General features: G+C 44.6%; 4 protein-coding genes and 3 long non-coding RNA genes across 9 annotated transcripts in view; 3 read left to right on the top strand and 4 right to left on the bottom strand.

The window, feature by feature from the left end:
- The window catches only part of LOC125941551 (uncharacterized), a 6,269-nt gene extending 4,767 nt beyond the window's left edge, over positions 1 to 1,502 (top strand). The window contains exon 3 of the long non-coding RNA XR_007464440.1: positions 1,322 to 1,502. This is a non-coding gene — a long non-coding RNA (uncharacterized LOC125941551). The remainder of the gene's footprint in view (positions 1 to 1,321) is intronic.
- LOC119432761 (uncharacterized) overlaps positions 1 to 2,584 on the top strand; it is a 172,193-nt gene extending 169,609 nt beyond the window's left edge. Inside the window, exon 5 of the long non-coding RNA XR_007464438.1 lies at positions 2,324 to 2,584. This is a non-coding gene — a long non-coding RNA (uncharacterized LOC119432761). The remainder of the gene's footprint in view (positions 1 to 2,323) is intronic.
- Positions 2,585 to 9,937: 7,353 nt separating this feature from the next.
- LOC125941528 (uncharacterized) lies at positions 9,938 to 19,150 on the top strand. The gene is made up of 3 exons (XR_007464417.1): positions 9,938 to 10,055; positions 10,639 to 10,700; positions 19,026 to 19,150. It is a non-coding gene; the product is annotated as an uncharacterized LOC125941528 (long non-coding RNA).
- Positions 19,151 to 37,970: 18,820 nt separating this feature from the next.
- LOC125941543 (membrane metallo-endopeptidase-like 1) lies at positions 37,971 to 47,198 on the bottom strand. Its single transcript, XM_049659038.1, has 9 exons — positions 47,089 to 47,198; positions 44,928 to 44,989; positions 44,738 to 44,789; positions 44,215 to 44,282; positions 43,936 to 44,066; positions 42,445 to 42,510; positions 42,135 to 42,230; positions 39,559 to 39,632; positions 37,971 to 38,235 (listed from the first exon to the last, which is right to left on the bottom strand). Exons 1-9 carry the CDS (start codon positions 47,163 to 47,165, stop codon positions 38,130 to 38,132), a joined length of 732 nt encoding a protein of 243 aa, XP_049514995.1. The 5' UTR covers positions 47,166 to 47,198; the 3' UTR covers positions 37,971 to 38,129.
- An 858-nt stretch (positions 47,199 to 48,056) lies between these two features.
- Positions 48,057 to 53,377, bottom strand: LOC125941341 (membrane metallo-endopeptidase-like 1). The gene is made up of 3 exons (XM_049658383.1): positions 53,158 to 53,377; positions 49,006 to 49,104; positions 48,057 to 48,152 (listed from the first exon to the last, which is right to left on the bottom strand). Exons 1-3 carry the CDS (start codon positions 53,353 to 53,355, stop codon positions 48,057 to 48,059), a joined length of 393 nt encoding a protein of 130 aa, XP_049514340.1. The 5' UTR covers positions 53,356 to 53,377.
- Positions 53,378 to 70,303: 16,926 nt separating this feature from the next.
- Positions 70,304 to 90,598, bottom strand: LOC119433908 (lysosomal protective protein-like). 2 transcript variants are annotated; one of them, XM_037701191.2, is made up of 11 exons: positions 90,468 to 90,598; positions 89,116 to 89,304; positions 87,067 to 87,229; positions 84,975 to 85,220; positions 81,387 to 81,478; positions 78,816 to 78,912; positions 77,437 to 77,616; positions 75,998 to 76,119; positions 73,123 to 73,282; positions 71,832 to 71,924; positions 70,304 to 70,439 (listed from the first exon to the last, which is right to left on the bottom strand). In XM_037701191.2, exons 2-11 carry the CDS (start codon positions 89,292 to 89,294, stop codon positions 70,356 to 70,358), a joined length of 1,416 nt encoding a protein of 471 aa, XP_037557119.1. In that variant the 5' UTR covers positions 89,295 to 89,304; positions 90,468 to 90,598; the 3' UTR covers positions 70,304 to 70,355. The 2 variants fall into 2 exon arrangements, with proteins under 2 accessions (XP_037557119.1, XP_049514432.1); XM_049658475.1 differs by lacking the exon at positions 90,468 to 90,598 and adding an exon at positions 90,339 to 90,437.
- Positions 90,599 to 101,340: 10,742 nt separating this feature from the next.
- LOC119432760 (membrane metallo-endopeptidase-like 1) lies at positions 101,341 to 136,941 on the bottom strand. 2 transcript variants are annotated; one of them, XM_049658819.1, is made up of 21 exons: positions 136,849 to 136,941; positions 134,082 to 134,187; positions 133,470 to 133,511; positions 130,403 to 130,564; positions 128,681 to 128,761; positions 127,246 to 127,454; positions 126,580 to 126,775; positions 125,655 to 125,741; positions 123,367 to 123,497; positions 122,261 to 122,486; positions 120,497 to 120,595; positions 119,375 to 119,452; positions 115,562 to 115,674; positions 114,738 to 114,796; positions 113,040 to 113,091; positions 110,925 to 110,992; positions 108,770 to 108,900; positions 107,750 to 107,815; positions 106,409 to 106,513; positions 106,235 to 106,311; positions 101,341 to 101,493 (listed from the first exon to the last, which is right to left on the bottom strand). In XM_049658819.1, exons 7-21 carry the CDS (start codon positions 126,637 to 126,639, stop codon positions 101,394 to 101,396), a joined length of 1,452 nt encoding a protein of 483 aa, XP_049514776.1. In that variant the 5' UTR covers positions 126,640 to 126,775; positions 127,246 to 127,454; positions 128,681 to 128,761; positions 130,403 to 130,564; positions 133,470 to 133,511; positions 134,082 to 134,187; positions 136,849 to 136,941; the 3' UTR covers positions 101,341 to 101,393. The 2 variants fall into 2 exon arrangements, with proteins under 2 accessions (XP_049514776.1, XP_037555845.2); XM_037699917.2 differs by lacking the exon at positions 128,681 to 128,761.
- Positions 136,942 to 144,179: the final 7,238 nt, after the last annotated feature.

The raw sequence follows: 144,179 nt of genomic DNA, 5'->3' as shown, positions 1-144,179 counted from the left end.
CCCTCGTCGCTGAGACACCTGGTATTCGGATATACTAAGAGCATTACAGACTCTCTAACTAACATCTGAACCTATACCGATACTAGACAATGAGATCAAAATTGTATTTTTAGCAGCCAAGGTAAATTTATTCGCTTCTGCTGATTTCCAAGCTACGTTGTCACATCAGGCAATGAAAGAGCAGATGAATATGCACATCTATGGCAGCACACTGAAGCGTAAGAAATATAAACATATAAATTAAAGACAAGCTCCTTCGAAGTTGAACAGGCTTCAAACACATTGTAAGGTCCTGTAATTTGTCGCTATGGTAGCTTGATTGATGGCTGAAGAAATATCAACTAGGTGACGACACAGTTTGAGTATTTCCGTCAATTTCGTTGAAACGTTGCATGATGTGTCGCTTAGCCGCCACTGCATACATACTAATACGCGTTGGGATATTTATGTCCTGCAGTAGACATAAATATAGGCTGATGATGATGATGTGACAAGCCACTCAATATATGGTAATTAGTGGCCATGTGCAATGGCGACGAAAACGCAAGTGAATCGCATTGTTTTTGCCGTCGTTTCGGGGTGTGAAATAATCAAATTGAATATTAACATTCATGGCGTTTGTATCGCCCACAGTAGGTGTCCGCATGCTCAGTACTGCCAGCCGCCGGTGCCTGCACATATTTATCTCTAAATTCAGAAGTCCCGTCCTTTGTGTAACTTACCAAACTTGATAATTGTGTTATGGATACATCTGTGTCACTGCAGTGGCGTCTTACCTGAATATAAGTTTGACGTATGTTTCACTTTAATTATATGTGCCATCCTGTTCTTGCTTGTAAAATGTTTTTCCACTCTACTCGAGCCAGTATTTACTATCACCTCATTTTTATTTCGGTATTGAATTTCATTAAAAAATGTAATGACAAAGCGTTTACCTTTTGATTTCATCATAGAATTCGAACTCAATGGCTAGTCAGCAATAGTAAACAGGAATTCGCGTCCTTGGAGCAGGGTGCCCTGTAAGGCCGAATACTGAATTTTTTGGGCTCCGGCCACTGTGCGACGAAATAATGTAAGCGTGGGAGTGCTTCCATGCTACCCTGAGAACGGCAAGGGGCGCTACACATTTGAAAAAAAAAGAAAGGGGGAAAGAAACATGCTGACTTGAAAATACAATATAAAATGCTCAGTGATTGAATGAGTGAAACGTGGTACTCTGAGCGTATGGCTGCCAGCGTTGGGGACACCGAGCTGATGCATTTTGTTACACGATGAAAGCGAGAGCATTTGTGACGAATTATGATTACATTTGATATTCCAGTGGTAACCCGGCACTCATCAGTGGCCAAACCGCGTTGGCCGCCGTGCGGTCGCATTATAGCGTTTCAATCGCTCAATACTGTGCGTGGTCTCGACAGAGGCCATTGAAGTTTTGACTGACCCACTGGTCCACCGCTCGTAGCCATGTCACATCAAGCTTCGGGCTGTGACCCTACAGGACCGGCACAGTTGTTGGTGGTCTTGTTTTGAAGGTACGCGGGGGGCGCCGGAATCAGTGCTATTTGTAGTAGAGCACTGCACGGGCCGATTTTTGCGGCCCGGGCCCGGCCCGGGCCCGTTTTCACATTGGGCGGCCCGCCCGAGCCCGATCAAAACTTTTATGGCGAGACCCGGGCCCGGCCCGCGCCCGGAAATAATCTACGTTACCCGCCCGGCCCGGCCCGCCACCCCTTTACCTTAAGCCCGAGCCCGGCCCGAGCCCGACTCGAAACCGGCCCGAACCCGGCCCGAGACCGAAAAATACATGTTTTTCAGAGTTGAGAAGCCCGAGAATAACTCGCAGAAAGCCCGAGCCCGGCCCGGGCCCGCGTCAAAAAACCAGAGCCCGGCCCGGGCCCGAGTCAAAAAGCACACGCCGTGCCCGAGCCCGGCCCGAGCCCGTGAAAAAACTCCTCTACCCGACCCGGCCCGGCCCACGGGCCGGGCCGGGCCCGGGCTTTCGGGTAAGCCCGAGCCCGTGCAGTGCTCTAATTTGTAGTGCCGATAGTGCACTGGGGGATCAACATTAGCCTTGATGCGTCCTTCTCATTCTTTCGTTCTCCTCGCGTTCGTACACCTCTTGCTGTCGTACAGTTAAACATTCAATCATTGAACTCAGTTCACATTGCTCGATTATTCTGATTGCATAAAATGTTCGTGAACACAGTGGAGCGCGTCACACGTGAAGTCTACAAGCTCTACGTCATGTATAGTTATCCCATTTTTTAATTTATCTCCTCGTTTCTCATCCATAAAATTTCCGCCTCCTTCTCTTTTGGAATAGGTGCCCGCCACAGACTGACCCAAATTGCTTTCCTTCTCTTGGAACTGACCAACCTTTTCCCACGTGTTGTGGGGTGGCTACATTCTGCACAAGTGGGACAGGTAATAAACATCGGAGGCAGAAGCGATCGAAGAAATCGGGAGAAAAGAGGAAGAAGAAGAAATCGGGCACTAGTTAAGCTTTGTAAGGCAGACATTTTGGGACACATGAAATACATCTCGTAGGCTGTAAATCATTGCAAATAAAATGCAAACAAAATGTATACAGCTTTTTTCTCACCCATGTGCTCATCAACGCCTCGAATGTAAATTGCTACGGGTAGACTATTCTCTAGCGTTCCCACATCCCACGTGTGTGCGTGGATCGGCATATAGGTTAAAAAGTTGGCCGCATATCTGCTTGCTTCGCTGCAAATGACATCGAAAGACGATAGTCTTCTGCCACCCCTGATAAGTAACACCCTCTCTTGTCCACCCTCCCACCCCTCACGCTCTTCCCCTCCCCTCTCACTCCTCCCATGATGGATGCAATGGAGATTTTGCTGAATTCAATTCAAATTTACCGCGTTCGCCCTGCTCTCGCGCCATCTATTGGGACCTTTTATTACCGTTGACTTAAAGCCGGCTGCAGAGCCGTGGCTTCATTCGGCTTCTTTTAACGCGTAGCGTTTCCTACACCATTTCTAACGCATTCGACGCCATTTCTAACGCATTGATTTTTCATTTACTAACGCAAAAACCAGTACAATATGTATTCCTAATTAAATGAACGCTACGGATTACGGGTATGTGCCTCCAAACTCTGTACTGCTAAATTAGCCATCCTATACTCCGTTTCATACATCAGCCAGGTGCAACGCTGTAAAAGCTGCGCAAGAAGTACCACCATTAAAATGTATTACTCCGTGCGTCCCGTCTATGCAGCGGTCTATGCTTCGCTGCGCGCCAGCGGCGTTTGCTCGCGCGAGCTTGCACGTGAGGCTGCAGCGACGGGCTGCAAATAAAACGCGCATAGCATGGCGTTTTCAGCGCAGCTTACGAAACTAGGGTCTTTAGAGTTACGTATCTATGTATTTTCTATTAAAGGAACACACCTCCTAATACTTACCTATTGATGTTGCGCCTCAGATATGCGTAATATTTACTTTGTGATCGATAACGTTCACAAGTATGAACAGCCGTACCAGTTTAAGTAGTGTGGGCGGTAAGCAAGTGGTCCAATTTTGGCCGGGTGGCTGAATTGGGTGACAGACAGACAGACAGACCAAATTTTCAGCGTTTGAGTTCCCCAAGAAAGACTATCGTCTTTAATACGACATTTTTAAAGACGATAGTCTTTCTTGGGGAACCAAGACCACTTGCTTACCGGCCACACTACTTAAACTGGTACGGCTGTTCATACTTGTGAACGTTATCGATCACAAAGTAAATATTACGCATATCTGAGGCGCAACATCACTAGGTAAGTATTAGGAGGTGTGTTCCTTTAATAGAAAATACATAGATACGTAACTCTACAGACCCTAGTTTCTTAAGCTGCGCTGAAAATGCCATGCTATGCGCGCCGACGAACGATGTTCCCCGACGGCGCGCCGACGAGCGCCCTCTGCCATGGAGGAAGGAAACCCTCTGCACAAGCTCATGTTTCCCGATGTATTGCCAGATGGCGTCCATGTCTCACGCAGCGCCTCCTCAATTTTATCAATGCCAGCCAGATGCGGCCGATTCAACATAAAGGAAGCGCTGTCTGAGGCAGGGCAAAACATAAATGGCCGCTTGATGAAATAATGCGGTAAAATGAAATCTGTTCAAACAAACCTTCATGCCAGGACGGAAATGGTACGAGAACAGCATCACGGGTGGCCGCGGATCAGACCAGCACTCATGTAGTACGGCCGGCAGAAGACTATCGTTTTTCGACGACATTTGCAGAGAAGCACGCAGATACGCGGTAAATTTTTTTTCACACGAATTAGTGACTGCCCACTTCTAGTCCGTCTATGGCTTGGGGTAGCATTTTCAAATGCGTACTCCTTTCTTATCGGAATGTCGCATAGCCCACTTTGTGGCTTCTGCGGGTGCAACGAAACAATCGCGCACCTTCTTTGTGAGTACCCTCGTTTCAACCCGCCGAGAGCAGCCCTCTCAGCCACGACAGATCAACTGGACAAACGCCCAATAACGGAAAACAACATCCTCGGAAACTGGCCTACACAAACAACAGCGCGAGGCGCCCTGAAGGGGCTGCTGCGTTACTTAAAGTACACCGGACTCTGATAAATTGTGACTGTACATTGCGTGACGTAGGATGGGACGTTGACACTATGCAACACTATGTAACGCCTTCGCAGACTGCGTGACAGTGCCCACAGAAACACTTCTGTTTTATACGTGTGTGTGATTTTCTTTTATTTCCTTCCCCGCCTTTCTTTATAATTATTTTCCCCTCTCTCTCTCCTGTCGTATTAATTTACCCCTCCCCGTGACAGGGTAGCCAACCGGAGATAATATCTGGTTAACCTCCCTGTCCTTCCTTTACCCTTTTCTCTCTCTTTGACCAACCACGGGGTAGGTGCTGTGATCGCGCAGCTAGTATACTTGGGGTCGCGTCAGTTTTCAGAAATTAATACCTGGGGTCTACTTATGTGTGTGCGTGTGTGCATGTTTTCAGTTGGAAGCTTGACTTTTGTCTTCTGTGGCCTCGTGTTTTTTGCAGAAAGAGGCTTGTTTTATTTTGGGCAAAGATGTTTGTTTTCGTGTACGCACTATATATAGTTTCAAGGGTAACGCCGGCAGCACAAGACTGAAAATACTCTATAGTGTGAAGCAATGGCGGGAATTGCTCAGTAAAAGCCACCACGTTCACGTAGTGATTATGCATGGCGTTGTGCGACAGACCACAAAGTCGGGGATTCTATTTTTGGTCCCAGTGGCCACATTAGAAGTGAAAAGCGATAAGAAAATTTTAGAACTTACGACAGGACTCATCGTACTATGACTGTCAATGGAAGGGCATACAGAAATCGAGCAATTTAGCGACTGATCACATTCTGAAATAACGTTTATTTAACACGTGTATTGGCAATTCTAAGAATTTCGTTGCTTCGGCTATATGCCACATGCTGAGACATAACTCTACTTTGCTATGGCACTTTTTTGCCAAGGTCACCCACGAGCATAGAGGCATGGCGTCGACTGTATGACGCAGTGGCGATCGAATGACCAATAAAGAATGGTATCGACTGAACGACAAAGACAAACTAGACGGCATGGCGACAATAAGATGACCCATATTTAGGCGACGGTATAACGACGACAACGTGACGACGTACTGTATCAGGATAATGAGATGATGACGAACGTATGACGACGGTGTAGTGACGACTACGGCATGACCACGGCATAAGGACAATGGCAGCTCACAATGAGTGTATGATGACAATGGCGTGATGATGATTATATCAAGAAAGCTGTATGACGACGACGACGATGACGAGACGACGACGGCATGACGAGAGTCAAGTGACGAAGCTGGAATGAAGATGATGGCACGGCCACGACGGCACTAAGACGATGGTCTGACAATGAAGGCATGGCAAGGGCAGCATAATCAACGACTGAATGACGACAGTAAGATTACAAAACGATGACAAAGAGAGACTGACGTTACTCGCCGCGGTGTATGAGTGGCTATAATGTTGCACTGCTGTGCACGAGGTAGCGGATTCAAACTCCGGCTGTGGCGGCCGCATTACAATGGAGGCAAAATGTAAAAACGCCCGTTTCCTGTGCATTGCTGGCACGTTATTCCGGAGTCCCTCACTACGACGTGCCTCCTAGTCAAATCGTGGCTTTGGCACGTAAAACGCTACAATTCAATTCAATTCAATTCAATTCAGAGACTGACGTTGATGGAACGACACAGCGGTATGATGACGACGTTAAGGCGTCGATGGGATGACGTTACTGAAGCATTGACAATGATAAAACAACAGCATGACGATCATTGCATGATGACTGTGTGATGACTAAGGACACACTGAGGGGGCCGGTTCATGACAATTTTTAGTTTTCAGCGAAATTTTTATATGAGGCGGGGAAATGTTTCCGCACAAAGGAATCAACTTCATATTACGAAACTTAGCTTGGATTTGTTGCTAAAAATTCTTATTTCACTAAAGGTGGAAAAGAACGCTTTAACGAGTTGCAGATTAAACAATTTCGAAGGTTAATACCTCTAAAATTGACGCATTGTACCCCGTCTAATTCCTTTTCGGCAAATCTACACTACTAGCGCCATTGGCTCACGCGAAGTTCAATTTCTCTCGCGAAAAGGATATATATATATATATATATATATATATACATATATATAAAATACCTCTAAAATTGACGCATTGTACCCCGTCTAATTCCTTTTCGGCAAATCTACACTACTAGCGCCATTGGCTCACGCGAAGTTCAATTTCTCTCGCGAAAAGGATATATATATATATATATATATATATATATATATATATATATATATATATTTAAATTGCCACACTTTAGGTTTTGTGCAACTGCCTCTGACTATAACCCCGAATGCAGGGGTTTTCATGGGCCATTTTAGGGAAGGCGATGAAGCTGCAAAATGTTTTCGACAGTTGTTTAAAACGTTCCTCACAAACTTAAAAAAATGAAGTATGCAACTACGTCAAGTATGTATTTCCTTATAAAACCTCAAAAATGCCAAGGAAGGAGGAAGAGGAAAGAGAAAGGCAGAAGGCAGGGAGGTTAACCAGAATAACGCTCGCTCGGCTACCCTACACCGGGGGGAATGGGAAAGGGCAACACAAAGATGACAGGGAGAGAGAGGAGGGAAGGAAAGAAGGAAATTAGCGGTGAGTTCGCTGACGCGTGTGGTATTGCCCTAATAGTCACAGACGTTGACTCAAGCCCGTCGACCTCAAGAAGCACAAAAGTGCCTTCACCGCTTTGTGAGCCGACCAGCGATGAAGGCGGTGTTCCAACAGCACCTGCACGGAAAGCGGCCGATTGTCCAGTTTTTGTAGCGCGTTAGCAAGTTTTTGTCTTTCTGAGGCATACCGTGGACAGTGGCACAGCAGGCGGTCGATAGTTTCTTCGTGTCGCAGATATCGCATGCTGCACTGTCGGTCACTCCAATTAATGTAGAGTATGCCTTTGTGAAGGCAACTCCTATATACACGTTTCAGAGCATGTATGTACATGGCAGGAGCGCGGCAAAGAGGAACGGCGATGCTAGAAACCCGTTTGGACCTTTCCATCGCTCCACCACAATGCCCTCTGGTGCTCCCTTTGTATCGCCACAATACCCACTCGATAGCTGCAATTATCCGTGACTTCCCCAGAAAACCATTGCAGAAACTGCTTCACTTATCTTTGTACTAACGTGCAACAGTCCTGAGCAAGGCGTGGCGGATACATATACCTGAATATATGCTGAAGGCCGGCGTGGTTGGGGGGGATTTTCTGGGCCTCGGTCGCTGGCGCCGATGCCGAGCTTGACGCCGGATTTTCTAAGACACGGGGCCCTTAACGCTGTCGCGTTAAAAAAGCAAAAACAGTTAGTTTCACACACAAGAGGACGAATTTCAGTGTCATACGTCTTGTCGATAAATAAACCTACTGCTGAAAGCCGGGCGATTCGGTTGCCTGAATTATAAACATGTGTACAGTGCTAAGGAAGTACAAAATGGAAAGAATTAGCGCCCGTTGTGTACACTCCATGTTTGTATTCAGCATTTCTTCGCACTCTAAATAGATAACCCTACACTTGACACACACTCAGTGAAGCAATATTTTATCACTTTTGTACTCACTGTAGCCATTATTAGACATTAGCATCCAAAGTTGGTCTTAACAGATACTTATTTGCAGCATGTGTAGCTAGAGAGAGAGAGAAAAATATATAGAAACAAAGGAAAGGAAGGTAGTTTAACCATAATTAAGTCCGGTTTGCTTCCCTTCACAGTGGAAAGGGGATTGAAAGAGATGGGAAGGAACAAAGTTGATTATCGAAAGAGAAGTTCGCGCACAAAAGTTAAGCGATACACGTCACAATTATTGCCTATCTCACAGGCCCGTAGACCGCAGGATAAAAACTAGCGCTTTGGCTGCCTTTAGAGCCCAGGTCAGTTGGCACTACTTTTGAAGTATCGTCTGCTCCTAAAGTGGCCGGCTGTCCAGCGTCTCTAGGGCGGTACAGAGAATCTGCCAGTCAGTACTTTAACATGGACAGATGATGCACAGAAGACGTGACATTGTTTCTTAACTGCCGCAAGTGTCCCAGGTAGGGCTGTATAGGTCTATCCAATTATAAACGAGCATGACTTCGCGAATGTTACCCCAAGCCGCAGCCGACACAACAATGTATTCACATTTGGCAGCCCAGGCAGTACGTAAGTTTTCAAGTCAGGAGCCAGTGAACGTAGGCCACTGTTCGCAAAACTGTTCTACTCGCCTAATGTCGAATCGCGTGTGATTGTAGCTGTTGCTTCAGTTCTGTCGAGTGTAATGGAATCAAATTTGCCGCTGTCGTGCCCAGAAAGGGCGGATTCGTTGGCGCAGTCGTTTTAAACTTTCCACTGACAACACAGTGTGCCCGCAGCCACTAATAAAGTATATCATGTCCCTGTTCTGTTGCTGGGTGGTGTATATGTCTCATCATACAAGTTACTCGTCACATCTGCGGCGCATTGAACTTTGGATACTTCGGAAAACTGAATTTTAGTTGCAAAAGCCGGCAGGTCCTACGCCCTGTGGGAATCTATGTTATGCGAAGCAGTGTGCGGGGAGCCTACCAAGTTAACGAAACGGCCATGAGAGCACCAAGACGTAGGCGCTGTTTCATGACCTACATGACACGCATGTCACGACATTCATGTCATGAGTCCTCGTAGTCCCTTTAGCCACGCCTAAGAGACCATTAGGCACAAGCCTTAGTCATGCTCATGACTATGGCGACCATCAACCTTTAGCCTTTTCCTTCACTTAGCACCACATCCGAACCCATTCCATTGGTTTTCAAGGGTTAATCTTTTTTCGCTGAGTCATTGTCATTTTTCTGAGTCATGGTCATGACTATGACTTCTTAATCTCTTCTCACGTCCTTAAAACCTCTATACCTACCGTTATAGTTACCTATGCATGTAACGGATCCGGTGCTATCAATTTCTTTCTTGCTTTTTCTTACCAATATTATAAACGTCTGTTTCTTGTATCGACTTCTGGCTGGTTAATGCTTCCATCAGCTTTAAATCTCAGCTCTTCTGGAAGGTGGGTGTTTCCGATATGTTTCGCTGGCTGAATATTTTCGCATTACGTTAGGATTTGCTGAGTTGTCTCCGAAGTTTTGATGCAGCAGACGTGTGCCCCATACTCTTGGGAAAATTTGCTCCGGTATGTTTTCGTCCTTAATTAGGCAACCAGCTCAGGCCTCAGATAGCAAAGCACTGCTCTTCGTGCTGTCGCACAGATTTTTCTTTCCAATTTATTTCTTGCCATTTTTGTAAATCTCTGTGATATTCTTTTTTTCAATCATGTGCATTCAATTTACTGTCGCTGTTTCACGCACTTTCATTTAGATGACATTTGATTGACTATTTACCAGTGAGTTGAGCCCAGCGCAGCTCATCGACTCATGAGGACACTACACTTCGGAAGAATTGCCGTGGATGATCATAAAGTGCAATGGACCATTCTGTCGAGAGGTAATGCTGTTGCTATAGGTACGGGTACAGTATAGTAATAATGGTTTTAAATACGAAAGCTAAAATCGAAGTCAGAAGTCAAAAGGCAAGATAGCGATAGTTGCAGTCAAACCTGATTAGATAATTCAGGCTAGGGAACTATTTGTCTCCGCTCCGTTTCAAAGGAGATGCCAATAGACATCATCATCATCATCATCATTGAGTCGAGATGGAGCGTTGAGTGGAGGATACGGGAGTCATGCTGCCAGCTGCTTCTGAACCGTGAGGCGGCGAATTCTCTGCGGCAAATTCTCCTATGCTGCTGGGCCAAAATCATGCGAATAGAGTTCAACTGGGTAGCCTTTTTAAAAGTATCAATAAAGGAAAGCACCCATGGTTGCCAGTCTTCTTTCGCAACCCATCTTGTTTACTTCGTGATTTTGATCCTCCCTGCATTTTTGTTTCTGTCACTGGTTGCCTAAATATAGAAATGATGTCGACACTTTATTGCTCCTGTATCATGCTTTGACCTTTATGCACTTCTGTGCCTTCTGGATAAGCAATGCCTGATGGAACGTGCAATTGTTGTTCTGTATTGCTGTAGAGCAATTTGGCAGCGGCGACGGCGCGGAAAGCACGTCGGATAACCTCTGCTTTGTTTTACAGGTTGGTTAAACTTCTCGTTTTCTTTCTTTTCCTTTTTTTCTTTTTTTTTTGCACGACTTTTCATGCGCTGTTGCTGCTTCCAAACGATTTGTTTTGGCGACGAATGACTTTGGGTCTCAAACACGACTAAGTGCTGCGGTTAAAAACAGAGCTGAAATTGAAGATGCCGCGAGTGCTAGTGTGTGTAGTGAGTGCGAGTTCTGTTTTCATGCTTCAGCATGCTTAGGCATGAGTGAACAGGAGTATGCTGAAAAGAAAAAGTCGGGTAGAAAACGAGCATGGAAGTGTGCTGCAGGCCGAATGTATCCAAGAGTACCGCACGGCCCGCCGATCAAATAGGAGATGCTCAGCTTAAGATTGCCATCATGGACATCCACAGGAAATTAACTTCTCTCTTTATTTTGAATGAAAAGGTAGAGGGAATAGACAGGTCAATTCAGTTGCTGTAGGGTCACTATGATAAAATTCAGGTACGCTTGGGCAGACAAGACAGGGAAATAAAAAAACATGAAATGCAAGATCGACAAACTTGAGAAGGAGGATCCAGCTAAGGGTCTCGCCCAGCTTCACATTGATTTTGATGACCTCGAGTGGCGCTGCCGACGTCTGAATGTTGAAATACATGGAATTCGTCACACTGCAGGTGAAAATTTTTTAAACAAGGTAAATGATCTTGCGAAAACTTTCAATTGGATGCAACTTGCTCCGGCAGATATTTCCACAACTTTCTATTGGATGCAACTTGCTCCGGCAGATATTTTCGCTATTCACAGGATGGCATCAAGGCCAGGTAGAAAGCGTGGAGTGATCCTTCGCTTTGTCCACCATAACCTTCGAGATGCGTGGCTTGAAAAAAGAAACGCCTTGAGGCAGAAACAAGATAATGTTGACATAACTGGGAATCTGACCAAATGTTCCCGGGCTCGCTTAATAGCAGCGAAAACCTGGGCTAAGAGAGTTGACTATGACTTTTCATGGCATTCCAATGGGAAGGTCTTGTTCCGTAGGAAAAGTGGAGACCGTGCGCAGGTCATCAGGTGTGAGGATGGTTTGTCAGCGTTGAGCAATTGATCTGTTTGTTTTGTACGGTTCGTTAGTTTTTTATATCACCCTTGATATAAATATCAAGGGTGATTAATATAGTGAGAATTCTAACGTTAGCTTGTCGTATAAAAGCGCTGAAGGGATTTCCAATCTGCTCTTTTCTTTATTTTGCAAACACGTAGCAAGTTAATAAAACAAAAACAAAAAACAAATTATAATTGAAAACTACCCTATCAGCTATTTGTAAATGGTCGCAAATTCACTCAAAACATGATGATCACTGTGTTTGTGACTGTATTTCATAGGGAATGTGCAGGTTAGAACAACATTTCTGAGCTGCTGCACCTCGATGGCAAAGCGGAAAAGCCATCCTTCATAGACTCTTCTTGGGTCTGTGCAAGCTCCGTTTCTCAATTCGTCACCGGGTGCGGCTGTTTAGAAAACGCAAGAACTTATTTCGCTATATTTGGCGGTATTCCCTCCGCCCCCATAGGTGATGTAAATGATTGTGAATATTGTGTACTCTTCCTTTTAAATACCAGTCGCAAATTCTGTGAAGCTCTTAAAGACGAACTATAAAGAAACAGCCAGTGTCGAAACAGCCACCGTGCACTAGCAGTGGTATGTTCTTGGACCCTTGAGTGAGATGATCGGTAATTTGTTGCGGGCAATTGTGAAAATTTAGTCACCGGACCAACCCCGAATTCTACATTGAAATGCATCCGAAACGCAGAAGTATACTCAATGGGCAAGCGATGAGGCTAATTAAATTTTGTTCCTTACATTTAGGAAGGGAATTGCGTTCTACCGACTGTTCGAGAGATAAGTTTGGTTCGACGCTTCACAGGTTTCTAAAGTTTTGCTAAAATGAGTAAGCTTTAGAAAATTGAATGACCCCCAGTAAGAATCCATATTTCTATGGAGAAAGTACATATCTCAATTGATGATTACTTTCCAGCTTTAGGAACTTGAAAAGAGAATGATACATATGATGATTTAATTCGCCAGATTTTCTGCGTGAGTCTGGCGAGTTTTCTCCATAAATTGATGGCATACTGGAAAGCTCTGTATAATGTATCAATTTTGTTTTCTTTGAGTTTCTTAGCTCAAGCCTTAAGAAGGACCAACTGCTGTGCGAGTGGCTTTTGAATAAATGATAGGCAATGTCTTCGTGAAAAATAAGGGACGCATTAGAAACGACACTTATTGGTTCTGCGCATTTAAAAGTGGGGTAAAGTGCAGCTGTATGTTTCCTTGAAATTGGCTGACCACAAATCATGCGAACATTAAATGCACTGTAGCTGTTTTAATGAGGTAGGCGCCTCATATTGGCAGCGGGTATGTCTTTGTCAGTCGTGAGTGCTGTAGCCCGGACACTGCCGCAAAAAGTAACGCACTGAACATCACTGGAAAGTGTCGAGGGCCAACATTTGATGACGAGCTGCCTATAGGTGGGGCAATGTAAATTTAGGTCTTTACAAAAATTTAGTGAGGTTGCTAGGTGACAAAGAGTGCACGTTGTTCTTGATCTTCCAGCCCCTAACAAGCTTCCAAAACTATATCCTTGCACATGCTGTGACTGCAGGCGAAGTTATTGTACAAACTGTGAGGGACCCTGCATAAAACGCTTCACGAGATGTTCGCCAATATATACTCCCCGGAAAGTGGGAGTCGGTCTGACTCAACGCTGGCGCAAATAATTGTTACGGGAGCGTCCTCAAAAATGATGCAAGAAAGCGGACAATAACACACATTATGCAGCCTACGTTAGTGGTTGTGGTTGTGAGGCATGCTTCCCGGGAATCAAATGGAAGAATAGTCATCCACCCGAATGTAGCATCAAGCTGCAACAAATGAGCTGGTTAGCTCAGATGGTAGAGCGACCGCCTCGGAAAGGTGTTGGTGCCGGGTCGAAATCCTGGATCAGGACGAATTTTCCCTCAACTGCGAGGCGTTCTTTTTCATAAACCGTATGGGTTTCCTATGTAGTTTCGTGCTGCATTCAGGTGGACGACAATTTTTCCCTTTTATGATACTTCCTCCAAGTTGCGGGATTTCGCAGAATGCGTGTGCCTTTTCGGAAATGATTATTACCATGTAGCAACACCAAGTCCACCTTGTGGGTTGTAGAGGAACTAAATTGATAAGCACGATCGGCACCTCATGCATAGTGGAGTCACTATACTGCTGCTATGGATTGAATAAGAACTTGTGAAAACCTGGTCGGTGATGGGCACGTAGGTGTATTGGTATTTCTTATCCATTTTGCGGAGCAAAGAAGTAAGAATACTTCGCCTAGAGAGGGAAACTTTTAGGATGAAATTCGCGAGATTTCTTCCGTGCCCTGTGCGCATTTTGGCTCGTTCTATGGTTGTTTACTTGTGAACGGGATGACGACAACTTGTTGTTCTTGTGTCGTGCTCTGACCTTTCTGCAATTGTGCCTCTCTCCTGAAAACACAATACGTGATGCAGCGTTCAACTCAATCATGTCTTGTATACCGATAATAGGTAGCATCGTATACTATGACGTATGCACTCTTTAATAATATACATACATACATACATGCGTACATACATACATACATACATACATACATACATACATACATACATACATACATACATACATACATACATACATACATACATACATACCTTTTACAAGACAGGTAAAACGTGCTTTAATATTTTAGAAAGTTTAAAGGTCCCTTTGAAATAAAGGGAAAGGGTGATGCTGTGTGCGCATGCACCTACATAAATAAAATCGACCCATTATGACGTTTCATCATTTTGTTGTATGGTGTTCATTGGAACAAAATTGGCTAGACTGAGATGTTTAGGTTAGGACCACGGACCATTATATTTGAACATTACCAATTCAACAACCTAACATGTTATCTCGTAGTCATTTGATATGCTCTTCCCGCAATAGCAAGTCAGCAATCTTGCATCCGAAGCTATATATATGCAATGGTAAAAACGTAATGGGTCATTGTCATTATGTAGTTCATTTCGTTAAGCCATTACTTTAGCATTTTGAATAGTTTCTGGCACTTTAGGCAGCCGTATTCAAATACGAGCGTCTTTCTCATATGACTGCACTTTTTTTTTGGCTGTTGCCTTGTTTAAGAACAATTTTATAACACTAAATGATTTTTTAGAGAGCTGTGATCATCATCATCATCAGCCTATATTTTATGTCCACTGCAGGACGAAGGCGTCTCCCTGCGATCTCCAATTACCCCTGTCTTGCGCTAGCCTATTCCAACTTGCGCCTGCAAATTTCCCAACTTCATCATCCCATCTGGTTTTCTGCCGACCTCGACTGCGCTTCCCTTCTCTTGGTATCCATTCTGTAACCCTAATGATCCACCGGTTATCCATCCTACGCATTACATGGCCTGCCCAGCTCCATTTCTTGCGCTTAATGTCAACTAGAATATCGGCTATCCCCGTTTGTTCTCTGATCCACACCGCTCTCTTCCTGTCTCTTAACGTTACGCCTAACATTTTTCATTCCATCGCTCTTTGTGCGCTCCTTGTTCTCGAGCTTCTTTGTTAACCTCCAAGTTTCTGCCCCATATGTTAGCATCGGTAGAATGCAATGATTGTACACTTTTTTTTTCAGTGACAGTGGTAAGCTCCCAGTCAGGATTTGCCAATGCCTGCCGTATGCACTCAAACCCAATTTTATTCTTCTGTAAATTTCTTTTTCGTGATAAGGGTCCCCTGTGAGTAATTGACCTAGGTAAACGTACTCCTTTACAGACTCAAGAGGCTGACTGGCGATCCTGAATTCTTGTTCTCTTGCCAGGCTATTGAACATTATCTTTGTCTTCTGCATATTCATCTTAAACCCAATTCTTACACTTTCTCGTTTAAGGTCCTCAATCATTTGCTGTAATTCGTCTCCATTGTTGCTGAATAGGACGATGTCATCTGCAAACCGAAGGTTGCTGAGTTATTCGCCGTTGATCCTCACTCCTAAGCCTTCCCAGTCTAAGAGCTTGAATACTTCTTCTAAGCATGCAGTGAATAGCATTGGAGAGATTGTGTCTCCTTGCCTGGACCCCTTTCTTGATAGGTAACTTTCTACTTTTCTTGTGGAGAATCAAGGTAGCTGTGGAATCCTTGTAGATGTTTGCTAAGATATTCACGTATGCCTCCTGTACTCCTTGATTACGCAATGCCTCTATGACAGCTGGTATCTCTACTGAATCAAATGCCTTTTCATAATCTATGAAAGCCATATAGAGAGGTTGATCGTACTCCGCAGATTTCTCGATTACCTGATTGATGACATGGATATGATCCATCGTAGAATATCCCTTCCTGAAGCCAGCCTGTTCTCTTGGTTGGCTGAAGTCAAGTGTTGCCGTGATTCTATTGGAAATTATCTTGGTGAATATTTTATACAATACTGAAAGCAAGCTAATGGGTCTATAATTCTTTAATTCTTTAATGTCTCCCTTCTTATGGATTAGTTTAATGTTGGCGTTCTTCCAGCTCTCTGGTACACTTCAAGTTGTGAGGCATTGTGTATAAAGGACCGCAAGCTTTTCAAGCATGATATCTCCTCCATCTTTGATTAAATCCACTGTTATTCCATCTTCTCCAGCAGCTTTTCCCCTGGTCATGTCTTTCAAGGCCCTTTTAACTTCATCGCTAGTTATAGAAGGAGCCTCTGTATCCAGTTTATCACTATTTCGAATGAAAGTAGCTTGGCTGTTTTGGGAACTGTACAGGTCAGTATAGAATTCTTCTGCTGCTTTTACTATGTCATCGAAATTGCTGATGATATTTCCATGCTTATCTTTCAGTATATACATCTTAACTTGTCCTATGCGAAGCTTTCTTCTTACTGACTTAATGCTGCGTCCATATTTTACGGCTTCCTCTATGTTTCCCACGTCATAATTTCGAATATCCCTTACTTTCTTCTTGTTGATCACTTTTGACAGTTCAGCGAATTCTATCTCATCTCTTGAGTTGGACATTTTCATGTTTTGTCGTTTCTTTATTAGGTCCTTTGTTTCCTGGGAGAGCTTACCTACTGATTGCCTTGGTGCCTTACCTCCCACTTCAATTGCTGCTTCTGTGATTAACCTAGTTACGGTTTCATTCATTACCTCTATGTTGTCTTCATCTTCCTTTTCTAAAGCTGCATATTTGTTTGCGAGCACCAGCCTGAATTCATCTGCTTTTACACTTACTGCCTCTAGGCTGTGATAGGCGCCACAATTGTTGCCTGAAAGTGCGGAACTAATTTCTCTGTATCGATGACACCACCTCTTTCTTTGGGTCCTCCTTTCGTTCTTTTTTTTATCGAAGCAGGTTCTCACTTCGCTTTTGCTGTTACTGCCATACTGCTAGGTACATTCTTTGGCTGACACGTGGGCGTTCAGCGAAGGAAAATGTGTTGTTGCGCATTTCTTTCTTTTATTTTATTGCGACAGCACACTCCAAGCGCATTTCTGCCGTCATCGTCGCCGTCACTTTTGCCGTGAGGTTCCGTATAAAGTCCGACGGCCATGAAATCGTCCCCGCCCAAGTCTTCCAAAGACGCCGGCCACGTGCTCTCAGCGTGGCTGTAAAAAGACAAAGCAAGTAGTAGACGCACCCTAACGCTCTGCTCAAACGGCTTCGCAGCGGAGCGTGGGCAGCGTTCTTCGTTCCGCTGCCGATGTGAGCGTTGTGCGCAGGCGTTTCACACGCACCTTGTCGAGGTTATAGAGTCTCTATTCAAGTCGGTCTGCCTACGCCGCAGCACACCTGCTTACTTACTAAGCTCAAGTTTACTACATCCATATTGCTACCAAAGCCGCTCACCCTACTTCGCATGACATTGCTATGTGTTGCTACTGCATTCATTGCTTTGTCCTTGGGGCGAAACTAACAATTTCATTGCGAAATAAATTATTTGGACACTCCCAGCGCATTTCTGCTGTCTGCGTCGCCGTCGCCGTGAGGTTCCACATAAAGTCCAACGGCGATAAAATCGACGCAGTGTGCAGTACGCTGTGTGTGCGAGTGAAAGCGTACGAGGGTGAACCGGCAATCGCGGCTCAATGTAGCGCACGCGAGGGAGGAAGGCAGGCTGGAAGCGCGCGGTCTTTCGCGCGCGAGGCACGGGGGCGAGAGGGAGGGAGGCAGGGGGGTGGGTGCATTGCGCTCCGTCGGCTGCTGCTCACATCACGGCCCCGCCGGCGCCGTATCCTGAAAGCGATCTGTGATGGGGACAAAGTGTGTGCGCCGAGTGCCGGTAGCTTCGTATGCGCTGTGCTTTCGACGTTTAGTTCGCGTTGAAGTTGGCCGAGACAGCGCGAAGGTCAATTTCCCCGCAGCTGCTGGCGCGTTTGCTCACTCCGGCGTGTTCACAGCGAGTTTACGCGATCATCGAGCGAGATGTCTTCATGTTTACCTGTGCGCGCGTGACACCGAGCTTGTCTGTTTAGTTAGTAAGCGAATGTTTACAGCGTTATATGACCCATTAAACTACTATCCTTGCTTCGTATAGCTCTCTACTAATTTGCTATCGCAATCGATGCTTCGCCTTTCGGGCGAAAGTGTGACTTCTTATGGGGAAGCACATTGTGACATTCTTGCATGCCACGCTATAAGCCCCCTAAGCGTTAGATTCCTATGCTAATAAGATAAAGCACTTTAGACGTTCCAACTTTGCTGAAACACTATTTGTTACAGGCATCTTTACTCACAGGTGAAGTAAAGTTGAGTGGGTTCGCAAAGTTGCATGGGGACTAAGAAACGAAATGGAAGTGAGAGGCGCTGCAACGCGATGCCTCGCACTGCAGTATTAGTCTACGAATATCTGGCCGAGAACCAGATTCCTGCTTTACCGCACCCCAACATCCACATTACGTGTCGGCGTATGTTTTCTTTTCCTCCGTGTGAAATTCGCGCTGAAAACATAGCATCACGAAGTTATGACCGCAGTCTAAGCTGCTTTGACTAATGTGCTTCACAGCATCCCAAAGTAAGCTTTCTCTGATTTCTTCGAAAGCTTCTAGAAACTCTGTGTGGATAGCACTACGACAAAACGTAGTATTTTAGTGTTAAGTCCAATAAATAAATCTTTTACGAGCACAGTCCTACAATGTTCCCGCAGATATTTCACATGTATGTTTAAAAAAGAGCGAGTTTCGATAATAAGTGGAATACTGTGTGTAGATCAATGAAGGATTCTCTCTTACAACAACGTACTTGCTTTGTATTCGTTATCTGTCTGCACACCACACAAATCCTAGGACATTTTTTACAGGTCATATAAACTGAACAGCAGGAATGTTTGTCCAACTGTTAACCATTGTGTTATTTGCGCGTCTGGCAAGTGGCCATTATCAGACATCTGTATTCACAAAATCATTCACAGTTCAGAATGTGCAGACCGAAAATCGTAAGTAGTTTTAGTTTGTACAATAAATTCTTTTCTTTACAAGTATCTATGTTGGTCCATAAATAGAAAAAAAATTGGCTTTATTTCTACTCTGCTGCTGTAAACACACTGGTTGTAGTTTTACAACAAAGTTTTAAATCACAGTCATGTATTTTTCATTTGAATGCGTAGGCTCGTATCATCGTGGAAACATTGTTGCTCTGATTTTTTATTGTTGGCTTGAGGCAGATAATTGTTATTTGATACCTCTGTGACAATATGTAGCCAATTAAAAAACAATAATTTAAACACTTGTGTTAGGTACGGGGGCTATTATTTTACTTTCACTGGCTCGCTGAAGTCGAACTTCGAAAAAGATGCATCCATGAGGTCAGCCGCGCCACTCCGTATCGCAGCACTTGAGCGCCTTATTCAAGGACATGCCCCTTTGATGATGTGCCTTGACAATTCTATTCACATTCTTTCTCTTTTATTTTTATATATTGCTTTCTGCGGAAACACAGTTGGCGATTACAAGCTGCGCCTAAATTCACGCGCCAAATCATGCGCATGCAGTGTGAGCCCTCAATGTAGTAATTTCACGAGAACGAAGGCGATATAGGCTACTTAATTGTCGAGGAAAGGTTGGTGGAGTCAGTTTTATGCGCAGACAAGTACGACACATATTTAGCTGCATTTAAGATTGTGTACTCCTTTTCTCACTGCGGCGCATACCCATTCCTTGAGTATTGGGTGAGAATGGGCACACAGACAGAGTAAATAAAAACAAGTCGAGTAAATGAAATAATCAGTTGAATTTGATCAGCTATTTTATTTGGAGCTGGGTGTGCTTCAGATACTTATTAGTGGAAATTATAAGACCGCTTCCCGGGGCTTGCATTCGCCAAAAAATATAACCTTCGTATACGCATGCTTGTTGATCTTTAAACCTTTGTTTATTGATAGTTGGAATCCGCTAGCGCAAGACAGGGGTAATTGGAGGTCGCAGGGAGAGGCCTTCGTCCTGCAGTGGATGTAAATATAGGCTGCTGCTGCTGATGATTATATTGATACGCATGCTTGTTTATCTTTAAACGGTGATCGCATTTCAGCGGCCAACTAATGTTGAAGGTTACCGCACATCACTGGACGCACCTTTTCGTATCGAAAGTTTCTCGAATGTTATAGATGGCTCTATCTGTTGCCTGCGTTGTCGCTAGTCTTGTGTAATTCAAATTCAGTGCGCTATGCAAATACTGGTGCACATTCTACAAAATACACAAGCACCAGCGACTACGCTGGAAGGTTCATGGAGCCGTTTTAAATAGCCTACTCGTCTGATGCGCAGATCAGATTTTCAACGATCGACGAGTGTGCACGTCGCTGTCGTTGTTTTGAGTGTTACTTATGTTGCTTGGCACAGGTTCGCCAAATAAACAGTTAGTTCCGTGACTTGCGTTGTGCTATTGTGGTTGTTCACCGTCACTAAAACAGGACAATATATATGCACAAATATGACCACTGACATACCAACCAACCCAGCAGCAGACAACAGAAAGCACACGAGGCCTTAGTCTGAACAAAAAAGTTTTCATTTTTTTTGCAATATATCGGCTCGTTGCGTATGTGACTGCAACGTAGCCTATAGGCTACGTTCATATTATATTCCGTTCATAATCATATTATGATTACTATACCAGAAGTATAAGTTTGCTATAACAGAAGCTTTGCGAATACTGGTGCACAGCCTATATTTTGTGACATTTGATTTCACTTTTAGTGCTTCTTTTCTGATTTCATTTCTCATTTCTTGCATCCTGGGCCAATCACAGTGATAATGGCAGCACAGGCACGTAGGATGCCGAGAAGGGCGAGAAAGATAGATGATGAGAGAATTGTTATAAAATACGCCCGCAGCTCATTTGCGGGTACAACTGAAAAAAAAAAAAAGAAACGTTCCGTGCAGGTGGTATCATAAGCTTCCAAACAAAGTTGCGAACGCTGATCTACAGTTTTCTACCAACCTAAAAAATTATGTTTTGCAGCAGCGAAGTCCATTTCGGTGAATTGGAGAAAAATTGGAGGACGCTTAAGCTACGCCTTTAAGAGTAGAACGCGATGGCGTTATCGGGACCCGTTCGCATCACATCGTTCGCCTATGGCAAGTAGGCTTCATTCACTGCAACACAGGCTACCCGAGTGAGCCGGTGTTTTTGTGGTAGAAATGCTGGCAAAAGAGGTTTGTGTTTAAGTTTCCTCGTAACAGAATTATGTTTTTCTGTGCATTGAAATAACAGTCCGACGCCATCATGTCTGTAGGTTGTGCTTAAGTTGTACTTTACCATTTTTCTGACGGATTTACCTGTGATAGATTAAATTTTTGTTCACTAACACCTTGCACCACAACGAAGAGCCTGCGCGGTCGGGGTGGTTCGTAATGATCTTCTCCTGCACTAACACCTCACGGATGCGGTGGTTGCGGATAATTTTTTTCCGCCTCGGACGCCGACATCCATGCCGACGCCGAATTTTCTGCGACACGGGGCCCTTAACGCTATCGCGTTAATACGTTAAGCTTAAGTTGTTACATGACATCGTGGTGTTGCGGCTGCCAAAGAGAACAAACAGGAACACACTCTTGCTGTGTGTTCTTCTCATCTACACCAATGATAAATCTGTCCCAACGATCTCCAAGTGCCGCGTAGTGTGTTGTAGAATCTTGTGCCTTACTCGTCGTCAGCATTGATACGTTGGGTACGCAGAATGAAGCTGTCGACAAGAGAATTTTTAAGTTACCCCTGTTACGGGTCAACAAAGGCTGTCCTTCAGTGACAGGTTTCCGGATCTGACCACTCCACGCAATTTTCAGTCACATATGACGGCGTGTTCCTGACAAGATCAGCAATTTTGAGCACCCGATTTAAATAGCAACCAACAAGTGTAATATACGTAGCATATGATACGCTACGTATAAAACACGATCATTGCACCTCGAGCACTTGTGCACATCTATAGGAAGTAAAGAAATTACGGAACGCGTTTGTCGTTAAGAGAAGGTAGTCATATATTTAAAGCGACACTGCACACATCATTACAGAGAATCCTTCAACCAGCACAGCGCAAGCGGCCGATTGAAAAAATTATACGTTAAGAAATTGCGCGCAAATTAAGATCAATTGAGAATGGTCCACTAGATCGTTTATTTTACGGGAGCTGTCTGTTAACAAATATCAAGCTTAACTTTCCGGAAAGGAAAGCCTTTAAAGTATGTAAGGCCAGCTGTTTGTTAAGCAACGACCTGAAGAAGCCCTGAGCAGTGTAATGCGAAGTTTGCTTTAGTTACCCCTTGCCTAACTTTTTTTGAAAATTTATGCAAAAGCCTGCCAAATTTCGCAAACGCAAACACGACCTGCTGCTTGCCCACCACTGTTTGTTATGCATGGAAAAAGTAATACAATAGAAATTACACAAAAATAATTGGCGTTCGAATAATACTTCTCCGTTGCCTTGTAGCGGTTGGCTATTATTGATATACATTAAAGCAATCGCATAACAGTTATTGGTGATTTTGTAAGCGCATTTTGCAAGCTCACGTGCGACAGGAGTGGGGAGGGTTGGGGGGAGGGGCGGCAGGTGAGCGCGCGTCCGCTCCTCTAGTCCAGTAGTGCGCCGCCGCGCCCTATCTTGAGATAATCTCTAGCAAGGGCACAGGTTCGGCGAGCCTAAGTGGCTGGCTTCAAGTGCGCAATCTTCACGCGCGCATTGTTCTGGAGGTCACCTAATCTCAAGTTTCAGGTACACGTTGAAGTCGAAGGCAGCAGAAGTCGTTCGGTCTACTCATTTTGCACTCTTTATCACGCCAGAGTTGCGACAAGGTGTGTTCTTGGTCATCGATCGAGTGTGACCGTTTCATGTTTGCCGGTGTGCGTGACACCATGCTTGGTAAATTAATTTGAAGGGAATGTTTGGTGCAAATATATGACTTGCAACACTACGAATCTTACTTCGTGCAGTTATGTAATACCTTGCTGTCGCTATGGGTGCTTCACCTGTCTTGCGAAACTGCCACTTTTTATTATTGTTATGTTCATGCTCCAGTGAATGAAGGCACGTAATTGCCAATACAAGGCTAAGTCTTCCTAGTTTATGCAGGAATGGTTGCGTGGCATGCTTAAGATATATGTAAACTTAGAGAAACGCGGATACCTATACGTGTTTCTCATTTATTTCAGGTTCAAGTAAAGGTGCATCATGTTTATCATAGCAGCGCTTGTTTGCGCGCTTTTAGATTTGGGAAACACTGGTTCAAGCCATAGCTCCCTGAATACGGGATCCCTAATCTCTGGAAACGGAAGTATGTTTTATTTCTTAAGAATTTTTCGTGGCCACACACAGCGTTTTCACTAGAAATGACACCTATTACGGATAATATTATTTCTAAGTTTCATATCAATGTAGTTATAATCATTAACTTTCACAATTCTGTAATTGTTTTCGAATGTATGAAATAACGGGGTAACAGAGAGCACCCAGTTCAATAGGGAATATATAGTATACATATTGGTCTGACAACACCGACCACGTCCGCCATGTTCTCCGAGTCGCCGTTGCGAAGCGCTGTATGTTGTGCGGCATATTACGGCTCGGCGTTCATCGCGCGTAGTTATTCATAACTCTAAATTGCAACAGTCGCATTCATCGCGCAGTCATTAATGAAGCGCAAACATCACTGTGCCTCCGAAACTCAACGACGCAACGCCCGCTATATGGTTTTTACACTCTTGAAAATCCATCTCGGCGGCATTTTCAAGAAGGCGTACTTGCTTCGAACACAAACCTTTTCTAAGCCTCTTTTCGCGACGATGTGTGCTTAAAAGCGGAGCTATGTACCCTAGAAATTTATCATGTGAAAAATGGAAGCTTTAAGTAGTGTACTAGTGCTGTTCATCGAAAATGTTAAAGCTCCATGGACGCAACAAATGTGCACTGTAGTTGGTCCGTTCGCTTTCCATTCTGTCTTTTATCATGTGAAAAATTTCCTTTCCATTCTGTCTTTTATCATGTGAAAAATGGAAGCTTTAAGTAGTGTACTAGTGCTGTTCATCGAAAATGTTAAGGCTCCATGGACGCAACAAATGTGCACTGTAGTTGGTCCGTTCGCTTTCCATTCTGTCTTCCAGCGTGTGAACACAAATTGTATGACTCAAGTCGCACATACACGTCCCGGAAACACGGAAGGAAATCGTGATCAGTCAGTTGAAGGTCGGGAGTTAATCTGTACCGTGAGCAGTGTTCCGATCGCCGCTGCCGTAAGTATCAAGTTTCTGGCGTTGCGCGTGTTCTATCACTCGCGTTTCCTGTACTACCTAATTCTCGCACGGCTTGTATACTTAAGGCGTTCGTAAGTACTGAATATTCCGCTGTCTATAGAAGGTTCAGCTTGATTCAAATCGAAATAACATGACCAACCCTGCAAAATAGATAGCGCGGCATCTGAATACCAGAGCCAGAAACGAAGAAACTCACGGTAATTAGATACCAAATGTAAGTACGGCACATTAACAGGCAAGCAATCGAACAGTGCTCCGCTCGGTGAAACAGTGTCACCTTGAGCTTAGTGCGCGAAGGCCTTGTGGGTCTCTATGGCGTTGATGGGCTGTTATGAATATGTTTATACCAATGTACACAAACGCCCTCGTACTTCTTTCTTTTTTTTCTGGTATGGCTAAATAATTTGTAATATACTTTTCTGAGCTACCTAGAAATTTCAGTGAATAAAGGGTACTATTAAGTGCTCCATCTGCACGCTTACGGTAACGTGTCAAACCACTTTCAGTGTGAATTAAAATAAACACTTCTTGAACCTCGCGCTGCCTCCTGAGAAGTTCCCTTCATTTTTGCATGGTTTGGAAAATATTTAGAGCAGAATCTGTGTGGGCAACGATTGGCGAGGTGTATTAATTTTTTTTCAAAATAAATTTTTTAGGCGCTACAATGCCTAAAACGATTCAATATCTCTTAGTGCGTTATATGTAAAACAGCAGCAATTCTATATAAAAATTAGCCAAAAAATGTTTGCGCTCATATATAATAAACAGGCGTTCGCGTTCCTAAACAATTTTTCACCCAAAAGCAATCGTTGTCGTTCAGCGCTAACGTAAACGAAGTTGACCTGGTGAGCAGGAAAAAAGAAAGAGCTATTTTCTTTTGGAAAATGGTGCAGAGTATTCTGTGGGGGAAGTTTTAGACATCGCAGTAAACAAACACACGAGGTACCGCGACGGGAAATGTCGTTGGCATTGGCAACTTTAGCATGCGGATCTAATTTTATTCGGTGACATTGGCTGTGTTCCAATACTCGCCTAAGACGGCAAAGTAGACGGCTAAGTGGACAGCGGCCATCTTATGTCTCGTTCCAATTCTCACGAAGGCGTCAAAGTAGACAGCTTCGCGAAGACAGCATCGAAGCCAGAAACGATGCAGGCTACTTTCCTGTCCAAACAAGATGGCGGCTGAACAGGATGCTTGTAACGCCGACAGGCAGGTCGTCTGCGCACAAGAAAACGTAGACGTGCTTTCTTACGCCCTTAATGTAAGTCACATCGTATTTTTCATAGGTTCGCAGGCGCAAGGACTTAAAATACACAAATAATGCGTGCTTTTCTCAACTTTTTCTTGTCGCCGCGAGGTGGGGTCTCGTAGCAGACGCGTCTTCCATACGTCATCCAGACGGTTTGAAACGCGTTCCATTACATGGCCTCGAAGCTGTCTTGGCTGTCTCCTTAGCTGTCCACGTAGACAGTCTCCGATGCTGGCCAGAATTGGAACACACCCATTGTTATGCCTACAGTCGAAAAAAAAAACAGGCCTAGCCTGCCGTAGGCGTTGTCACGAACGATGCGCTTCGCATACAGTAGCTAATAGTCGTAGAAGGTATCCACAGAACATGGGAGAAAGAAGCAGCTGTGCATGTTGCCATGCTTTTTTCGTTTTGCTGTGCCTTCGGCAAGATGGCTCATAGCACTTTGCTGCGAGTCGAGAGATGGCGCTTCAAATTTTGCATATCCCCTGTCCTCTGAATAGTTCCGAGATACTCTTGTGTTCTGCTTTACTTACTGCAACCTTGCATATTAACGAAACTGAACTGCTGGCGGCTTATCACTTTAGGCATGGGCACGAAGTACGATATTCGGATATTTACATTCGACATGGAGGAGTAATCAGCTGAAACGACTCAGTTAAATTTTGCGAATAAAAATTATTGTGTACAAAAGTATTTATTACATCCTAGCACTGATTTGTTTGCTCAGGCACTTCCAGAAACTAGAAGAGGAAGCGTGGGAGCACGCGGTGCACCAATGAGATCTTGAACGCGAAGTTCGAGATCTCCTACAACGTTCCATATCCTGATTTACCCTTACGACGACCGCCGTCGTAAGGGTACGTTTTGTCTTTGGACACTTTTTAAACACCAATTAGGTGAGCGTTGTTATTACTCCTTGATTCGAAATAAGGTTCGCAGAAGAATGTGTGAATGGATTTGAAGTTGGCCAACAATTCCTGGCGATTGTAGTTTTTAATCGCAGCGGTTGTCGCGCTAATTAATTTCAATGGCTTCTTACCTGTTCCTGTACATACCCTCACCTTCACATGGCTACCATATGCGCCATCGTACACAAAAATCCGCAGTGCAAGTAAAACAAGAATGGCCAATTTATATAATTGTGCGAGAAGCATAAGGAGCATATAAGCCAACTGATAATGAAGCCAAGGAAAAGAAAGCCAACTGTCCTTTCCAATACATAAATAACAGGGGATATGGAAGTAAAAGTTGAATAAAGCACTACTTTGGACTGGTGGGAAGCGAAACCTCTACTTCAGCATTACGCGTGCGATGACCTTTCATTGAGCAACACTTCTGGTGCTAGATCTTGTACACATAGGTAAGGAGGTGAGAGTAACCAGCGGACAACTACCGCTGTAGCTGAATGTGAGAGCCTTTCACTAGTCATGATGGAAGGTATGGATTCTGCATCCATTTGTGGCAAGTTGACCTTTTACGAACTTTGTATCTATTTTGTGTATACGCTCAATATTCAAGTTACAAAATAATAATCTCGCCTATGATTTCTCTGTCACCATTTGCTGTTGGCGCATGTGTTTGTAACTAACAAAAATTTGTCCTTGTTTTCTGATGTACCTGTTTACTTGCTGTAGTATTCAATGTTCATGTGGTTCGAAGTTTAATGTAACCTTTTATTTCTCTTTTACACACTCAATGCGTAGGAAGGTATCAGATTTTGACTACGTTGTTCCACAAAGCTGGTGTCCATGGCCGTATGCTTGCAACAACAAAAGTAGAAATTATGAAAGTTTTGTCGCAATGCATAGGGATACAGTCTCACGGCGTAGAATACAAAGGAATGTGTTACCTTACGACGTTCTACTCGGTAGTCATGAAACATTAAAAAAAGGGAAGGTTGTGACTTGGTGTACCTGGAAAGTAAGGAAACGTACTGCTCAGTTTAGTAACAGTTGCTAGATATATCTTTACGTGAACAGCCCACGAAAACGCGGATAACTCTGTTTAAAATACAAAAAAATATTCATGGAGCCAAATTTCCGCTAGAAAAATTAAAGTACGTGTGAATAGACAGATGGGAAATGAAAATTTACGTAATCAATGTCACAAAAATGGTAAGATAATGATTTTAGTGGCAGATAAATTATCTATCAATCTGCCGTCTTCACTGGGGACCGCGTGATTTGCAGGTGCCTGCAGCACCACAAATGGCACCCTTGTACTAGAAAATTACTTTTATAACTCAACTGAACCATGCGGCGAATACCAATGTCAAAATGGAAAGCTGGAAAGGACCAAAAAGTAAGTAGAGCACACCGAACTCACTTCGCACATCTGCGTTCTCTGACCCTCACATAAAGATTTTTATGGGGAGAGCGCATGTGTATGCTATAATAAAACATATGGGTGTCCACGAATATACATATGCCTATCAAGGGCTTGAAAGGTAGATTCTTGGACATTTTCAGCGTCAGATTCATAATACATAATATAATTTATAATTTGTAATAGCGTTTCAAATCTAGTTGTAAGCTATGTATCAGGTATACGAGCAATTATTTTATAAGTTGCTTCTACTTGACCTCGTGAACCAGGCGAAACGTACTACAAGCCTTTCTCTTGCAGCCCACTGAGGCGTCGCAGCTTTCTTGCTAACATTCTAGTTACTTTTCTCAACAGATAGCGAAACAATGGGTATTTCCAGTGGTATACTTAGGCTCACGGTCAGTGATTTGGCCATTTCTAAGAAGTAAATGTCCCTACCTCTCTTCCCATGTCACTTCACATGTACTCTCCGGCATCGTTGAATATAAACCTTTATCGATCGTTTGCTTGCTATACGTAGCGTCTGTAAAACGTTGTCTTCAATAGCTGCTGTGATCGTAGAACACTTTTGCTAACGCATCATTTGGACTGGTTGAACATTTCTCTATCACCCACTGTTCTTCAAACGCCCATCTATTTGATGATTTTGTTATTCTTCTTGTCGCCCCTGTAGTTAGACTTTATGCTCTGTTCAGTTAAAGATGCGATATGTCATATTTACGTCCCCTTATTCTGCTGATGCACAAGACTGGTTCTTTTAAAGAATATGTGACTTTGCTTCAATATTTATTTTTGTTTTTACCGCGAGGATACAGTAGTTTCATTTGAAAAAGGTTCGAGCGTATATTGTACAGTCGAACATTTGAAATCACCCTACAAGCGTGACGATACGCATTGAAATTTTCTAAGGTTACACTTATGTATAAAGGCATATGCATGCACATATAGGATGATATCTTAATTCAGCGCGATGAATACTCTCTTTGAAAACTAATTTCCGGCCAATAACTTCGTCGTTGAAATGAAATTGCCAAGAAGCCATCGACAATGGTAATGCAAGCGAGTAAACGAACGTTTTTAGAAAGCTGTTGGCCTTTTTAAGGGAATGATGCACACAAAGAATTATATTTTTTGTTGCAAGGAGGGCACATAGGTAGCGTTTGTTGCTTCACAGCGTAATTTCTTAGGGTACACTGCCGTTAGCCAGCACATCCATAGCCGTAGTATAGCTGGCTATAGATATAAGTTGATTCGTCATACGCGTGTGTTCTCTCATCATCGGCGCGAGTGTCGGTGTCCTCTGCCACCGCTGGAATCTCTCCCGCAGTCGCCACAGGGGAAGAGTTTGGTGGCAGAAGAAGGGGGCCGTCTTTCCCGACAACTGCACTGCTGCATAATAAACGTTCAGACGCACACAAGCTCTCGCGCGGCAGCACGTGCCTCCTAAACAACTGTAGTTATAAGAGGCGAACTTGTCCCGCAGCTTTTATTGAGCGAGAGCACGCGCACTTTCTCTCGGCGCCTTTGTATCAGCGGTGCAAGTCCGACCACCAACGACCACCGATCCCGAAAATGGGCGAGAGAGCCCAAGGAAGCTACTCCCTTTAAAATATGGAGACTTCGGTGGTTCCTCCAGCTCTGGACTAATTTACTATGACTGCAGGAGCTTCTCACAGTCGACACCGCCACGTTATAGTCTTCTTCTTAAATAATGTTACAATTTTGTCAGAAACACGAAACTTTGCCAATGAGCACAACGTCTTCTTCCGATAATGCAATGCTTGCTGGGCCCTACTCTTGAACTATAGCTTCAAATGGGAAATCGGGGCCAATGAATGTGTGTGTTTCGTTTTTTTCTTCTTCTATTAGTAGTAAACATATTTAAACCGCCAAAATTGCTGAGCTTTTAACAGATAACTATTTATCTAGTAAAATGCGTATCATTATCTGAAAAGTCACCCTCCGCAATAGCCTATAGTATCTATGGCGTGGCCGAGCTCGAGGTCACGAGTCGCAAAAACAGTGGTTTACTTAGACGTACGTGCACGTTCAAGAACTGCAGGTGGTCAAAATTTATCCGCGCTCCCCTAACTGCTACAGCATTCCTCATAATCATATCGTGGTTTTACGCCTTCAAACCCCAGATTTTTTTCCAGCAATGTCGAGAAGTAGAGGCCGGTGGCTAAGAGTTTTCCTGGTCAATAGGACATGGCTTGCTTCACGCACCACTATAACTTGCAGACACGGCAGACAACTGTCTTGGTCGTATTATGGGGAGGAATTGTTGCATTATGACATTTGTGCCAGATTCGCGTAGCGACGAGCCACGAACACTGTGTTTCTACTAGTACAGAGTGAGCAATCACTTGAATTATAATGCAAAATTAACCGTAAGCATTAGCTAGGGCCCAAGCTAGACAGACACTCAAACGCACTCTGCTCGTAACGTCACCTGGATGATTTGTCACCTCGCTTAATTTTGTTATTGCTTTCACAGGTGCGAAGGCACAAACGACCCGGGATGCTCCGTTTCTACACCTTGGGGTATGGATAAACTGCCGTATCCCACATGCTGTGGGGTAGTTGTTTGCCTTGGCAAATGAGGAAGGCGGCCATCGATGAGCGGCGGGATAAAGCAAAAGAGAACACAAGTCGGATTATATATATATTACCCCCTTCTTCTACTTCAAATGAGTTCTTTGTCGACGCTATTGAAAAGTATAAACTGTCGATGAATACGAAGTTTGAATGAAGACTTTTACCAAAAATTTTATCCCATGCGTCGTTCTACATGGTCACAATCTTGCGCGGACAGCGCTTTTCTTCGCTTTTCAAATATCTTATGAGCATGGCGCTTGTCAAGAAATATTGTGATCGGTGCGAGGTGAATAATATGTTGTTTGTTAACGGAAACATCGACTGCATCTCTGTCAGAGCGACATCATATGCTGTTTATAGTTTACCAAAGTTCAGTTTATTCATCTAGGGAAATACGTAACATAGCAGGTGGGACTGCGTAAGGTGGACCACCTCTATTCCTACTTTAAGGATCTGTTTGTGCAATTCTTGACAGTGGCTGCGGTGAAGCGAAGTAGCCCAATATTGCCTAAATCAATCTTTATTTCTTTTCTGCTACGTGTCTTTCACAAGGCCGTATAATGTAGCAATCACGGCTTGATAGCTTTTTTTTTCTCACTCATTGTGCTTAGTGTTAGTTCAATATTCATTTCACCAATATGAGATAAAAATAGCAGATCGAACGCACATGTTAAAATATTTGTGAAACGGAGCTTTAGTAAACCGGTTATTTAAATGCTTTACAACGACCGACAATGCGTACAAAGTTAACAATGTGTTGTAGTGTGCTACTGGATTCTGTGACATGATGGAACACTGTCTGCGAACCATCACCTTGGATCAGTACGTAAAGACCTAAGACGCTATTGCACACATTAAGACAGACACACAGCTGTTTAATGACAGTGAGGGAAAAAAGTATATAAAGTGAGAATGAACAAGACGAACGGTACCATGGTGCCTCCTGCATGTGTACACATCTGGTCGAATGCACGTAGGTTTATTTTTACATGTTCATTCGTTTTCTTTTTTCTCTTACGTGTGTTAGCGCACCCTCAGTAGCAATAGGATACAAAGAAATAAGTTACTGCAAAACGAAATCCACGCGCATACGACTTGATCTATAGATATCTGGCAAGCGTGTGTTGCATCATCCATTCATAAGTGGCACAATTAAACGTGGCTGATGTCTCAGTAAGTCAAAGGTGCACACAATTCAGAGTTGAACGTTTTGACGCATATTTTGTACTCTGAGATGACTAGCAGCAAGCCAAAGCGGAAAAATGCATGAGAAACTTTTATTGTAAATTCTCAGTCCTATATATTGTCACGCGCAAAGGTAAGAGCAAGCAACAGAACAGTAGCCAGACACGAAGGGATGTTCTCCAGCTGGCGCGGGATCTTTGACTTGGTCATCGTCTTCGCCGTTTTTGCTGGGCACGCAATGCTGACCGTTTGCTGGCTCAAAACACCAGGTAGCATTATTCCCCCTTGCAATGAAGCATGAACCCGATGCTCAACACCAATTTCCCTTGTCTTCCGGAAGAAGACAAGGGAAATTGTCCAAGAATGATCATCCCAACTTGAACGGTCGATGAGTTGTAGAAGGCCTGCAGTCTTGAAGGGTGATGACTTGCGGCGCTGGCATTCATGACATCCTTTCATGTAACGTGTGACGCAAGCAGCCAGTTTATGCCAGTAGTACAGTTGTGCCCTGTCCATAGTCCTTGAGTAGCCGAAGTGTCCAGATGTCGGCTCGTCGTTGCAGGCTAATAATATGTCGTCGCGAAGGGCTTGAGGCACTATTAGAAGATGTGGTTTGTCGCCGGAATCTGTGTTTCTTTTTAACACGAAAGTGTTTTATGCCGGGGTCCACCAAGACTTCACTGACGTATTTCCGTCACGGAAATACGTCATAGAACATAATACAAAGAAAGAAACCAGAAGAAAAAGTTCCACAAACATGCAAAATTTGGAAATCGAACCCACGACCTCTCGGTCCGCGACGATAGATCGCCGAGCGTTTAACCCATTGCGCCACAAACGCATTTGCAGAGTGCTACACAGACGCGCCTTATATATCTAACACTCCTCCGTGTACCCGCGCTCTTGCTCGGGGCGGTGCCGCCGCCTACGAGCAGAAAAGAGAAGTACTGCATTATGACACTAACGCGCACCGACAGTGAACGCTTCGGTGGTCTCAGCACTACGACGCCTCGATGCCAGCATTCGAAGGGACGCTGGCATCAAGAAGCACTACCAACGCCACTGGCGTTCACCGTACTCAGCACAGCGGAGCGTGGCCTCCGCAATTAGCTCTCAAAATGTTTCTGAAGTTGATCGCGGAGGCTGCAATTACGACGCGCTGTACGCGCTGATTTGACTCGGTGACGATTCAGTTACGTGCTTTGTCTTGCGCGTTGTATTAGTGTGTCAGTTACGTGCTTCGTCTTTCGCGTTGTGCTAGCGTGTGCAGCGTAGTGCAGCTTCCATATGCACGACGGTTGCTCATGGTCATCGACGTTGGTAGTCGTGATGGAGGAGACGTGCCACCAGGCGTCAGCGTGGGTGCATCAACGCCTAAGGGCGCTTTAGCCACAAAACACCAATAGACATTATATATCAATGTGCAATAAACATTACACTACTTCTGTGAAGACACGTTTCACTTTCGTGTTCTATACCGATTCCTATATAAGAGGGATCAACCACATTTTTTTATAAGATGCGCTCTCGTAGGCAAAATGACAACAACCGTCGCGAAAGAGGGCGAGGAATGGACGCGATGCCCCCTCCTAAGTGAAAGATGATGGGCCTTAACTCGGCGTCTGATCGCTGTTTATCGAGCAGATCCGGCCCGCTGAGGGCTCCCAGGAAAGCGCTCTTGTCTTCCTCGTCTGGATTCTGAGATTCAACAGGTGCTCGTGATAGCGTGTCAGCATCTTCATGTTTTCTGCTTGAATTGTATACGATGGTGATGTTAAATTCCAGGAGTCGCAGTTTCCAACGTGCCAATCGTCCAAAAGGGTCTCAGAGGTTGGCCAACCAGCACAAAATGTCATGATCGGTCACAACTTTAAATGGCCGCCCCAAATGACCGCGAGGCACTCCTTCTCTGTGGTGGAATAATTATACTCGGCGCGTGACAGAGTGCGGCTCGCGTAGGCTATAACACGTTCAGACCCGTCTTGCCTTTGCACCAGGAAAGCTCCGAGACCGATATTGCTGGCGTCAGTGCGTACTTCTGTGTCGGCGTCCTCATTGAAATGACCGAGCACGGCAGGAGAAGACAATCCACGTTGTAGCTCCGCAAAGGCGGTCTGTTGTTCATCAGTCCAGAGGAATGGCGCGTCATCATATGTAAGGTGAAATAGCGGCTCTGAAATCTTCGAAAAGTTTTCAATAAAGCGTCAATAATATGCAAACAAGCCCAAAAATTGTCGGACACTTTTCATGTCGGTTGGAGCTGGAAAAGCAGCTATGGCAGCAGTCTGCTCGGGATCGGGCCGAACACCTGCGGTGTTCACGACGTGACCGAGGAACTGCCGAAATGGCATTTCTCTGGCTTGAGTGTAAGGTCAGCCGATCGAATGGCTTCAAGTACATTCCGAAGGCGACGAAAGTGTTCGTCAGAAGTTTCCGAAGAGACAATGACATCATCCAGATAGACGAGGCAGCTTTTTCCGTTTGAGGTCAGCGAGAATCGTATCAATCATTCGCTGGAATGTGGCTGGAGAAAAACAGAGGCCGAAAGAGAGCACTCTAACTTCATAAAGGCCGTCCGGAGTTACAAAAGCGGTTTTCTCGTGGCCCCGCTCATCTACTTCAATTTGCCAGTAGGCATTTTTGAGATTGATAGAGGAGAAATACTTCACGCGCCTCAGCATGTCCAGACAATCGTCGACACGAGGCAACGGGTACACGTCTTTTCTTGGGGAGGTTGTTTAGCTTCCGGTAGTCAACACAACACCGAGGCGTGCCATCTTTCTTTTTAACAGGAACGACTGGCGATGACCATGGACTGCATGAAGGCTCTATTACGCCGTCTGGAAGCATTTCCTTCACCTGCGTTTGAATCGCATGTCGTTCGGTTGGGGAAACACGATAAGGCTGTTGCCGTATAGGGTGCGCGTCGTCATAGGTGATGATACGGTGTTTCGTAATCGATGTTTCACGTATCTTCGACGACCGTGCAAAGCAAAAGTGGAACTCGAGCAACAGTTCGCGCAGGGGTTTGTTCTCTTCAGGAAACCAACGTAGGGCTGTTGTCGAGGTTGCGTAGAAGTGCTTCAGCTGTGCGCATTGCCTCGGAAACAAAACACTCAGAGACATCGGCGATCGGGTCGGCCTATGCGACGACGGCACCTAGGAAAAGGTGCCGGTGTTCGTAGCTGAAGTTTGTGACAAGAACCTCACAGTGGCCATCATGGAGGTCACTAAGACTTCTTGCTACGCAAACACGTTGAGACAGCAGGTGAGAGCGATTTCTTTCTGCGACCGCTTCACCGTGTAAGAGTCCGTCACATGCCACTTGAACCACGACACTTGCGCGCGGTGGTAACGTGAAAGCGTCGTCGAGGACCTTAACCGAGAAAGTGTAAGAGTGGGGTTGAAGATTAATGTGCAGAAGACAAAGATTATGTTCAATGGACTGACAAAGCAACAAGAATTCAGGATCGCCAGTGAGCCTGCAGAGTCTGTAAAGGAGTACGTTTATCTAGGTCAGTTACTCACAGGGTACCCTGATCATTAGAAAGAAATTTACAGAAGAATAAAATTGGGTTAAAGTACATACGGCAGGCATTAGCAAATCCTGACTGGGAGCTTACCACTACCGTTCAAAAGGAAAGTGTACAATTATTGCATTCTACCGGTGCTAACACATGGGGCAAAAACATGGAGGATAACAAAACAGCTCAAGAAAACGTTAAGGGCCTCCCAAAGAGCGATGGAACAAAAAATGTTAGACCTAACGATGAGGGACAGGAAGAGAGTGGTGTGGATCAGAGAGCAAATGGGGATAGCCGATCTTCTAGTCAACATTAAGAGGAAAAAATGGAGCTAGGCCGCCTATGTAATGCGTAAGATGGATAACCGGTGGACCATCCGAGTTACGGAATGGATACCAAAAAAAGGGAGGCGCAGTCGGGGACGGCATAAAACTAGGTGAGGTGATGAAGTTAGGAAATTTGCAGGCGCATGTTGGAACCGGCTATCACAAGACAGGGTTAATTGTAGATTGCAGGGAGAGGCCTTCGTCCTGCAGTGGATATAAATATAGGCTGATGATGATGATGGGCACTTGCTTCTGTTATGCATCTTCATTCAAGGTATAGTAAGTGTGCGCTTTCATAGCACATCCATGACGCGACTTTAAGGCTACCTGGAAAGTTGTCTCATTTGAGATGTTTAGGTGGTTTATTCTTATTGAAATAATCGGAGGGCCAGCTCCCTTATCAGCTTCTCAGCACTTAGCACTTCACCGCGATACGCTAATACGTGCTGTTCTATTTCCAGACGTGTGTCCTGGTTGAATAACTTCCTGATTCTCAGGATAAATTTTTTTCTGTGATCTATCCTACAAATGCTTTCCCAAAATATTATGTGGGGCCGCATCGTATCACGGTGAATGCTCGAACTTTCTCCTTGCAGTGATATATTGTATGACAATCTCCGCAATTCTTTGAAGGTGGCCATTCATAAATTAGCAGTAAGCTGAAGCAGTAAAATCATATGTGATCCTAACAGTAGTTTACCTTAATTACTTGCGCGTACCTATGTTGACACAGGCGCTGTTGCTGCCATGAATTACCTTGTAGAAAGAACTGAGACTGTACATTTTTCGAACGTAGTATTCGCGCATTCCAGGCAATACAAGTTCTATTGAAATGAGTGGGCACCGCAGAAGTCAGGTAGCTAATAAATATTGGTATAAATGAAAAAGATACATGAAACAACATTAACAAAACGATCTAATTAAAATGCAACAACTGAAAAAGAAATAGGACCTATCCAATGCGGTGATTTTTTCTTCTCTATTCGTTCTTTCAGCACGGCCGACACATGATCGACTAGTATTGATAGCAGCCCGTTCGCTAATTAAGATTCGTTCAATTACCTTTAATTACTGGTCTTAACGCCATCGTTGCAATGGTAGTATTAGAGGAGGCCACCGCAGGAGGCGTCAAGCAATTTAAGCAGTTTTTAAAATGCCATCCGTTGTTAAGTTAATCATCGACAAAAAATCGTCTTTTGTCGCTCTGATACCTAATCTGGATGCACGAAGAGGGCCCGAAGAACTGCCCACGGGGAGCTTCCCGCCTCGTTTCGTCTCTTTCGTCAATGGGCTGAACGCCTGTGCCATTTATTATGTCATCTCGCGAAGATCACGCCTCGGCCACCTACCGACGCTTATGTTAGAAACGAACGACGACAGCTTGGATGCCTCAGCAGACCATTGCAACAAACTGCTCTTCGTCATGACAGCGTATCGAATAGTTATGGCCTCCACGATTAGCGCGCGCTGGCTGATTACCAGCCTCGGAGGCAATGGAATAGCATTGGTTATTCTTTCAGCTCTCGTCCGGCGTCCAATTGGGTATCGGAGTAAATAAACATAGGCGAAATTTCTTCGACAAATAACTCGCAATGGAGGACGTGTTTAAAACCGCGTAATTGCGTTTACTTCTTGCGGCGTCTTCTTCCAATACTACCTTTCCGACGTTGGCGTTAAAAGCAGTATTGAAGAAGTTTATTAATCAGTCTTAGTTAATTAGCGAATGGACTACGAAGGCTAGTCGACCGTCTAGTGTACGCCGCGCTGAAAGAACGAATAATCAAAGCATTATCGCAATGGTTAAATTGTGCTGTTAAAATATATAGTCGCGAATACCCTGTTGAAGTACACGCTGAGTGAGTCTCCAGGTGTTAGCACTTTACTGAGGAGCGTAAGCCTGGACGCGCGGTGCCAAGATGAACCTCGTTTTCCTCTTCTTCAGTTCCTTGCTCTGCTACACCATGTGACATTACCCCCTCCTCCCCTAAACAATATTGAAAGAAAAAGAATCATGCATAGGGGGGGGGGGGCTAATGTGAGGAGACCGAAAGGGAGCAGGAAGAACACAAAGGGTCCAGTCACAATCACTGTGGTGTGTGGTATAGTCATAAGCGACTGAGTGACCAGAAATAACAAAACAACAATATGCCCACATGGTGTAGTAATATTTCCATTAAATTAGATCACACAGTAACGGATACAGGTACAGGTACACCTGTTATTCTGTGCACTTGTGGGTGTGTAGAAATAAAGCATGACCTTCTTTTCGTGTGATCATTGTTCATTTTATTGTTCATCGATGAATAATTTCTCAATAAAAAAGGCTCTGTCGTTGTTAATGCACTAAAAAGCAAGACGCCTATCTTGTTCACGTGGTCCACCGAATTGCACAGAGCGCTTTAGATTCAGTGCCTCTCAATGCCTTTTCTCAATGGCGACGGTCGGTTCCCTACCACAGCACACACCTGTCCTTTGGGCCTGCCTGCATCGGTGCCCCTGTCTTACACTGAAACGCTGCTTCGAATTCTTCCATGTTTCGGAGAGGAATGTTCACTCTGCAACACGAAAGCAAGACGTGAATGTAAAGTTGCGCCATTGTCTCCAGCTCAATTTTAGAGTAAACGTGAGATTTGTAGTTCATCGAGCTGACGCACAGTTTTTAATGTCGCCTTGTCTCAGTTCAAGACCACTTCATGGCAAACGTCTTTCAGGTCACAATTAAAACGCCAATAGAAAAAGACAGCAGACTTCAGCGATTCCTTTAGCTCTGAATTTATTTAATGCGATAGTAGCATTCTCCCACAGTGAAGTCCACTATCTTATATTCGCTTGCCTACTTTTTCCTAAAATAGTTGCTTTTATTACATTGTCTGTATATATAGCTGCAGTCGAAAGAAAGCGCTACGAATACAAGCATTTGTGGACGGTGCGGTTGTTATTGTACTTATTTTACGGCATAGTCAAGAAGCAGTGCTATTTTTTTTCGGGAATCTGCAGGGATATGGTATGCTACGAGAAAATGTTTGAGCTCGTCGATCCACTTTTCCCATTCCTGACCGACGTTGCTGCAGCTGTTGTAGTTGGTTGAACGTTCGAAGCGGCGGGCGTTCTTGACAAAAATGTTGCAGTTGATAAGCCGACTGAGCTTTACGTTGGTTTGTGACATCACTGTGGTATCTTGTGCGATACGGATTGACAGGATTAGATTCACTGGAACGACTTCATTAGAACAGACACTAATATTATAATCCGACATTGTTGTCTGAACATGACTGGCAGTGGCCTGTGCAACATAGAGACAATGTACGCACGACGACCAATGGTATTCTACAAATTTATCTGGGATATTGCGCGCAACGCAGACTCTGAGAATGATATCTGTAAATTTATTACGGGGTGTCAGATGAGGCAATGCTGTGGTGGATGAAGGTGATGGTTTGGGCATCGTAAAAAGTTATTTTTGAGATGAAATATTTTGACACCAAGCGTGGAAACAATATAGTGTTGTACCCTCCGAACCCTGCTGCAGTCGCGGTAGATCAGTTAAGAGCCAAAGGAGTTGCTTCAGTCTGCTGATTTTTATAGAATTCAAGTTGTTTCCGTGTTTTTTTCCTCGCTTGGTTCGACGTGAAAACTTTTTGTGCAGATCTCTTCGAATATTCTCGTACATTGTAGTGCATTGTCCGTAAGTGTTATGGGATTGGCCGGCTTTCACGGCGCTTGTGGATGTGCTACGCTGGTAATTTACCGCGTGAATTTGGTGAACTGAATACACCTCATTACTGATTACCGTGTTTGAACGAGCCTGAAAGGCTTATGGCATGATTGCAATGAATTGATCGTATGAATGTACAGTTGATTGGTTCAATTCACTGTACCGGTATCTGTTGGGGCTGTGAACATCAGACATCACTTCATCGCCAATTTCCGGCCGTGTGGACCTGCACCAAAGCTGTCACTCAGAAAGTGGAAAACATTAGTAGCATTCTGAAATAACAGCTAACTAAATATAGCATAGGCTGAACCGCATGTTATAAAGCTTCTCTATCCGTTTAGCAGAGTAAAATTGACGCGTAACTGTTATCAAGCACCAACACCTGGCAACATTTCCGATTTTTGTTTCGCTATATACCATTCGTATATTTTTTCAATGCTTGTGCTTCGGATGTATCCTTAAGTGCAATTGTAAGAAGTGGCTTAACGCTTCTACCACATTTGGCATCCTATTTTTGCCCGCCGACGCTAAATGTTCGTGATAACGTAGATGAATGTTCTACATATTTCCTCTCGTCATATTTGTCGGTCCATAGGACAATCAAAATTTATAGTAAAGTCAGCGACGGAAATTCCCAACATTATCAAAATCATCAAATTTTGTAACTGTCGACCACGTTACTCACCAGGAGGCCACTTTGACCAAGAGTATTTCATCATTGTTATGAAGTTAACCTCTGATATTTGCGCGTATTTTTCTTTCATACACTCGAACAACAATTAATTGTTGTTCAACAATTAATTATTGCTCAACTCTTAATTATCGACCCATATCCCCTACAAGCAGTTATTGTAAACTGTTAGAGCATGTAGTATTCACCAATATGGCAAACTTTCTTGAGTCTAACTCATACTTCACTACAGCACAGCATGGCTTTCGAAAATCACATTCCTGCTAAACTCAACTAGTATCCTTCATTCATCAGATGCATCGTATCCTGGATCGCTCATCCTGCGCTGACTGTGTCTTCTTGGATTTTAGTAAAGCATTTGATAAAGTATGTCATGATCTACTACTTTCTAAACTGAGCTTACTAAATATCGACCCTAACCTTCTAAAATGGATAGAACAGTTATTTACAATTCGTTTCCAATTCGTCACTGCTAACGGTCATAACTCTCCACTTACTGAAGTACAATCAGGTGTACCACAAGGGTCTGTGCTGAGACCACTATTATTTCTTATCTATATTAATGACCTAACTGTTACAATATCCTCTAACATACATCTGCTCGCAGATGATTGTGTTATCTTCCGGGAAATTAACAGCTCTGATGATACTTTAACACTCCAATCTGATCTGGATAATGCAGTTGACTGGTGCGGGAAGTGGTTGATGGAATTAAATATCAAGAAATGTAAAATAATGCGCGTATCCAGATCTAATTCTACTCCTAGCACCTATCATCTTAACAACGTTACCTTAGATTTCGTCATGTCATATAAATATCTCGGTGTACACATTACGAGTGACTTAAATTGGACCATTCATATGGAGTACGTCATTAACAATGCTAATCGCATGCTCGGGTACTTACGGCGCAACTTTTCGAAAACACCGCCTACTTTAATACTACAGCTTTACAATACTCTAATACGCTCGAAACTTGAATATGCATCTGCAATATGGGATCCCAGTTACGTTATTCTCATTACCTCACTTGAACTAGTACAAAATAACTCTACCCGTTTCATTCTTTCTAATTATAACCGTACCTCGAGTATAACCTCAATGAAAACTAACCTAGCACTTATTCCATTAGCTAACCGCCGCAAAGTCACCCGACTTTCGCTATTTCATAAAATTTTTCCATCACACCAGACTTAACGACGACTTGATAATGCGGCCTCAATGCATTTCAAACCGCGTAGATCATCGCAGTAAGGTGGGAATTGATTCATGTCACACGAAGTCTTTCTTTCAGTCTTTCATTCCTCGTACATCGCAGGAACGGAACCACCTTCCCTCAAGTATCGCAGCCATCACCGATAACAAACTTTTTCGCGAAACATTAGCTAACATTGTATACTCAGGAGAATCACTATATTACCAGAACTCACTGCACTGGTTCATTTGATTTGTCTTTCTTTACTACTCTGTAACCACTCCCCTCTTTAATGCCATATGGCCCTGAGGGTATTTTTAAATAAATAAATAAATAAACAATGCGCAACAATTAAGTAGGAGCGTTTTGGTTCTTGGACAGAACTATCGCCCTGCAAATAAAATCGTGCGCCTCATTTTATCCTGGTAATATAAATTTCAGGAAATGCCTAACGAATCTTCAGTAAGCCAAGATTTGGTATCAAGAGTGGTGAACATAAAAAGAGATTGAGATTGAGAAGGAAAAATTTAGATTTTTAAAATTTCAAGCACGTAATGAACGTAAGCGCAAGACTGGGTGTTATTTCTGTTGAATATATCAGCTTTACATAAAATGAACATGCGTTTTTTTTAACTCCCTGTTCAAATTTAGGCACTACATGCTACCACTCTGTTTCTTGGATTACTCTTTGTCTCTGTGAATATTCATGTTCGGAGCCAATTTACAATGCCTTCCATGAAACACCATGTCCTAACATGTGTTTAATTACGGCTTGATACGCGAGCATTAGCTTAAATATGGCCACAATAACGAGATAGCGGGAAGTAATGTACGTGTAGATGAAATTTCATACCAGTGCGTATGAAATAAAGAACAGCTGTTCAGGCGTGAACTCTTCGAGTCCTGGCAGGACTTGTACGTTATCATCCTCCGAAAGCCGGACGTGGGTCTGAAAGATGGCATACAATGTTAATAGACCTGAAAACAGCGTTTATGAATGCTTGATTCCATTATAGATTCGTAGGAAATAACGAAAGCTATGGAGATGCTGTCCTTCTATGTGCATGCTTGTGAGGGTGACAGAACGGTGACGATACCGACGCTAGCCTAACGCGAAGTATACATATATAGTATATATAAAAATGGCTTATCTTCCTACTCACAGCAAAGGCGAGGCGAACCCCTCCATTGTCAGCAATGTTTTCTCCTACTGTATTCTCACCATGGATCTGAAGCAAATTTAGAGGACGATGTTCAAGTGACCGCATTCATATGGAGGTTCACGCGACTGCCAAATTACACAGTGCACTGCTCAACAATCGGAGGCACAGCCCAATGCCGCGTGCTTAACAGTGCCACGTAATGTTCTTGTTCAAAGTGGCGTGACGATTGGTCTGCAGAGTGTAATGGCTTTATGTGATTTCGGTTTAGGTGTACAGTCTGCAGAAAATGGCTTAGAAGTGAGATGGAATTTTATAAAAATCTCGGGCCCCGTATTCTCAAAAAGCTTTTACGCTAGAATTGTTCGTAAGAGAAAATTACAGCCAATCCTGGTGCTGTACACATTACTAGCGAAAGCGACCGAATAATGCCAAACAGCACTTGCGAACGAAAATGTTCGTGAATTCAGCTCCTGTTTCCTTTGTTTAAGGTATTGTCGATCGAGAAAGTATACACTAAAGTTTTCATTAGGAGGGAGGGGTGTGCCCTTTTCTAAAGTATTTTTTTTCCGAGAGCCCTCTGGGGCTCCGTACTCTTCTTTGGTCGGGGGTACGTGAGGGAAAGACTAAATCACGCGTGCTGGCCTTAATTGTTGTGGGATTACTGCACCATCTGTCCGCAAACATGGATTAACACTCGAACAATCAACAACAGCAAGGTTCAAGTTTGTAACTTGCTTGGTTGCTAAGGTATTTCACTTGCACTTTTGCGATGATTCGTGATGTGCAAAAGGAATGACCTTTTTAGGTTTGAGCTATTTCTTGTTCCGTAAATGTAATCTCCAAAATTTCCTTGAATAATTCGATCCCACAGTGTACAATAAGTGCTGTAGAATTGTTGGAATTTACATCATAGTTCATGCTATCAATACTCCACGTGCGAGCCTCGATCGTAGGGCAGGGCTCCCGTTTTAATTTAATGCAGTGTTCATGAACGTTACCATCGGACGGGGTACCGGTTAAATTACCTTTGAGCCATCAAAGGGATTGCATTTGGTAATTACGTTAAGCTAAGGGCTCGGTTTCGAATGCTCAGTCCTGCAATACCGTACGTGCGTTCCCTGCTTGAGGCTACAAAACTGCTGCTTCTTGATTGTTTGCTAAGGCAGTGGTATTGACACGTTAGTCGTCTTTTCCTTTTGCATTTGTAACTTTCCAGTCTTTGAATGTTAACTAAGGTCGGTTTGCAATGCATCGTCGGCATTCAAGTCCACGTCACGTCGAAATGCTTATTTTCATTTCATAACTACGTGAATAACTTTTTCAATGCATTGTTGATCGTAGTAATATTATTCGTGCTTGGAAACGTGCGCAGTACGCAATCATTCGGGAAGATCATTCTACAATACTGAAGCAAAAGAAGTTCTGTTTTCCAACTTCAGTTAAAGATACTGCTAAGATCGTTGCCTTCCATCGGAGAAATAATGTGCTTACCTGACTTTTCGTTACTGGATTGACGATGCTTCCGTACTGGTGAATGAAGCATGCCTTCCTCTTGTTGAACTCTTCTTCAGTCTCATTACTCCACCAGTCGACGAGCCATCCTTTGCCATCGTACTGGGAGCCTTCATGTTAACGGGAATAGAAGATTAACGGGGTCACGTGAGCTGACGTGAGCTGACGTGACTGATACGAATAAGGTGACTGATACGAGTGAGGTGACTGATACGAATAAAGGAAGATGCCTGTGATAGCAAGGCAAGTGACTCTTACCTTCGTCGTCATAGCCATGGGATATCTCGTGACCGATTATGGAACCGATTGCTCCTAGGTTGATGTACCTAAATATTGAACGCGATAATAAACAATTGTGCTGAGAAGCACTACTGGAAAATTGTTTTTTTTCTTTTTTTCTTTTTGGGAGGATGACTGAGCTCTACTTTGGTAAGAATACTCGAACCACTTGTTGCTAGATATGATTATAGGTAAGCATATAAGCACTTCTTTTATTACCAGTGAAAGAAATTCACGATTTAAAGTACCTTTGAAACTTATACGAGGTACTTTTCTACTAACGCACATAAAGTTCGACGTAATGTTTGTACAAGCTAAGCAAGATTTATCATAAACAAGATTTATATCAAAGAACAATTTGATCATTGCTTTAAAGGCTCAAGTTTAGTGCTGTCTGTCAGTATCACTTGATGTTCAGAAAAAAAACGAAATGACTGGAGTTGCCAAAATGTGAACGTTAGCGTGGGAAAGGGGCCATCGAGTGAAAGGGTAGTTTGCTTACGATGGGAGACCTTCTTGGAAGAAGGGGTCTTGAAGTATTCCTCCAGGTATGACTGATGAGTATAAAGAAAATTGCGAGTTAGTAGATTCGGCATGCATTAGGGGCCGTTGCGCCCCATGCCCCAAGTCATTATTTTTGTGCGGCAAAAGCAATGTTGTATTGTAGTGCGAATCTTATTCGCAAAACTCACCGATTTCATTGCTATCGGCAGAATAGTAGGCGTTAACGTCTTCTGCAGCCGAAACGCTCCACCTGAAAAAAAAAACAAAAACGAACGTGCCTAATTATTAAAATATAACGTATGCGATGCTGTTAAGTTACGCACTTTGTAACCTTGTTCGGCATACTTCGCGCAAAGTGGCTCCGTTACATAGATGCTGTGATGCCATGCCGACTGCAAAAAACTAGTAACTGTTCAATTAGGGGTTTCATTCGCTTTGACCGTAGTAAGGAGCTAAGAATCCGACGAGAAAAAGATGAAAACTATTCAACCTAAAAAATTTCGTATATATGCAAACAAAGCTATGTGTGCATCCCTTTTCGTGTTTTTCTGGCTGGATGATAAAGATCGCCGAAACCAGTAAAACAGCAATTTTAATGAACGTAAGCTAGAAGTATCAATTTGCAATGCTGTTCCAACCACTCATAGCGCGCTGGTGATTTTTAAAATCTTTCTGAAATTTTTTTTCGTACATAGCTTGCGGACGTAGCAATCGTCAATAGCAGGAAAGTCGATCAAAGTCAACCTGAATATTTATGATCTCGCTTAAGAGGCCAGAGCTGGTTAAATGGTAAGGCATTCCGCTCAGTGTCATTTGCACCGCCTTCCGCGGTGCAGTCATCATTTCCTGATCGCCTGCAGGATGTACCGATTTGTACGCAATTATCTACGCATTTGTAAAATCGCATCGTTTCAGTAACCATGACCACCCGGTTGACACAGAAGCATCCTATTCAGGTTTACGTCGACAAAGTGACCATCTGTTACACTTCTGGTAAAGATTGCTTTAGCTGAACAACCATATAGACCGAGATGTAACATCCTGCTGCCGTTTGGCCTGGTGATGCTGCATCTAGGATTGTTACTTCATATCTCGGCATTCGAAGTATACCAAACTGAAAATTTCGTCCTTCATGACGACAGAACTGTTTCGTGCAAATTAGTGCAAGTTCCTTCGCAAGCTGGGGGCAACTATTTCATTACGTCACTGACAAAAGATAGGCAAGCACCTTGCTCTTAAACTGCGTTTTAAAGTAGGCACTGCTTTTAACCCGTGGTCACACATGCCAGCGTCAGTGCGGATAAGAAACGTGCTCGTGCCCAGGGCTGCCTATGCAAACATAGCCGAAACGTTTGAAGTATACCATTGATCTAATTAGGCGGTAAACCTAACTCGAATACGTGCTTTGTTTTCCCCGCAGGCGTTTATCCTTCTTATTCGTTGTGTCACTTATAAGCTTACCGTTTGGTCGCACCTAGTTATCTACAGCGGCGTCACCGGTACAATTTGGAATTTTTCTAATATCAGCGTTAGGCGGAGAGCATAGTGGCCTACTAAAATAGAGAATTCTGCCTCAAGCGTCTTGGGTGATGCAAGCATGGCGGCTCTACCACCGAAGGAATGGTGGTTAGTACATGAATTTGCCTAAACTTTGTATTTCCGGCTTCAAACGGCTTTGTGACTTGAAAAAGGAGTCATTTTGAAGATGATATTGCGATTTGAAAGCAAGAATTGGCAATAAATAGGCGTGTGCGCCTAACCCTATTGCCTACAGCGTATAAAAATAGATAATTGCTTCTACAGTTATTTATTTTTATTTATTTGAAAATACTGCAGGCCAACTTGGCCCAAGCAGGAGGGGCAGATACATGATAATAAAACAAATGATAAAATGATACATACAATAGTACAATATTCGAGTAATAGATAACAATACGCTATAAATACAAAGCATCAAGGACTGAAAAAAAAAGCTACAATGAGCGCATATTGAGTAATAACGCTTTATCACGTAGTTAATCAAACCCAACATCAGCAGGAAAAAGAAACCTCACAATTAACATAAAATGTGCTCCTCCAGAGACTGAACGAAATGCCGTTATACCGATATATGCAGATAAAGCATAGTAAATAAAGCCACAACAACGTCCTATGCCACAAGTACACTGATAACACAAATCCACGCACTAATGATCCTTTCCATGATAGCTGAGAAATAGCTATGCCAGAGTTCGCCCAAATAATTTTAGTGGAAACTCTATGGCAGTCACGAAAGTGCTGTAGTGGTGGAGCGGACCACATGAATCAAGATACCCCGTGTTTTATTTTATGGTGAATGCTGAAAAGTACTCGTCTTTGCTGTCCCTGACGCTGGCCCGCAATGTGGAAAGCAGCTGTTCGTAGGCAACCCTTTGGAACCTGTCCATTATTTCCACAAAATGCTCGTACTTCCTCACGGTACCAACCTGGAAAGAAAAGTCACAAAAGATTATTATTTTGAAGCGAAAGCTTCTTTACGCTACCTCGGGCAGCCGTCGGCGACTCAACAGTTTTCACCTTGAGAGCTAGAGGTCAAACCGCAAGAGAGCATTAAGGCGCGTTTATTGTCCATCGGCATTGGGCGAGCGTCATCAGACGCCGGGCGCGTCGGAGCGCATTGGCCGCGCGTCCGGTTACGTTGGCGGCGCCAGTACGTCGAACCATCGGTCGAACTATAGCCGCTGTTGTTCTCGCCAACGTGACATAATGTGTGCGCGCGTGCACGCCTACGTCGGACTATATTTGGGCCTTTACGGAGCCCTGAAAGGAGACATTGCCGCCGTTGCCCGAGTAGAGTTGGGACCGGCTGCGAGTTGCAACCGAGTCTCACTACTTTACTGATTACCGCAGTGTCTTCATAGGCATAAAAATTATGAATAAACGCTGTATTTATTGCAAACATATCTGTATATCATTGCGAAACCACACATCGGCCACAGCTTGACGATGAGCCTAGCCAGAGCAGTGAAGCGTTCGCTGTCAACCAGGGTTAACCAAAGCTAAACCACACCATTTTTTTACTAAGGGCCATGATTTTTGCCCAAAGTGCTAATAACGCAGCCGGCAACATAAGAAAAAACCCAAATGTTAATACTTATTTTAAATTAAACACGATTTTATAATATGGCATAACTCACTGTATTTCGAAGTATAAACAGCGTAATCTTCTATTCTCCGCAGTTGTGTCGCGAAGATTGAGCACGAAGCACAATCGAGCTATTTCAAGGGCACATGTGACCATAACAAGAAGCTGTTCTTGAATGAAAAATTGAATGGTATTAGTCGTCAAAACTTACGGTGCTGAATTCCTTGTCGATGTATTCGTCGCTGAGAAACATCTCCGGATAGGCAACCCTTTTTTTCATCTCCCAAAGCTGCATCGATTACAGCAAAAGAAAGGCGTGTTTCAATAAGCCTTTTGTGCTTAACCTTGCTCTGGAGAATGAATGTTAGTCAACGGCATGGTGGCGGCTCGTATAGTTAATATTTAGGCTGCCTCTTGAGAATGAAGGTTGTCAACGGCATGGTGGCGGCCCGTATAGTTAATATTTAGGCTGCAGGCTGTATTTGTTAGAAGCACGCATTTATTTGTCTGATTTGCATGGGTAGCTCTAAGTCGCATAATGGTTTTCTCAAAAGCTCATGGAGGCAAAGCCAATGGTGCAAAAAGCTACCATACACTACCTGCGTTTCCTGTATGTCTTCATATGTTTAACTATTCCTTTTAAAAACTTCGTTTCAATTAACCAGAGTTTACGGACCGTATAGGTGCCTTGGGCCAATAAAATCCATATATCACCATCATCATATAGGTATAGGGCAGAGTATGTTACTTAGCACCAAATGCATAAACGAGTGATACAACATTCACTAGTATCACAAGTGGGTTAGTAAATATACAGGCACTGTAATTTCTGAGATGGAAATTCCTGAGTACATATTTTTAATGTGACCTACGAAGGTGTTGGAAATTGCACGGCGTTCTTTGGCCAGACCTGGCCCTTGCACCATTAAAGAAACCACATATCATCATCATCAAGGTGTTGGAATATATTGATTGGGTACTTTATTTGCTCCCAGAAAGTAATAAACGTGGGTTGTTCTACAAAAGCCGAATATTCTTACACAGCTACATTATCTTCATAATCGTTGAGGTGTTGATAGTTCCATTAAATCTGGATAGCCTATAGGTCAATTGATCGTATATTTTAAGAAAAGGCGGCGAACCTTTTGTCGTGCTTTATCACGTGTTTCGAAGTCCATCCAAACAATGTGGCGCAGGCGGGTGTTTAACGACTTTCCAATCTCCTGAACAAGCACTTGTCCCTGTTGAATAAGCAGGGCATTCGTAAGTGATGCAGCATGGCAGAGACACGACTTATCACTTCATCTTACAAGTAGGCATAATGATACTGAATATGAGTGAAACATTTCGACGCTTGCGTATTATCGGGAGGCATGGATGAATGCGGTGCTGATAACACGAGCACAATGCGTTTACCGGTGTTATTACCGGTGCACAGCGCGTTGCTGGTAGCTGTTGGATGTCCAAGTTTATACAGCTGACAAAACTACTATCCTATACTTCGTATAGCTCTCTACTAATTTGCTATTGCAATAGATGCTACGCCTTTCGAGTCAAACTGTTTGACACGCAAGTCTTCCAGAGACGCCTGGCCACGCGCTCTCAGCGTGGCTGTAAAAAGACTAGCAAGCAGTAGACGCACCCTAACGCTCTGCTCAAACGGCTTCGTAGCGGAGCGTGGGCAGCGTTCTTCGTTCCGCTGCCGATGTGAGCGTTGTGCGCAGGCGTTTCACACGCACCTTGTCGTGGTCATCGATGTCTCTATTCAAGTCGGTCTGCCTACGCCGCAGCACACCTGCTTACTTACTAAGCTCATGTTAACTACAATCCATATTGCTACCAAAGCCGCTCACCTTACTTCGTATGACATTGCTATGTGTTGCCACCGCATTCTTTGCTTCGCCCTTGGGGCGAAACTGACCATTTCATTGCGATATCAATTATTTGGACACTCCAGGCGCATTTCTGCCGTCTGCGTCACCATCGCCGTGAGGTTCCGTACAAAGTCCAACGGCGATCAAATCGACGCCGCGTGCAGTACGCTGTGTGTGCGAGTGAAAGCGTACGAGGGTAAGCCTGCAATCGCGGCTCAATGTAGCACACGCGAGGCACGAATGCAGGCCGGAAGCGCGCGGCCTTCCTTCACGCGCGTGGTACGATTGCGAGGCGACGGAGAGGGGGTGCGTTCTGCTCCGTCGGCTGCTGCTCACAGCGCGGCCGCGCGGGCGCCGTATCATGAAAACGATCTGTGATGTGGGAGAGTGCGTGCCCGCGCGGGCCTCATCTTCAAAGTGATCTGCGATGGGGACAAAGCGCTTGCGCCGAGTGCCGGTAGCTTCGTATGCACTGTGCTTTAGACGCTTAGTTCACGTTGAAGCGAAACGAGAGACAGCGCGACGGTCAATTTGCCCGCTGCTGCTGGCGCGCTTTCTCACAGCGGCGTTTTCACGGCGAGTTTCTGGGTCATCGAGCGAGATTTGTTCATGTTTACCTGTGCGCGCGTGACAGCGTGCTTGTCTGTTTAGTTAGTAAGTGAACTGTTTAAAATTTTATACTGCCCATTAAACTACTGTTATTGCTTCGTATGGCTCCCTACTAATTCGCTATCGCAATCGATGCTTCGCCTTTCGGGCGAAACTGCGACTTTTTTTACCTAATTCTTTATTACAAGGAAACCTGCTGTCCTTACTTTTCCTTCATTGTTTGATAGTTACATTTGATATTTGCAACAGAAAATGCTGAATGCTCGTTCTGTTGAGCCTACGTTGCGGCAAGGGGACTTGTCTATGGCCTCACAACTTCATTAGTCAGAACTCTGAAAGCAGGCTGAGACATCGTGGTTCGACTACTAGCGATGATTAGAAGTCTCAATTTCCAGGAGAAATTGTTCTCTTTCCGAGGGCACACGTAATTCACATTAAGTAGCCTCTGTTTGCGAGCGTTTCGGGCTTGATGGTTGTATTAAAGTTGTGTTAGATCAATTAGTTCATTTTGAAAAGACAGGGCACTTTGAATTGCAATTATAGAAGTCACTAAAGCACAATACGATGTAAAGTGCGAATTTGGGTCGGTTGGTGCATGTCGCTTAAAAAAGTCGCAGTTTCGCCCGAAAGGCGATGCATCAATTACGATACGAAATTAGTATAGAGAGCTATACAGAGTAAGGACAGCAGTTTTATCAGCAGTTTAAAGTTGAACACATTCGCTTATAACTGAATTAACAAGCATGGTGTCAGCGCGCACACGCAGACATGAATGCAGTGAGGCGTTTTCATTGAGGCATTTTTGGAATTGCTAGGCATGTATTTGCCGTCTACATATGTTTGCTGGCGAGGCCAGCAACACATCCAGTAGTCAGGGGTGTGCATAGGGTCTAGGGTGGCCTCTACCCTCAGCAATATATTGTTAGCTAAAGTGGATACGGCTGTTATTAAAACAGTGGGTAGTATGGCTTACGGTGTTTTTCGTTATGTCGATGATTACCTGATTTTTGTAGGCGGAAGTACGCATGAAGAACTGTATGTTAAAGTGAAGGAAGCTTTTTGTAGGTCGAGTCTGGGCCTCAATTTTAATATAGAACTTCCCACGAGAGTGAATTGCAATTTCTAGACGTACGTCTGCGTTTCGAGTTGTTCCATACATGCTGATTTTATCGACCAAGGTCCTATAGGTCCCTCCTCAATTTTTGCTCGAGGCATTCAAAGATTCTAAAGAGTGGAATTGGCTTGTGTTGCATAGATGCAGCACTACAGAAGTCTTGCCCCCACGCAGTAACAGAAAGTGTTTGTTTCCAAGTGACTAGGCTGACGAATGCTGGGTGCCCAAAATCGGTAATTGGAGCAACCTGTGATAAATCAGTAAAGAAATTTAAGAGTAGTGTTGCTCACACACCCCGCACTAATACCAAGGAACGAAGAGCGTATGCTGTGATTCCGTACCAGTACAAAGTTACACACAATTTGAAGAATGTAGCGCAGCGGTATGGGGTCAGCGTAGAATTCTCAGCCCCTGAAAAAATGTCGCGTTTGTGGGCTAGGGTAATGAATGTGATTGACAGGGCACCTAACCACAGCCCTTTTGTCTGCAAGAGTGATAAGCGAGGGTCAACCATTGTCCCCTGCGCCTGCGCAGTAGTGTATGAATTTACCTTTTCTTGTGGGTGTGTATAGATGGCTAGGTGAATTGTGGTTCGGCTGAAAGAACATTGAAAAAATAGCTCTTCAATGGTTATTTCCACGTGGCTAAGCATTGCAATGACTGTAAAAAAACTAAACAAAAAAACTTGCTATCCACTTGCTAAACAAACTAGAATGTCCTTCCGTCATAGGGACCGTAGTACTAGGGAGCTGTTTGAGGCATTTAAGATAAAAACTTAAGATAAATTCATTGTATTCATTTTCCTCTGTATATATGTCATTTTCACCCGATTAACCACTCAGTTGTGAGTCTGCGCACGTCTTGTCTGCCTCGTCTTTGTCCGTGTTGGGTAGCGCAGTTAAAGAAGTTTACCATGCATGAATAGATCACGCTCTATGACCGCAGACTACCGCTGTCAAAACGCTGGCGTGAGCAAGCGCGGTGGCAGCAGTGAGCGACGGTTCGTGCGGTCTATCGCTTCTGCGGAAACTATGCGGCGAAACCACAGCGCATACAATGCTTGGAGTTGTGGGCAGATCACTTTCAAGATACGGTGCGTGCGACGGCTAGTAGCAGCGCAATGTACAAGTGCGCCGTTACTGGCAGAGTATTGAAGCCGCACCCCCTCCCTCCTGCGCTGCCTTCCCATTTTCCTTATTTCGCGCGCGAGATTGAATCACCAGATACCCTTGCCCCTGGTCGCGGAATGCGCAGTTGGTTCCGGAGCACAACGGCGCTCCCCCTCCCTCGCTTCCATCCCCCCAAGTCCCTTCGCGCGACGGAGACATCCCGTTTGCTCTCCGCCATGCGTTCGCTCTCCGTGAAAACGCGCGTCCCTCGCGCGCTGTATGTATGTCCTCGCACATACAGCATACGGCGCGTGGCGCCGATTTTGTCGCCCTTGAACTTTATACAGAACCTCACGGCGACGGCAGAAATCCGCTTGGAGTGTGCATATAATTGCTGTCGCAATAAAAAGGATTAACAGAACGATACACAGGACATAAGGAGACGGACGAAGCACTGACCGTCTCCCTCTTATATCCTGTGTCTTGCGTTGTTACTCGTTTAGGCACTGAAGCGCAATCTGCATCGGCTGTCTCGTCGTAGAGGTTTTTAAAGATAATTCGATAGCATATGTTTTTGCTCCTGCTCACCTCCTGCTTGGCTTCCTTCGTGAGCCGCTTCTCCGTATAGAGGCGGCCGATGGTGTTCTTCATGATCTCCTGGAGATGAGCTACGCACGTCATCCAGCGAGGTAGATCTTTCTTCACTCCATACACTGCGTGCTTGAGTTCACTGTACAGCGCTTGGAACTGTTTCGACACCAATGGCAGCAGCTCGAAAGCCTTCATGAAGCCAAGGTAGTTGTACACAACTTCGCTGAAAGTTCATTCAATCGTAAGAAGTGTTAGTGCCTTTAGGCACTAAATTTGGCGTTCTTATATCCTGAAGCTAACTAAACCTTGGGTGTAGCTGTGCCGTAGTAGAAGACTTTTTTGAAGACTACCGAACACTTTTTTTGTTATCTTGCGAATCGACCCATCTGAATGCTGCTGCGTGGGCGAGGATTCGAACCGATAACCACGTGCCAACACGCCCGATAGCTGAGTATCTGTAGTTTTCTGATGCTGAGGCCCTGGATCATTTTTGGATTCTCGGTCATACAATCTCATTCCGAATGGATGCTTAATTTTGATTATGCGTTGAGAGTTGTTACGAGCCGTCTAGGGAGCGTTCTGTCGCAAGAATTTTTCAAATTGAATCAATAATAGCCTACAAAAATATTTCAGTACCGCGAACCCATGGTTTCAGGAGGCGAGCGTCACCGCCAACATACACTCTCTCCACGTGCTCCCGTCCAGCCTCCGCAAGCGAAATTCGTACTAAGAGCATGAGGAACGCATGACCCATACGTCATGGGTCCCTCCTTTTTTTTCTTGCTTTTTTTCCGAAGCGTGGCGTGTTATCCCCTGACGGTCACACGCGTGAGGTGTTCCGTTTCTCTCGTTTGGCGCAGCGCACGATTTTTCGCGCTGTGCACGAGAACACCTGGCCAGCGGTATAGGTCAGTGCTACAGGAACACTGAGGCAGACTCAAGCGGATCGTAGCGCATGATCGCGCGCTGGAACACGGTATAAAATGACATGGTTTCACTCTCAGCGCGCGCGACTTGCACGACGTGCAATGGGAACAAGCATGCAGACGAAACTGGAAGTACATCTCTTGCTTCGCTACGAAGTAAAAGAAAGACACGCAGACTTTCGTTATTTAAGTTTTATTATTTTTCTAAACATTAAATCGTCGATTGAAGCAGCAGATAAAACAAATAACTGCTGTTACCTTGACTAATTCTCGATGTCATGTGTCACTATGAGCGACGTCACAGCACTGCCATATACGTAGGTGCACTTGCTCGATATACGTCGACTCTCCGACTGCGAGCGCGGCGCCCGCGAGGTGAGGAGGCAAACGGCGTTTGTTCTGAAATTTAATCTCTTTCTGCGGTGCGTAGGAATGTAATACTTGGCACACACGATCATTAGCGCGCATTGTATGCACTGGGCTTCTGAGTTCAATATGGCCAGACCGTACACAAAGGAACAACTGGAGAAGGTGCTTACTTGCAACTGAAACATTTATTGGACGGGAGCACAAACATATTGTGCATTAAAAAAGGGAATGATCGCACACGAGTATTCTTAGTTTTTAAAAAAAGATTTACTGTTGGTTTACGTCACCCCTGTCTTGCTGCGTACGCGCGATCCCGCCCCCCGCCTTTTTTTTTTGTGACTATATATTGGTGCTACCTTCCAATGAAGCTTTCAGTTGTGAGCAGGTGCCTTGTACTGTTGTTAAATGTTATAAATTAAATAATGGGGTCTTACGTACCAAAACAACGATATGACTATGAAGCACGCCGTAAAGGGGGACTCCTCAAAATTTGGACCACCCTTTGTTCTTTAACGTGCACCTAAATCAAAGTACACGGGTGTTTTCGCAGTTCGCCGCCATCGCAATGCGGCCGCCACGACCGGGATTCGGTCCCACGACCTCGTGCTCAGCAGCCCAACACCATAGACACTAAGCAACCACGGCGGTTAGCCTGTTGTTCCTTTATGTACTGTCTTTCGTTGCGCTTAAAAAGTCATCAAGAGCACTTGGGAGCCACTTGGAAAACTTATAGCTCTTGATGCACTGTACTGGCTCGGGAAAAGCAGCCATTTTAGCACCTAACATTACGTTGAGTTTGGAAGATGTCTACTCACGGTTTTGTCTGCAGGAAAAGTTGGCTGGTTGCATCCACAAAATTCAAAGCGTTGACAATGATCGTCTCGTCCTTGCGAATTGTGATGTTGACCTTGCGAAATTCGGTGCTCACCAGGTCATAAAGATAAAGCTATTGTGGCAAGACGATGGTGAAAACGACGTCTTCACAATAAAGCAGAGGACAATAAGAAAATGATGCTAATATAATATTAGGCCATTTTACGCCCCCTTTAGCAGCAATTGAAATTAAGGCACTGGAGCTTTCTACGCTCCAGCTAAGCGAGTTTTTCTTCTGCATCAAAAGTGATAACTTCAGGACGTGTCATGTGGTCGGGTAGTAAATAGGTCCAGCAAATTCAGCACGCTGAGGAGGCAGGCGTTGTTCAGACAATGGTGAAATAAGCTTTAGTCATCCGCACAATAGCGAAGCTTGTCCACTGAAGCCTAATTTTATGTGAGAACGTTCGTAATAAGCAAAGTTTCCGTGCTTGCGGCGTTTTTTATTCCGAGTTCCTACTCCTTGCCGTAACTGCAAACACCAAGCGCTGCCTAAATCGCATTGAAATGACTCAAGCAGCAATTTCACCTGCCTTCGATCCCCAACGTCACAAGAATTCAACACCACTGGCATGTTTGTTGGCGTAACGCTGTGTCAGCAGTACTGTTCTGTGACTGGAGAGTAGGCTTAAAGAAAAAAAAATAAAGATAAGTTACACTCACCCCTGGAATACGGTCATCAACTTCCTGGATAGTGGTAATGCAATAGTTTTCCCTCAGTTTTCGTCTGTCTTCTGAAGGCTGTTGGACCTAGTTTAAACAAACGATAGTTAGAGATCGTAGCGTGAAACCCTTTCCTTAATATTTCTTGTACTTATGCGCAGGATTTGATCGTCCACTCAGGAATAATCAAAGAAGAAACTGGGTTTCTAGTAATGGCAACAAGGCTGTTTCGAGGAACAGTTAGTGTGGCATCATGTATAATGTCATCGCTAGATATGATCCGTTTGAATATAGAAGTCGCCATCTAGTCTGAATCAGATGACAGCAAGAGCACTACCAAATAACTTATTGCTAGTCGAAAATCAATGGCATGCACCTCAAATGGGATGAATATAATAAAACATTCTCTGTGGAGTCAAGGCGCATTGTATGGTAGGTCGACGAAAAAAAAAAACGTTTGGAAAGCCCACGTATCACGGAGAGAGAGAGAGAGAGTGCGAGAACAACTTTATTTTAAAACTAGACCCCAGTCCGGGTCCACTGAAAAGAGCGAGGCCTAATCCTCAGACAGGCCCACACGTTTAAGGTGTACGTGCCGTCCTCTTGTTCTATGGTAGAAGCTGGAGTGAGCCCTTCGCTGGCCTTCACTGTGCAGGTATTTCCAAGTCATTTAGTAAGCCTCCTCTCACGGTTATTTACTCTCGCATTTACATTTTTGTCTTCATGCTTTTATTATAGTTAAATCTCTGGAAGTGTATTGTGCGCCTTGTTGTGGTTGGTGTTTCCTAACCTTCTATTTTGTATTGTTCCTGATCCATTTGCCCGAGCAGCATTGTCCTATTGCTGTGTTTTTTTAGATTTTCAAGGTTTTTTAGTGATGCGTTTTGTTATTACTCTAGTTACGTTTCCATACAGCAATTTCCATGACAGCGACAAACGCGAGTCAACTGTTTAGCGCTTACATCATCCACTTCGATTTCTCATGTAATTTGCGCTGCTTATGTATAATATTAATAACTCTATCACAAATTTCTTATACCCAAAAGCACAACAGTTCACACTTACGGCAGCATAGAATGTGTTCTCATGTTTTACGCTTCGCACGAAATCTCGAAAAAATAAAATTCATCGTATACTGTACCTCATTCAATTGTGAAGAAAATGAGATCGTAGCTCTAGAATATATTTTCAGTTGCTGCTCAGTTGCACTCGGTCTCAGGAGTTTAGCCGCGAACTCTGCCACTTCACGATATCTGGCAGCCAACCCGGTCTCGGGTTCTTTCGAGCGGTGTTTACAGGATTTGATATTTGTGTTACCCTTTTGGCCGAGCTGCAAAGAAAGAATGCCAGTCTGTCGAACGTTCACCAAGAGACGGCATCCTCAATCAAATTATTTTTTAAGTAAGAGCTGAAGGTTAGCTGGATCACAGGCTACGTGGGGACCTGCTATTCCAAGACAGTGCTAAGAAATTGTGGCTTCTCCTTTTTCTGATACAACGAACACGCACACACCACAAAAGAAGCATGCTAAGTCTATAAAGAGCCATAGGTTCGTATCCACTCTGCAACAAAAACCTTATTATATCACAACTACCTGAATGAAACAATGTTCAAGCAGATCTGAAAGCAAGTGGGGTGATTAATGAATATAATTTATGGGTATATGAAGGTTTTATTGCTGTCGCAATAAAACCTTCATATACGTTATACAGACTATAAAAATTGTTCCGGCAAATATTTCCTATAACCTTCCGATAAGGTGTTTTATCAAGGTACTATGTTGGGCGAGTTGGTGCGTACCTATTAAATGTATGGTGGCGCAATGTAAAATAACATAGACAAGAAAAAGGCGTCGCAAATGGCGCTCTTTCTGTCGGCTCCTTTTATTGCGATAGCAATTATATGGACACTCCAAGCGGATTTTAGCCGTCGCCGTCTCCGTGAGGTTCCGTATAAAGTCCAAGGGCGATAAAATCGTTGCCGCGCGCCGTATGCTGCAACTGTGACTCAAAGCACGAGGGGGGACGTGCGCTTTCATGGAGGCACGACCGCACGGCGGAGAGCAAACGCGACGTCTCCCGTCGTGCGAAAGGCCGTGGGGGGATGGTAGGGAGGGAGGGGAGGCGACGCTTAGCTGCGGCACCAAATGCGTATCTTGCGACCGGGCGCAAGGGGAACTGGCGACTCAATCTCCTACGCGAAAGGACGAAAGCGGGAAGGCAGCGCGAGAGGGAGGGTGCGCAGCTTCTACTCTGCCACCAACTGCGTACTTCTACTTTGCGCGGCTGCGGGCTGTCGCGCGGCACCGTATCTTCAAAGCGATCTCCACACGGCTCTTACCTTTGTATGCGCTGTGCTTTCGCCGCTCAGTTTCCGTTGAAGTGATAGACCGCGCGAACCTTCGCTCGCTGCTGCCGCCGCCCTTGCTCACGCCAGCGCTTTGACAGTGGTTGTCTGCCGTAATCGGGTCTGTTCTATTCATGTTGAGTTGTGCGCGCTGACGCCATGCTTATTAATTCAGTTAGTAAGCGAATGTGTTCAAGTTTATGCGTTCAAGTTACCCCGTAGCCTCTCTACTAATTTGCTATCGCAATTGATGTTTCGCCTTTCGGGCGAAACTGCGACGTTTTTTCTTCCATACAATATTTTACAATGCGTCACAATACATTCATTAGATGTTTCTATATTCAGCTTCACTTAACAGTGAAGCAGATCGCATGTATTTCTTCCTTCAAAGAAACTACCTGTAGAACGTGGGCTGTGAGATTTCCCATGTCCTTGGTGATCTGCACTGTGAAGAGAGACCGGAGTCCCGTTTTCTCGACGATGTCCTTGAGGTCGCCGATATCCTCACTCTCCTTGTGGTGCAGGACTGGCCATTTTCCGAGCCCATTTTTCTCGAGGACTCGTCTCACTGCCTTTATGCCTTCCTCTTCGCTTATGCCTGCGATTTGAGTGCATCAACTCACACGCTGGACGGCCATTACTGTGGAGGTACAGAAAGCATTTGAGAATAGAAATTACGAGGCGTGACAATATTACCGAACATATCCCCTTCCAGACACGAATTATGATCGACCGTCGATACATGTGTGAAGCAATTTTATACCAGGATGCTTGAGACTCCACTGAAAGCAAATCAAGCTGGTAGAATGACTCTGTGCATTTGATGATGAGTGGTCATGATTACAGTGTAACTAAATATCTGAATATTGTATAGTAGGTCGTGCTACTTTTTTTTCATAAGAAGGATTGAATCAACCGCTCGAATTACATGCACATGGTATTCATTGGCCACAAGCATTTCAAGAAATAAAGAAAAATATATCGAGGTTGCTACCGACATGCCCCGCGTCAGACGTCACGTAAAACACGGTAGTGCCTTCACCAAAGCGTTATTCTGTAACGATACGTATAACTCAGAAGTAAAATGGAACTATTATAGGTTAGCAGAATGTCCAATTTATCCTAAGCTTAATGTTTGTGCTCAATTTCTTGCTACTACTGCACAGAAATGTCAAACATATTTCACGTACACGAATCTGGACGCCGTGTCTGAAGGTGACGGACTGTGAGTGACGATGTGTGTGCTGTGCTATGTGCTCTCTCTCTCCTCCCCATCTGTCATTCCACCTCATCCCGCTCCCATGTGTAGGGTAGCAAACTGGTTGTGCATAACTGGTTAACCTCCCTGCCTTTTCTTCTCCACTCTTTCCTTCCTTCCTTCCGTGTCTGAAGGGGATATCTTCGCTTAGTAAATTTTTCTGGATGAAATGACTTCGGCAACCGGATTCTTGGCATCCTTCCACATAAGTTTAACGGAATAAGTGCAGGATTTTTGCAACAATGTTCCAGGTATATGGTGGGAGCTGTATCGAATATGTTCACGGTGTCTCATGCAGTATGTCAAAATTTCGTAAGACGATGTTATGGATGATATGCAGTAAATCTTGCAAGAAGCTCGACTAAGGAAGATCCGATGTTCAAGGACATCCGTGCCACATAGGTGCTATATAGTAAGTTGATAACTTGTGCAAATATGTTGCACCTCTTTAGTGAACCCAATGTAGAAGGAGACTCAGAGTGCAGCAACAAAAATTGCCATTGGCAATCGCGAATGATTTTTTTAGGAAAAGAAAATGACTTGGTAGTTCGTGAGGAAAGGCCTGAATGAAGTAGTATGGCTCCCACTTTGAGTGCCACCAATCAAAAGGAATGCGAAGGATAGGGAGAGACGCATACGTAGTGTCTAAGCGGCAGCCAATAACGGAAAATATCGACATCTGTATGAACTGCTTATGGCTGAGCTGGTGTCCTGGTGTCACTTGCTGGTTGTTTGGATAATCGTAGGCCACGTTCTCTGTAATCGTTGTGTTGTGTGTACAGATCCATCGACCCTGCACATTGCTTGGATCCAATGTGTTTTTCTAGACTGAGTTACGTTAAGCTTGGTTCTTAAAATCGGGTGCCTGCCAAATAAAACAGCGAAATGCGTTTTAGTGTAAGCGCCCGCCAATGATATCGATCGCCAATCAGAAAATTTGAAGGCAGAGCTCTCGAATATACTGTTTTGCAAGGTCATGAGCAAAGCTTTTTCGGTAAAAGTGTAGATACCATCTGTATCAGTCCCCCTGTATTTTCCAAACGAGACAAGCAATTCACCTGAATATCGAAGCTAGAAGCCAACATTTGTGGGCGAACAAGGAAAGCCTAAACTTCCTAGATAAATTTTTGACAAGAAGACGACGAAGACAAGTTCTCTAGCCGAAACGTTGACTCCAGGATGATGCTTCCCTGGTTCGCTTACTGTTGATCACTAGATTTCCTGGCATGTCGCTAAAAGGTAATATCCTCGAGAAGTTGAAATCCTGTTTTGTTGGATGACCAGATAGCCAGTGGCCTGGCCTGATTCTATATGTCAGTGTAGCAGGAAAATATTCCTGTTATGTGTCTAGCCTTTGTTGCAGTCGCTTACTGGTGTTCATGCAACTGTGATAAGCGACCTGCCGCTTTTTCCCGCGCTGTCTTGGCTTCAGGCACAACAGGAAGACTGTCGAGGATTTCTGCAAGAAAGTATGAGAAGCACGAGAACGTAAGTCCTCATATTGAACTTGCACGCATTATTGAAAACAACACTGCTACTACCATGCTGCCACTACTGCTATTACTGTATTTATTCGTGTAATTGCCAGGTAAGAAACATCAGGCTTGTTCTCCAGGAGACCTTTCAGTAGGGGGCCACTGTTTATTGATTCCTCGTTGCAGCTAAGCTACCACTAGGATGGTGACGTGAGTTCACCTTCGTTGCTACAACGCTTTATTTATCACTCAATACTCTTAACAGCACGTATTATGAGTATCGTAGCAATTATTTAGCTGTGTTGCAACAAACGTACATCATCTCATGGCAGCCATGCTGGTGCCTATAGCAAGACTATCACAGCTTGAAGACAGCTTCGTCTCTACAAACATTTTTCTAAGCGTAATAATATATACAACACTATCTATGACAAGTTTCATGTCAAGAGTTCGGCACACAGTAGTCATGACGTTGCTTTCAAATTTAGATGAACAAAGTATTGTCAAAATAGTGCTTTCCTCTCTCATTAATTATGGGCAAGTTGTTGTTGTAAGCTGTCATCAGCAAATTATTTCTGAGGATGGCGCTTTACACATCAGTTTCTTTGCTTTCGTTGGGCTATGTGCTTTGACGCTGTTTGTTGCGACTTCAATCCTTGCTATGTAGTTTGCATTGCATATCCGCTGCACTAAGCAGCCCGTGTATAGGCACTCTCTGCCCATGCGTACCAATTTCTTGTAGGAAAACACAAATACACGAACTGAGTCCATACCTCGTAAATCCTGTTCGACTTTAATTGTAACCTCAGCGAACGGACTCATGCCAGCCATGTCATCGGGTATAGGGTGGGCTTCATTCCAGCGATTGCAGACATAAGCGTAGAAATCATCGCACGGGTCAGCACTCCTATTCACAGATGCCAAAATGAGTTGGGCTGCAAAGAATGTTAATAGAAAAGGTTCGTCTAGAGCTATCTCTCTTTTGAGACATCCTTGAAAGCGCTAACAAAGAAAGTATATTTGCAGTCTAATACGCATAAATATTCAGCATCAATAACTCGGCGCAGTTTGGTGGTGCTGCTTTATTGGCACCCTACTGAAACGTTCATTATGCCACTAACTAGCTTAGTATGTTAGCCATACTAATATTATACCAATGACGAGTAACAGGGAAACTGCGAAGTACACGTGTGTTGCGGCGATATTGGCACCCAGAACGAGCACGTTCGAGCGAAGGCTGGCATGAACACCGAAAAGCTTGACCAAAGAGACGTTACACACCTCTTTCTTTGCAAACTGGACTCTCGCAGAGACTTCGGGACATAAAAGCTGAAACAGGTAGGTATACTTATCAATGACAGTTTCGTTTCCAAGGTGTCTAAAGAGAACATTAAGGTTACTTACACCGACCAGGAAAAAGGGTGTCTTCCTCTGCGTTGAGGAAACATATTGCGTTAAAGACTACGAGAAACCAACAATAACATTTCTTCGCGACTTCGTAAAACTTAGTTGTTTCTTCCGAGTACAGCCTGTGGAAACAAAAACAAAATCCGTGTACATTTCTTACCTCATCATAAACCGCTTTATTCTCATCATTCTTCTCATCTTTGTCTCCTTCATTTCCCCCTTCCATCTCTTCAGTGTCAAATAACAGGACAGTGTTTGACGCCTAAGGTCGATCTAACAGCATTCTTATGAAGAAGATTTGTGAGCCACGGCCAAAAGTTTTACAATATTTATTAGCAAAATATTAAGAAATCTGTTTCATGAAATACCAACAAAAAACTGGGCTTATTGGTTCTCTTATACTGCCGTAGTCAACGCGGAAAGGTACGAACACATCAGTAACATAGGACAACATACAGCATCTGTATGATGCAATAGTTCAGCGGAAATCCGCTAGGTGGAGATAAGTAATTAAAGGGAAACTGAGACATTGAAGCACTGTATGATGCAATAGTTCAGCGGAAATCCGCTAGGTGGAGATAAGTAATTAAAGGGAAACTGAGACATTGAAGCACTTTTGTGCTTCAATGCACAAGGCGACGTTTTGTTAAGAAAGTAACTGGAATGCCAATGCATTTCTCCGCAAAGTTAGGGAATTAATATCGCGAAACTGGTGTCATCCTGAGAATTCGTTCTAAGTGGATCCGCCTTGCGAACTCCACGCCTACAGTTTGTAAATTGCCATATGGGTCATCAGGTAATTAGTTTAAAACCTAATCAGCGAATTTTTGTTAATTAGTTCATTATGCATTTCAATTTCTTGTGCAAGTAATGTATAGTAATGTCTTCGAGTAGACCAGCTCATGAACTGGAATTGTGCTATCTGCCACAGGTAACTTTTAAGAATATTTGAGTGTTCGCTGAAACACCCTATATAAAACCCTTTTCTGATCGCTCTGGACCTCTCCTTCTCCCAGCACCTGGCACGTCACCATCTATGAAACCTTCGTGGCCGCAAGGACCCCTCGGACTTCGCGACAGTACCCATTGCGTATGATCAGACGTGGCATACGTTGAGAGTATATGCAATTGCAAGCACACATAACGGATTTTCGTTTACAGCCAGATAAACTTAAAATGTGACTGATCTATTCTCTTCCACGGCTATAACGCAACCAGAAATATAACGTCCGTACAAGTTGGTAACAGCAAAGAAATTATTTGCTCGCTCGCCTCTCAGATATGTTAAATGCGGTCCACTGGTAAAGGGAACACCTGTTGGTAAAGGGAATCACGATCTGTTGCATTTTTCAATGAAAAGATATTCGCACGTGCCCCACAATCATGTATTTCATTTAACAGTTGACTGTACTATGGCACGGTCTGGTACGTACCGACTGTGGAAGTAACATTTCTGAATCCTGAGCAAGGCCAACTATCAACTGCAATTATTGGCTATCTTGTTGTTCAAAACATTTTCCGCGAGGCATGTGCACCTAAAGAAATGCATTCCTCAATGCACGAGTGTGTATTCCCATAGCGAAGGCTGAACTTGACGAACACGTCTTAGCACCCTATGTAAACTAGGTTCTTATGAGCTCAACTATGTTCGATTTTGCTTACACAATTTTTGCATTGCAGGAAACTCACCTTGGTAGGTAGATAAGGCTTGAGAGACCACGAGCCCGAAGTTTCGTGCGTCACCAGCACTAAGCGGTAGCTGAATTTCTCAGAGAAAACTACTTGTAAACCAGCCGCAGCCTGACGCAAATGCTGCAACTTGGCCGATGGCTTCCGTGCTTTTCTTCTAACAAAATAAATTTCCCCCGAAGAAGATGCGTGATACCTAGTGCAGGGCGCGTGCATTCCGAAGTTTTCATGCACGTGGCATAGAGGGTAACATGACTCCGCCGTCAAACTCACTTCTATAGTCATGCCCGGACGTCATTCGATACGCCGGTATCCTAGTAGTGCGGCATTACTCGTTAGTCAGAGCTCGCGCAGTTGATGAAAAAACAAACACCGCAGCCCGCACAGGAAACAAGGTGGTGCAAAGGCTAATGCTGCATTTGCAGCTGATATTCAATTCTGTTGATGTCGTGTTACTTGCGTGATATCCATCTTTTATTTAGGTTTGATTCTAGCTGATGTAACCTTGAGATTAAAGATTTCAAGAGCACTTGGAAGAAGACCTTGATGTGAAATCTACGAAGGAACGTGTTATATTATTAGAATTTGACTTCAGCCTTCCCAGCAGCCGAATTCAGTTAATTTTTCTTTGCAGAATCTCAGCTCCTATGGTGATGCACTCCGTAAAACTGCGTGTCGCGAATTACTAGAATAGGACACACCACAGAAGGATGACAAAGCGCAAACTACCAAATGGTTTATTTTCAATGAAACATTGCCTGTATATGGACTTCGTTGCAGAGAACATGCGTGTAAATCGCGAGGTTAGTTATAGACTACCTTGGCCGTTAAAACGCCAATGACAGTGTATTGAGTGGTTTCATTAGACGATAGACACGGAATAACGTTTCCTTTGTAGCTTCGTGTGACGGTCGGGTGGATGACGTTCATTGCCTTTCGTGAACTTTCCTCCACCTTGGGTTCTTCCCCAGTATTTGTTTGCTAGCACAGATTGTTGTTGTTGACGGAGAAACTCCCCTGACGCGACTACTTGAGCAAGCATATTTCGGCCTTGCTTGGCTAGCACCGTCTGAGCTAAGGTCAGTGCCAGCTGGAAACAAAGCACTGGCAGATCATATCGATGTCAACGCTTAGCTTTTAAGTACCATCTATACTTGTCTTTAAATAGCGATAGCTATTATAGAGCATCGCTAGCTGCAGTGGGCCCTATGTCCTTTCTGCAGTAGCTCCCCGATATTAACCGTCATTGCGCCAGCAATGACATGCAAAAAAAAAGAATATTGTAACGAAGAAGTGCTGGTTAGCCAGGCGCATCTCCAGCGTATGAAATACAACGAAAAAGTGTCGGTCGGTCAGGCGCATCACCAGCGTTTTACGTGCATGGCCGCTTCTGACTGCTTGCGGGGTTCTTACTGCCACACCGAGTTCGACCTCTCAATCCTTGTTTAACCTGTCAATAGACACCTTGACATTTGGTGGAGGTGCTGGGTACGACTCCATCAACGCTCGAACTTCATAGCCGAACGCTTCAACCATCTCGGCGCATGCCGGACGATCCAGCCCTGCTTTATCGAACCATGCCAGACGATTCTGCCCAACAAGCTGCAGCTACGGCACTTCTTTGTTACAATATATTTGCAAAACATAAAAACAAACACGCCAACAAAGCCGGCGTGTAACCTTCGTTTTCCGCTTCCATAAATGAATTGACCATTTGCTAATCCTGGCTATGGACCATATCCACGGTCTAATATCACAATCAGCTGAGTGAGGTTTTCAAAAGCTGGTATTCGAAGTGTCTCGAGAACTTAATGCGTCCGCCCAAGTGCAGCTTTAGAGATGTCTGAGTTGACGAGTGATTGCGGAGGAACGTGACAAACAAAACACTTGTTATCAAGGTGTTTTCTGTGTGCCTGTTAGGGAAGAACTTTTGTTAATTCTTTCGACCACTTCAAGCCATGTTCATGTATGCAGAGTTCTTTTTTCTCTGACTGTTCTTTTTTTCTGGCGTATGAGTGGCGCTTCACCTTTCGGTTACCTTCTTCGCACAGATTGCTTGTGTATTACCACCTAGACACAAACCACAAGATGCAGTTTCTCATTTCATCATTATGTTGGTTGGAGTGGCTTCTTCAGTGCACTTGATGGTTTCAATCCGAATCCATAGCGGAAACGGCACAGGCATGTCGTCAAACGTCAACGCGACGTACGAGAAAAAAGCAAGATCGGAATGCGGCCAGCAGTTGTAGCCTTCGATATTGCTCGCTCGATTGATCTGTATTCTCGAGCATTCTCTTGGGTAAAAGCGCGTTCCAAATGGGTGTCGCTCGAGCTGTCAGTCATTACAGTGACTGAAATGATACAAGATGACTTTACCTTTGCGTGATACGTAATTTATTGCCGTGATACGTTAGCTTCACTGGGCATGCAGTGGCTCATCTTATTGCCATGGTGTAGACATGCAGAGAAATCGACATTTTAGCCTACAGTCGTCACGTACCATGCTTGAACATCAGAGGAAATGAAAGGTGCAGGGAAGAATAACGCTTTCGGAGCGTTTCACATAACCGAGATATCCCCGTGACGATGATGGGGATGATTTATTGGCATCCATTTTGGAGTGGGAAGATGACAAATGGTTTCCTAGCTTGCAGGAGCGAATGGGGCAATTTATTTGTTCAAGTACCTGCCAGGCTCAAACTGGAGTATTATGTGAAGGGGGTTGCAAATTTGGGTGCGAGCAGAAGCAGTTTGAACATTGTTATTTGAACATCGTTATACAATAGTAAATAAATAAACAAACTGGAAAATGGAAGGAAAAGGAAACATTAAAAAAATTCTGCCTATTTTTTATTTTATTGCGATAGCAATTATATGGACACTCCAAAGCAGATTTCTGCCGTCGGCGTCGCCGTCGCCATCGCCGTCGCTGTCGCTGTCGCCGTCGCCGTCGCCGTCGCCGTCGCCGTGAGGTTCCGTATGACGTCAATGAAGATGAAATAGTCGCCGCGCGCCGCCGAACGCTGTATGTGCGAGTGAAAGGGCGCGAGGGACGCGCGCTTTCACGGGGAGTGAACGAACGGCGGAGAACAAACGCGCGTTCTGTGCCGTGCTCCCTTAAGGGCTGCAGAAGTAGGCGTCTCTTTCCTCCTTTACAATCACCATATATGTAGAGCAAACGCGCCTTCTTCTGACGCACGAAAGGCCGTAGGGGTGAGGGGGAGGGAAGGGAGGCGACGTGTAGCTGCGGCACCAGGTGCCTATTTATATCAGAGGCTCCGGCAACAGTCACCAACGCCGCACGCATTTTGTGCGAACGCGGGCAAAACGCCGACGGCGTCGACAACAGTTCTGCGTGTTGCCGGTGCTGCTGCATGTCCAAATTTATACAGCTGATAAAGCTACTATCATTACTCCGTATAGCTCTCTACAAATTTGCTATCGCAATTGATGCTTCGCCTTTCAGGTGAAACTGCGACAATTTTTTGAGGATAACGGGGTTGGAGATGTGAACAATGTTACCCGGACGACCATTCCAATAGATGATTGCACGTGGCAAGACTGATGAGTTGAAGGCGGTGGTTTTTCTCGAAAGACCTTTGAAACTGAGGTGATTAGGCAATCGGTACGATGTGCGATTCGGTTGTGTAAGATGTAGGGTAAGTGGTATAAACAAGTTTATGGAAGAGCCAAATAAGTGCGATTGCTTTGCAAGATTCTAAGGACGGAAGAGAGAGCACTGTTTTTTTTTTTGTTATGTTGGAATTCCGGCTGTAGTATAGTGCAATAAAACAAGCGGCGCGATTTTGTACGCGTTCAAGGGAATGAATGAGTTATGCTTGATGAGGTGACCAAATGAAAGATGCGTGTTCAAGTTGAGGGCGAACAAATGTTTGATATGCGAGTTGCCAGTCGAAGTGGGCATGCCTCTGATGTTGCGCTTTAAATAGCCTAACGTGCGGTTAGCTTTAGCGCTGATTTTTTCTGTGTGGGTTCTCCATGAGAGATTAGGTAAAAAATTAACGCCGAGGTACTTATATGATGAAGAGAGGGTGATTGGACTGTTATGAAGTGAATAAGTATATAGAGAATTCGATCGTTTGTCGCTAAACATCATTAAACGGCATTTAACAGTGTTAAGGGACATTTGCCATAGAGCACTGCACGGGCCGATTGTTTCAGCGCGGGCCCAGCCCGGGTCCGTTTTTACGTTGGGCTACCCGAACGAGCCCGACCAAAAGTTTTATGGCGAGACCCGGGCCCGGAAATATTCTACGTTACCCGCCCGGCCCGGCCCGCCACCCCTTTACCTTAGGCCCGAGCCCGGAAAAGATCACCGAGCGGCATTTAAAAAATAAAATAAAGAAGAGAATAAAAGAAATTCATTCTTAAAGCATAAATACATGTCATATGCACTTATGAACACCATTTGAGCAGTCTGAACGCAAATACCAGCGCGCGAAGTAGTACGAATGACCCTGGCGAGCAGTATCGCCAGCAGTTTCCAAAGGCGCGACCTTGATGCGGCCCAATCCACTTCTATCGCAGCGCCGCCACAGTATTTTTCCACGTCGGGCGGGCGCCTCACTGCAAAGCGTGCGCCGCCCTAGCCGCTCGTGCCACTCAACCGTATTCTAGTACACTATAGCCGAAGCGCAGCCACGACCGGTCGTGAACGCAGCGCATGGATGGAGTAAATGGAGAAAGAATGCTTCTCGTTCGCCCATGGTGCAGCGCAATGCACTGCTGCTAGGCGGCCGGTTGAGAACATGCGTGCAATCTTAGGTGGATGCAGTGCCATATTTCAGCCTCGTGACGAATTATCTTATCTTACCAGTCATCGTTTCACCAATTCGCCTTTTAAGAATCAGCAAGTCGCGAACGCGCTTGCACCGCGCTGAAAGCATTTATTACACTGATTTAGGTAAAGAATACAATGAAATTCTTTGGTTTGAGGCGACTTCGGTCTTTCTGCACGTTTACATTCTGTTCCAACAGCGCAAAATACGACAGCAGAAGGAAAGGGAAGTACACAGGAGTAAAACGCAGACGGTGCTTCCAGCTGCGCCGGGGCAACAGGTTTTTCAGAGTCGAGACGCGGGAGGATAACTCGTGGCACGTTACATCCATACCACCAGTAAGTCCGAGCCCGGCCCGGACCCGCGTCAAAATAACCGAGCCCAGCCCGGGCCCGGGTCAAAAACCACAAAGCAAAATATAGATTACAGACAATAATGGGCCAATTACACTGCATTCCGGTACGCCAGATGATACATTATTAAAGGAAGACGAATAACCATCAACTGAAGTGAGCTGTTTACGAAAGGATAAGAAGTTTCTTATCCAAGAAATTGTTAAGGAATCGAGGCGCAAGGAAGCTAGTTTTGCTATTAGACGAGAACGTGGAACGCGATCAAAGGCTTTAGCAAAGTCGAGGAATAAACAGTCGATTTGAAGACTTTAGTTCGTTCCCAGAAGTAGTTCGTTAGTGAACTCAAGAAACAGGTACAATTATACACACCAATATTTATAATCCTTGACTATGCGTATGACATGCTGTTGAATTGCTGCCACATCATTACTCGTTCCTTCAATGGAGATAATAATTTTAGACTGCTCTTGGCTAAACTTAAGGCCGGAATTGATGGCTGCATCATCACACATATTTAGCAGTCCTGTAAATTAATTGCAGTGTCACTGTTAGCGCTGTCGCCCGCATACATTTCAACGCTAATGCTTTGGCACCATCTGATGGACAGAATCAATACTCTTTCGTGGTTCGATTGAGTCTCATTACGGTCACATGCTGTAGCCGCCGCTACCTTAATGGTAGCCTACTATGCAGGTCGTGGATGGGTGCAGGGTGCCTCACGATAACATATCATAACGTATCACACGTTACGCAAAGCTCATAGTGGTGACGGCCAATCTCAGACAGCACAGACGTGAGAAAAAGACAGTGCTGTACAGGGACTCTGGGATGAAGTTGCATGTTACCCTTTGCTTTGTTTCCCAGTGATCAATTACACCCTGTAACACCCAAAGGAACATAGATATTATCGCTAGGTGTTTCTCTATAGCCTGGCACGCAGTTTGGTAGCAAATCAAATGGAGAAGAAAACAATGAGCAATTGAAAAAGTTCCAGCTGAATTTATTTTTCGCAGTGACCCGGAGCCTCCAAGACGTTGTTAGAACGGCGTGTCGTTAATGAAGTTCTCTATCATCTCCAATGATTGAGCCGGCTTGTCCTCCGGCACCATGTGGCCGGCTCCCTGCATCATCAAGTACAACACGCCAATGAGAGCATACATTGGAAAAATGTGAAGATCCACCCTCTGGCTTATGTTGTCTCTGAAATCATCAATAACAATCGTTTCCTGCAGCGATAGACAACTAGCGAAAATGTTTGGAACGTTGCTAATATACTAGATAACATCATGACCTCGTGATGTACAATGGGCATGGCTTCTACTGGATAAGGTTCTGCCAACGTGCTTTTGAATGTGTGCGTAGGCCCATAATGCGTACTTGTTTTCGACGAGCTCTATCACCACAGTTATTTCTATTTGCATAGTACAATCGATAGTCACTTTGAACGTCGCCGGCAGGTTGAGGGAATATTAGCGGTTTACTCCTTGCCTAGTATCCATAGTGTTAACAGAAATTACCGAAGAGAACTCTAGCAGTAGCGTCTATAAAAGCTGCAATTATGACAGTACAGCCAGCGCGCTAATGGCGAGTAATACATGGATTTGCCTAAGGTTCGTCCTTATGGCTTCAAAAGGTGTCGTAACATTGCATTTTGTTTTGTTTTCAACAACATATTGCCCTGTAAATACAACATTCCGCAATGGCTATGCACGCGCGCGCGCACAAGTTCGCTGTTTTACGCGTTTGGAAATATCTCTTTTTTGAAAGCTTAGAAAGCTGAAGCGTAATAAAGCCACACGAATGTCTGAAGACGGAAGCTCAAATATTAGGCAAATCCATGCAATATCCGTCATTTCCGTGGCAGGTGAGGCACGGTCACAGCGCCACATTACCCTTTGTTAACTTCCGAGGAAACTGTTTTATCCAATCTCATCCCGCTGCAACGCAACTTGAATGATGAAAAAAGCGCTATGCCATTGCTTAGGTTTCCACATTGAAACGGCAGCCTGTGCCCCCGTTTTTTTATTCGAGTTGCGTTGCAGCTGGATGAGATTGGATAAAACAGTTTCCTCGGAAGTTAGCAGAGGGAAATGTGGCGCTGTGATCGTGCCTCACCTGCCAAGGAAATGATGGATATTGCATGGATTTGCCTAATATTTGAGCTTCCGTCTTCAGACATTCATGTGGCTTTATTTAGTACGCTATAGCTTTCTAAGCTTTCAAAAAAAAAAAGAGATTTCCAAACGTGTAAAACAGCGAACGCGTGTGCGCGTGCGTGCGTGCGTGCGCGTGTGTACGTGTGTGTGTGTGTGTGTATGCGTGTGTGACGTGTGTGATGCGTGTGTGTATGCGTGTGTGTGTGTGACGTGTGTAGGTCCGTAGGTCCGTATATACTTATACAAAAGCGAAATTATTTCTCCGAACCACCACTCAAAAGACCGCAATATATAAATCTTTGCTTACTACACCGATGAAAAATAGAAAAAAATCCTGTGCACAACACATTTACTAACCTTAATCGTCACGAATGTGATGTTGTTCTCGTACGTCTGAAAAAACCCGGCGACTTGCTCTCCATGCTTCCATATCTTGTACGTCGATGTTGGCTGAAAAAAACATGAATAGGACGGTATTGGCATGCAGCTGCTTTTGAAAAACACATCGACAAGTTTGCTGCACACACACACACAAAGAAAATTCGCCTGTCTGTCACTGTCAGCGCCTGTCTGTCACTTTCACCTTTTTGTCCTCGTTTCTCGTGTGCGCGCTGTAGTTACAAGATGTAAAGAAAATTCCGCCTCAATGCTATATTTGTTCTTGCTGATAATCTTGAAAGGCCGAAGATAGGTAAGCATTGAGACATCAGCGCACAAAATGACGGGCCTACTACGGCACACGCTGCACTCGTAATAGCTCACGTATTGTTATTGTGCTCAGGAAGAATTCTTACGTACTACACCATTGAACGTGTGCGTGAACTCAGTAATATAAATGCTTGCACTATAGCGTAATACCGCTAATAGTCTAGAGAACGGCCGTATCTACATCGGGCCAACCTGGAAGGAGTATTCACAAGCGCGTCAGCGAACTCTACTATGTTATGAAGGCCGCAATGAACGCGCATTCGACGGTGCCGCAGTTGTGACTACCAGCTACATTTCGAGAAGGCCCAAATACTGTGCCGGCACCGTGACCGGGTGGCACGAGAAATTATGGAAGCATTAGGCATAAAAACAATGAAGATACGTCGGCCAGCCGTCCATGCATTGCCCCCACTCCCTCGATACCGAAATTGCGCTACCGGAACGAAGCTGTCTGAGGCGGTGTCTTTGCTTGCATTAATTTTTCTTCGCACATTTCTCTGAGTGGGTAGCCTGCGCTATGTTGTTCTTCTTGCGTCTTCCTCCGTCGCTTTTTCTTTTGCTCTTCTTATTTAAGAACCAGTACCGACTAACCGAGTTTACCATTCTCGCAAACTTATTCAGTAATATAGTAATTGGAAGAGTGCATTTAATCACCTTGCATATCAAGGCTCGCCGGCGATTTATATACTAAGTTTAGGTTAGTGAGGTTTGACTTGCTCAGCGATTGCAATTAGCATCTTTCACGGTCCCTGAAATGCGTTGGTAAAATGAACGACCAAAGATTTTCAGTAACACAATTCAAAGCATTACGGGGTGCACCACTGAACCACTGAAACTAATTTTGTTTCACTGTAACCCAACTAACTACTGATGTCATGATGTCGCCAGCTCAGCACTCATACGAAATGCGTTGTGGAGCAATTAATTGTCAAGTTCTTACATTGTATCCTAACGTGTTGACGAACCACTCGTCTCCGAGAAAGTTGCAGGCCATGTCAATGTCGCCGTTGTATATGAGAGTCTTCAGTGTTCCGGAGTCGACGAGCTCCTTAACGACGTTCCTCATTGACCTGTACTGCGTCGTGTAGTTCAACACGTCACTGCGAATAAAAAAAAAGCACATTGGTTTCTCTTTACATTTCAAAGTTTCCTGTGCACAGTTAAATTGAATCACCACGGGTGGTCTCTACCAATATAACATCTGCAGCAAAAACCCAGCACAGTAAGACAAACAAAGCCACGAAAATCCTTCCAAAGGCACCGTATCCGAAAAAGTTCACTCTGGAATACGGCCCTTGTTTTTCGCTTTCGTTATATCCAATATCATTTTGGTCGTTGTGTAAAACACGATGGCCAAAAAGCTCCCGAATTACTGCTCACATGATGCTTCACGCCTTGGTTTTATTTTCTTAAAGGAGTAGTGATATGATTTGATACGAGAATTAGGATTACGCAATATTTTCGCATTTTCTTTTTATGCGTTAAATGAATGTCCTGGACCTGGAAACTGTAGAAAACACCCTGGCAAGTACCATGATGCTCTAAATTATTGATCTAATAGGTTTTCTGTGAACCACTTTCAGTTGCGTTTCCCCGTAGGTGCGTATGTCATGATGTCATGACGGAGAACTTGGTCACGGGGGGGCAGGAGATTGCCACGTTTTGGCACTCGCTTCGGCTCACACGGTGGTCATTGTCCAGCGTTATAGGCGGCTGATAGAAGAGGCTCCAGTGGCTCTTTACTCACGGATTGTAGTGAACAAAGCATGGAGACCAATTGCGAAAGAATGCTTGTCGCGATAAAGAATGGACCTTAACATCATAGCGAAGCTTTTAAGTGGACTTCCACCACCGTTTTTATGCGACCGCGGTGAACGCTGACGACGTAAGGTGGTGGTGGTGGTGGTGAACTGCATTTATTCAGTGTAAAGAGAGGTGTGGGCCCCCTTGTGGGGCCCTGCATGCTGGATGGGATCCCTAGTCCGGGACCCCATTAGTCGAAGCCGCCAGCTTGGCTCTCTGGACCAAGGTCTTTTGGGCCTGAAGGTCTGAGCAACCAAGCAGTGCTGCCTCCCAGTCCTCTCGGGTAGGGTTGGGGTTGGGGGTAAGGGCTGGATTACTTTGGCAGGCCCAGACCACGTGGAAGGTGTCTGCCACCTCTCCACAGTAGTGGCACGTGCCGGTGACCATTGGGTCAAAATGTTTAAGGATTGCTGGGAAGAGCATCGTGTCTGTGAAAAGGGGCAAAATAATGCGTTCATTGGCTTTCCCCAGGCCCTTGGTGGGCGCTGGGTACAGGCGATGTTTATTCTTATAATATTCTACAATCTCCTTAAATCGAAGCAATAGTTCTTCCTCTAGGTCATTGGGGTTGTTAGGAGGTACTCGGGAGATGAGTGCTCGGGCAGCTGCATCCGCAGCCTCATTCCCCCTTACGCCCTGGTGACCTGGTGTCCATACATGTTTAGAGGAAGGATATGTGTCCCTCATACAGGTTCGCAGTATTTTCTCAGTAAGGAGGGTGACCCAGCCTGCCTCATAATTTCGACATGCGCTTCGTGAGTCGGTTATCATGTGTTTAGATTGAGAGTCGGATGCTGCTAATGCAGTGGCTACCTCCTCCGCCTGTGTTGTTCCCGGTGCTCTAAAAGGGAATCCATCTATATGCCTTTGTTCGTGGACCCCCACTGCCCTATGCCACCCCCGTGAGTTTGGACCGGCGATGCCCACGTAATAGAATACGGCGATGCCCACGTATTCATCATTTTTCTTTTTAACGATGCATTTACCCAGTTGTACTTTGGAGGTCAGTTAGGAGGGGCTCAATTCAGCAAGCAATTTCGAGTATCGCGTCTTCGTTTTGGGCTCTCTGGCAATGATCAATTTTAGTTTGGGTGGCGAACCAAGCACATCAGCACTCGTGTTTTCAAGCGGCAATGCAGAATCCCATTAACGGGTCATCGGCGTTGGATTCGACGTCCACGGGCCCACCGATGGCTCCCTGCAGTTAATCTATGACACTTCAGCCCACCATCTCGGATCTTCCGAGGGACCTCAGAGAATGGCATCGAGACCTCCGCCCTCGATGCTCCCGAAGAAGTACTCTTCTACATCGAAACGATATGAGAACTGCCTTATACATCTTCGCCATCTTTGATGTATGAGTTTCCGGTTCGTAATGCAAAAAAAGGTAAGACGTGCAGACACGGACACAAGAGGACACAAAGAGGACACAAACGCCAGCGTTTGTGTTGTCCTCCTCTCCTCTTGTGTCCGTGTCTGCACGCCTTACCTTTTTTGCATTATGAACCCTTACCAACTAGCCCAGCTTTCTATCGTGCTGAGTTTCCGGTATTGGCATACATCCCCGAAGGTTTCTCGCGCCCATCAAAAGGCCCGTCATAAATTTTCCATTTACTTTCATAGATACACACACGCACCGTACTACAGTGCACAGGGACAAAGGGTGCGATCGATAATTAAGTATGGACTAGCCCAGCCGTAAATTATTTTAACCTATGTTTCAGATATGCATTGGAAATTTGCTTACAATGTACCATATATTTCCAATCTATCATTTTCCTCGAATGTTGTTGCAAATGGCACGGCTTATGGCTTCCAGCGCATAAAACAGTGAATCATTGCATCCCAAAATGGCACTGGGCGACATGCACTGTAGCATCTGCAGCACTGCTACTTTGGGCGAAATGACTACGCGAACATGCTAGTGGTTCTGCCAGAAAAGCAAGTAATATGGAATACAATTTACGCAACATTTGGTTTATCAATTTCATAGGTGATAAAAATGGACCCACCTGCACTCGTCCCACTCCAGCGGCGAGCTCTCGACGTGCAGCGCCGTTTTCACGTCAGCTCGTGTAAGGTAGCGCTTAACATTCTCACTGTCGATGCATGGTGGAGTCACGCCTAGATTGTCCTGTAAAGAATTGTGCCGTGTTCAAAAACGGTTTCACTTCGTGGAATTAATACGGCTGTCACACCGGGCAAACTTTTGATCGCAATCGGAAGCGATCGGGATCAAATTTCTGGTCGTGATTGGCTTCCTTGCTCAATCTGCGGAAGGGAGCCAATCGCGGTCACAAATGTCGATCCAGATCGGGCTCAATCGCCATCGAAAGTGGCCGTGTGACACCATTATAAGATGAGTGAAGTGAGTAATGGTCTCGTGACATTGCGCGATACTTTCGTTCTCTCAACAAAAGTCTCATGTTGTATCCACAAGAACAAGAACATTAGGAGGACGGAACCCACCCACAGCAAAATTTCATCGTAATCAATAAGTATTCTCTGAATTTGACATGTCCGGCAGATACTTTCCGCGTTATATGAGTTCACATTGCGCGCCTGAATTTCGTGCTGAGGGGCAAAATTTCAGGAGAAGTGAGCGTTGTCCCGAATTCCTTCTTACGAATTTTTTCGCGCTCTATCGGTAGCAATTTTAACAATTAGAACCCATGGAACAATACAAACAGATATTTGTGATAAACCTATCACTGCAGTTTTAGCTGAAGTGAAAAGTGAGCGTCGATACGTTGTACACCGTAATGTTTCAGCTGCATTTATGCAAGTGCCTTACCATTCTGGCCCAAGAGCGTAATTTGTACCATGAAGTCTATTTTACGGTATCTCAAGTATATAATATTATTGCTAGGCCAGACCGCAGCAGTAACAGGGTGTTTTCACAGAATTTTTTAGTAGTAGCGCCAAAGTAGTCCGGGTTCAACTAAAAGTGGTATGTGTGCGGCAATGTTTCCAGATGGAGCCACTAATTTACTCGCTACCAAAAGTGCTTTCAAGACCCAAATTGATTCTTGTCTTCAGGCTTCTTAGGTGGAAGTGGGTGACAACAAAATAGACCGTCTTTAAACTGGTCCAGAACCCAAGTGTGTTTTTGCATCGGACAATATCGCTTACATCAAAAGGCCCTAACCGAGCGATTCTGGTCTTCTTTTAAGCAAACGGTTGTTCTGTTTCAGATGAACTATCTGATTAATATTCGAGCTGACATATTCGCACATTTTGTCTGCAATATCGGAAAATGTTGATTGGCTAATTTAGTACCTAACGTGGGAATCTAGTCACACATTCAGCGAACTCAATTTCAAGATTATTGCTAATAATGAGCACTTCGATTTATATAAGGTGTAATATATTAGCAGACAACTCCGCACAGTGTTGTTTTTGCGTGTCTGGTCAGTGCGCAGTGTATTCGGCTACCTGTCGTTGTACGCACCCGATGTCGTAGCAAGTTCACACTGTGGGCCATCAGCTGCTTCGATCGGTGGTAGCGAGACGAGGAACTTGCGCGGGAAGCGCGGTAGCCGTTCGCTTTGCCTTCTTCGTCTTCGCACTTGTCGTACAAGTTGTACACGTTCAGGTGCTCCTGGTAGATGACGGTCATAGCGTCCTGAACCTGAAAGGAGCGGAGGGGGAAAAGAGCCATGGAGGTAGTTAGCCACAACAAGCATTAGTTTCGTAACCAAGGTGATTATTAGCTTGCCCTATCCCCATGAGCGGCTTGTGGCAAAGATTCCCAGAAAATTTACGGGAGGAAACTTTTGCGACTTCGTTAGTGTGATTTGTACACCTCTAATAGAGGGAGAGGAGGTAGATATTTCGTCGGTGCCATTTACACAGCTGTTACAGCGGGAGGAAGAGGATGTATTAGCGTTGTGGTCGGTGCAAACATTTCATGCGCTGTTGGGCGGGACGCTTATTGATCGACGATATTAGTAGTTCGATTTTTACGTGTATAGAGGTAAGGTATAGAGGTATCACATCGCATTAGCGATGTGATATTTTCATGTTTTACACGTAATGCGGCGAGGCAATTATTCTAATGAACGTGCCATTATTCATTGGTCAACGGCCGCTAAAGGGGCAATGAATAATGAGAAGTTATTTAATGCGTTAATGACACGTTCCTTTATTGTAAGATATCCACTGGAAGTTACACTGAAGTTCATGTTAATGATTCAGAGGAACTCCCTATACGCAGTGTCGGTCCAATAGCAGTATTGTCCAGTGGCACCCCGGATGGTCAAAATTAATCCGGAGAGCCCACTATGGAGTGCTTCGTAATGAGATCATTCGTGGGTTTGGCACGCAAAGCCTCAGTGTATATATATATATATATATATATATATATATATATATATATATATATATAGAGAGAGAGAGAGAGAGAGATAATTTCACGGCATTCCGATTTCGAAAAACAAAAAAACTTAAGATGTAGTAAGTGCCGGAAACACGATCTGATTATCAGGCACGCTGTAGTGGGAGACTCGGTAGTCTTTTTGACCACTTGGGGTTATTTAATGGGCATCCAAAACCCATCACACGAGCGTTATAGCATTCATCTAGTCTAGCAGCGCAACGCCGAATCACTTGGCTATCTCCGCGGCTAGTATGAAGATGAGACTATCAAATATGATACATTGGGCATTGCGAGGTAAAAGACAATGAGTCACAAGTCTACAAGAATCAAGTGAAGTTTATAATGCAGTAAGATACAAACCATGAGCAATTTTAAATGTAAAAAAAAGGAATGGTGGCAGGCAAGGTGAGCTTTCGCGACAACCTTACGTAGATGCCGTAATATTAACTCACCGCTTCTTCGCACGCGCTAGTCTGGCGGTACACAAAGTTGCACGACTGCTGGGAAACGCTTCCGTTACAGCAGTTAGTCGTCAGCCTGGTCCACAGACTAGAAGACAACAAAAGAAAAGGAAAAAAGAAATGTTTATTCAGCCAATTGTGTGCACATTTTCCTGTTCTGCACCCTAGGGTTTCTTCAAACTGTACGTCTCGGAGATGCTCTGAATGCGAAGCCACCAATAGGCAGCACACTGTGCTGCGCTTCCTTTAAAGAGCCCCTCACCAGGCTAGGCCCTTTCAAACGTACAATTTGTAATTGTTGATGGTACCAATAAATGTCCGAAGAAACTGTGTACTAATATTGCCTCGGTCGCATACAGGACGATTTGCCTCGTCATGGCGGAATACTCGATAAGGCAGGCGTGAGTCGCGCAACAAATTGTAATGTTCTGGTACACAATTCAGAAGCGTTCCCTTAAAATTCTTTCTTTGTTCACTTTAGGGTACGCATTCAAGTCGAGAAATTGAAGCCGAGGAGCATTTAAGTCCGTCTATCATCTGCTAGGCTATTCCGTGCAGCTCGACGTTGCTGCTACGCTGCTAATCCCCTTTCAACGCAAGCACAAATGCAACGGCTGGTATTTTTAACAAGCATGAAGTAAACTCCCATATTCGCCATTTCACCGTCGTCAAATGATGATAAAAAATATTTGATAAAAACCTACAGCATTAATATTTTCCAGAAAATCTTTACGTTTAATCATTTCCGAAGTCTGTCTTCTACAAACATTACTCTTCCAAAGAAAGCAATTGCATCCTTGAATTATGTTTTATTACTTTCTTCTGAGATTTTTTTTCAAGCTGAAAGCCCAGTCTTTCGACTCTGTAAATCCCCAGGAACATTACACTGGACCAGTTGCTTACTTCGGAAATCGTTTTCCTCTCCGCAAGAACCTTCCACACTGGGACGCTCTCTGTAGACTCCTATAGTTCAAGCTTCAAAAGCAATTTCCTTATGTGATTTAGGAAGCACAAAACACTTCGGATAACAAGGCATGTGAGCAAGGCACCTAGAATCGATTTCCTACAGGTTGTTTAGAATGGTGGGCTCTGCCATTAGTGACTCGCAAGAAATGATGCATTCATATATGAATGGGCCTTTTCTGTATACAGAAACAATGCCTGCTTCAAACTCGCTGCCGCTAGGCGAACTGGTTGCTCATGTCTCTGTAAACCACTATATATTACACTAATTTCATGTAAATCTGCAGAGAAAGCTGTGCTAATAATGTAGAGAGGCTGAAACAGTTCACTGCATAAGAACGAAAGAAACAAAATGAGCTATGAAAGAATATCGAAGAGCGAAACCATGAAATAAGAAAGAACATTTTTTAATCATTATTCGAAGGGAAACGCGCTGTCAAAGAACAAATGCGTATTGCAGAAAATTTGCACATGAAGACGACTTGTGCATAGCGAGGGGAAGTGGCTCAGTAGTCATTGAGCATAACTTGTCGCAGTGTTAAAGTATCAACTCGGCAATACATGTCGAAGCCGCTGGCTTCACTGAGGAGTTAGGTTTTAACGTACAGGGAAGCATAAATGAAGCTCGTACGGCTATATAGAAGCATAAATGAGACATGCTGTGAAGTCTAGTAAACGACGGTGGGAAGTTTCGGGGCGCAAAAAATAAAAACAACAGAAGAACGCACGCAATGAAGCGAAGTTAACACTGCAAGCAACGTATCCGAGTCTATAAAGACATTGAAAACATTTACTGCACCAGAAATGTTTAAAGAAAAAAAAAGCCACGCCAAAACTTAGCATCGCTAACTCTAAGAATGTGTTAGCATATTTAGATTGTGATGATTGCGAAAGCTCGGCAACTGCAAACGTCCTGCGACGTTTTCATACCTTGTATCTCTTACAACCGTCTGGTTTCATTCCCACTGTGACGCGCCTTGTGTACGCTCAACGCACTTCATTTTTCTGTTAGATACTTCTAACTGTTAGTCCACCTATATTTCCATAAATAAATGTGCAACCGATTATGGGACCAAGCCTCCGTCTTCCAGCACAGTAGCCCAACGGCCTAACCATTAGGCCACAAACGCATGAAAGATTCTCTCGTGTGAAATATATATACATGTGTTATTAATTATTCCCTCGTAACAGCTAGCACTTCCAGAAGCTGTGTTAGACTGCACTTCCTTCGGGATTGGCAAACATTTATCGTCAGATGGATACCCACGAAGTGGCTGCAGTTCGCCTGTAATGCTATTGTATGAAAACCTTTGTGGCATGTGCTCCCACCCCGTTTCCAAGGGGATGCTTAAAATCGCGAAAGCTTGGTCGAATCTGTATGACGGGATGAAATAACTGTACAGCGCCGAAGAACCAGGAAAGATGAAAAAAAAAACAGATAGGACGAACGCTGACTCAATCATGCGCCTCGCAGTCTTCCTCATTGAAATAGAAAACAAAAATATTCTGGACTTCCGAAGTGGATATATAGCACAATTCTAATTACGCCGAATGCACCAGTCTCGGTCCACCGAAACAGTGTGGATGCTTTTTATTTACCTTAGTCCGTAGAGGCCGTGGTAGTACCCGAAGAACACCAAGGCGTTGCCCAGGATGTTAAAATCAAGGGCACCATTGCCAATGGCGTATCCCTAAGTAAAAAAAAAAAATGCATCGAGTGAGTAAAATCAACCTCCCAGTATACCTTGCATCAAATTACTTAAAAGGACGCTGAAGAAAAGAGTAATTTCAGTGGTATTAATAAGTAAGCTTTCCATAATACCAAGAAAAAGGCACTGTTACCATAAGTGAAGCCATGAGAAGTCGGAAATGACGCAAAAGTGAGAGACGGGGTTGACGCCCCCGTGAAGTTCCCCAACCAGGTCGCCAAGACTTAACGGATTTTGAGAGCGTCTACTCGGGCCTAGTTGTTTTTGTCAGTAAAGATGGGCTAATCTGTTATGAAAGAACAAAAGCCTAGCTTGTCGCATTAAAAAAAATTCAACTGTACCACTAGAGCCCAAACACGAAAATTAACTTTGAAATTCATTACGTCACGCAGGTTCTGTCATGAAATTCGAAAATTGAAACTTTGACCTACAGTTTGTTTTCAAATAATCAATCTAGTCATTAGCGTGAAATTTAGAAAAGATGAGTTTAAGAAGAATCTTTCATAGTCTTGAACTGATTTAGTGTGGCTCTTTAGGGTCCCTTTAACACCGCTTCAGACAAAGTTTTTTGTTCTAGAGGCACGCTTTTGATAGATAAGGCTCAATTAACTACAAAAGCTTGTTACTAACGTACGAGGCCACCCGCGGAAACTTGAGGTGAAACTTGAGATGAAACTTGAGGTGATCTGTATTATCAGTTCTTTCTTTATCATAAGAATTTATTTTGAATAGTTTCGAACAAAAGAGTATTGCTTTTTTGCTGCTCTTGTATGCAAGACTTCAGTTATTATCTACAGCATCAACCTGAACTGTGTCGATAACAGCGCGGATTAACAGTTTAGAACATCCCAGTATTAAAAGAGCGGATTCTTCAGTGCGAACAAGCGCCATAGTTGCTTTCGCTTCTTGTGGCATGATGGGCATATAAATAACACCTACACTAACATAGGTGTGAAGTGACTGTTTTGCTAAGATAAGTTTGAAGTCTCCGAGCACGGGGTCACGAATTCAGTTTTCGAGCATACTGCAAAGCGGCTGCACTTCAACAAGAGTGACACCTTTACAAACGCACAAACTACATTTAGAATAAAAACTCATTTTTGGCAATGACATTGTAAAATAATGCGTGCAATACGAGTGTGAAAAGAAGGGTACATAGTTTGTTAAACGGCTGTCGGTGTTGTAGATGTAATTTCTTTCAATTGTGGTAGAACGTACGTCGGCCACAAAGGTCGGGTTTGAATTACACGCCCTAAATTAAACACTAAGAGAGCATGAGAGATCGCTCGTGTGTAACTGGTTCACATTTATCCTGTCATTGCAAGAAGTGCAAGTCTAAGCCACTTCTCCAAGAAAGTAAGATCTTTAAAAGGAGGTGAAGTATAATTGCATGAGTATTAGTACAGTCCTTTTTTATTACTATTTTATAAGTATGTAGGATAATGAAAATAAATTTACGATTGCCGGGTTGAAATGAAATGAAATGCCGGGTTTATAGATGACAGATGAGCTGTCATCTATAAACCCGGCCTTCGAATACTGGATCGAAAATGGTGTGCACATGTCTCCACTATAAGTGCACGTGCTGTAGCGATCTGTCCTGTCGCCTCTTTTATTGCGATAGCAATTATATGGACACTTCAAGCGTATTTCTCTCGTCGCCGTCGCCGTGAGGTTCCGTATAAAGTCCAAGGGCGATAAAATCGTCGCCGCGCGCCGTATGAGCGAGTGAAAGCGCGTGGGGGACGCGCGCTATCACGGAGAGCGAACGCACGGCGCGAGCAAAGGCGACTTCAGTCGCGCGAAAGGCCGTGGGGGTATGGGAGGGAGGGAGGGAGGAGGGGCGACGGTGTGCTGCGGCACCAGATTATCTTGCAACCGTGCGCAAGGGGAACCGGCCACTCAACTCCCACGCGAAAGGAGGAAAGCGGGAAGGCAGCGCGGGAGGGAGGGGGGGGGTGCAGCTTCTACTTTGCCAAAAACTGTGCTTGTACTCTGCGCCGCACCGTATCTTGAAAGCGATCTCCACACAGCTCGGACCTTTGTATGCGCTGTGCATTCGCCGCTCAGTTTCCATTGAAGCGATAGACCGCACGATCCTTCGCTTGCTGCGGCGGCTGCGCTTGCTGCTAACCAGCGTTTTGACAGTGGTTGTCGGCGGTCATAGAGTGTGATCTATTCATGTTTGCTTGTGCGCGCTGACAACGCTTGTTAATTCCGTTAGTAAGCGAATGCAGTCGATAAAACTACTATCCCTACTCCAAATAGCTCTCTACTAAATTGCTATCGCAATTGATGCTTCGCCTTTCGGGCGAAACTTCGACATTTTTTCTTCCGGATTTTCACACTACTGCCGTCCTGTCATTGCAATGGTGCATTCAAATGGTCACTTTCGAGCACTCTCTTGTTGGTCTTTCGAGCATATTTTTTTTGTAGCGTGCTTTGGGTTTGGCTATTCGGAACTGAATATTCAGCGTACGGACATCTCTCTGTTTCATTCAGATAGCCGCAGTCCAACTCAGAGCGCTCAGGGGCGCTCTCATTGTTATCCTGAGCACGACAGATGTTTGACAGTTTTGCCCACATAGCTGCTTCTGCTTCCGTCGTTCGAGCGACATCTGCGACCGGTGCCGATTTATGCGCATAGAGGACGGAAATAAACTACGAGGGAGAATTATGTCACTCCAGCCAGTTTTCGCAAATCAACTCTCTGTGAAACACCGTTGCCCGCGTTTTTTGTCTCTCAAGAAGTCTACCTAATGAGAGACCCTGTGCTCGGCGGACTCAGCGCAGTGTGCTTGTTTCCTGGTAGGTTTTCACACACAGGCAGTAGTTCTGAGGCTTTGCTTGCCAAGCACTCAGGGCACAACTTGTGCAACTTCGGTGCAACATCCTTGTACAACTTCGGTGTTGAACACCTAGACTTAATGTCTTCGTTGCAGCGTACGGGTGCAGGAGCCACGCGTTGATGTCGTGGCCGTTATCCTTTTGGGAAGACTGTGCGCTAAACATGGCGATCGTTGCGATGGGAGGCATTAAACCTTTGCGCGACGTGATCACGTGCTTTGGCGAAGCGTTGTGGCTTCAATTTTATTCCTTGACTCTCCATTCCGGTTTTTTATTCCTCCGTGCTTATGTTCGTCGGCGCACATTGTGTGTACATCGTGTTTGTTAACAAAATAAGCGAAGCTGATGTGCTTCCGCCTCATGCATCGGATTGCACTGGCGACAAGCTGAACGCTCTGGCTCGCGCTCGTTTCCTATTGCTCCGCTCTTGGACGGCTTCTGCTTTGTTGCAACCCGAGTGCGACCGCTGTAGCAACCAGTCGAACGTTGTCGTTAACATGTTCCGATTCTATATACCAGAGCCGAACGTATTCCGTGCGCGATGAAATTTGCAAGAACGAAATTTCGCTGCTTTTAGGAAGCCATGTAACTGAATTCACTTTAAAAACTGGGGGGAAAAAGTTGGGCTTACCTTAAGCCGAATGTCCTTTGGATCTTTAAGCACACGCAGTGTCAGCATGGGCACGTAGATGCCTCCATAACTCTCGCCTGCGATGTAGAAGTCATTGGTCTTCAAGCTGGGAAACTTCGTGAAGAAGTCCTGAAGGGCCAGGTAGTTGTCATCCGCCGTCTGATCGTCATTGGTCGAGTATTGCCCGCTAAGGTCGTAAGAATAACCAACTCCGGCAGGTGATTCCAAGAAGATTATGTTTGCGATCTGTATTGAGCACCAAAAGGGATTGTATCTGTCATAAACAAAATTAAGACCGCACAAGGACTTATGAAATGCGAAAATAAAAACATTGCTAGGGGTCTCTTATGCTACAACTAAGACGATTCGAAGGCGAAAGCCCGAGCGCTGCTAACTCAATGACATGACGACCACTTTTTTGCTGTCATCTTCACTCCAAACCCATGTTGTGCAAAGTTAATTTTGCAAGTCATCCTTATTTCACCAAGCTTGGACCATGATTCAGCGCTTATTTTTGCTGAGTCATCGTCACTCTAATTCCATGTGATGCAGTCATTTGTGCAAGTCATCCTTTATTCACTAAACTCGGACCGTGACTCAGCACTTTTTTGCTGAGTCATCATCCCTCTGAAACCACAACTTAGTCATTTTTGCAAGTCATCATGTTTTTTTGCAAGTCACCCTTCCTATCATTCACCAAACTCGAACCGTAACTCAGTACTTCTTTGCCTGAGTGACTCTCACTAGGACCCTCAAATCTCACATATATTTTTCCAAGTCACTCCCCCACTTCATAACCCCTTGATTAACTCGTAATTCACACTTGATTCTGCCTTGATTCACCCCATCACAGCTTGGTTTACATTCATTCACTCTATCTCGGTTTTACTACACACACACTTTGGTTTCTCTATTACTCCATATTCCCTATTTTCATCACTCTTGATTCACTCCAAATTCACTCTCATATACTTTTCTTATCTTAGCTCACTCTATCTCATCATTACCTTTCGTTTGACTCCTATCACCCAACTAAACCCGTTTAGTTCACCATCACTTCGCTCTTAATTTACCTCATTCACATCTCTGTATACCCATTTTAATCATTATCATTACCATCATAACCATACTTACACCGATTACTACAATGCATTCTCGTTTCTTGGCCACTTTCCGGGTTTTCTGACACATTTTCGCGTGGTCATGCTAATTATCATCAATAGTTGAATCACTATGATGATCATTTATGAATATTTCTATTCCTCATGTAATTACCTATCGATTGATATATAATTGCATGGAGTTTGTAATTACGTTAAGGAGTTATACATTTTTTGTGCATATGTTTCAAATTTTTGGGACCACATTCTCAGTCGCCTCAAAATGAGAAATATTTGGCTTTCGTCTTAATATGCAGATTCAAGGTACATAATCGAATGTATAGGAAACAAAGCTTTTCTGAAGCGGTTACCTAAATGATATACGAACGTTCCATCTTCTGCACAGGCGTTTTGCAGCATAGAAATTGCGGGTTCGCTGAGCAAGATGGCAACTCACGCGGATAACTCCACCCCTCTGCCCTGGATTACACTAGCGTTAGGATCGGCTTATTTACTAGGGAACAAACTGACCGAGAAGACGCGCCAGACTTTGAGAAGAAGTCGTGCAAACCTTCGCCTTAATAAAAGAATTATGCGTTTGAAGAAATATATTTGTTTCACTGGGGACATTTAGATAATGTTCGTAGAGTTTGAGGACCTAATTTTGTAAAGAACAGAGCCGCTCGCAGGCACATCTGTTGGGGCATTACAGATTGGGCTACTTATAAGCCAATTAGCTATAGGCGTGCTGTCTTTTGTGTGATGAATTGGGCAAGGCAGCAGCAGCCACGGTCAATGAAATCTGAGAGAACTCGATAAGGAAGTTTCCCTTTGATAAGGGAATCTTGTCCGAACACCGCATATTCCAACAATGCCCACATCAAATATTTACCCACACAGAAAATTGCGATAACCGTAGACTTTTCCTTTTCAGTTTAGAAATAGTTCTTTCAGGTGGTCCTCATTCAGCGGGCGGGAAAAGGAAGACTCGCCTGGTTCCATCTGTAAGGATTAATGATCAGCTTGTGTCCTCTCTTGACTACTCGAAAAGGGCCCTGCTCCGACATGAGTCCCAGCAGGGAGCTGCATCCTGGCCCGCCATTCATCCACAGAATGACTGGATCGGTCTCAGGTGAACGTTCGCTACCGATAAACCTGCAATGAATCATTTCAAACGAACGTTGCATGAAAACTAGGTTTTCATATGCATACAGGCATGGTTATTTAGACATAAACGTTTCCCCAGTTCAATACCAACTCTGTGCCTATGTGGTGACATGGTACAAGGCATGTGGAATACTGGGTCTGGTTGTCTACAGTTTGAAAAGAAAAGAAGGGCGTTAGTTAGCGGTATAAAAAAACAGGGGCCTTCAACACATGGCCATTGAGGACCTAGTGCTCCCAGAAGGGCCCGTAGTAATCACTACACGTTTTTTTCTAATATAGCGCATGTTTTTCTAATATAGCGTCTAATAATATGTATAAAAATAAAGCAGTGTTATCTGATATCTGTTATCATGAATCCAGCGATGACAGCTGGTCGTGAGAATGGCTATTGGGTTCATCAGACATACTCAATTGATTGACGTTTGCTGAAACACATATACTAACAGCTTAGGAGATGCTCAGGCGGAAGAAATGACGGCTAATTACGCCACGCTAAGCCGACCTGTTGCAAGAACGCGAACAAACTGTTTGTTTATAATGCAGTAACGGTGTGCATTAATTTTAACACGAAAGTGTTTTATGCCGGGTTTCAGGACTCATTTCCGGCAACGGATGTAATGTCCACCATCTAGAAACGGTGAAGCGAAGTACTGCATCGTGACACTAACGAGCGCCGACAGGGAGCGCTTCGGTATAGTCACAGTGCAGCGGAGGCTCCAACGCGGTGTAGCCACAGCATAAAGAACCAAGTGTAAACGGCTTCGTGACTTTAGTAAACTCGTCATTTTCATCGAAGTACTGTGTAATATATAATAAAATCAGCATTATTAGATGTGTCCGACGACAGGATTCGAACCAAGCACGTCTAGTACAGAAGCCCGACATTGAAATCATCACGGAACGGGACGAATGCACCAACACGCGGCTTAGAACGCCCTTATCAATTTCTCGCGGGCAAGGTAGACGCCTGGCGCGTTTCAACTCCGTTCGCCAACAGCACGCCACACGCGAAGCAAACATGCAACGCGGTCACCGTCCCGCAAATCGTGCGCCTTTCGCTGCAGCGGACCATGAGTTCATGAAGCAAACATGCAACACCTTCCATGAAGCCACGTTTCACTTTCGTGTTCTACCAATTCCCATGAAAGAGGGATGAACTATATTTGTTTTATTTAGGCCACCAATTCTTTAACGAAGGTTGTTGAAAAAAAAACTTGAGTATTAGATTTACAACTCTGTAAAGCAGAATTAAAAATAAATTACCGCAATATTTCGTAAACTGAACCTTATAATAATTCTAACGTGGTCAGAATGTATGCCTTACACACCACTCTGAAATGTACTACTGTGAGTGGGACATCACAAAAATCTTCGTAAACATTTTAACAGTTTCACTTAGGGTGCCAAGTCATAAATTTGTCCGCTTTAGATGCTCTAACGGATGCTGTTTGCAGAAGTGCGATATCTGTTTCTAGTGTGGAGCTACGGATTTGTAAGCCTCGTGTTTCATTTTTTCTACTTACCAATTTTCGCCATTATTTGCAACACATTTCAGGCTCTAAATCGAATTCTTCTTTCCAGATTCACTAGAATTTAACTTTCACTCTAAAATGCAACCTTACATTCAAATTGATGCTGCGATTACCTCATAAAAGCATTGCTGGGCATCATGGGTATTGGAGTATTGAAATCAGATTTAGCCTCAAGCTAAAGCTTCCACTTATCGCCATCGCCGTAAAAGTATCACGGGACAAAATATGTAGATGCACTTGTCTACATGAGAAGGAAAAGCACCATGAGAAAAATTATTAAAGCCACGAAATTTTTCTTTGCACATTTAAAGCATAACAAATGGGTTTTCTTGTTTCTCTCACCAGTAATGCAATCGTCGCGTTCCTCCCGCTCGAAGAAACCCCGAGTATTGTTTGAAAGTGGTGTGATTGGCCAAACCGGGCAGGTACGTCACTTCGTCCTCGGGCGGTCCTTGGGCGACCACCGCATGGACAGCCATGATAACTACAAGGGCAATTACGGCCCCGGTTGGCGCCGGCATCCTTGAGGATCTATCACAGTCAGAGAAAAACATGAAACAATGGATACTGTATTTAGGTACATTACTTTTTTTGTCCAAACAGTTCACAAGAAGATACAGGCTTGAAATGAACAACAGTGGTCGAACCCGAGATATCGCTGGAACCAATGTTGCTACGAGGGGATTTGTATTCGTCGGGTGGGCAAGGCTGACATCCTGGCGCTGCCCTGACGCCCTGTGCGGCCTAGACAAGGACGACACTCCTTTACAGGGCGTGAAATTGGGCTTGTGGGCAATTCATAGAAAACTTGCAAAAAGCTCGTTATGATTGGTAAATGTAGGTAAAGGAACAGGTACAACAAATATGGCGCCGCATTTCTTGTACCAGTTTTTGCATATGTGTCCCGTTAGCAACGCGCTTTTACAAGTTTGCAAGTCCGCTTGTCGAAACGTTGGCACGAGCGGCATTAGTTTTTGTATATTTTGCCGCTATCTCTGATGTACAGCTGCTCCATCTCTAACAGTCGATAAAGCAGTGAACGCCTAACATCCAGTTTACATGAATGAGATGACATGTAGGGATCGCAAATCATGACAAGTCGGCACAGCGAAAATCCACAGACTATAGGTGAAGCTTCATGAAATACGAATTATCATCCACCCGCCAGTGCCGTAAAACACTTTCTTTTTGACGAGGGAAGTTTAATAAAGCACACAGGGGTAATAAAACCCGAGTTATCTAATGAGCCAACGTGAAAAACAACGTGAGGATCAAGACAAAATATACTCTCATATAGCTGGGCACTTCAGAATTTTCCATGTTTCAAGCTTTGACGCCTTTGACAAGTGAACAATGCGAAAACTAGTGCATCAAACAGTGCAAATATGATAAGTGCTAGACTTAGTATCCGCCGCGCCATCGTTAGAAGCATCGAAGTAATTTTTCGTTATAAGTTCGCCCCTCCTCCACCTCCTCAGCGGCACAAAACACTGACCGGAAGAAAAAATAATGGCGAAATAAACGTTCATTAAAGCCCATTTGTGAGAACAAAATAGGATATATACTTTCGGTTTAATGTATAAGGAAGAATGTCTGCTGCTTTTTAGTACAACTGCCTAAGAAACTTTCTGGACACCACAGAATAGTTTTTGTGAAAACTCGTAGGATGAGATGTTGAAATGAGTGTCACTTACTCAGGTAGGAATCTCCGGCGATATGCACAGCCCAGACGAATGGCGGCAGCCAAATGCACAACGGACGATATCGAGAGCAGCTGTACCCGCTGAACAGGCACTCAAAGATATAAGCCAGGCCACAGGAGTCATGTCGGCTTGTTTGATAAGCGTCTAGTGGCTCAAAGATAGCCGTACCGCTTGGAAGCGACAAAGGGAACACAACAATAGGCTTGGTTGGAGGGTAGAAAGCTTAGACAGGAAGGCGCTTGTTTTCCATGCATCCGAGAAACCCTATCGCAGGCGTCAGCAAGCAACCGTCGTGGAACCTTGCCCTGAGAAACCCAATGCCGTTGAAAGGTGCCCGCGTAGCGCCTTAGGGAGCTAAAGATACGACACTGCTGTAGTGATCGCTGAGCTTGCCCTAGACTCCACAGGCCTCAGCATTTACTATGTTTACTATCTGTACGACAGCCCTCCAGAAGCTGTCGAATAAATCTTCTCGTTTACCGTAACGTAAGCTTTTATTGTGTCCTCACTATGAACTTTGAACGTTTCGGCTTTATCAAGCAGCTTCTGGACGTTTCTACCGTATGTAGCCAGTTCTGGACCTGCGCCGTCTTGTCTACCTAAGCTGACGAGCGCTATTTAGAAACGCTGCAGATGTCAGCGTTTACCGGCGCGAAATCTCTCATTTGGTGCACCAACCGCCAATGACTCAAGATGACTTGGTTGTCAGTAAAACGAAGTCGACAACAGGCAAAAGATAATTCAAGGAGAAGTGATTGTTTTTTTTTCTTTAACTAAACGTACGTACTAAACCTGTGGAAAAGCTAGCTTAGTTGTGATTATCATGTGTGTACCTTCAGCATAAATTAAGACGAGAAGAAGCAAGAAAATCGTTGGCCCTTCCACTCCGTGAAGATAGATGATAAGCGAGTCTAGTCCCTTTTTATACCTAACCATCCCCTTTGCCGTCAACATACTCAAGTGTGCCCTTGTGATCAACGAGATGTGCATTGTGTGGATACTGGTGACAACAATGAAGACGAGTTGACAGTGAAACAAACGTTTATTGAACATCGGAAACTTCACCGGTCAATTTTGTGAAGTGAGCAGAGTAGCCTTGTGATCTCTGCGGTATACTGCGAGGGGTTCGGTCATCTCGATGTCACACATGTCGTTTGCAAATGTCAATTCTACAGCCGCGTCCACGTCTGTGCAGAGAGCGCGAGCAGACGGCCTTGCTCTGCGGGGCGACACCGTGCTGCAGTTGCGGGATCCGACGCACTGTGCCCAGGAGCATGCGTGGCCTAATATGCACACCTGCATTGCACGAGTGGCAACGTTGAAAAGGGCCATTGTTTAACCGAATATGTTCAGTCTGTTTCACACTTAGGGGAATTCTCGGAGCGCATTGCATCGCGATGCGGCGAGCGCTGGAGTCGGGTGCCGGAAGTAGCTCACGCAGGCGCCGACGGTCAAGGCGCGTTATCTTGAACCGCGTCGACTGCTACGGCGGCGCGCGCTGGCCGCATCGTCGAGAAGCGTGCTACTATCAAGGGCAGTTCATCGTTACTGCGGGCTGGAATGATATGAGCGGCAACGGAGCCACTGTGGAAGAAGAGGACCACGATTAACGCCGGAGCATTGTGCGCCAACGTTGCTTCTGTGGAAGAAGACGACGACGTTCGAGCCACTACTGATGATGAAGGTTTCTGCGTTACATCGCCGGCGCAGGCCAACGTGTACGAGCTTCACTTGAAAAAAAAAAATCTCCGCATATCCACGACGTGAATGATGATGAGTGGGCGAAGCACCGGGGGATCATTCGGGTAAACCAGAGCTCCGGACGAGAGAGGAAGAGAGCGCGCGTCGGGAACGAACGCTCATGTGCACCACAGCGCCCCTAGCTATGGACGAGAGAGAGAGAGCGCGCGCATCGGGAACGAGACAGAAAGAGAGCGTGCGTGCGTCGGGAATGAACGCCCTTGTGCACAGCAGCGCCCCTAGCTACGGATGAGAGAAAGAGAGCGCCCGTTGGGAACGAACGCCCTTGTGCACCGCAGCGCCCCTAGCTACGGACGAGCGAGAGAGAGAGAGAGCGCGCGTCGGGAACGAACACCCTTGTGCACCGCAGCGCCCCTAGCAACGGACGAGAGAGAGAGAGCACAGCTAGCTGTGCCTCTAGCGGGAGCGGCGAGTACTAGCGTGGCTACAACGGCGCGACGGCGGACAAGGCTCGACCCTAAGGAGCTTCGCCCCTAAAAGGCAACAGACTCACGCGACCTTGCGCAATCACAGCCCAATTTCCTGCAATGCTGTTTCATTCATGCAGCGCTTCAATAAAAAATTTCAGGCGTAGAGAGCGGCGCGCTCAGAGCCCTGCCAGTACAAATGAAGTATTTTCTTCGTGATATCATCGCTCGCGCGCTTCCACAGCGACTGCAGAAGTGGCACATTGCGCTCGCGCCCGCGTTCCGGTGCGCGCGTGGTTGAAGCGAGCGAACGAGCAGGTTGGCAGATAAAAAGGAAGCGCGTGCGCAGTACGTGCTCTCGAACTTAGGCGCGCAGCCATTAGAAGGCGCGGCGATGCAGTTTAGTCGCCGCTCCCGTGGTCTCTAGAATTTTGCACTCGACTGTATATGTATTTCATCTCTTGTACAGTAAATGTAAGAAATATGGCCCACCTCGCTCACACAGAAAACAGTTTGCGTAATTATTTGTTTCCTTTTTAGTCAAAAGCACATCTCTCCACCTGCCCGGACTTTCTTCCTAGAAACATGTTTAATACAAGCAAAGTCTTTCCGTTTAATTAACCCCATAATGCCCAAACACAATTACGCTTTAAAGATAATAAAAGGACCTTGTTTGCCTTTATTTCTGGCCACGGAGAGTACATTTGCACAAAAAAAGTCGCAGTTTCACCCGAAATGCAAAGCATCAATTGCGGTAGAAAATTAGAGAACCATAGGAAGTAAGGATAGTATTTTTATCGGCCGTGTCAACTTGTAAAAATGAGTTTGCTAACTAAATTAACAAGCATACATGGTGTCAGTGCACACAGCAAATATGAACACATCAAACTCGATGATTACGGGCACTCGCTGTCAAAACGCTGACATGAGTAAACGCGGCAGCAGCAGCGAGCGAACAGTCTTCCTGCTGTTGTGCATCGCTTCAACGCAAACTGAGTGCCGAGAACACACAACACGCACAAAACTACGAGCCGCCGACGCACCTATAGACTCTGCCCCCACGCAGATCGCTCTCAAGATACGCCCGCGCGACCGCGCGAAGCCGCCACATACGCAGTTGCAGCCGGGTAGAATGCCGCCCCCTCCCTTCCCTCTTCCTTAATGCCTCGCAACATTGGCTACCTCGCGCGCAACGGAAGACGACGCGTTTCCTGTCCGCTTTCCTCTCGTTCGCCCGGGCTAAATTTAAACGCGATTGTCGGCTCCCCGCGCTTGCTTTCACACGCACATACAGCGTAGGGGCGCGCGGCGGACGGTGTTATCACTCTTGGATTGGACTTTATACGGAACCTCACGGCGACGGCAGAAATGCACTTGGAATGTCCATATGATTGCTATCGCAATAAAAGAGCCCAATAAAATAGTTTAGTACAGGCATAATTAGTAATGATGTATGTAGCAATTACTTTTTAAAACTGTCCACAGCTGTAGCCTCGCTTCAGCGTACTAAAAATGCGACTATAAACTACGAGTTAGGTTGATTTGCTTAAACTTATTTTTGAGCTTTGAAACTCAGCATATAAAGGATACGTTGGGCATTACAAGGTTAAGATTAATCTTGTCGAGATAATATTTACAGTCAAGTCTCATGAGCACCGACGCGCACGAGCACACAATTGGGCGGCACATTGGCATGATTGATAAGATCGGGCAACCACCCGAATTAGATAAGAAATTGTGGCTGCTGCAGGCACGCAAGCGAGGCGCGTGAGCGTGACTTTTTTTTTAGTTCCTTTGTCAACTAGAAGCGCGAGACCGCCATAGGTTCTAGCGCTCTCTTCTGATAATGCGGACGGAAAGAATCGCGTGGCCAGGCGTAACCTCGTTGTCTTCGAGAAAGTTCGAGAACCATATCGTAGCCGCTTGCGAAGCGCGCCGAGGGGACAGCAAATTGTGAGCGACTCGTTATTGTGGCGGCAGGAAAATTTGCTCCTTCCGGACGCCTAACGTCCCAGTGTGAACTAAAGGTCATCAAAGACGGTGTTGCAGAAACGTTGTAGAGAACGACCTTCCTCAAGAGCAACCAGCCGGCAAGTGCCTCCAAGGTGCGCCTTCATTGTTCGAGCATGCCTCTTAAAACGCGGAAGGAAAATGGCGTTTCGATCAATTTACTCGAATAGGGACTGAACTTAATTGCAGTTATCCGGCTAAACTAACGCTTATCATGATTGGTGTAGTTAGTGGGGAGTCCTGAATATGCATACAGACCCATTCAATGCTGTGTAGAGCGCGCAAGCATCTGGCTAGGGCAAAACAAGTGCTGCCGCTCAGGACCAGCAACGTGCGCAATCTTGCACACCTGCGTGGTCGCACTTGAACCTTTGTTCACAATAACATAACCAGCAGGTGCCGCTAAGCGTCGTCCACGAACACGATGCAGAACTACCTGCTCACGCGCTGTGCACAGAAATGAGTTGGTCTGTGTTATATACTTACGGCGCAAAACTGAAAACGGCGCCAGCAAGACTGAAAACACCGACAGCGTTGTTAGAGTGTCATTTCACTAGAATATAAGAGCGCATGCTTCTTCTTTCACGTAATTGTGCTGGCAGTTTTTGTAGAGGCGAACCATGCCACATATATTCGGAGTGCAGTATCTTACAGAAAACATAGACAGCGGGCAGCGCTGTCCGTGTTGTCTCGCTTCCAGCTGGGTTCCACTTCCCGTGATACCGCAACAATCAAGACCGCCTAAAAGTAGTTAACAATAGCACATAACTTAATTCACTCTTGCGGTAAAAGAAGCGCGCCAAATGTGCCACATTAAAAGCTTTCACGTGCGCGCCTTCAGTCCCTGTCGTCCCACTCCAACGTCTTCGTTTGCTTCCCGGCCTGTAAACTACTGACTAAAAATGGCAAGCCACGAGCAAAGTTTTCGTAAGAGCCAGTTTCTTGATCAAATCTGCTTCAGTTATCTTAAACAAGGACGTTAGCTTATATTAAACTATATTTACTGAAAGTGCGCACTGCAACATACAAAAAAAAGAATCACGGTAGTCAACCCTAATCTTTGACTTAGGTGTCTCTTATACCCCTGACACAAGGGCAAAAGTAAAGTCCTTTGCAGGAAACCTCTTTTGTTACTCCGAAGGATCCTTTTCAGAAAGGAGTTGCGTGGATGACACACGGCAGCGCACTAACTTCTTTAGGTGGTTCCTCAAATGAACGCGGCAAAAAATAAAAAAAGGCGCGGCGTTTAATGATTGTAGATAATAAAAACATTTTCGCATTTTTGATGGCTTATAATGGGCATATTTCGAGTTTAACATGGCGGCGCTAGCGACGTGGTGCGGGCGTTTGAGAGTATAGCTAGAGTAAATCTTCACTGTTCGACAAATCGCATTACCGCTGAAATTTAAATCATTTTCCAAGGTAAAACAAATACTTACAGGGTACCTTAGTTATGTAACAGGTTTTCTTCTATTGATGAGTTGTGCATGCTGTACGCGAGAGTACACCTTTCCGCTTGAAAAGTAGATGCCCGATCTTCTTTCCCGCAAAGGAACTTTGCCGGGAGGAAGATACTCCTTTGTCGTGTGTCACTGCGCTTGAACGCCTTTCCAGTAGATGTCCCCTTAGCTAAAGGACTTTAGAGTGCCCGTGTGTCAGGGGTATTAGTGGCACTCGCATCGCGGCATTCTGTGCTTTGGTGTGTCGTAATCAGTGGTTTCTAATTCTAATTATTCCAGACACTTCAGTAACTCAACTTGTAGCTAAACTATATATGCTTTGATATCATACCTATAATGAAACCCATGAATTGTGTACTGTACTATTTTTTTCTTCTATATTTTCTGATTAATTTTGAATTTCGTCCCCGGTCATCTCAGGAGGTGAACCGGAAGTGGTGCGCAAGAAACAAGAATGTCACTCGATGCTCGTGCCACTAATAAGGCCTATCTCTGTTGTTCTGCTAGTGATAACAAGGGAACATGCACGCTGAAGATTCACAGTTGGTAAAAGTTTCTCTCCCTCTCTATTTCTTCCTATCGCATTCAAAACTGCACGTTCGGCGAGTTGCTAGGTTAGCATCGTGTCTCTATCTTCGTTCCTTTCCCACTGTTTGATTTCGGCAATTTCTTTGAACTGGGACGTTGCCTTCGCCGCAGTAGCGGACTATGCAGCCTGCATTGATATCGCGGCTTGCTTCGACCTTGGCTGCCATTTTGCCATATGTCGGTGCATGTGGTTGCGTGTAAGAGTGCTCACTGCTTTCGTGAATAGCTTTAACTTCTGCTGTGAAACCGCCATTCACGGCGATTTTTCAGGGGGACCACAGAGTGACCGAAAGAATACTGACTGCTCGTGCATGCAAGACATCCCCGTGACTCTTGATTCAAGCAATGGGGGAACGGACAACCGGGCCAAGTTCCGCTTCCCAGCAGACGAGGTGAGCACAATCCTTGCTGTTGCTTTCGAAGTGAAGCGATTGCGCTTAATGAACTTTTCGTGTATCTGCTATGCAATGTGTGCCTTCCGCTGCTTTTGGCTGTAAAACGCTTTCTTTTTCCTGGTCGCGAAATGGCGGATCAAGCCTTACACAAATGCACTAGAGTTGCCTGTTCAGTGCAGCATGTCGCTGAATTTCATGCCGGTGCGTTGAAAGAAATGTGGCCGTTCCATATGCCGAAACGCATTCGAAACTCGCTTTAAGGGCCTTCATGGACTAATGCAGGCAGCTTTACGTTTGCCGGAGTTTTGCCATGTTTCTGATTGTTTCTGCCGTGGCACAATCGGCGGAAAGCATGCCGAATCAGGGATACGCCAACAACAAAAAATTACGCAGAAGACAAATTTTGTGCAGATCCAAGACCCATGTTGGAATCTACTTGAAAAGAAGCTTTATATTTAAACCCTATACAACTATCGACGATGCGTACAATTGTTTAATTTCTTCCTATGCAACGAGTACGTTTATGAAATGTTTATGCGCGACCTTCACCTCGTACATTTTTTTTTTTATAATTGTGAACTACGCCGTTGAGAAGCTGTTACGACGTGCAAACAGGGAATCAGGCGGATGCACTGTGTGAGATTTGTGCGATTTGTGATGCTTGACGAGGCAAGAAAGCTGATGACAGATGTATGCGCAGAGGTGCAGGATACAGTTGTAATCACGCGTATTCGCGATATATTCGAGGCAGCTGTAATCCTGGAAGAAAGCGTGGTTCGGCAGCTCTGCGTAGACGGCAACAGACGACAATGTACTCTGCTGTTTGGCTACGTGCTTATGTCTGTATTTTTGAAGAGCGATCCTATCATTATGGAAGAGCTTCTTCGACGTTCGTCAATGCGCACTAAGGTAAAATTAGGAACACTCGACTTTACTTTGCCCATGCTGCGTTATTAACTAGACTAGTATATCGCATAAATTTGTGTTTTTTTTGCCCGTGTCTATTTTTGTTTTTTTGTGCCCGATACGTCAAAGATTTTTTTTTGTACAATATAGACCTTCTGTAATATGTTCACTTCTGTCTGTAGCTTCTGTCTGTAACTCGGTTTTCACTTCTCTTCTCACGTCATTCTTAATAAAAAAAATGGGGCTGACAGACGGAGTAGCACACGTGATATGAAGGTTACAAACAGGGATAAGGTAACCTCAGAAAGGCTGGCCAACGTTTCGATGGCCGTGTGTGGCAACCGATGTAATCTGTGCATTGTGGATACAACTTATATCCAGGGAAACATTTAAAAGAAAGGTATGACGTCAAGAGTGGACTAATAATCGGAATTTGATGTGCCTCGGCACGAACGTTTTAATACCTTTAAGGTCCGCCATTTCGACCAGTATACACTTCTCTTCCAGCTCCCTTCAGATTACATGCGAGCGTTACTTCAACCATGTTTTCTACTTAAGAATGCCAGGAAATGAATAGGGTTAAATGATAGTGCCACAGAGGGTTATAAAACGAGTTCTTGATAATTCATCTGCTATTATACATTCAATATACATGACAGAATCAAGTAGTTATGCCTCACTTGATGAAACGTAATCTATGCTTTATTATTATCTTTTTAGATAACAAAAATCTATGGGAATCATATTCACAATATTATTTAAATACAATACCATGCAAAATCATGTACTGCTATAAAGTTATCGGACGAGGCAGCGCTGGGACACATTATTTCACAATCATTTCAACCTACCACTTTTACTGCCTGTAGTGTGTTCCCAAATTTTAGGGAGAGTAACACTCTCCTTTGAGCGGCGTGCCGCATTTTTCGTCGCGGCGTGACGCAGCACGTCCAGATGCACGCGGTATCCAACAGTCAGGTGTAGCACCTGCCGGGTCTGTAAGTTAGCTCAGGCGAAATTTGAAGTGAAGCGTACGGCACTGATTGAACAAACACGCAAGGAAATAACGACTACAGACAAAACCACTGCCTCTCTGGGAGCAGTGCCATTCTGCATGACTTAAAGCTGTGCACAGGCGCACACAGGCATGCTAATTCTTGTGGCAGAGTCACCTATCTGTAGAGTCGCGAAAAACTAATTCATTGTGAAATATAAAAGCATTCAGTATTTAATGTTAAATTGCCTACGAGGGAATTGGTGCTTGATTGGGCAATCTTTCGCATAATCACTTTAGATTTTTAGAGCACACCCCTTGGGCGCCCGTTGCTGCTTCGGCGTACCTCGCCATAACCGAGCGAACGATAACAGCGAAGGACAAAAGAGCGAATGAGGAGTGCCGCGGAGGATGAAAGATGGCGATAGCGAAGAGAGCTCGAGGAGGAAAGCGGAGGAAGCCACCTTGAAGACCCACCAGATGGCGCTCACGTCCGCGCATCCACAGCAGCGGCGACGCCGGCAGACGGGGGAAAGAAAAAAAAAGTCGCAGTCTCACCCAAAAGGCGAAGCATCAATTGTGATAGCAAATTAGTACAGAGCTATACAGAGTAGAGATAGTAGTTTTATTGGCTGTATAAACTTGGCCACATTCGCTTACTAATTGAATCAACAAGCATTGCGTCAGTGCTCACAAGCAAACTAGATCCCAGTCACCGACCGGGGACAACCGCTGTCAAAACGCTGGCGTGAGCAAGCGCACTTGCACGTACAGCGTACGGCACGCGGCGACAATTTTTGTCCACCTTAGACTTTACACGGAACCTGAACGCAACGACGACGGCGACGCCGACGGCAGAAATTCGCTTGGAGTGTCCATATAATTGCTATCGCACTAATAAAATCACATGGTTGGGAATGTTGACACGTGTATTTGAATATTGATATTTAACAGTTTGGATTCTGCGTGTTTCCACGTCACGACCACGTGACAATGTAGCGAGAGGCGCACGTAATAGTATCGCATATAGTAATTCAGCAAGACAGCCTTTGTGGAATAATCCTACTTTACTATTAAATGTACAGATAGAATCACACTTGTCTAGAGCAGTCGAGCGGCCGGCTGCGTGCTGCAACAGCGCCACGTACCGGCAGTCGCTGGGTTCGAGATACGTTGGATGCAAGCGCCAAAAGCCTGCACGCGACATGTGCACTTGCGGCCTATCTGCGATGTCAACCTGTAAATTTGATCATAAGAGATAGTCAGTTACCTTACTTTCTTTTTCTTCTTTTTTTGTTTTTTGCTTGCTGTCGCTTGTGGAACGACCGCTGTCCGTGATAAGCGTGGATGTGCAACGGAATGCATGCACTGGCTCTGAGAACTACACATGATTCAATATACACAATGGCAATGATTCGGTGAATGGTGACATCAACGCCAATTGGCACATGAAGTGATAGACGAAAACGACGACTGACGCGAAGTAAAACGCATTTTTTGCTCTGTTATCAGCTGCGGTGCCGGCTGCACGCGACGAATCAGGCAGCGAATAAGTGCAGATCCCGCCCACCCACGTTCGTGAAAAAATCTACAGGCCGAAATGGCCGCGAGAAGCCATGCCGCATGCAGGCTTTTGGCGCTTGCATCCAACATATCTCGAACCCAGCTACTACCGGTAAGCGGCGCTTCTGCAGTCCGCAGCCGGCCGCTCGACTGCTCTAGACAAGTGTGATTCTATCTGTACTAGAGGTGAATGGGGCGCTAAGGTCGTTCACCTTCCGTGGGAATGGTGGGAAATGTACGTATTTGTCTAATCACCGTGCTTGAGATTTCAGGACGTCCTTGTGGCTTGTTATGATTTCTTCTCAATTCACAAGCAACGCTATTTTTCGAAACACACGACGGAAATAAGTATCAGCGCTGGTGCATAATCATTGCGAATTAGTGCAGTTTTAAGTTAATATTTCGTTGAAATTGATCAATTTGCGCAGTCACGAAATCGTGTAAAACCATAAGGACATACTATAAGCAATTTCATGAAGTACCCACAATTCTCGAGTTGGCTGAACCGCAACACTTGGTGCTCCCATATACGCCGTATGTCCTTTTGGTATCCAAGTCGACGCCTCTCTGGTTACAGCGCGTGCTTATGCACTACGTTGTAACCAATTTGGATATTCAGGTGGCGTGAGAAGCAACTTATAAATTACATGTCGCCTATAAACGGGCATGGCGGCACACATTAACGAGCAAGCACTTGCAAGTTATACACTGCGACAGTAATTTGCGACAATACGTGTTGAAGCGTCAGTCGGACGATTAAGGATTAGAATGCAGAAAAATTCTATAGAATTTGTATTCAGCGAATTGATCTTTTTTCAGCCCTGGAATACACTTCACCATAACCTGCACCTTTCGGTTGGGTTCATCGTCGAATTTGCTGGACAGTTGAATACGGCAGAGAATTCCTCCATGTTTTTCATGGGCATTTCGACTCTGAAAAGAAAGAACGCAATAGCACATATGTTCCTTTAAATATATTGAAAAAGGGCTATAGAAAAATAGTACATCGAATTGCAGAGCAAATTAACAATTCTGCAACTGGCAAAACTTCAAGTGAGCGGAGGCTTCATAAACCAGAAAAGAGAATCAATGAAATGACTGGTGGTGCCGCTGCTTTGAAGATTCCGAATTAGCATGCCGTGACGTCAGATTTTGAAAGCACGTACTTGGGACTAGTCAACTGTATCACGGCAAACAAAAAATGCTCCATTGAATTGTTGGGGAGTGAGAGATTCGAAACCTAGAACGTCTTGAGAACGTTTCTTGCGCCCAAAACTACGCAACCATGACGTCACACGAACGTGCCTGTGCTCTAGTCTATTCGACAAATCAGGAAAGTGAAGTTCTGCCCTTCAATGTTTCTACCAGCACTCAACACTTTATCACCAAATGAGCAAAATTATATTGTTTGAATACGTTTGTGCCTCTCTAGGAATGTTTGACGTTTAGATTGCGGCAACAATGCCGAGTGTTGCCTGTAGTAAACTACGACGCAAGGAATATGGAATGATTAGTTGGAAAAGTATTATAGAAGTGGGCGAACAGCAGGAGAAAAACATTTACGCAACGTGCACCGGAGGCGCAGTGCTAAAGAAACAGCGTGGAGCTGATGGGCACCTAGCTAGTCTTGGCTTTTGGGCTAGGTTTCCAAGTCATCCCCAGCATATTCCGGAATTTATTGATTATTGATCGATTATCGATACGCTATTGATTGGCTATCGACAGGCTATCGCAAGGTATTAGCCACGTATTTGGGCTAGGTTAAGCACTACCAAGTCATCCCCAGCATTTTCCGCAATTTATTGATTATTGATTGATTATCGATTCGCTATTGATTGGCTGACTAATTGAGCTTAAGTAGTCCCAATCATGCTTAGCTAGACTTATCCAGGTTTGTGTGTGTGTATGTGTGTGTGTGTGTGTGTGTGTGTGTGTGTGTGTGTGTGTGTGTGTGTGTGTGAAAACTTTTTATTTACCAAAGTCCTGAGGCTCGACTATTTCAAGCCGAGGCGGGCCGCACCCACGATGGCACCGTTAGGCCCAGCCCTTCAGCGACATCGTGGGCCCTCTGGACAGCCCGTAGCTGATCTTGAAAAGATGAACTCTGTAGCATCTTCTTCCAATGGAGCCATTCTTCTTCAGGGTTGGTGAGAGTCGCAGGGAATCCAGCGAGCATGTGTCTGATCCCAATGATGCCATTACACACATGACAATCTTCTTGACCTCTCTTCCTGGATAAATTTTATAAGGTGGTAAGGCGTGGGATAAGTTCTTGTTTGTAATAGTCTCATTGAAACTGCCTGAGCCCTGTTCAGCTTTGAATGTGGCAATGGAAATTGTCTGCGTCCTAGATAGTAGTGTTTAGTAATCTCGTTATATGTTAATAAATGATCTCTAAATTCCCCGGCCTGGTGGTGGACGGCTCGGTTGTGACTGTCACGGCTAGCAAGTCGTCGTGCCAAGTCATGAGTAACCTCATTGAGGTTAGCCCGGGTCTCGTCCACTTCTCCCATGTGCGCAGGAAACCATTGGATTTCAGTTCTCATACTCATAGTGTTTTCAATAAGTTAAGCTGCAACCCCGGCCACGTAGCCTTTATCGAAACCCTTTATAGCAGCTTTGGAATCACTGTAAATAAAAGTTCATTTATTGAACTTGCTCCACCACCATGGAATCCTTGGTAAAGACAGTGATGGCATCTTGCACCTTCGCTTGAATGTTTGCTACTACGGCAGTATATGCTTCTTTCCCTTTCACCCAGGCAGCATCTACGAAAGCCGCCTGTTGATTCTGGTGTTGTATCTCCCGAATGAGTGCTTTAGCTCTCGCCTTTCTCCTTTTCATATTGTGCTCTGGATGCATGTTTCTAGGGAGAGGGTGGTTCTAATCAGATCCCTAATCTCAGCTCGTAACTCCACTTCATCCTCCAGTGGGCGCCTTGACCTATTTAGCTCTGCCGCTATTGCCTGTAGTATATTCCTGCCGGCTCGTGTTTTTGTCAATCTTTCCTGTTGCGCAAGCTGCTGAGCCTCCGCAATTTCCTCTAATGTGTTACGCACCCCTAGACTCATCAAGCTTTCGGTTGCAGTGTTAATCGGTATCCCTAGGGTAGCTTTAATGAGCTTCCTAATCATCGTGTTAAGTTTGTTAAGTTCTACCTGCGTCCATTTGAATAATCCAGCAACATAGGTAAAAGGACGGAGTAAAAGCATGAACTAGCCTCAAAGCACTGTCTTCCCCCAGGCCTCTGTGTCTATTGGTAATTCTCCTTAGTAGCCTAATGACTTCATCGGTTTTATTTGAGATATGCTGTATTGTTCTATAGTTCGCATTATTCGCTTCTATATAAAATCCAAGAACTTTGATTTCTTCGACTAGCCTGATTGTAGTTCCTTCGTGAGTGTTTAAGTTCACTCTGGGCTCATCTGTCGGGATGTAAGCTCTTGGTTTTCGACCTCGTCTACGATTTTTCAAAACCAGAAGTTCCGATTTGACTGCCGAACATTTCAGCCCCATGTCTTTCAGTGCATTCTCTACAATATATACACTTTCCTGTAATCTGGTCTCCGTCTGTCCTACGTTACCTTTGGCACTCCATATGGTTATGTCGTCAGCATATATCACGTAATGTATATCCTCAATTATCTCCAAATTTCTGGCAACCCTAGACATTGCTAAATTAAATAGCATGGGCGAGAGTACTGCTCCTTGCGGGGTGCCCCTATTTCCCAAGTTCTTTGCCTCAGACTTAAGCTCCCCCAACATGAGGTGTGGAGACCTATTTCCGAAAAAGTCCTTAACTATGTTAAAAAATCTCTTGCCTAGCCCCATCGCATACAGAACGTCAAGTATGGCCGTATGATATATGCGGTCAAAGGCTTTTTCCACGTCCAAACCCAAGAGCGCTCTCGTGTGCGCTGGGCTGGCCTGAGCGAGCTGGTGCTTGATCAGGAGCATAACGTCCTAAGTCGACAGCCCAGGGCGGAAGCCGATTAAGTTGTACGGTAAAATGTCCTTTTGTTCAACGTATTTCGTGACTCGATTGAGAATAACGTGTTCCATAGCCTTACCTAGACATGATGTTAGCGAAATAGGACGGAGGTTGTGTAGAGTGAGCTGTTTAGGTGGTTTTGGTATGAGGATAGTGTTGGCTACGCTCCATTCCTCCGGATATACCCATTTTTTCCAGAGTTCATTGAAGTGGTCAGTTAGATAAGTGATATTGATTCATCATCCAGATTCCTAAGGATCTTGTTAGTTATTCCGTCGGATACGCCGCCGATCTACCGTGAAGACTGTGGAGAGCCGTCCTGATTTCGCTCTTCGAAAAGTCGCGGTCCATTTCCTCACTTAACCCAACGGAGTATTCATAGCACTCATCACCATCGTTCGGCCCCTTAAGCGGGAGATATTTGGCAGCCAATCGATTCATGATTTCCTCCTGCGTTCTATCCCGACTTTCTTGATGAACCAACTTAGCTATTGCTGTTCTTTTGTTGACCCTTGTTTCATTTTCGTTAAGCAAGTGCTTGAGGGGATTCCAGTTACCCCCATGTTTAATTCTACCATCCGCTGACTTGGAGATCTCGTCCCATTGCTGCTTTGCGAGTGTCTTCGAGTGCTCCTCAATCTGCTTATTTAGTTGCGCTATCTTCTTCCTAAGCCTTCTGTTGAGTCTTTGCGTTCTCCATCTTTGTGCTATAGATTGTTTGGCCTCAATCAAGTGCGCCAGCCTGCTATCCATAATCTCAACGCTTTCCTCTGTCTTAATTTCTTTAGTGGCCTCTTTGACGTCCTCTCTGAGCTGGTCGAGCCATATCTGAAAGGGCTCGTTCTCGGCCCCTAATGTTCCCATTTCCCTTCTTTTTGCTTTAACAGGTGCAGCGTCGATATAGTTCACAGGGGTATGTGCCATTGCGCTTGGACCCTTTCTGCACTGCGCCAAGATCGGCCCACATTTTCTGTCGACGACGGACGGACTAGCGGCCGGCTTAAACAGCACCGCTGTTAAAAATGCAAGTGCAGGAGTGAAAAAAAAATGTCCGACGATTACAATACTCCGCAATGCAAAATTTGGGTGCAGTCGTATACGCGTTTTCGTTCCGAGATATATTGAGGCAATGAATTTGAGACCGAAATCACCGCACCGACTGGCATTGGGCCAGTGCCGCCAGAGCCTTCGCAGAGAGAGCTGCATTATGGGAAGGATGGCATGATGAGCGGCATCGGAGCCAGCTGTGGAAGACGACGACGAACGTGCAAGCAGTCGCGCAAGCGCGTTCGCGCGGTTACGCTAAGGGTCGGCGGCGCTCAACCCGGGAACGGGAACATATAGAGCTACGCTGTAAAAAATCAGAGCCGCCAGGCGTTGCCGAAAACAAAGCTTACGCAATAAGATAAAATTCTGAGGTGTACGTGCCAAAATCCAGATCTGAATATGAAGCACGCCGCAGTGGTAATTTTGACCACCTGGGGTTCTTTAGCCTGCATCTTAATCAAAGTATACGAGCGTTGTTGAATTTCACCCCCCATCGAATTGAGGCCGCCGCGGTCCGGATCGAACACGTGACCACGAGCTCAGCAGCGCATATACGCCATAGCCACTAAGCTACCGCGACAGGTGAAAGCTTACGTGGTGCTTTCTGTAGGGTGGCATGATCGCTATTCGACTTACCTGTATCGATAGGGGCTGTGCGTGTCATACTGGATGAGGTGCTTCAACCGCTCCACTCTGTTTAAACCGCACCACACCTGTGAAAATGTTAATGAGGAGACCGCGTTTCTTCTATGAGCATGAAATCGTAATATATTTCATCAACGAACGGCCACCTCTTTTGAGGCCTCGTACCATTGCCTGCGCGATGAAGAACAGCTTCTTTCCTGACAGGTGCGTCAGCCCAGGTAGGCGGGTGTCCTCACCGTCGCATTCGTCTTCCAGCAGTTTTTCATATGCCTGCAACGTAAAAGGCACTCAGACTGTCGCCTCAATGTGCTATGCAGGAAACTTCACGACTGTTATTAGTTGCTTCTAGAATGAGGCTGTAGGTGAGTATGCGCTTACGTAAATGTTGAGCGTTTCAGTTACCTTCCATGCATGGTTGGTGAGAGTTATAGAAAATGCTGTGGGAGTGGCAAATGCATCGCTGCCAAACTCGAAAAGGTCATGGCGGAGGTGTGATTTTTTTTGTTCTCACTAATATCGTGCGGTGCAGGTGCGGTTTGCTGGCGAAGCTGGTCCTTCATTCTTAGGTTGTCACCCAGTACAGCGTCGATTAAGGCAAGCCAGGTTACTAGAATGGTGAGCGCTAAAGGTTTCCGAAAAAAAAAAGCCAATCAGCAGCTCTTGACACCGATGAAACACAAGGTCTTCCGGGGCGCAATAGTTGTACCATGTGGTTTGTGGTTCCATGTTTTTTTGTTGTTTGTTATTAGGGAGGGAAGAGAGGCTCCCCCAGATGACCTTGTCTTTCTGTCTTCGATGTCAACGGCTGTTGAGTCGTCTTAACGTCACCTAAGCCACCTATCTCTGATGTAGTATCATCTTCACGTAGAGTAATTTACCTAGCTTTTACTTTGTGTTTATTTGATGACTGTGTATATCATATTTATCACCCAGCATCTGGAGTATAGAATTCCAGGCGATCAGCCAGGCTAAGATCTCTAGCATATCATTAAAGCTTCTAAATATTTACTTTTCTTAACTTACTTTCTTTTTAAGTTAAGCCACGCTTCTGGTTCCGGTTTTAGGCTCGCCAGTTTCAATCAGCACATATGGGTGTCTTTGCGGCTTATTTTCGCTTATTTCACATGCTCCTTACATAGCTATACGCTAACTTGGTTTATCTTTATTGTTTAAAAAGAAAAGAAAGAGTGGAGAAGGAAAGGCAAGGAGGTTAACCAGTTTAGCCTTTATTTTGACGCCATTATCGTTGTCCTACGCGCACTAAGAGGCGTCAAATCGCATTATTTACGATCGGAAAGTGGTTAGATGCCCAGATCACAACAACCCCTAAATCGATCCGCACCCGCCAAAGGAGACCTTGTCTTTAGACAGCTGACAAATGCGACAAGGAAAGGGCAGGCGCTCTCACGCAGCACTATGACGTCATTGGTGTTGCCTGTTTGTCTGAATTTGACCTGACAACTATAAACTGGCACGAACGAAGCGCCAAGCTTTCTTTAAACTCACCTTGAAGGCCATACGTAGGCCACCGTTGTCTGCAATGTTTTCTCCGACAGAGTTTGCCCCGTTGAGCTGTATAGAGGAGGAAAAATAGAACATATGTGTATCTCGAATGAACGCTTAGTTTTCGCAAAAGAGAATGAAATTATGTATTCGTTAAATATAAACTGGTTCACGCGCTAGGGATGTTGTTTGTGAGAATATGTGTTAACTTTGACTAGAACTCGGATATCTCTGGCTTTCAATTAATGCAAGAATTTGAAAAAAGTACATTAGCTTGCTGCGTACATTATATATGCGATAGGAAAATAAATTCAGCGGAAATTCACTACCTTTTCCTGCATGGCGTAGTACATGCAGTTAAGTCAGAAACTTAATGCATAGGTAGATAAGGCTAAAGTGGTATATTAAAGGCCGTAAAGGATAATAGAAAATAAAAATCATTTGTGAGTTAAATTCGAAACATTCTTTACTACAATCTGTATGCTATAATGTATACTAATCGGTTAATTTCTCTTTCAGTGTACTAATGACACGAGCTGTTATTGTGTCGTTTACTGATTGTTGAAACTGCTTCTACTCAGAATTTTTTCGCGGTGCTTCAGAGTGTGAAAAAACACAAGTGCGCGTGCTGTTTAAACTAAGTGACAGATTGAAATGCCACATGCAATGAAATGATGGTCGGTTCTAATAGTCAGGTTTGTATTTTGATAGTGATTGAGAGATTCAGCGTTTGTGTTGTCTTTCTCGTTGTTCTTGTGGCCGTTTTTTGTGTGTCTGTCGTTGCCTAAAATGAGTGAGCAAGCCTTTTCCTTGATGTTGATGATAAAGTAACTCCTTAGCGTCGCACCAATAGTACAGGGAGTCGTCTGGATGACTTCTGGGTGCGGGGCTATCGCGTCATGAATCCATAATAATACTGTAGCATTTTTTTCTAGGTGGAAAGTTTCTCGTTAATTATTGCAGTTTGATGAGCGTAGTGATTATGAAATCTAATGTGCATTTGAACAATGCTCGGACTCTCACCGTCATGTTGGTCTCTTTGTCAGTGATGTTTCCGTATTGGTAGACAAAGCACTGCGCCTTATCGTTAAATTTCGTACGAGTTTCATTGGTCCACCATTGCTTCAATGCACCATCCGCATCGAACTGGCTTCCTTCAGAGGCAAGGAGATAAGCACCGGTCAGGAGGTGTACAAGTTACGAAAAGTGTAAACAACGCTAAGAAAGAGTACGGTAGATCTTTAGTATGTGAAGCTACACCTACTGTGGTTTGGAAACATGCATATGAATTACATTTTCTATTGGTTTATAATACGTTGATCTGCTTCTTATAAAGCAGAGAAATGATTTTGTTGACGTTTTCTAGAACAGGACAGAACAAGTTCTCTGCCGAAAGACGTTGGCGTTCAGGTTAGCATTCACAAGCACTGAACTAAATGCAGTGCTAATAATGGGTAACTGGAACATGAATGCGTCTCGGCACAGATTCCTGAGGACCCATTTCTCGAAACTGGTAGACAGCCCCGGCCTTCTGCTAAAGTGACTTTAGTACTTGTTGGGTTCCACTCCGCAGTTGGTACATGTACCCTAAAATGATTGAAAATTTGATTACGAATCAATCAACCTTTACTATTTGACCTGTATTCGACTCGAGAATGCACTATTGCATATTGCCGAATATTCGTTTCACTTCTAATACAATGGAGCATAACAGTTATTAGAGTCTCCGAGGAAACAGAGCAACACAGTTGAAGGCTGTTCAGAACGATTCTGCTGTCAGAGAGCTGCCGTTGTCCGCAGAGTCACCAGTTTCTGAGCGAGCGCATGGGGCAGGTAACTCATGTCCAACAACTCCTAGTCGTTCAACAAGAAATACTTCTTTTTATGCAGCCTATACAAGAATTTCTAGTGCCGCTTTAGACAAACAGTTAATTTACTTGACCACTTTCACCAAGTTTTGTTCGTTGAAAAGAACGGCTGGTGCTGTAGTATCACTTCTTTCCCTCAACGGACAGATTACGTGCACCTGGTTACATGCTGTTCCCGTATTTCATTACTTTTATGATGTCACGGTGTGCCCAATTACCGACATCAGTTGTCTAGTTTTACAAGCTCCTCAGTTGGCTGGAAGTCCCGTTGCGACTGGGGTTGTATGTATGTGTCAAATAATGTTTATAACCCTATTTTTCACCATACGGAGTCATGAAAACATTGTACATCACTTTGTTCAGGAATGAGAAAAAATATATTCGATAATTTGATAATATTGGTGTTTATATTAATATTCGATAATATTGGTATTTAATTAAATGGGGAAAGCTCACTGTTTCGACACCTTTCTTTACCAGTGATAAGCTGACATCGCATTCCGCTTTGTCGAGACAGTAACGTCGGCCAGTTCATATAACGCAGCTGATGTGAGATAATTGAGCTTCATTACGTCCATTTCCACTAAAACAAATCACCAGCTATACCTTGCAGTTTCAGTCACAAATTCAAGAACTGCGTCTCGCAAAATTAAACAAAAATAACATTTCACTGAGCTCTGAATGTCATGACTATCATTTGCGGCGCGAAGTAATTGTTCTGCGTTCGGTGGCAAAAAACTGAGTATGGAATGCGCGGAGCATAATAAGGTCTATAGACTTTATTATGCTCTTATGTTCTACCGCACGAACTCACAATAATGTAAAAACAGAATGAAGAGAAGGGTAGCGAGATTTCGATTAGGCCAATGGCAAGCACCAGTAGCTACAGAGATGCACGTGCTTTAAAAACATAAACAACAACAACGATGTCTATCATAGTGCCAAGGAACTACCTACAGCTCTTCGTACAGTCGTACTTGGAAAGCACGCAGTGCATATTCGTTATCTGATTACGTTACAACTTATTGAAATATATAGCGAAGACGCTATGATTTCGTCACGAAGGTACACCTACGCATTACATATATACACAATTTTTACAGGGAATATAAATGAAGTAAAAAAAAAAAAAAACAAATAACAAGAACGCATGTCGTAAAGAGCAAGAATACAGACATAGAAGACAAACGTGCAATAAAAGCGCTAGATGCAATACAACAAATAAAATTGCAGTATGCACATAACTTAAAAAAAAGAAAGCTTAGAGGGTGATATTGGTGACCTGCATGCCTTGTTTTCAAAATATTCACCTTTGTCGTCGAAGCCATGTGTCATCTCGTGCCCAACCACAGCACCGATTGCGCCGAAGTTAAGTGAACTGTAAGTGTAGAAGCATCAAACTTCCGTTTATATTCAATGGAGGGGTGCACTTAATAGAAATCACTGGAGTCGCATTTCGGTTTACCAGAAACGCATACACTGAAAAATTACCGAAGAAACCCACGTTTGAAATAAGGTTTCAAAACATCAATTGGTATATAAAGCATTAGGCAACTTGTGTTCAGAATTTCCATATGTTGTGCATACTACGTAAGTGACTAATAGCGCTGACAATGAAACCAAGGAAAGCATGAGTTAAATTGTTTCTTTAATAAATTGACCTATAGAAATCACTAAGTTACTGGACATGAAAGTGGACGGAGAAACAACTTGCCACAGGAACGTACGTCTTTACGTCGCTTTATGCCTGCGATGTTCACGCCAATTGAGTTACCGCGGCGCCGTTTTGCCATCTAATTTACTTGGCATTTATGTATGCGTACTAGATCTAATTCTCGAAGCGGTAGACAGGATGTTCTACATCCATCGCAATGGCCGTGAGTAGTGGCGATGGCTAACACTTCCTAGGTTAGCTCTAGTACACATAAATACCCAACAAAGTGGATTATAAAATGGCCGCGCGGTAGCGTGATTAGTAAAAGCATTGACCGCGCGATGCGAAGACGTGGGTTCGGATCCCACCTGCGGCAAGTTATCTTTTCCGTCCACTTTCACTTACGTGTACTTTGTCGTTTCCACATTGCAATAATAATAAAAAAACATACACGCGTAATTTACCCTACACTCTCCTTGGTTTCATTGTCTGTTGGCTTCATAAGACTGTGCCCATGTTGATTCTGACCACGGACAACTTTCCGTGCCAGTGAAGGGAAAGCTACGGGAGCGGAGGTGTTGCTCGTGCGTTGGTGCTCCGAGTAGTCCGGCAGCATCTGACAGTACTTTTGGTTTCTTGGGCTGGGTACTGAATCAGCGTAGCTTACACGTGGGATGGTTTAGCATTTGCGTAAGCGCAGAGAGAAAGGTAGAGGCATAAGTCACTTTTACCACTCAGTGGTCTGATTTGTATTGGATTGTTGTTCTAAATAAGTTGCTTATCTCTTCTCCTCAGCTTAAGCTATCGCGAATGAAAATGTAGAACGTCTTTTCAGAAGCACTTTTGCTTCTACGTTTTATTTGGCTCCGAAGGTTCCCCCCCCCCCCCCCCCCTCGTTCTCTTATTCATTGCCGCAGAAATTTCTGCGCGAAAGTAAACAAACATCGGGCCCCTTAGTTCCCATTCATTAGCCCAATATATATCTCTGACGAGCAACACTAAAGACAGCTTTATAGTTACTGTTATTGCGGCTACTTTTATTGCTATTAGAAAGTAGAAAGAAAGGCAACACAGTATTAGAAGAAGAAACGCCTCAGCCTGTAGTTAATGCTATGAGCAGGAGACCTATCATGGCTGAAGGAATATGCCTTCGCATTGACGAAGACAACGCTCTTAAATCGAAACACAGGCCCCATGCTCAGGCTCCATTTCTTTGCCCCCTGTTGACATTATTGATATTCCTATTATTGCTACTACTAGTACGTTTCATGAAAGAAAACACTTTGGAAACACTGTATTACGTTTAGTCGTCTTCTTCGCAATAGCAAAAAGGCCATCTCGTGGAGCTGAAAACCACTGATTTGGAAATGTCATAAGAAACATATACCAGCAAAAGGGCATCAAATGTTTCGTTTATCTCGACGTCTTTAGAGGCACTGCTGAAATGCTACGCTCGGTAGAACATATACGTCCCTAAATACAATCAACGAAGCGACATCCGACAGACGCGAGGTCATCATGAACTCTGTGTTATTTCCGCGCCAGGATCTCATCATATGTCAGAATCTGCATCCTCGTGAGATTGTCATGCATCGCTTAACTGTAGGATAACGAGCAGGCAGTGCATCCTCAGCAGCATATCTACGCATTCTGTCTGTACATTGTTTACTTAACTGAAGTTGAAAGAACGTTTGGTGACTTTTCCTGTGTGGTTTTCACACTGCATTCGAACAAGTTCAGACAAACTCTCTGAAGCATTGAAGTCGCTTACCGTGGAACACCATGTTGAAAGAAGACACCTTGAAGTATGCCCGAAGGGTACACTACGAAAATGAAGAATGAAGCAAGACATTCTTGTTTTGCTTCTACATACGTTAGCAAAATTAAAGGCGAGCTGCAATAAATTATTGAATGCGTACAAAAACCCAGTTTTATTTATTGTGGAGGCTAGATACATAGCAGCTTCAGCGCAATCTTTTAGATCTGAAATATGACTTGATGCGAAAATAAAGACGTTATATATACTGGAACTCAGGTTAAAAAACAAAACAAAAACTATGGTAATACCACTCGCTGGAAATGACGCAGAATACGGGACGCTGAGTACCAGTAGGGTGACTAGACTAGTACCAGCAGGGTGCTTGGGCATGACTACCGAAGTAGGGCAATGCTCGGTGGCATGCTGAATTTCTCGGATGCTATATTCTGTAATCTGCGTCATATCAAGGTGGCTGCGTCGTCTGTTTGAAGCTATTTATTTGGAGCTATGACGGTGGACCATTAGAGTTACAGACTGGATACCAAGAAAAGGGAAGCGCAGTCGAGGACGGCACAAAACTAGGTGGGGCGATGAAGTTAGGAAATTTGCAGGCGCGAGCTGGATACAGCTAGCGCAAGACAGGGGTAATTGGAGATCACAGGGAGAGGCCTTCGTCCTGCAGTGGGCATAAATATAGGCTGATGATGATGATGACGGCATTCATAGTCTGTACTAATCTAAAAGGAATTTAGCAAAGTGAGATTTAGTTCTATTTGGCTTTCAAATAGAAGTAATCCTGAGGTGTATTCGGAAATAAGAAAATATACTTCTCCTCTTAGGCCTAAAATTACAGGACACCTCATTGTGTCAACGAAGCACCAAAAATTTGTTCAAAGTTTTTTTTTGTTGTTGTTTAGCACGAAATTGAACGCCACGCGGATTGCCTGACACAACATGACGTCAAAGGTGCATCAGGGCTCTGTAAGCGCTCGCAGACAGCTACCGGAAAAAGCAAATGCTGAGCAATTAGTATAAGAAGCATAATGCGCCGAATGAATAGGAAAACAAGATGCATACGCAACGCTGCGCGTGAAAGATCAAGCGCGTGAGAGTCACGCATGACGTCATTAGCGGCAACCTGCATGTAAATTTCGAGAAAACATTTATTTTCTCATAATTTGTGAGTTAGATGAAGCTTCCATGCGCATCCGCGTTGGTCAGCCTAAGCTATCGACAACCACTTTTCATATAACTTCCCCGGTTTGGCAAGATTACAACCTTCCCACAATCCCTTTAATGAAGAGGGGTTGGAAAGGCTAAAAGTAGCAGAGAAGAATTGTGGAATTATAGTCTAGCATCTTAATACATTTTTTTTTCATTTCTCTCTGTTGACATTCGGATGGCTTCTTTCGGGTGACTATACAGGGCAACTCTTTGTTCTTATAGCATTAATAAACGCTTGAGAAGTAATTGCGTTTCCAAGCAAATTCAAGCAAGTTGGTTAGCAGCTGTTGTGTATGTTATCACTGTAATAATTACGAAGCGGTCACGTAAATCAAATAGTTACTTCAAATACACGCGGCTATATAAAGGCGGTTGAAGATTTTTTACTGCAGAAATAATCGGAATAGGACTAGCTGTAATTTTACCTAATATTCTTCGTAGCACACGTTCAGTCAGTTTAAAAAAAAACATCTGTAAGCATCTTACCCATCTCGTTGCTAGACGGACTGTAAAAGGCGTTTACAACCGCCGCGCCTATAATCCAGCTGTAGAGTAAAAATAGAGCATTTAATACACATGCGTACAATAAATAATCATGTTCAAAATATCTAAACTGCAAAGTAGGTTACGAGGGACGTCTTAGTGGAGGGCTATGGATTAGTTTTGACTACCAGTGGTTATTTAACGTGGATATAAGTTTAGGTAGACTAGCGTTTTTGCGCCGCGTCTCCGTCAAAATGCGGCCACTGTAGCCGTGAAACACTCGCAACCTTCTGTGACAATATTCGCCCATGTACAGAAATATTGCTGACTGTCGCAAACTGATATTGACAGAATCTGCGGGAATAATAACTCGCATTGAAAGTTTGAAGCATACTTGTTTATTACATGCCTCTCCAGGTTTGTTTCAGTTTGATAGCGTGTCGCGTTAAGGAAAGAAGGCGACAGGACAGTAGCGCTCGGTCCTGTTGCCTGTCCTTCTGGACGAATTCTGCGCTAAATAAGGATTTTCCTCGACGAAAAAACCAGTTTGCTAAAATTAGAAGTTTGAAACGAATGAATGCTTTCTGCATGTTTTCCAACTGCGATATTCTACAATCTCTCACATTTACAATGGCACCACAGCGTAAGTTATGTTGCCTTTGTTTTAATTAAGGTGTCTTCTTATGAATTTTTTTGCCTGTCATGAAACGCAACACAGCCTTAGTTAGCTTTGTTGCCTTTCATAAATGTTGCTTTGGTGATGTATTAGCTTGAGCAGCATTCACCTTTTCCGGAACATTTGTCATGTGGACTTTACAAATTCTTACTTGGCGTCCTTGTCAAACGGTTGTCTGAGCTTCAACAATGTTCGCATCATGTTGTTTTCATTTATAGCGTAATGCATTTCCAAAAAGGAACTGTTGAGGTATAGTGCTGGTACCTGCAAGAGGACGCTAGTTACTCGGTGACGTCAGTGGCGGCCCGGTGACGTTAGTGTCGCAAGGAATTTTGAGGATACGAATCTTCACTCACAAAATTTGGTGTATACTGACATCAGCGTGGGCGGCTTCAATGGCACTACTGTGTTACAGAAAAGAAGCTGGATAGCGCGTCAGACCTTGACTGCATGACACTGCGCATTATGTGACGTTCAATGTCGGTGTATGCGACAGTGGCACTATTTGTGACTATGTGGCCCTATGTATTTATCAGCCCCCACATGGATAACTTTATATAGATCGTTCTTTCATTTTTTTCTCTAATCTTTTCGACCCCTTGATGACTACCCCACAACATGGTAGCCAATTAACCAGAGGGATCATGTAATTATCTTCCATGTATTTACCTTTTTTTAAACTCTTTTTCATTCGCAAACCTCCTCCCGGGGTTTGTGAACCGACGCCCCGAAATGATGGCGTAACATTTGAGGTATTTAGGAGCCTAGAAGGACCGGCTGTAGAAAACCAGTTGGAAGCTTAAAATGAAGTATGGGCGAACGGGGACATCCCAAAGGGTTGTAAACACGCGATCGTCGTCTTAACTCCCAAGGCTGGGAAAGCAGCGAAAGATGTCAAAGCTCTACGCCCCACGTCACTTAAAATATATGAGCGCATCATCGCAACGCGTATCAACTAGTCGCTGGAGGCGGAGGTACACTGTCATGAGTGACATGTTGGCTTGGGACAATCGACAGAGCTTTAGGAAGGCGTATTACATCGGTTGGCTCAAAATATTTATCTCAGGACGCCTTTAGTGGATTTGCACGAATCGCACCACCAGGTAATACTGCAGTGGACGACAACGACATTGTGAGCATCGCGAAGCAGTCGCTCCTAAGAAGTTAAAGTCGCAGTGTTCGTTATACGTTATCATTACCATCATCATGATCATTATCATCATCACCATTATTAGTGCACGTTACGAGTGCCTGCTGCAGTTGCAGGAAATTAGTTCGGAGCAGGAGCAAATGTCGAAATGAGGCGATTTTTATAGAGCGTAGCTCTAAAAGCGTGGGCGGCGTAACCGAGCGAACGAGCACAACAGCCAAGGATGAAAGAGGAAAACATAGTGCCGCCAACCGCTACGAGATGGCGCAAGAGTACCACGCGTCGTCTGTTCACCTCTATCTTTCTTAGGTCACTGCTTTTCATCGGCTAACAAATGTTGAACGTTATCCCTCGACGCACGACGTGCCTGCATGTATCAGAAGTTTCTCGAATGTTATCGACAGTTCTATCCGTTGGCTGTGGTCACGAAAGCCTTTTTTGTAATCTGATTGTGTAATGCTTTCTGGAAGCCACGCGGGCACCAGCGATTACTCTTGAACCTTCAACGAGTCATGTATAAAAGCCGACCCGCTTGACACGCATATCAGATTTTCGACGATCGCCGACTCTGCTGCCGCTATCGCTGTGCTTGAGTTTTACTTGTATTGCAACGCTTCGCTCCGTCTGCAACGAGCCGCACGAGACAGACTGTCTGCGCCAGCCAATAAATCGCGATATGAAAACACGCATAGAGCTGCGCTCAAATTTCGCATTAGGAAGTATCGTAATCATCGCTGATTTTTTTTTCTTCTCTGACATTGTTTAGAGATATAGCGGTGTATCATGGCTCTCAATTGCTGTTTCACTTGATGGCGTTGAACATGGTGGATGCTTTAAGGTGTCAGTGGGTGTTTATAGATAGTATTCATCTGACGTCTCGCAGCCATATCTCACCGCGCTGGTACCCTAAGACGTCAGTACCCTACGATGACGTCAGTGCAACGTATTATCACGCGCAAACTGTTTTGCTTTTTCACGGCGATTGTTTTTCACCGGTTTATCATTGTTATCGCTCTGACGTTCGACGCAAGACGCGCTTTTTGTTGCTGTCATGCTGTCATGTTCCTTGCTTACGCCCCTTCTCGACCTGCTGGTACCCAAAGATGGCGTCCGCGATGACGTCCGTGCAACCTATGTATAGAGAGCGCATGAGTCTTGGCGAGGTTTCAGCGACACTCGAGAATATGTGCGTAAGAATGTTGAAGCCGTATCTTCGGTTTAGGCGTGGTGAGAACAGCGAATCTTTTTTTTTAAGAAAACAGGTTATTTGATGTTAGTTCAAAATATGTTTAAGGTTATTGCACTGTTCCTTGATCTTACCCTAATTCCAGCGCTCAGCCGTGAACGCATCAGTGTGCTAGCAGCACAACAACTAGCGCTATACCAGATATACTTTCGGTACCCTGGATATATTCAAGCGTATACTGACGGTTCTTGTCAAACAAATTCTTCTACAGCTGCCTTTGTCATTCCAGAATGGAACCGAATACAGGCATTTAAACTGTCTCACGCGACATCATCAATTATAGCGGAGCTTTTTGCAATATTGTCTTTGTTACGATACATCAATTCAACGCTAAAAGGAAACGAATGGGTCCTCCTTTGTGACTCACAAGCAGCTTTGTCGTCACTTCGTGGGGAATCAGCAATTCCCAAAACCAGGCGTTAGGTTATGAGACACTAAAGGAACTCAGAAAGGCAAGTGAAAAAACTGGCACAATAATGTTCCAATGAATAACTGGCCACTGCAATATCCCTGGGAATGTTGCCGCAGACAAGGCTGCTAGACAAGCGCACATTAATAACGCACGTACGGTCTCCCTCTAACGCAAGGAGAATTGCGGCACATACTAAGACAGATCTCAGTCCGTGGTTGCAAAGCGACATGGTTTGATCAGAACTCGAAATCATCAGATTTATATTCACATTGATCCTGCACTTCAATTCAAAATCCCGTCCACATTGGAAACAACCAGAGCCTTCGAAACACCCATTCACCGTCTGCGGCTCGGTACCGCGTACACAAAACATTTTCTACAAAAAATTTAAGAGCTGATAGTTCGGAATGTACTTGTGGTCACGCGGATGAGGATGTGCAGCATCTTCTGTTGGAATTTCCGCCACACGAAACGCACAGACAACGTTTAGCACGTGATTTAGGGGCATTAGACCGCAGGCCCTTCAGCCATAGGAAGATCTTAGGTCCTTGGCCAACATATTCGTTGCAAAGACGAGCGTTAATGGCCCTCCAAAGATTTCTAGAAGCGAGCAATATTCTCGGAAACTATTGAAAAGAGTGTTTATCTGTGATTACCTCGCTCTATGTTTTTTTTAATTTTATCTGAATGTGGTCAATTCAACACCTGGGTTCATGTATCTTCATTTGAATCGAATCCGTGCTAGCTTATGTGCCGTGATTTTATTACAGTTACGTGACCGGACTTTGTGTTTACGTTAGTGCACCTAAGTCACTGAACTTTGTGTGCCGTTTTTCTGAGTTGAATTTGTTTTAGTGTGGCATTAGTGTACTTATGTGACTGGATTTTGTGTTTACCTTAATGTGCCGTTGTGACTGAACTTTACGTTGCTGTGTTTCTGAGTTGACATTCAGTATTAGTGTGGTATTAGCGTACTTATGTGACTGGACTTTGTGTTATTGTGATTTGGAGTCGACATTTAATTTTAATGCGTGTAGTTTAATTCTTTTTTTCTTTCGTATATATTTGTGAAAAGGAGTAGCCGGCGCCAATTAAAGGCGTCAACATCTCCTAAGTACCATATGATAATAAAAAATGTTGATGAAACTGTACTCACGTATTTGTAAAGTTTCTCGAGGTATGTCATGTTTAGTAGCCAGTCTGGGTATCCAATTTTCGCTGCCATTTTTGCAAGCTGAAATTGCAAAATGGGGCACTACGTTAGCGCACAATCAAGCGGCTTTCAAACAGCAGCTGCTCAATTTTGGAGTTTTGTTGATCGCGAAAGCGCTTCCCACAAATATCTCGACTTCAGTCGATTGCTGAGGCCCTGTGTCGCTTGTGCGCTCTTAAATTTTTTACTTTTCACAAATTACGGTAGCATATTGGTATATGTGTTCATATCACAAAAGAACACTGCGAGACTATCCCATACGTTTCTAATTAGATGCCATTTAAGGCCCGTATAATATATGGTATTATATATGGTATAATATATGGTATAGTATATGGACGAAGGAGTTACGGTTCATCAGATCGCTCGATGGGTCCAAAATTGAAGATGTCGACGGTGTTGGAGCAGTTGGTGAAGCGATGGCTTCCCGGTGAGAGAGGATAATAGTAGGGTCAGTAGGAGTCACGTGGGGGAGTGGTGTCAGATTAGAGAAGGCGGTGGGTGGGCGGAGCGGACTATTAGAAGAGAGAGCGGGTTCGTACTGGTGGACAACCATATAATGATAGGTAGGCCCTCATGCTAACGCTTTACTGTCACTGAACTGTAGCGAACCTGTTAATTTTTTTGTTCAACTCGAATGTTATGCATGGTTTCTTCTTTTTACCCAGATTGCGTATAGGCCAGATATTTTCATGTCCCTGCGACATAAGCCCAAATATGGGTTTGGGAACGTGCTGAACATGTATTTAAAACCACGTGGACCAGACATCAGCATTCTAACCGTGAAAACGTGTTAGCGACGTTGTACTGAATCACGAGCAATGGCCGCAAGATCTAGGCGTCAGTGGTGTTGTATCCTGGAAAGTGAATGAGCGAGTATATAATGTAAGCAGAGAAAGGTAGGACTGGACGTGCATTTAATGTGAGTGGGTCTTGAGATAAGCGACCTTATATTCGGAAAAACCTATGAACGAGAATAAATTACATTAAATGGTAAATGCAGGTATAAATAAAAGGCTTTAAGTGTTTAGCACAAGAAAGTTTCAAAATGTCATGCCACTGTACCTTAGATTCCGCAGCACCTTTAGTAGCATTGTCCATCCACTCGTTTCCCCGAATCGTTTCGTTGAATACATTCGCGATCCTTTTTACAAGGTCTTCAACCTAGGATAACACCGAAATAGGTCTTGTTTCGTTGTGTCGTGGTATCAATTGTTCCATATAACGGAAGTATTGTCAAGAAGTAAAGATGAATAAACAGCTTGACCAACACATCAGGTAATTTTACAGGTAGTAGTCGGCAGCACATCCTCATAGCAATGCAATAACAAAGAAAAAATTGCTTCCTGGGCCATTATGATACGAGGGGCGTTCATAAAGTTCGTAATATCAGTGCGACAGATTTGGAAAAGGCGTGCACAATATGCATCAAAATAAGTGTGCGTCTGTCTATTTTTAGCGTAATATAAAACTAATGTTCTATATAATACCATGCAACACCACTAAGGGGCCAAAACAAAAATGACGGCACCCATCAGGGAAGTCGAAGCACGTGCAGTGATCCGATTTTTTTGTATCTGAAGGGACACGATGCCAAGACGATTCACGCCGAGCTGGTGACAGTGTACAGTGACAATGCCCCAGCCTGTGAAACTGTTGTCAAATGGCGCAGACGATTTCAGTGAGGTCAAACAAGCCTGGACGACGCAGAATAAAGTGACTGCTCTTTGCTCGTTGGTGAACCACAAATTGCTGCGCAAGTGGAGGCTCTCGCACTCGCTGACCGACGCATAACTGTTGAATAATTAGTAAGACAGGTTAACGCGAGTGCAGGTTCTGTGCACAACATACTTCATAACAGCCTGCATATGACGAAAGTTTCCGTGGGCTGCTTTTCGCATTTGCTGACGCCAGTGCAAAAAGTCTTGCGGAAGGAAGCAGCCGCAGAACTGTTGAAGCTTTGCGAGAGCGACCTTGACGACCTTTCTGAACGCCTGATAACCATGGATGAGTGTTGGGTGCACAATTATAACCCTGAAACTAAACTTCAAAGCAAACAATGGAAGCACGGAAACTCGCCCTCGCCAAAAAATGCCAAGGTTGTGCCGTCATCAGGCAAGGTAATGCTGAGCGTCTTCTGGGACTGCCGTGGTGATCTTCTCGCAGATTATGCTAGCAAAGGCAAAACTATTACAGCAAAGTACTATTGCGATCTTCTCACCAAATTGCGAGGTGCTATCAAGGAGGAGCGTAGAGGAAAGTTCACAAAAGGCGTCCGTCTGCTCCATGAAAATGCACCGGCTCACTCAGCACTTATGACGGCGACGCATTCAGCCTCCTTAGGCTACGAAATTTTGCCTCACCCGCCATATTCCCCTGACCTCGCACCAAGAGACTTCTTCCGCTTCCCTCGCATGAAGAGCACACTGCGCGGGAAACATTTTCGGAACGACGAAGTTATCGCTCAAGTCGAGCTCTTCCTGAACTCTCAAAATGAAGAGTTCTAAAGCACTGCACTGCAGCAGCTCATGCATTGTTGGCAGAAGTGCGTGACCTTGGGAAGAGATTATGTAGAGAAGGAATAAAATTCCAATAAAATTTCGTTTCGTTGTCTGTTTTTTCATGCCAATAATACGAACTTTATGAACGCCCCTCATAAAAACAAGAAATTACAACAAAACGACAAAATCTGCATCGTAACACTTAGTTTCGTAAGCAAATAAAAGAAGGTTGGCACACACTGACAACAGCACGTGTACTGGCAGTTCACGAAATAACCGAGGAAAGACCAAATTCGAAGACTTCCTCACAAAGTCTTCGTGTTATTACCTCTTTCTTTGCTTTCTCGCTGAACTTTTGCTTGACGTAACGGTAACCGACGATCTCTGGCAGAGCATTGTTCACAGTATCGACGCACTCTTCCCATCTGGGCTTTTTTGCAAGAACCCCCGAAATAGCTTTGCTCAGCCCAAAAGAAGCATTGCGGAATTCCTCCGATGCATGTGCGGCCCACTCCAGAATCTTTCGTAAGCCAGCGTAGTTGAACAGCGTGGTGCTAGAAACAGAATTAGAATTGTGATTGTTATAGATATGAGCTTCTCTCGTATGTCCTTACAAAAAGAGCTATTTAATCATAGCAGTTGCGAATCTTCACGTAAGTCCAGTGTTTCAGACCCGGACGCAGGGATTGGCGAACAGCGTGGGGCTTGCGAACGGCCTCGTAACCTGTGGACAATAGCTAACTATAATATACCACTTATTTCACCCCAAAACAATACAAAAAATTGGCATGTAGTCTAAGCGTAACCAAGTAAAGAGCATTTTAACCAGCGCCGTTTTTTACACAAGGAAGATATTCAAGCAAGGTGAGAAGTGACGACGTGTTTTATTTTGTCGCCCATTGGTGGCGCGTCAGCCATAAGGGTAACCGAACTTAAAGGTAACCGAGCGTGCCCGGAGTTTAAAGCACAGTTTCGTTACTGGTATGACCGAAAGACTCTGGCTATAGCAGCACGTCTTTAACTCAACTATTTACTTCGACGTTGAAGCACCAAGGCTTTGACGTGAACCAATCCGGACACTAGTAGTAAATAAACTTAACTCGAAAAAAAAAAATCAGACTTCGGTCAGCCAGAGAGACTTGCAGCGCTGAAAACATGCTAGGACTCTCGCTCTCAAAGGGCTTCTCATAATTTACCGGTATAACGATGCAACTATTATTGCTTTGTGAACGTCAGTGGCTGCGTTATCCATGAAAATATCGCGTTGTAAGTCGGGGGCCCAAGGACCCCTGAAGGTATTTGCTGTCAAATCCCAACTAACCGAATATTTACTTTGAAAAAAAAAGTGTGAAAACAAACAGTGCATTTTTTACACCCGAAAGGACATTTGCGCAATGGCGAAGGAGAAATTACGGTAAACGCTTATTCACTTACCAATTGGCACTTTGAAGGAATTCATCTAGTTTACTGTAGTACTCCAAATCGAATAGTTCTACTGTTTCGTTTCCAGTGATCGTAATGTTCACCAATGAAAACATTTTCGAGATCAAATGTTTCAGCGGCACCTGCCAGAAACAAGCTTTGTAAGTGCCCCCTCTGTTACCATTCATAAGCAACGCTGTTTCACTAAGATGTTTATTGCTAATAAACATAGCTATGCAACAAATCAGTTAATGAGTAGTAATAGTTTGTAGGGAGACGTTAAAGAATTGAAGAATTATAGACGCATTAGTTTACTTTCAGTATTGTATAAAATATTCACCAAGATAATTTCCAATAGAATCAGGGCAACACTTGACTTCCGCCAACCAAGAGAACAGGCTGGCTTCAGGAAGGGATATTCTACAATGGATCATATCCATGTCATCAATCAAGTAATCGAGAAATCTGCGGAGTACAATCAACCTCTCTATATGGCTTTCATAGATTATGAAAAGGCATTTGAGTCAGTAGAGATACCAGCAGCCATAGAGGCATTGTGTAATCAAAGAGTACAGCAGGCATACGTGAATATCTTAGCAAACATCTACAAGGATTCCACAGCTACCTTGGTTCTCCACAAGACAAGTAGAAAGTTACCTATCAAGAAAGGGGTCAGGCAAGGAGACACAATCTCTCCAATGCTATTCACTGCATGCTTAGGAGAAGAATTCAAGCTCTTAGACTGGGAAGGCTTATGAGTGAGGATCAACGGCGAATATCTCAGCAACCTTCGGTTTGCAGATGACACTGTCCTATTCAGCAACAATGGAGACGAATTACAGCAACTGATTGAGGAGCTTAATCGCGAAAGTGTAAGAATTGGGTTGAAGATGAATATGCTGAAGACAAACATAATGTACAATAGCCTGGCAAGAGACCAAAAATTCAGGATCGCCAGTCAGCCTCTAGAGTCTGTAAAGGAATACGTTTATCTAGGTAAATTACTCACAGGGGACCCTGATCACGAGAAAGAAATCTACAGAAGAATAAAATTGGGTTGGAGTGCATACGGCAGGCATTGACAAATCCTGACTGGGAGCTTACCACTGTCGTTGAAAAGAAAAATGTACAATCATTCCATTCTACCGGTGCTAACATATGAGGCAGAAACTTGGAGGTTAACAAAGAAGCTCGACAACAAGTTAAGGACCGCACAAAGAGCGTTGGAACGAAAAATCTTAGGACTAACGTTAAGAGACAGGAAGAGAGTGGTGTGGATCAGAGAACAAACGGGGATAGCCGATATTCTGGTTGACATTAAGCGGAAGAAATGGAGCTGGGGCAGGCCATGTAATGCGTAGGATGGATAACAGATGGACCATTAGGGTTACAGAATGAATACCAAGAGAAGGGAAGCGCAGTCGAGGTCCGCTGAAAACCAGATGGGATGATGAAGTTAGGAAATTTGCAGGAGCAAGTTGAAATACGCTAGTGCAATACAGGGGTAATTGGAGATCGCAGGGAAAGGCCTTCGTCCTGCAGTGTACATAAAATATAGGCTGATGATGATGAATAGTTTGTAAAATTACACTGTGAATTACGCTTTATTTTTTGTGTGCATTTAATCTAGTAGTAATAGTTAGTTTATTCACTCAAGATGCACATTTATTCTAGCCTCAATAAACGACGCCGCTTGCTTGTGAATTTGAGCAGTAAATGAATGTGTGTTGAAAGTCGGGGCTGTGTGTCTACTGCCGGTACGTCGGCCTCTTTCTGCGATCTGCTAGCTTGTTAGCTGAAATGGTAGCGCGACCGCGCCGGAAAAGCTTTGGTGCCGGGTTCCATCGCCAGACGAGGACGACTTTTTTTTTCAATTTCAAAGCTTACCTTCTGTTTCTTATGTAGCTTCGGGCTAGAGTGGGGCGAATGACAAGTTTCCCTTTTCATCAACCTTCCTCCATCTTTCGCTCTTCCGCAGAGCTGATTCGCATTGCAGTACGTCTCCTGTTCCTCGTAGTCTATTGAACCGCCGAGAAGACCAACTTTGCATCCTATTCAAACGGGTGCTGACACGAAGCTGTTGTTCGTAACAAAGTGAACAAGCAGCGATAATTTATTATTATACAGCGAATTGTCATACGAAGGGAACGCATGCAAGGAAAGGCTATGACGCCTGTTATTTAAAGTGATAGTAATTTACAGCTGTATAGCCCTCTTTACGAATACACATTAGCACAAATACAGAAAGGGTTTCCGTCTTTCATAAAGAGCACGCCTATACGAGAGGATCAGTTAGTTACCCGAGTGAAGTTCCTTTCCAGTTCTTCTATCGTGGTCCTGTGATAAATTGCCATTAGGTTGCGTCGTCTCTCCGGTGGTGCTGTCAACTGTAAATTGTATGAATGGATGAATCAACTATAAACATAAAAAATACTCTACGTACAGAAGAACGCAGAGGGGTTTAGCACAAAGCGTACAATAACCTTAAAAAAAAAAAAAAAAAACAAGACGACACAACGAAAGAAAGGCGTATGTAAAAATGTAAAGGAAAGTCATGAAGTTTTGAACTCTTCCAATCATTGCAGGCGCAACACAGTTGAGTGCGAGTCTGTTAGTGTGTGTTCGATTTCATCATGCCAATCCTCCCGAATTATTCATAAAGTTTGCGTGTTTGGGCTAATTATGTGACTTTGCGAAGGTTGCGACAAGGTTTACAAAAAATAAATATTGCTCGTGAAAAAAATGTTTGCTCGTTGGTCTCTGAAGTTTCCGTTAGATCTTGTTTGGTGGTGGAAGGACGCCAGTGGAGCAATTTCTTCGAGCAAGTTCCTGAGGCAAGAGAAATGGGCAACATCAATTATGCTGGTAAAGTCACTGTGATCTAAAAACAGTGTGTTGCTTGTCAGTCTCTGCTGCTGCTGGTGTTTTCTGCGGCTGGTGTGCTTCTTCTAAAGGTAAGATATTTCCGATAAAGTGCGTATCTAGCTTCAAAAGGAGTGTTAAAGAAGAAAACCTAAAGAAAAAAATTCTGTGCAACTACCCCCCACCCATCAACCCCTACTTCCTCGGTGTCATATGTCCAGGAATTTTACGAATTTTAATGTTTCCAGGCTGACAGGTATGATTAAATACAGTGGCAGTCTGAGTTTGTCATCACGAAGTAGTGACTGGAGTTGATAGCCGTCTGATATTCCGATGGCTTGATGAAATTAATTTGTTGCTCACGTTAGCCAGCTGTCCTTCAAAATCGACGAGTGTGTCGGACCATAATCGCTTGTTCCTCATGACTGACGTTAGTGTTCATTAGCTTCAAGGCTACTTGAATGAGCTCCTTGTATGCTGTGATTATTAGCTTGCTGCTATTTTTATCTGGATGTATGAGCTGGTTCCTCCCCACTGTTCGAAAGCTCAGTTGCGAGATCTGGAAAGTGTGAAAGTTTGGTCAGTTATTGCCGATTGGTATACCCGTCACGTTCATCTCCATGATTCAACTTCCCAACAACATTGTACAAAGTTGTGAACTGTGGGGGAACTGAAGTAAGATACCTTACAAGAACTAATTTAGAGTTAATGAGGTGTGTCATAGCACACGACCAAATAGCCCATCATAAAATTAGTTAAAGCTACACTGCTTCCAACTCACATTAAAAGAACTGTTCCACTGACTAGGGTTATAATTCACAACCTGTTTCGATAAGAAATATACTTATGCATGCGACAACAGCTAAGTGGTAATGAGCATACACAGAAATCTGCTGTTGCGTTTTGATTGTTATCAGCCCTGTTTTATGAAACCCATTGAGGAGTATAGCTTTCTAGCACTGGGTTGTGAATTTTATCAAATGGAGGACTCTTGCATCACCGTCTGCCGTGAAACCCCAGCTTGCCTACCTGTATTGCGTAAGAGGAAAGATTCTTGAAGTCTCTTCCGACCTGGAAGCTAAGTAAGGTGGAAATCGGAAGCTTCTTGATAATTTGACTGCAATTTCCGATACCGTCACATCTTTCGCTATCCCCAGATTTGATCGGCCACTGACCAAGTCCGGAAAAGTTCATTACATTCAGAAGAACGTCGATGTGATCCTCCTGTTCTGGAACAGCTGGATATTAGGAGAGAAGAAAAATGAATGTGCTGGAGGGCTGATACGGCGCGAAGTATTCACTAGTAACTCTGAAAAAGCAGCCGGGATATTCGCCACATAATTGGTGATTCCTCTCCCGCGTTATTTCTTAATAAGCATGTGCTGACAGAAAACTGTGGTGCCCTAAAGAAATCATATATATATATATATATATATATATATATATATATATTGCCTTTTTTGCACAAGCTGGTACACAGGTGCTTAGGCACAACATCATGCAAGCTTTATTTTGCTCAAAAGTGTTGCGTCATCCGATGTTAAGTGTTGCGATTTGGGACTTCTCAGACTGGAAGTTAGTCGAAAACTGCGCATTGATTTCTTATCAAATTCGTATGACGATGTGTTTGTTTTTGTTTTCTGCATTAGATTAGTTAGACTAATTTTTACAAACATTTTATGATAGCTATCATAATTTAAGCACGCATGGTATTTCAGTTGACATGCATTTATGCTTTGGTAAAATACAATTATTAGTTCTGTGGTGTGTTGCTTACAGGTCCTCTCCATGTGTCCATGCTGGTTTCGCTAGCCCATATTGATCAATTTCCCCAGGCTGTTGGCTTGGTACTGGCAACGAGAAGTTAACGTTGAGGAAACCCCTTATTTATTTAGAGCTGGATATGTGTGAATCGGCCTAAGATTAAAGTATAGAGGCCGCCGACACTCTCGATCTGGGTGTGTTCAGGAGATGTCTCACAATGCTGCCATTTCGCTGCTCGGGCAATCGGTAGATTGCCTTGCTTTGTGCAACTGACGGTCGACTGTACACGTGTAACGGTTTTATGAAAATTTGGGGCCTCATGAAAGCTGGTCAGCTCCTCAAGCGAGAGTAACGTCTCACCTGTAGTCATTACTGACAACTAACGATGTTCTATACTGGTGGGCAAAGAAATATGACTGTCGCATCTTAACGTGACCTTGTAACATGTACGAAGAGCGCTTCATCAAAGTGTTACGACACTTTGACTCGTGATTGCGAGAACTGTTCATTTCTTCAAGCGAGGGCAACGTATCTTCTATAGTCATCGCTAGTTATTGAGGGTGTTCTAAACTACATAGCTGAGGAATTCAATTTAAGCATCTAGATGTAACCTCGTTGCTATAGATGTATATATGGATAACACAAAGGTATCATGCCTAATGTAATATTTGTAATATGCATGATCAGACACTTCACGTACCTACACAGGCATTGTAAGCAACGGCAAGCTTGTTCTCTATAGTCTGCTCCTCTTCAGCGATGGTCATATTTTCTAATATACCTGTGAACGAATCCCGAGGGATTGTAGGCATGTTAAACATATTTATGAGAGCAATTGGCATGGCGTTAGGATTCGCTTGATAAAAGCTTACCTTAATTACTACAAATCGATCATGATCTATATAGTGTCTTTAATGAAAACAAGGAAAGAAATACTCTAGCTTAAATTCACTTATAGAAAGACCCCCACTGCACTCGTCGACAACCTTTCTATACAACCACTATTTCGTCTACGATCACTCGTTTACAAGCTCCTCTACAATTGAATATAAACGCACCACTCGTCTAGGTAGATGTGAACGCTCTGTTAGCGAAATCTCTAGAGACCTGGTTGTCAATTCAACCATAGAAGCTGCTAACAAGCCAAACACATAGCCAATTTTTCTCAAGATCAGACAGCACTCTCTGAGATGGTCAAAACTTTCCTATTTCTCATGTGTGTTAGGGCCTTCTGTGCGCTTTTTCTGGTTGCGTAGATGCGGCGACCAGCCAAAGCACAGGTGGACGCTTCGCTTATAGGGTAGCTGGAGCGGCTCGTTTTCACCGGGGCGTGTTCAGTCTGTCTAAGCAAAGATAACGAGCGCAATATTTTTGCCAGTTTGTGCTGTAGCAAGACTAAAGTTAAAATAACATTCTAGATTTGTACGTGCCAAAACCACGACTTGAATACGAAGCACGCCGTAGTGGGGAACTTCCGATTAATTTTGACCACCAGGTGTTTTTAAACGTGCAGCCAATGCGGCGGTACGCGAACGTTTTTGCTTTAGACGCCCATTGGAATGATGCCACCGCTGACTGGATTGAACCTGCGACCTCGGGCTCAGCAGCCCAGCGCCTTAGCCACTAGGCTACTGTGGCAGGAGTAAAGGTCTTTATAGGTTTGCAATGTATTAAACATTTCCTTTTCATCCACCCTCGTGTTGCTTGGCAATTGACGAATTGCGCAATCTTATCCGTCTTAATTTAAAACTTTTCTGCTATGGTTGCGCTCATAATTGTTTCTTCCCCTTTCATATATTCAATCAGGCACCTTTTCTTGTCATGTAATGCAAGCAATAAAGTAGGCCTTAGCATAACACACTCATGCGCAAGCGCTGATTTAAATACATTGCATATATTGCGCCTTGTTACGGCGTAGCTTTTTTTTTTGTACTAAAAAAACAATTGTCATCCACCTGAAAGTAGCACACGGAACTACAAAGGAAACCCACACGGGTTCCTCAGAAGGAAAGTTTCGCATTTGAAGGAGAAATTCATACTTGTCCAGGGTTTGAACCAGGGGCCAACGCCTATTCCGGGGCAGTCACTCTGCCGCCTGAATTAACCCGGAGGCTAGCAGATTACAGGATCAGACCGAATTAATCGACAACTCGAAGTGGAAAGTCACTGACTTATGTTAAGCAATTCTGCCGAAATCCGCAAGGAGGAAAAAAATCTAAGGGAAAGCGCCCTGTAACGACACGTATGGAATGCAAGAACAGCGAGACTAATATACAGTGGGCTGATCATTATGACAGCAGGCCTAATCTACTTCACAGTAGTGCACGTTTCCTATGCTACACTTTCCCTGCAAGCCAAACGTAAATTTTGTCCTAGTGGTAGCTCTAGCGTTGTGAGAAAGAAATGTACATGGTCATCTCACCTTTGAGGGTGTTTTTCAGTTCATTGCGGAGAAAGTAGAAGGTACCGATATTGGACCTTGTGTCTGGAATAGTGTGTGTATTCATCCATCCACCGCAGGCATACGAGTAGAAATCATCGCATGGCTGAACGGACGTGTTTAGCGATGCATTGATCAGCCTCGCTGGAAGAACAGCCAGAACAGGTGTTGCTGAAATCCCCGCCGTGTTTCTCTTTTTACCCCAATCACAAATGCTCTGAACGTTTTGATCGGTCTTTTTGCTTACTTACAGAAATGACCTTGAATATCGGCATGTTACGCCAATTTACGGGCTTTTATGAGAGGCTACAATCCATCTGTGTCATTTGGTAGTGGAGACTCTCTCGAGTTTCATAATTTCTGTCATTTCAGCAGAGTTTCGATCGCCACATTTTACGTGCATGCTACTTCATTTCCGAAACAAATATACATGTACATGTTTGGCGAAATGTGCGAAATGTCTATTATACGAGGTCTGTTAGAAAAGTATCCGATCTTTGGCCGAGGAAAAAAATGGCATAACTGGAGCATTGGAAACCCAATCACCCTCAAAGTAGTCTCCTTGGGACTTCACACACTTCTCCCAGCGGTGCTGCCATTGTTGGAAGCATTCCGAGAAGGCCTCTTTCGGAATGGAGTTTAGCTCAGCTGTCGTTGTAGCCATGATGTCCTCTCTTGTCTGAAATCGCGCTCCTTTCAATGGCCTGTTGATTTTGGCAAACAGTCAGAAGTCGCAGGGGGCTATATCAGGAGAGTAAGGAGCCTGTATAACTACAGGAGTCTGGTTTTTCGCCAGAAAAGTCTGAATCAAGAGCGAGGAATGTGCAGGCGCTGATGGATGGGCCAATTTCCTGTTGACCACTACTCTGGTCTCTTGCCCCCAACAGCATCACGTAGGTGACGGAGGACATCCCTGTAGTACTCTTTGGTGATTGTTTGGCCCTGTGGTACATACTCGTGGTGTACCACACCGCGGGAGTCAAAGAAAGCAGTCAGCATCACTTTGACGTTGCTACGCACTTTGCGGGCCTTCTTTGGTCTTGGTGACGTGGAATGCTTCCACTGTGGCGACTGGGATTTGGTTTCCCGGTCCTACCCGTACACCCAAGACTCTTCATCAGTGATTATGGTGTTCATGAAGTCGGGGTCACTGCTTGTGGAATCCAGCATGTCCTGTGAGACTTCAACTCGAAGTTGCTTTTGCTCCACCGTGAGCAGCTTCGGCATGAATTTTGCCGCAACTCTCTTCATGGCGAAATCTTCAGTCACAATGGAATGTGCAGAAAAAGTGCTGATGCCCACCTCTCCCGCAATTTCTCGGTGCGGGACACGAGGGCCCCGCATCACCACAGCGTTCACTTCGGCAATGACCTGGTCATTTCGGCATGTTGATGGCCGACCGGAGCGTGACTCACTCTCCACCGATGTGCGGCCGTCTTTAGACCAGTTGTACCACTCTGTGTGCTGCTCATAGCATCGTCATCGAAAGCCGTCTGAAACTTCCGAATGGTTTCCACTTAGCTGTCGCCCAGTTTCTGGCAAAATTTGATGCAGTATAGCGCTGCTCCAGTTGCTCCGTCATTTTCCTTGCAATTAAAAACCGACGAGAGCACTGCTTACTACCTCACTTAAACGCTGCGTCCCGGCGACTGACGCTATCGGCAGGCGCGAAAAAAATTCGCTCATGCGCACGAAGGTTCAAGGTCGGCTGATGCAAGTGCGCTTGTTTCATATCCACCAGGTGTTCGCAGAAAAAGTAAGGTCGGATACTTTTCGAACTGACCTCATATACGTTTATTTCCCTTCTCACTTATGGTTCGACCGTCATTAACTACAGAGTTCCAAGTTGTGCCAGTAGTTTGCCGGCATTGTTAATGTATATGTCTAATAAAGGAGAAACATCAGCTGTCATCCCGTCTATAGCTGGCTTTGAATTGATTACTCCATCTATTGAGAGTTGGCTACGAATGTTCGCAAGTACAGCTCATATCAAATGAAAGCACAGCATTCTTAATAATCATCAGGTCATTTATAATCAACTATGCGGCCATGCTTTCTTTTCTTATATTGAGGAGTTACGCACGTACTTCTGATGTGTTAAACAATGATGATGTGATGTGTTAAACAATTCAGTGTTGGAATGTAAATGTCGCGTAGGTTGTTCGAGTTATCAAGGTAGCAGCACTAGCGGATCAGACGCACACAGCCTCGTCGAGGTAGGTGTTATCTCCATGTATCGCGAGAATGAAGGCGAGGTGTGATGCTTGACGTGGGAGGAATGTTGATAAGAGGTGCATATACAGACAAGTAAGACACACATCTAAATAAATTTCAGGCTTCTATTCGTCATGTGTCACAATGGTTAGCACCCATTCAGGGGGATCCGCCAAGAAGGGCTGCATACCCAGCGGCAAATACCCAGTTATCCAAGAATTGGGTAACCCGAATATGGGAAATTAAAAGAAGCCGTTCAATACCGTGCACCATTTTGTTAACAGCTATGTTTGCTTCACAGATACCTATATAAGCCGGCGTTATACGGTATGTACAAGTTTTATGTCGCGATTTATTGTCGGATTGCGCAGACCAGAAGCACGCAGTACTTTGTCATTCGACATTAAGGACTATGTAAGTCTTTCATTCTACCAAGAGAAGGCAAGCGCAGTCGGGGACGGCAGAAAATTGGGTGTGGTGAAGTTAGGAAATTTGAAGGCGCAGGTTGTAGTGAGCTAGAGCAATACAGTGGTAATTGGAAATCGCAGGGAGAGGCTTTCGTCCAGCAGGGGACATAAATATAGGCTGATTATAAAGTCTTCAATTCTGCCAGAAACTTACGTACTTGTACCAAACGCGAGGGGGAGTCAGGGTGAGACACAAAGAGAAAGACAGAGGTTTGAAAAGAAACCTCCGCCAAAAATACTATTTGTGAGCCATCCTTTACAAATGCCGCACCTCTGAAATATCGTCATGCATGTAGCAATGGCCCGTATGGAACAGTCAACGATTTCAACTCAAGAATAAAACATGGCGATGATAAAAAATACATTACCTCGTTCGTAGCAGACGGGTTCACAACAGACAGAGTACTTTTCTAAATAGGAAAGGGAAAATAATGACGGAAGGCATTGCTTAAAACCATAAAAAAAACTGGTAATAGGAAACTAGTACTTATTAACGTAACTGTTTGATCATGTAATGTGGTGACTTGAGACCGCAACTCAATTGTTAAAATTGTCTAACGTCCCCAATACAAACATTAAAAGGCAATGCGTCAACGAAATCAATAAAATAACACAGCTGTTTCCGTAAATAACACCGAAGATATTGGGCGAAAAAGCAGGCACATTTCATGTTTAGCACTAAGCTATTGGGCAATTGTTTGTCTGTCATTCATTCACGACATTATTCAGTTGCTTTGAACGACACTTTGAAAGTTGCTTTCCTGATACTTTTATACATAGTAAGTGTTATTTTCAATGGAATAGATAAGTGGCATGTTAAAACGTAACGCAATACTTATTTTTGTCACACTATATAAATTCCAAAGTCTACGTTGGCCACGACTAATGGTGTATGTTCATAAAAATACTTCATCGCACAGGAAGGCAGAACTTCAAAACAAATTTATTTACAATTTTATGAATAATGTAGAACAACTTACCTTCGCCCTTATTGACCGTCGCTTTTGACGACGACAAGACGATTAGCCACGTGAACAGGCTAGCAAACATAATAAATTCCATAGTTCTTTCCTTTCTTGTATTATCCTTGAGGCAAAAAAAAAAAAACAATACATGGACAGCACACCAAGTATCGAAGCCTTCTTTTTCAGAATGTTGCCTTGTATGGTAAGGCTTAGTAATGTAACACGCAAGAATGGAACACGGAGTTGTTGTTGCCTTCATGATATTACACGTACTGACGAGGAGGGGTTGGCAGTAGATTCGCAATCGGAAGCAATTAGCAATGCTTTCTTTCCCGCTAATTAATGCTAAGTAATATTATTCGTAATAAATGAAAGAAAATTATTTAAAATTGAACATGCTGATGTTTCACAGAATCGTCCGAGAATGACAAAAAAAAATGTCGCAGTTCCGCCCGAAAAGCATACCATCGAAAGTGATATCAAAGTATTCGATAAATGCACGAAGTAGAAGGTTCGTATTTTATCGGCCGCATAAATTGCCGTTAACATTAGCCTACAATTAAATTACCAATCATGGAGTCATGCGCGCATTGGCAAACATGAACAGATCTCCCTCGACGGCCACGAACACTGGCGTCGAGGAACAGTGGAAATTTAACAGTGGGGAACGAAAGCTTCGTGCTGGTTCTTGTTTCAACGCGCCTCTCAAACTTGAAATCACGTGACCTCCAGGCACTAGGCGCGTGGGAAGAAAGCGCTCATGAAGCCACCAGCCATTTCGGCTCGCCGAGATGGCTGGTAGCTCGCCACGCGTTTAGCGTCAAATAACGGCTCTCCCCTTGGCAGTAACCCTCCGCGTGTCAAGCCTGGTAGCGAAGTGGGAAAACAACATTTACCGCGGAAGTCAAAGACGCAAGTAACATAGTAATGCAGAAGCATAAAAAAAGGTTTAAGAAAATGTGGCAGTTTCGTCCGAAAGGCGAAGCACCGATTGTGATAGGAAATTAGTGGACAGCTACACAAAGTAAGTATAGTAGTTTTAGCGGCCGTAGACGCTTATAAACATAGGCACACGTACTAAATTAACAAGTATGGTGTCACGCGCGTACAAGCAAACATGAACGCACCTCACTCGATGACCGCGGAAACTCGCTATCAAAACGCTGGAGTTTTGATAGCGTCTCCCCCCCCTACCCCCGGAGCCTTCCATACCAGCGGGACCGCGCGGCCGCTGTAAAGCGCGGCCCCTCCGCCTCCCTACCATTCCTCTAGAGCGTTGTGCACCACCGGAAGAGTGAGTGCTTCCTGTGCGCTTCGTGCCCTTGCGTGCGCGAGCCGCGATTGCCGGCTCACCGTTGCATGCTTTCACTCGCTGCGACGATTTTATCGCCCGTGGACTCTATACGGAACCTCAGGGCGATGACGACAGCGGAAATGAGCCTGGAGTGTAAATGATATCGCAGTAAAAACATAAAACATGCGATTCGAGTCGACTACGTCTCAGTCACGAGCCGAAGGTTGTGTCACGGCACCCCGAAATTTAAGCCGAACGGAGAGCTGGTTTATTTCGGAGTATTCAACCGCTGCGCTCGGCTAAGTACAAATGCAGCAAAGCGCGACCTCTTCCTTTGTACCGTATTACCTAGGTAAAGGCAAATTTCGAGGTGCAACATGGCAATTGTCAGAGCGACATGTCCATACCTGTATCTCGCGCAATTCATGCAAGCGCACAGCGGTCGGCAAAACACGAGAAAAGGTCTCGTACCACGCGCCCACCAGCCCAGTCCCTCACCCTCCTGCACACAGTTGATCACGTGACCTCCAACACTATGCGTGCGAGAAGGCGGCGCGTGCATCGAACCACCAACTTTTTCGGCTCACCCACGCACGCTTTCCCCCATCACCACAGCATACAGAACGCAGGGCACCATTAATTAACTAAAATTAAATTAGGGGTTTTGCGCGCTAAAACCACGTTCTGATCATCAGACACGCCGTAGTGGGGGACCGCGGAATAACTTGGTCAACCTGGGGCTCTTTACCGCGCACCTAAATCTAAGTACACTCTTGATATATCCAAAGCGGTGAAATGGGACACACAATATATTGTACAGCGCTACAAATTCTACAAGTGATTTGTCAAAAACATGTTTTCTAAATTTGAGTAATGAAAGAACGATGCCATGCATGCTGTAAACTAACAAATTATATCTGTCCGCTTGGGACGATCTAGTAGATAAATATTTACAGATCTGTAATATTTGTCTTTAAAGCATTAAGAGGTTTAGAGTTCATAGTTAAATTTCGTTGAATTTTACCAATTTTGGCAATATTTATTAAACATTCGCGACAGTAATTTAGGACTCCACTTGCAATACTATAAATAACTTTGCTTTCTCCCCTACACGAAACTAATTTCATTCAAATCGGTTCCCTGACGGTCTAGTGAGAACATTTCTGCGTTGTACGCGTAGCTGAATAGGCAAATCGTAGGTGGCCACAAGCTAATACTTGTTCTTAAGGCAAAAACACTTTGGTGACTACGTCTGTAAGAAAATTTCTGTCACTCAAGAATGCGCACCGAAATGTACGCAGAGAAAATGCGCAAAGGGAGTGAAGGTTCATATTCACTAAATTCTTCTTACGCAAGTGTGACCCGAGATTGGTCAAGGCAGGGGCAGCCGTCTGGTGTATCACGTCGAACGCTATCACGAGTAGCTAACGCTCGAGCGCTGGCCAGCGGGGTAACCCTATTACGCAAAATAGGTTTTGTAATACGTACGGGATCCAGATTACGCATTAAATGCAGAATGTTCCATGCGGATTGAAAATGCCTGAGCAAAGCTAAGAAGCTGAAGTGGTTGTTGGCCTGGACAGCAATCGCAGGAAACACAGCCGCGCCTGACGTCACCACGACTTTTCAATATCCAGCGAAAGGGCAAGTTGTTATGAAAAAGAAAATGTGAAATACCAATAAGCACATTGCTTAAAATAGTGGAACGCGTCGCGAGGACAACTGTGCGCGATTGCTGACGTGCTTCACAGCTGTAAGCCATCGACCATGGCGTGACTTTTTGCTCAAGCAATGTAAACTACCGGCGAGTAGCTTTCCCAGGGACCTTGACCAAGAGGTCATCACACGAATCTATTGATGCCCCAGACATTTGCCTGCGACTCGAACACCACTCCGTTTTCTTCTCTTTTTTTTTCTTTTTTTTCGCGCGTACTCTAGGCGCAAAAAAAGAGAGATGTATAGTGATTGTTGTCCACGTAGAAATGGAGGTTGTTCAGCACAATATGTCACTTTTAGCCGATAAGTTAGGTTGAATAGGGTTTTGAATCGTGGTCTCGCCTCAAGGCCACGTCAGATACTTTTCGATTAGAGTTCTAGCTCGGCCTTGCCTGGTGCTTGAGATGAGACCGTCGGCATTTGTTAGCGTTCAAAGAAAGGTTTATGTTGCGTGGACAAGCCATCGAAAAGTGACATGACTACGATGCAGGCGTTGGCCGCGCGATTCAGACTATAGTGATGCACTTTCATCGCAGCTGGTCATAATAGCGATAAGCAAACCGCGTGGTCGCTGCCTTGCAACTTTTTAAATGGCAGAAAACCCGCTAAATGCACTCTTTCTTTATACACGGCATGCTTTAGAGCACTGCCCTAGCGGCGTGCAAGCGGGCGCGTAACGTGCTTTTTACAGCGAACCTGTATATGGCTAGGTTCTCGCCAAAAGTGCATGCGTCGACAGGGCGTGTCGAAAAATGTCGCGTCGAGAAAATTGAATCCGCAGTAGCCTGCTGCGCGCCGGCGGTGATCCTTGGCTCCGGAGTGGATGGCGGACTAATAAAACTTCATTGTGTACCAACCAATGTCTGTGCCTCGTTTTCTTGTGACGTCGGCATCGCTTTGGCGACGTTATCAGCAGTTGTACTTTCGTCCTGCTGTGGCCAGGACGCTCCTATAGTCCGTACTGAAGGAGAAAAACGTGCATAGAAAGAGCGCCGGCGTGAGTAACAGCGTGAATGGACGCGAAAGCGACGGGAAGCTGCTATAGCCGAACGCGTGTCGTCCAAAGGATCAATAGCTTCTCTGTGACCGTTCAAGGATAACAGCGTGCCCGTGAGGATCGCATTCGCGAACAGAAGCGGGAGTGGGCGCGAGAGCATCGACGGCAAGCAATTGCAGTATATCACAGTGACCACAAACCAATGTTTACCATGGTGACAATGTAAACAGAAAAAGTTGTTGCAGTTTCACCTGAAAGGCGAAGCATCAATTGAAAATTGTAGAGAGCTATACGGAGTAATGATATTAGCTTTATCAGCTGTATAAACTTGGACATGCAGCAGCACCGGCAGCACGCAGAACTGTTGTCGACGCCGTCGGCGTTTTGCCCGCGTTCGCTCAAAATGCGTGCGGCGTTGGTGACTGTTGCCGGAGCCTCTGATATAAAAAAGTTGTCGCAGTTTCACCTGAAAGGCGAAGCATCAATTGCGATAGCAAACTTGTAGAGAGCTATACGGAGTAATGATATTAGCTTTATCAGCTGTATAAACTTGGACATGCAGCAGCATCGGCAACACGCAGAACTGTTGTCGACGCCATCGGCGTTTTGCCCGCGTTCGCTCAAAATGCGTGCGGCGTTGGTGACTGTTGCCGGAGCCTCTGATATAAATAGGCACTGCGTGCCGCAGCTAAACGTCGCCTCCCTTCCCTCCCCCTCCCCCACGGCCTCTCGCTCGTCGGAAGAAGGCGCGTTTGCTCTACATACATGGTGATTGTGACGGAGAACAGAGACGCCTACTTCTGCAGCCCTTAAGCGAGCACGGGGCAGAACGCGCGTTTGTTCTCCGCCGTGCGTTCACTCCCCGTGAAAGACGCGCCCCTCGCGCCCTTTCACTCGCACATACAGCGTTCGGCGCGCGGCAACGATTTCTTCTCCAAATGACGTCATACGGAACCTCACGGCGACGGCGACGGCGACGCCGACGGCAGAAATCTGCTTTTGAGTGTCCATATAATTGCTATCGCAATAAAAATAGGCACTTAATGCCGCAGCTAAACGTCGCCTTCCTTCCCTCCCCCTCTCGCGCGTCGGAAGAAGGCGCGTTTGCTCTACATATGTGGTGATTGTAAAGGAGGAAAGAGACGCCTACTTCTGCAGCCCTTAAGCGAGCACGGCGCAGAACGCGCGTTTGTTCTCCGCCGTGCGTTCACTCCCCGTGAAAGCGCGCGCCCCTCGCGCCCTTTCACTCGCACATACAGCGTTCGGCGGCGCGCGGCGACGATTTCATCTCCATTGACGTCATACGGAACCAGGCCGTGGGCGGACGAGAGGGAGGGAGGGGAGGCGACGTTTAGCTGTGGCACCAAATGCCTATTTATATAAAAAAGTTGTCGCAGTTTCACCTGAAAGGCGAAGCATCAATTGCGATAGCAAATTTGTAGAGAGCCATACGGAGTAATGTCAGTAGCTTTATCAGCTGTATAAGCTTGGACATGCAGCAGCACCGGCAACACGCAGAACTGTTGTCGACGCCGTCGGCGTTTTGCCCGCGTTCGCACAAAATGCGTGCGGCGTTAGTGACTGTTGCCGGAGCCTCTGACATAAATAGGCACTTGGTGCCGCAGCTAAACCTCGCCTCCCTTTCCTCCCCCCCCCTCTCCCACGTCCTTTCGCGCGTCGGAAGAAGGCACGTTTGCTCTACATATATGGTGATTGTAGAGGAGGAAAGAGACGCCTACTTCTGCAGCCCTTAAGGGAGCACAGCGCAGAACGCGCGTTTGTTCTCCGCCGTGCGTTTGTTCGCCGTGCGTTCACTCCCCGTGAAAGCGCCCGTCCCTCGCGCCCTTTCAATCGCACATACAGCGTTCGGCATATTGGCGCTGAGCCGTGCTCCCTCAAGGGCTGCAGATGATGATAAGTGGTTCTTGAGGGAAAGGGAAAGGTTGACGCTATCTTCTGCAGCCCTTGAGGGAGCACGGCTCAGCGCCAACAAGGGCTGCAGAAGATAGCGCCAACCTTTCCCTTTCCCTCAAGAACCACTTATCATCGGCGACGATTTCATCTCCATTGACGTCATACGGAACCTCACGGCGACGGCGACGGCAGAAATCTGCTTTTGAGCGTCCATATAATTGCTATCGCAATAAAACGTTGCGAGGCGAGAAGGTGGGAAAGACTTCCAACGCTGCTCGACGAGTGTCCAGTTCTGATTTTTTCGAAAACCTCCGAGCCGCCCCAGAGTACAGCGTACTAGAATGTACCCAGAGGCTCCGGCAACAGTCACCAACGCCGCGCGCGTTTTGTGCGAACGCGGGCAAAATGCCGACGGCGTCGACAACAGTTCTGCGCGTTGCTGGTGCTGCTGCATGTCCAAGTTTATACAGCTGATAAAACTACTATCCTTACTCCGTATAGCTCTCTACTAATTTGCTATCGCAATTGATGCTTCGCCTTTCGGGTGAAACTGCGACATTTTTTTTTTCGCTCATATCTCGCAGGCTTTCTTTATAGGTGCTGAAGTAAATGATGACGCAGTAAGTAGGAAATTAAAAGCTGCTGAATTAGAAGTTCCCTAGAACACTCTACAACTTTCTCATTGGAAATTTTGCCTAGGTGTTAATACTTCATCAGTTGGTTATTAATCATATCTAATTATGAAATCAGGCAGAAATGCAGAATACAAGTAATAGTGTTACTTCGTCAATATAATTGCCAACATGCATTTGGGCATGACCTGCTGGAGTGCTTCGGCAAATTTTCAAAGCCTAACTATAGTTAGCTGGGACACAGTATACGCTACCGTTCATAGCAGTTTCGTGCAGCAGCGCTATATAAAAAAAGTTTTTGCTCTAATTTGTGATAGGCTGATAATTTCGGCAGTTACTTTGAGGAAAAATTAAGTTATCGGGTTTTACGTATCAAAACCACGTTTTGATTCACGCCGGCGTGGGGGACTCCACAATAATTTAAACCACCTGGGGTTCTTCAACGTGCACCTAAATCTAAGTACACCAGTGTTTTCGCGATTCGCCCCAATCGAAATGCGGCCGCCATGGCCGAGATTCGATCCCGGGATCTCGTGCTTAGCAGTCCAACATCACAGCCACTAAGCAACCATGGCAGGGTTACATTGAGAGTTGTATCTAGAAACTGAAAGTTGCGGGGGTTCGTGCGAAGTGGCATACTTCTAGGACTGACGCAATATAATACTGAAGCTTCAATGTGTGCAATAAAGTATTTCAGTAAAGGCGAAATTTGTTGCCTAATGCGTATTTTCCTAGCTATGCCCCCTCCACTTTAACGCCGCTTGATGAAATAATTCACCTGAAATGGCAAAATAGTTCTCTATTACACAATTTTTGGCTACAACCAAAGGAACCGCAATCCCCCGCGTTAGTGGCCCACAAGGTACGGCATCCCATTGTTTAGAACGACGTCGCGGGTTCAATTTCCGGCTGCGGTGGCTGCATTTCCATGAAGTTAAAATACAAAAAAAAGGTCGTGCCCGAAGCCGTGAGTGCATGCTGAAAAACCAAAATGGCGTCAATATAATTGCGGAGTCCTTAACAGGGACGTCCCTTAAGCCAACCCGTGGAATTAGTACGTTAGATTCTACCAAGAAAATATTTAGGTCGTTGTGGATGCGAAAGCATCCACAACGACTTAAATTTCCATGCAACTTATCCACCCATGCAACTTATCGTTCAAAATTAAGTGTTTGGAGACTATTGACTGGTCTGTCCGTATACCGGCACCTGTAAGCACTTTCTCTCAGGTGGCCTTTGTCCCTGGACACATTCGTGACACATGACAAGTACCGCTACAGACGCCAGGGCAGAGCACCTTAAGAAGTTCGAATGATCTTCAGGTGCTGAGTCCCAGACCTAGGCTACGGAAGGGTTAAGGACCGCCCAAATCATGAAGTCTCCGGAGAATGACTTGCTCTACCCGAGTTAGATTACGAGGAAGTATGCGTGTGAGCTTATTTTACGTTCTAGTCTGTTTCGTGTGAAATATTTTGTGAGTTGACTTTTATGCTTTTATTTGGGATTGGTTTACGTATGGCTGCCTTTTATGCGATCTCGGTTCTGGGCTGTCTTTTGTGCATTTATGTCCCCTGAGTTAAAGTCGGACTATGTCGTTCTTGCTAGCATTTTTTTGTTTACTGTCTTGTTATTTATTCATTTGTTACTTATTCATTATGTCGTTAATCAGTTATCTTTTTTATTTAGGTATTGATTATTTATCGATATGGTAATTATAAATTATTGCTTCAGAATTAAAAATTATTTATTTGATACTGTATGTGCCATTCTCCTGGTCATTACAAGGCGGCTATAACGTTTCAAAACTATTGGTACACAATACACAGGAATAACGCAGGGTTAAGAAAGAAGCTCGTAAACAAGTTGAGTACCGCACAAATAAGCGAGGGAACGAAATATGTTGGGCCTAACGCTAAGAGACAGGAAGAGAGCGGTGTGGATCAGAGAACAAACGGGCATAGCCGCATCCAATTGAACGCCGCAGAGCGGTCCTTCGAGTTATGAACTCTTCGCGGGCAAGCGAGCGCGTTGAAATACTTGGCGTGTTTTGATTTGGTCCTAACCGAGGGGCATCTAGTACGCAGGTGAGAGCTTGCGCGGACAAGGAACGCGCAGATAACACAGGCTTCCGAGAGCGAGCGAGGGTGATTTGACGCCGCGGCGATGCCATCTCCCCTCACGCAACACCTGGCGCGCTATTGCGGTAGCAGGCGTCCCCTTTCGCCCACACTGCTCCGTGGGGGCGCGCTCCTGACATGGCGTCGCAGCCAATGGGAATTCAGGTGCCGTTTCACTGCTCCAGACGACAGACGCCGGCATTTTCGCTATATGAGCCATTTGACTCTTTCGCATCAAAACTAGTGGTGTAAGCGTCCTACAGATAAATCTTAGTTCGCCGTCACCATCGGCCATTTTATGTCCAGTGCAATGCATATGCGCCTGTCATTTACCCCTGTCATGGGTCGGATGACTATATCGTACGCCTGCAAACTTTTTATTCTCATCATAGTATCTATTATTGCCCTGGTTCGTGTGCCTTGACCTCTCGTCTTTGTTCTACAGTTCTGCAGTTATTCGCCGCGTTTTATTTCCATTGCCACTTATTGTGTTGTTATAATACCATTTTAAAGTGACTTCAAGCCGAGAGGAAAGGGAGCAGGTACAATGACTGGGCATGACAGTTCAGTGGAATGTCGCATTCAATCTGTACAACGAGTAGATTATAATGGGCTCACTTTCGAGAGGCTCTACAATTAAATTTGTGTAAGGGCTTTAACAGTACGTACGAAGTACCGCGTCGCTACAAGAAGCACTTACATGACATTTGAGTCAAACCTTTACTCGCCGTGGAGGCTTAGCGGCTAAGGTGCTGCTCTCCTAAGCAAGAGATCACGGGATCAAATCCTGGCCGCGGCGGCCGCATTTCGATGGGGGCGAAGTGCAAAAATGACTGTGTCCCTCGCATTGGGGGCATCTTAAAGATCCCTTGGTGGTCAAAATTAATTCGGAGCCCCCACTACAGCGTGCCTCATAATCAAATCGTGGTTTTCGCACGTAAAATATATTTATTGAATTCCACTCGAACCGTACTATACCTTGCCACAGACGCGAAGAAGTCCCCGTGGGCAATGCAGCAAAGCGCGAGTATTCTTGCGACAGTCAGCTTTAAAATTTCTTCCCCGAACGCATCAGTCCAGCTGCGACAGGCCGTGATAACGCCATCCAGGTTACGTTTGACACATAAAGGTGGAATTTCACAGACTACGCATGCCGCCGTTTCGCAATCATGCTGCCTTTTCCTTTGTCATGTTGTTCTCAGATGTCCTTTCATCAGTGACATACACGATGGGGGCGAAATGCGAAAACACCCGTGTACTTAGATTTAGGTGCACGTTAAAGAACCCCAGGTGGTCTAAATTTCCGGAGTCCCCCGCTACGGCGTGCCTCATAATCAGAACTGGTTTTGGCACGTAAAACCCCATAATTTAATTTTAATCAGTGACATACAACTTGCCTATGTTTAAGATCAACAACGTTATCTGCCAGTTACAGAATCATGT

The sequence above is a fragment of the Dermacentor silvarum genome, chromosome 11 (genome assembly GCF_013339745.2).
Source record: "Dermacentor silvarum isolate Dsil-2018 chromosome 11, BIME_Dsil_1.4, whole genome shotgun sequence".
Classification (NCBI taxonomy): Eukaryota; Metazoa; Arthropoda; class Arachnida; order Ixodida; family Ixodidae; genus Dermacentor; species Dermacentor silvarum.
This window is presented reverse-complemented; position numbering and strand designations above follow the sequence as displayed.

Excerpts from the sequence above, each read along its gene's own strand:
- LOC119432760 (XM_049658819.1), bottom strand. The coding sequence starts at position 126,639 with ATGAGGAACAAGCGATTATGGTCCGACACACTCGTCGATTTTGAAGGA. Across the intron at positions 122,487-123,366 it reads TTCCTTCAAAGTGCCAATTG|CACCACGCTGTTCAACTACG; the intron begins GTAAGTGAATAA and ends TTCTGTTTCTAG. Across the intron at positions 110,993-113,039 it reads TTTCAACATGGTGTTCCACG|TTCACTTAACTTCGGCGCAA; the intron begins GTAAGCGACTTC and ends CTACACTTACAG.
- LOC119433908 (XM_037701191.2), bottom strand. The coding sequence starts at position 89,294 with ATGCCGGCGCCAACCGGGGCCGTAATTGCCCTTGTAGTTATCATGGCT. Across the intron at positions 76,120-77,436 it reads TGAACTTGCTACGACATCGG|GACAATCTAGGCGTGACTCC; the intron begins GTGCGTACAACG and ends AATTCTTTACAG. Across the intron at positions 71,925-73,122 it reads TCAACACGTTAGGATACAAT|CCAACATCGACGTACAAGAT; the intron begins GTAAGAACTTGA and ends TGTTTTTTTCAG.
- LOC125941543 (XM_049659038.1), bottom strand. The coding sequence starts at position 47,165 with ATGGACAGGTTCCAAAGGGTTGCCTACGAACAGCTGCTTTCCACATTG. Across the intron at positions 44,790-44,927 it reads TGCCGATAGCAATGAAATCG|TCATACCTGGAGGAATACTT; the intron begins GTGAGTTTTGCG and ends TATACTCATCAG. Across the intron at positions 38,236-39,558 it reads CACAGCCCCAACAGATACCG|AGTGAACATTCCTCTCCGAA; the intron begins GTACAGTGAATT and ends TTCGTGTTGCAG.
- LOC125941341 (XM_049658383.1), bottom strand. The coding sequence starts at position 53,355 with ATGAAGGCTTTCGAGCTGCTGCCATTGGTGTCGAAACAGTTCCAAGCG. Across the intron at positions 49,105-53,157 it reads CGAAGGAAGCCAAGCAGGAG|GGACAAGTGCTTGTTCAGGA; the intron begins GTGAGCAGGAGC and ends CTTATTCAACAG. Across the intron at positions 48,153-49,005 it reads GTGATAAAGCACGACAAAAG|CTTTGGGAGATGAAAAAAAG; the intron begins GTTCGCCGCCTT and ends TAATCGATGCAG.